Source organism: Rattus norvegicus, chromosome 7 (assembly GCF_021556685.1).
Source record: "Rattus norvegicus strain SHRSP/BbbUtx chromosome 7, alternate assembly SHRSP_T2T, whole genome shotgun sequence".
Lineage (NCBI taxonomy): Eukaryota > Metazoa > Chordata > Mammalia > Rodentia > Muridae > Rattus > Rattus norvegicus.
This window is the reverse complement of record NC_141540.1, coordinates 36885633-37029811: the sequence shown is the minus strand read 5'-3', so window position 1 is coordinate 37029811 and position 144179 is coordinate 36885633. Positions and strand designations below refer to the sequence as shown.

The 144179-nt window shown below is 42.1% G+C and overlaps 2 protein-coding genes and 1 non-coding gene across 4 annotated transcripts in view; all 3 read left to right on the top strand.

Moving 5' to 3' along the window:
* Positions 1 to 14856, top strand: part of Cfap54 (cilia and flagella associated protein 54) — a 283006-nt gene extending 268150 nt beyond the window's left edge. For both annotated transcript variants that reach the window (XM_087557147.1, NM_001447141.1), the window contains 1 exon segment: positions 14157 to 14856. In XM_087557147.1, the coding sequence (XP_087413273.1) occupies positions 14157 to 14276 (120 nt within the window). In that variant the 3' untranslated portion in view covers positions 14277 to 14856.
* Positions 14857 to 56368: 41512 nt separating this feature from the next.
* Positions 56369 to 97806, top strand: Nedd1 (NEDD1 gamma-tubulin ring complex targeting factor). Its single transcript, NM_001106779.2, has 15 exons — positions 56369 to 56405; positions 58807 to 58950; positions 62196 to 62290; positions 65884 to 66000; positions 68809 to 68949; positions 79838 to 80067; positions 81529 to 81730; positions 82106 to 82301; positions 87235 to 87363; positions 89715 to 89762; positions 90603 to 90802; positions 92096 to 92252; positions 93021 to 93177; positions 95564 to 95630; positions 96027 to 97806. The coding sequence occupies exons 2-15, from the start codon at positions 58815 to 58817 to the stop codon at positions 96129 to 96131; spliced, it is 1980 nt and encodes a 659-aa protein (NP_001100249.2). The 5' UTR covers positions 56369 to 56405; positions 58807 to 58814; the 3' UTR covers positions 96132 to 97806.
* Positions 93825 to 93967, top strand: LOC120094015 (small nucleolar RNA SNORA79). Its single transcript, XR_015626236.1, has one exon. It is a non-coding gene; the product is annotated as a small nucleolar RNA SNORA79 (small nucleolar RNA).
* Positions 97807 to 144179: the final 46373 nt, after the last annotated feature.

Genomic DNA, 144179 nt, shown 5'->3' with positions numbered 1-144179 from the left:
ATCCTCAAGTGAAGAGGACCCTTTGTGTGTAAGATCACAAGGCATCCACTTAATATTCTTATATTCTTTCCGAGACAATGCCAGACGGCATCAGTTCCACGCTGCTTTTTAAAACACTGCACTGACTTCGATTCTATCATCCCTCCGTTTGCATCTGACTGTCAAAATTGGGTAAGGGAAAAAAGAAAGGCCCTAAGAAAAGATCAGGCTATTAGTGTGCTCTTCAAATGCTAAGAAAAGGCTACTCTGTTTAGAGCATTTCAAAATGCCCATCTCTCTGAGATTTGCCAGCAATAGCATCAAGGTGAAATATGCTTTTTTTTTTTTTTTTAATGGAGAAACTGCGAGATTTTGTGCCTCCTGTGTTCAGGGTACAGGACCACTTTGTGACTATGCCGTTTAAGGGTTTGATGATCCTGGAGTGTAATTTGGACCATGGTACCGTCATGAACCGGATACTATGTGTTTTACCGTCAAAGTGGCAGAAGTATGTGCTTTCCTCCACAAATCAAGCCAGGGCTTCATCTCCAAAACAAGTCCAGATCCGTCTCAAGGGGACAGTTAGTTGCTTTGTACAACTTCCAGGGAAGTAAGAGACAAGGGAATCATTAGCCAATCTCATTTCTCTCTGTTTCTGGAAAATACTGAGGTAAACGATGGGTTTCATTTCCTTCATTCAAGTTTGCTAAATGGCTCTGCCTGGACCTTGGAGCTGGGGAGGTGACTCGGCAGTCAAGAGCGTGCTGCTTGCCTTTCCAGAGGCCTGGAGTTCAGTCATGGAACTCATGTCAGTCTTCCCATAGCTACATTTACCCTCAGCTCCGGGGGACCTGATCCGATGCCCTACAGTTACCTATGCGTACATAGTAGACACACGCACACGCACACACGATTACACACAAAAATAATAAAAAGTAAAGCATTTTTAAAAAGTAGCCCTTGGGCTAGGTACAAAGGTACACGCTTATAATCCTTGCGTTTGAGAGGTACAAGAGGAACAAGGAGTTTGAAGCTAGCCTGTGCTCCTCAGTGAGCTTGAGGACAGCCTGAGCTACATAGTAAGGCTTTTTCTCTTTGTCACAGATCCAACAGTGTGACTGTATTTTCAATGTAGCTAAATGACATATTTTTCCCTCACACAGCTGAATAAATTGCTAAAGCTTTAAACATTCTTTTCATAAATAGTCTGTAAATTTAGGGTAAATATGCCAAGAAAGAGCAGGTGTGACTTTACCCATTTTCCCTGTTTCCTTTGGCCAAAAGCCAGTGGAAGTTTTGGAAGTTATTCTGCATACATTACAGACATCTGGTACCCACATGGCCTCTTCTCAACTACTTCGGGGGCACACCACAGTGGGAAGATCCCTTGACCCGTGTTGCGATCTGCCCCTGTAATTAAGTCAGTCATTAAAGAGCCCTGGTTGACTAGGTTCTGGTGAAGGGCTCAGAAGCAATGAATCTTAATGCAAGAAACAGAAGGATTGGTTCCTCGTTAGACTGCTATGTGTGTGACCGTGCAAAAGCTACTGTTAGTCTAGGGTTTGCTCCCTCCTTTGAGTATTGGTAGCAATAAGCTACTGTCACCTGAAGTCACACTAGGAAAGGACCAGTATTCAACACAGTGCCAGGCCAGCCCTGTGTCATTCAATACTCTGTGGTCATCTTTATTTTCCCCAGTCTTAGGTTGATGTGAACTCTGGCATATTTGACTGTTAGTTTTTCCCTTCATGAGTGGTTTTCAGCCTAATCTGATAGTTTGCTGATCTTGAAAAAGTAAATGAAAGAGTGAACGGCCCATTAACAGGGGTGTTCTTAATTATTTTAGTTGTTTTCAGCCATGCCTTTTAAATTAACTGTAGATTCTCATGGAGTCATATCATTATAAGAAACAACACAGTTTGAGTTGAAGAGATGGCTTAATGATTAAGAGCACCAGCTTCTCTTCCAGAGGATCCAGGGTTTGATTCCCAGCACCCACGTGGTGACACATAACCCTGTGTAACTCTAGTTCCGGGGATCTGATGCTCTTCCGGTCTCCATGGGCACTGCATACACATGATGTATAGAAAGGACATGTTCAGGCAAAACACTCCATACACACAAAGACAAATAAGGTTTTGAAATAAGAAATCATACAGAGAAGACAGGCCTGTGCCTCCATGATTGAATACTTGCTCAGCTCTTGTGAGTTCCCCAAAACTAAAAGAAAGGACAGGAAAGAGGACAGATAAGAAGAGTACAGAAAGTCTCAGTACAACATCTGAATGTTTCATTATACCATGAAAGTCCGGCATCATAACCAGCGTAGGGGCACTGACACTCTCAAAACACATGTCTGCCATCACCAGCATCACGGTCACCCTGTGTATGCCCTCTTCCGTTCCAGTCTGTCCACTCCTAACCACTGGCAGCCACTGATCTTCTTTACATTTCTGTAATATATTCACTTCAAGGATGGTCTGTAAAAGGAGTGACGCACGGTATAACCTCTTGGGACTGGTCTCCTTTCCACTGCCCATAATTCCATAGCTAGTCATAAACCTATCCTTTCAATAAACAAAATATTCTGAAAATTTACACATTCAGTATTTGGCCACAGAGCTCTTGTTCATCCCCCAGTGTCTGATGTGAGGCAGAGAGTAAATGCTCAGTGCCAGAGATGGTCTCCCACACCACCTGTTCCCTCCCTCCCTCCTTTCCTCCCTTCCTCCCTCCCTCCCCTGCCTTCCTACCCTCTTGTCATGCCATCTCCTTCTCTACATTCCCTCATTCATCCACAAAGGCCGGTTGCCAGGATTCAAATACTAACAGAAACAGTTGCAGACTCTCAAACTTTTTGCCGGTGGCCATTGCTGGTGGCTAAGAAAGGTATGCAGCTGGTCATGGTGTGCGCCAATGCGAACGGAGTCAGCATGAGATGCTTTCCTTCCACACCATTCACATAAGTCTGCTCTTCCATTTCCCTCTGCACTGGGAGCTGCTAAGTAACAAAACCCAGCATGCTTTGATTTGTGGCAACAAAGTCCCCAACATAAAGTGTGAACTTTGGTTCTTTACAAAGCCTTTGCTTTAAAAAAGACAGAGAGGGGAGGGGGAGGTGTGTGTGCACGGGGGTGGGGGTGGGGGGGAAGCACCTCTGGTTTCTAGTTTCTAGTTGCCAGAAGTTAAACTCTGGGAGGAAAAAAAAAGATCAAGTATTGCTGTAACTGTGAAGTTTTTATTTCTGTGTCTCCTATAGACCGACACCACTAAGACCCTTGGGAGGGTACCCAGCAGCTAACATGGCTGCTGAGATTCAAAGCTCTGACCTTTCACTGAAGTTGAGCTCTTACTGTGGTACTGGAAGTGTAGTGAGGGAAGGCAAGCTCGCCAGAGGAGAAATTTCAGTCAGGATGGGGCAGACTGTGCTAAGAAACCCTAATGCTCAACAGCAGGTGTTCATGTGCACAATTTGTTCATGTGCACAATTGTGTATGTGTGTGGGCACATGTTTGTACACGTATGCACACACATTTGAGTATGTGTGTGCTGAGCGCACATATGGACACTTGGACACTGTGGGTACCAACCATCGCCTGCTTTAAGTTCATAGGTGTGCCAGGCTAGCTGCTCTGTGAGCTTCCTGTAGTAGAATGTATTAATCCCTGCCTGAGGTTTCTACCCCACCTTAGCTATTTAAGTTCCCAGATAAAAGATACACACGATCTTTATACTTACAATAAGCCTTAATCAGCACAAGAGCTGGGCAGATACTACTCTCTATGTTGTTAAGATCTATTTCCTATCAATAATCCTGAGTTATCACTTACTATGTTTCTTCTGGGCTGCTCTTAACTTCATTTGGCAACTTCTCAGGGCTACATTTTCTTGACTCCTAACCCATGGCAGCTTCTCCTCTTCTTCCTCCACTTTCTTCTCCTCGTGGTCCTCCTCCAACCCCAAGTCCAAGAAACCTGAACCCCACCTACATCTCTTCTGCCCAGCTATTGGCTGTTGGCATCTTTATTTACCAATCAGAAATAACTTGGGGACAGGGTCACATGGCTTCATTTGTGCCTATGTGCAGACTCCACATCTTGGCTGAGGCAGCTTCTAGGGATCCTCCTGTCTCTGCCTCCCATCTCCACATAAAAGGAGTGGTGGGACCACAAGTTTGTGCTACTGCCTCTAGATTTACATGGGTTTGGGGGATTTGAACTCAAGACCTCACACTTAAATGGCGAGTGCTTTACACTGAACCATCGTCACATCCCAAATAAGATTTATTTGCCTCACATCTAGTAGAGATTAGGTACTTGGACTTGTTACCAGTGGGATCTGCAATGGCTGTTCAAGGATAACACTGCCAGAGAAGCCTTCAGAAGGTTGCCCACAGATCCTAACATCCTGGCAGTTACAGAGAGCGCAGACTCATTGGGAGTTTCTGTTCCTAGGCTCTTTTCCTCTGAAATGTATTCCAGTCTAGGTCTAGATAATAAATCCCAAAAGGCATCCCGAGTAGCTGTCATAATTTTTACTCATATCCTATTGTCTAAACCCAATTTGCGAGAGTGTACTAGGGAGCTCTATGAAGACATACCCATGTATTTTAGTGGACACTAATAACTTTTTGTCACAATAGGCTGATGTAGAAATATCATGATTTTTTTAAAGTAAAAATATGAGATAGTACCAATCTCCACAGAAGCTTTAATGAATATAGCTCTTAACTCATCTCTCTGGACCACACACATAACCAGTTGAGCTAGGATCTTCTAGAGGAATCCCCAGAACCTGTTGCCTTGCACGGCAAAGCAGCACAGTGAATGTGGCTGGGTTTAGGACAACATGCTGATGACCCAGAAGGTGGTCATCAGTGCCCTTGTACAGGGAGCTCCAGAGGGATTGGACAGCAAAGAGGAGATTGAGAGCCAGCATGAAGCCACAAGCCAAGGAGTGTAAATGACTTCCCAGATAGGCTCTCCAAAAGAAACCAATCCAGACCACATCACGATTTGACAGCCATTAAATAGATTTCAGACTTCTGAGCTCCAGGACTTACAGCCAATTTTGTTATGAATCACTAAGTTTACACGAATATGTGACTTCTGTGACAGGGAACAAATACACAACCACATTCTAAGCTAAACATGTGACTTCAGATTTTGTTTGAACTTAAGATAGGTATCATCACCACCACCACCAACACCACCACCAATACACCATCACCATCACCATCACCATCACCATTACCATCACCATCACTTCTGTGAGAGAAGTTGAGGGGCAAAGATGTTAGGTGACTCACCCAAGGACCCTCAGCTAGCAGGTATCCAGGTCAGACTCTATGTCTAGGCTGATGGTTACTCAGAATATGTCCCTTAGCACTGTACTCTAAACATTTTTTTTCTAGCACCCAGTTTTCCCATGATCACCTTTTGCTGTCTCTATGAACTGTCCCTGGCCTATGCAACATCACCCAGTCCCAGGCAATTTCATTCTTTACAGATGGGCTCAGAAATTTGTGTAAGAGTCGAGGGGAATTTCTCAGTATTGTGGTTGGCCTTTTCCTCCAGGAGAAGCATGGTCACCTCACTACCATCTCGGAGCAGTAAAAACCTTGGCTCAGTAGCCAACCGAACGAACATCAACAGATACATTCATAACCAAGGTGATGAAGCTGCTTATATGACATAGTAATATCAACAAAGAGGAGTGGAGGTCACCAGAGCATCACCCGGAAATCCAGCCAAGCAATATTCCCTCTGCCCCACCCCACTCCCAGCTGAAAAGGATCTTGGGAGATCCTGAGGTGTGGAGGAAGTGGAAGGTTAACGGGAAATCACAATCCATCGTGGGGTGGGATATTGTAATGGGGCAGGTGTTTTGAGACCATCCATACCCTTCAACACTATCCCTCACCCGAGTTTCTATATATGAGCCAAGAAACTCCTGAGCAGTCTACCATACCGTATTTGTGTGGAATCCCTTACTCTGATTTAACATCAGTGTCTTAACTGGAGTGAAGAATTGGCTCCCCAGGCAGAACTGGCAGAGATAGGATCCAAGTGAATTTTTTTCCCCTCCACTTAAGCTTTCAAGAAGAGATTACTTAAGGGGAGATGTTAGTTCTGAATCTTTTTCCTACTCTTTAATTGTTAATTTCTCCTCAATTCTAGAGTAGAATATTCCTAGGGTAATCAAATAGAATGATTAATAGAAGCAATGCACTAGACTTATTTTATGAAGATCTCAAAGAGAAGCTTCTGAAAATTTAGTATAAATAGTGAAGTTATTTTAAATTTCCCCTCAGTTTTGGTTGCATACCAGCATGCATTTTGCCATATTAACATTGCACGTGTGAGTGTGTGTGTGAGTGTGTGTGTGTGTGTGTGTGTGTGTGTGTACATGTATGTGTGTGTGTGCATGTGGATGCCAGAGGTGACCCTGGTTGTCTTTCCTGATTTCTCATCACCTTACTGCTTTGAGATGGAATCTTTGACTGAACCGAAGCTCATCCATTGACTAGGCTGACAGGCAAATGAGCTCTTGGAGTTCACCTATTCCAAGTTCCCTGCATTGGGGCTGCAAACATGTGCTTCTGCACACAGTTTTGCTTTTTTTTTTTTTTTTTTGAGCTGAGGACCGAACCCAGGGCCTTGCGTTTGCTAGGCAAGCGCTCTACCACTGAGCTAAATCCCCAACCCCGCTTTTTTTTTTCTTAATGTGGTTGCTTGGGATCTGAACTCAGGTCTTCATGCTTGGCCCAGTGCTCATGACTTCTTCTGAGGCAGCCTGAGTTCAGGTACTGGTCAATATTGTAACACAGAGCCTTGACACCCACTGCCACAGTTCAAGGTAATACAGAAGGGCCATTCTATGTTCAAAGATGCCCATGTTTTCTCCCAACTTCTCCTTCTGCCCAATGTCATTTTCTTCATTTTCTCTGAGTGCATTAATCTCATGATCATTTGCTGAGGCTAGTGAACTTCTGGAAGCTAAATTCCATCTCAGAATCTGCTTTCTGAGGGCAATGGTCAGCTTTCTAGCACTATAAGGAATATCTGGGGTAATGTATAAGAAAGAAAAGGATTATTTTGCCTTTAAGTTTCTGAAAGTCCAGTCCATGATTCTACTGGCCCTATCGTCTTTTGTCCTGTGGTGAAGTGACACATTATGGAACAACAACAAAAAGGGACATTCTTATTAAATTCTATGTCCAAGGCTCTGTTTCCTTTAACCCTCCCTCCTTGAACTTGCATCAAATCCAACATGTATGCCTTGTGTGCTGTCCTGTGTGCCCTGTGTAGTGTCCAGTGTGTCCTCTGTGCTGTCCTGTGTACCCTGTATATCCTATATGTTCTCTGTGATGTCCTGTGCACCCTGCATGCTGTCCTGTGTGTCCATTGAAAAGCATACCTCTCTGATAAAAGAGAACAACTTCAAGGACTTTCTGTAGATCTTGGAGTCTTGAACAGTCAGGCTAAAGCTTAAGAAAACCAGCTTCAATTTTCCCTATTTCCTTAAAGGTCTCTTTTGTTCTTGAAGGGTGTTTTCTTAAATAATTCTCTATGAAAAGAAATGGTTCACTTTGTAAAAAACCCTCACCATGCAAGCCTGATGACCCGAGTTAAGTTAGGGACTCACATGGCGAAAGGAGAGAATTGACACCCAAGGTTGTCCCCTTATTTCTTGTATGTGTGCTGTGTGCTGTGTTGTATGCACATGTATGTATGTACATGCATACATTCATACAAATAAATTCTTAAAAGCATGTACTTGTAACAAAGAAGACACTGTCAACACTCCCACTTTCCACCAATCAGACTGTCATGTCTTCATGTCTGAGTCCAGAGTGGGTTTAAAGGCAGAGTGTGCAGAATGGGAGCCATGGAGGGAAAGGTTGTGACACATAGAGATATTCATTAATTGGTAATCTTAATCATTTTTTTTATTTGCTGTGATAAGCATGGCTAACAGAGGCAATTTGAGAGAGTAAAGGGCTTACTATGTCCTGATGTGATCTGTTACTCAGAGAAGTCAAAGTAGGAACAGAAGACAGGAACCGAAGACAGGAACCTGGAGACAGGAACTGAAGCAGAGATTATAGAGGAGTGCTGCTTAGTGGCTTTCTCTTTCTAGCTCTCTCAGATTGATTTCTTACACCACCCACAGTGAGCCTGGTCCTCTACCAACAATCACATCAAGAAAATTCCCCTAAAGATTTTCTTACAGGCAGTCTCCAGGGAAGCAACCCCTCAATGCCGATTCCCTCCTCTCAGATAATTGTAACTTGTTTCAAGTTAACCAAAACCAACCCCACAAGCCTTAGTTTGCATAATACTTAGCTTTGACTGTTAAATGGATTTTTTTGTTTGTTTTTGTTTTTTATTTTTGTGTGTGTTTTTTTTTGTGTTTTGGTTTGGTTTTTGTGTGTGTGTGTGTGTGTGTGTGTGTGTGTGTGTGTGTGTGTGTGTGTATGTGTGTGTGTGCGTGTGTTTGAATCAGAGTTTAATGAAATCCAGTGTGACCCAGAAATGTATATATCTGAAATGATCCAGTCACTGAGCTTGTACATTTTGTCCCCAAACACTAAATGGTTCTATACTTCTCCAACACCAACTGAGCTTCAAACAGCTAACCCAGAGTTTCCAGGGAATCAACAAGCTAAGGGCCCCATCCCATAAGCATGCATTCATTCACCTCTGCCAGCTGCAAACAGAGTGCATACTCTATTCACATGTCTTTCAAGCTACAGACTCACAAGTGTCTTCCGGCTTCAATAATTGCTGAAGCACTCATAGTACCCATGATCGCACATAAGGAAGCTCACTTTGTATGATTATTGGTGTATTAGAAAGGGCACAATGACCCAGAAAGAGAGGCAGAGAGATGTACACACTGGGCAAGATCTCGGAGAAAGGATGGGGTATGTCTATGCCCTTTCTAATGGTGGTTCTGTCTTCAGTCTACCTCATGCTTCCACTGGCAGGAACCTCAAACAGGGTTTTATGGAAGACCTGTTATGTAAGCCTGCTTGTTTAGTTGTTCATGGCCTGAAGGTGTGGGCACCGTCATGGTGATGATGCTGGCTGAGGAAGAATCTGTTCTTCTGTTCTTAGACAGCATGCCAACTGCCTATACATGTTTTCACCCCCACACGTTGAGTTTTAATATCCAGTTTTCTTGTTCTATTCAAATTTCCTTTTGCAATAACATTATTTCATTAAAATTTAATATTAAAAGATTTCTTACTATCTCACCAGTATGACTGCTTGAGCCCCTATTATATTAAAAATACTTTTCTGTCACAGTTAAAGTTTGATTAACACAAAAATTAGAGTGATGAAAAGATAATTTCATTCTCAGAAAAGTGTGGGGTTTCCAGCAGATGAGAGAAATTATACAAAGGTCCTGTCTACCTCTGAAGAATTGTGTACTGTCTCTGTCAGGATGGGAGGAGTGATACCATTCTTGCTGGCATCGGGGGAGTGTGTACTTAAATCAAATACAAGAAAACCAAACACATCTAGTTCTTTCTCTCCCAGGGCATTAGATGGTTACCTAAGTTCTAAAAAGAACTTTAGAACTTTCTCATCAGATGGGTCACCTCTCATCCACAATATTGATTTTTAAGTAAACTAATAGCATGGTATCATATTATCCTCTATCTTCTACGATGGATGGTTTCCCCAGCTGGGAAAAAAATCTAGTCAATCAGTAACTTCAGAGAGGTGTTTAGTTAACAGGTAGGAAGTGTGATAGAGGAACCTGCATGTGAGATGGAAGGTGTCTTTCTTACTTTTGGACTATTAAATTATTCCCTCTGTGGATCCTGCACTGTACTTTTAAGATTTTTGAAAAGAAGCAATTACATCCACCCACATCTCTGAACTTAAAATCATTCAAAATCATAGTACCAGAAGAAGCATGCCAACCCGGTGAGGGGAAAATTCCCCACAGGCTTCCTTCATTGTTTAACATTTAGAACCAAAGAGAAGATGACTGGCATTGCACCTGAGAGAACCAGAAAATGTTTCAGGGTAGCTATCGAACATCAGATTGAGAAAAGTCATAGATATTTTGAAAATCATACACACACACACACACACACACACACACACACACACACACACACACACACACCTGCGTGTGCTCTTGCTGATTTATTTTGAGACACAGATTCATTCTGTAACCAGTGCTGCCCTTGAACTTGGGGACAGCCCTCTTGCCTCAGCCTCTCCAGTGTTGGCTATGCTATCTTGGACTAGAGATATAGCTCAGTGGTGGAATGCTTGCCTACCATGCATGATGCCCTGGACTGTAGCGCCAGCACCACATGTACCAAGTGTGCTTATTCAGGCCTGTATGAGCATGACTGATGTCGTGGAGGTAGGATGATCAGAAGTTCAAGGTCATCCACAACTATATAATAAGTCTGAGGCCAGCCTGGAATACAGGAGACCCTGCCTGAAAAAGTGAGGCACATGGGTGAAAGGGAGTTGTTGACATGATTTTGGTATAAAACTTTATATAGAGACCCCACTTGAAAAAGTACAGCTCACAGGACAAAGAATGTAAACCAGCTGTAGGCATTTAGGGAACCATTACGTGGGTAAATGAGAAGCCAAGGAGGGGAGGCTAATAGTCACACATATACCTAATGAGGATGGGCCTTTAGATGGCATGAAACTGCCTGCACAAATCAGCTACTCAGTACAAGCAGAGCGAAGCCCTGTTCTTTCACAAGAGGGCCTATGGGGTTGAAGATGGAGGGTTAACGGTTGTCAGGGACATTGCAGTAGGAACAGAGAGGGACAGCTGGGCAACCACAAGATGACTGAAACCTCAAGTGCAATTTTCAAACTGTATGACTATATGGAGTACCGGAAAAGTTCACACACAACTGGTAGGAGGTAAGAATTAGAACTCAGTTTGTTAGAAGCGGTCGATAGTAAAACATGTGCATATCTAATGGCACAGCAAACCTCGCTGTCGTGGGTATGTCTCCTTTTAAATGCTTGTTTATTATTTTTGTATCTTGTAACTCAGGCTGGCCTTGAACTCACTGTGTAGCCTTCAACTACTTCACATTGACCTTGAACTACTGATTCTCCTGCTTTCATGGACCAACTTCTGTGGTTCTAAGTGTGCAGTAGCACACATGACTTATGTGTGTATCCATTTGTTGATCTGGGCAATGGCTGCATCCATATATTCACACACATACACACACACTACACATTACACACACACACACACACACATCATATGTATTGTACATGTTAATAGCTCAGTCAGAAGTTTACCTTTATGATTTCATCCAGTAATAGGAAAATATAGACTACTGTCTTAGCATGGTACTGAGAAGCAGAATTTGAAGTATTCTATTTGACTGTATTCTAAAAGGCTCAAAATTCCTCTGGTGTCTAGAATGGTGGGAGTGAGCACAGGGAGGGATCTGTCATTTTAGAGTAATTTGTCCCTCTCAAGGACAGATGAGAATGCATGACTCTGGAGTGACAGCTGCCTTAATTCTACTCTTGTGCTGTGAAGGTGTTACCAGTGGCTCCCATACAGGAATTCACCAATTGCTCTTCATCCTTTGACAAATGGCCCCTTGTTCTTGACATCTCAGTGACAAGGGCCAGAAGTCAAAGGGCAGTATCTATACTTAGCATGTGTTATATCACCAAGCTAACTGCAACTTAAATAAACTAAGGTGGCCACTTAGTTTTTAAAAAACCAACCCTGTATTTAAACTGGAGAGGATTTGATAGTAAAAGAGAAATATTACAAAAGACAGTATACATATTTTAATGCTAATTAGTATTTCTTTGTATTCTACTTTGAAAATCATCTATAAATGTTATTAAGTTGGGTATAAAGACTGATGATAGATAGCTCAGTCAGGAAAAGCAAACATAAGATAAGGATCTGAGTTCAGTTTCTAGAACCCATAGAGGGGAATGCACACATTGGTAATCCCAGCACTGGGAAATCAGACACTGGGCTTACTGACAGCCCAGCCTACTCATGAGCCCCAGCCAGTGAGAGAACCTGTCTCAAAAACCAAGGTGGATGGCTCCAGAGGAATGACATTAGAGACCAACCTCTTTATGTCTCCACACTGTAACATATTCACATGCACGTGTGCATACATTAACACGCATCATGTGCATTCTAATTGAAAAAGGCATATATTATAGAAACAAAATCCAATGTCTTAATCGGTGTTCTATTGCTATGAAGAGACATGATGATCACGGCAACTCTTATAAAAATAAAGAAATTACTTGGGACTTAGAGTTTCAGAGAGTCAGTCCATTATTATCATGGAGAGAAACATGGCGGCCTGCAGGCATACATGGTGCTGGAGAGGTAGCTGAGCGTTCTCCTTCCTAATTTGAAGGAAGCAAGAAGAGAAAGACACTTGGCCTGGCTTGGGCTGTTGAGCCCTCAAAGCTCGCCCCCAGTGATACATTTCCTCCAACAAGGCTACCCCTTGTAGTCCCTGTCAAGTAGCACCCTAATGATAGAGTATTCAAATTCATAAGCCTGTAGGGGCTATTCGTAGTCAAACTACCCCATCCATACAGAAAAAATTCTCAAGCTAGAATATAGATTACATTGTGATTAAGGAAGCTGACTACATGTGAGGGTTTGTGTGTGGAGGGTTGTGTGGAATACGTGTGTGTGTGTGTGTGTGTGTGTGTGTGTGTGCGTGCGCGCGCGCGCGCGCGCGCGCGCTCGTTTCTTGTCCACTTGAAACAATCTAGAGCCATCTGAGAAGAGGGAACCTCGATTGAGAAAACGCCCCATCATCCTGGCCTGTAGGCAACTTTACAGTGGGGGAATTTTCTTGATTGGTAGTTAATATGGAAGGGCTGAGCCCACTGTGGGCAGTGCCATCCCTGGGCAGTGATCCTCGGTTATATAAGAAAGCAATTTCAACAAGCCGGTAAGCAGAGTTCCTCCTGCTTCAGTCCCTGGCCCCAGGTTCCGCCCTGCTTAAGTTCCTGTCTTGGGCTTTCTCTACTAATGAACTGTGTCAGGGATGTGTAAGCCAAAGAAAGCAACCCTTCCTCCCCAGATGGTTTTGATTATGGCATGTATCATAATAGTAGAAAGCAAACTAATATACTATATGCCTCTTCGTTATTTGAAGCCCTAGAAACCATGAAGTAAAGAAAAAGCAAAACCACCTTCCACCTTTTTAGGTTCATTACGCTTGCTTGGGAATAAGTTGATGACTGATTCATTTAACAAGTAGCCAAAGAAATTAATAAAACTTGTCCTCTAACATCTTACCAGGCTTCAGACCCTCAACACAGAATGTACTGTGGCCTCTCCTCTTTATGGCATTTATGGTCACTTCTGACGGCATTTACTATAGATGAACATGGAGTTGGGTTCCAGGATACCTTCCTCTCCTTTCAATCATCTTTGTTCGCTCTCTTACAATCAGTGCCATGACAATAGAGGAAGTCTGCGCTCCTCCATTTTAGTCTGTTTAGGGTGACTTTGGCTGTACCAGCTCTTAGTCACAGAAACTTGGGAGCCTCTTTAAGACAGAGTGATCTTGTGTCCTTATACTGTCTTGGTGCCTGTGGCAGAACTTAGGACCAATGCAAGAGTGAGAGAGTTTCAATGGGCCAATCAATCTAGTGTGACGAACAAAGTCAGAAGTCATGTGCAAGAAATATATATGTATGTGTATATGTGTATTGTATATGATATATATGTATATATCACTTGCTTATATTTGTGTGTGTATGTGTATGTGTGTGTGTGTGTGTGTGTGTGTGTGTGTATACATACACACACATAAATAACATTTGTCTTTAAGAGTATGTGGGGGGTTGGGGATTTAGCTCAGTGGTAGAGCGCTTACCTAGGAAGCACAAGGCCCTGGGTTCGGTCCCCAGCTCCGAAAAAAAAGAACCAAAAAAAAAAAAAGAAAGAAAGAAAAGAGTATGTGATATTTTAGGAGTGGATCTATAAATTTCAGTAGAATATAAGGTATAAAGTAGCATATGTGCCATATCATCCTGTAGAAAGCCAATGTTGTAAATATGAATGTTTACTGCCTTTTATACAACACTACTGCATGAAGTTTTCTTCAGTCAGTAGTTTGAAACAGCACATCTCATATGTACTTCTCTGTTTTTCCTCAGGTTCCATTTGACGTCTCCCTGCCTGCTATATTCAGCCTTGAGAGACTTTTTGATCTGGCGAACGGTTGTATTGTGTCTGTAGGAAGCCTTTTCAACTGGGTGGTGTCAATTATTTCCTGAACATCCTTTATGGGATAACAGTTTAGGGGGACTTCAGTGTTATTCAATCTTTGTTCAAAATAAATTTATAATTTTTTTAACCTCATAAATACCAATATGTCCTGTTATATGGAACTGAAGAAGTTCCGTTATTTGGCTTGGAAAGAACATTTTGGCCTTACGTGGTACATGCTTCAGAGGGGCTCTCAGCAGAGAACTATTGCACTAGCTTTGGGACTCTGTAGACCTGGGTCTGTGCTGGAACTTCTCCACCTGCTTGCTTTGTATCTTTGAAGAGTTAGCTTCAATCCTTACGCTGTTCGCTTCTTCATCTATAGGTTGGGAATCCGAGTGTCTGACTCATAGCACTGCTGGGATGTACTCATGTAAGTGAGGTAGCAAAATGAGGTGCTTAGCTCAGGCCTGATGAAGTAAGAGACCATGGAGTGGCGTTTTGCTGGTAACCTAGAAGAGGAACAGGCTTTTTGATTGTTCATCTAGCATCTAACAATGCCATATGCTAATGCTTCCCAGGCATTGACACATGAATGAATACTTGTGAAATAAAATAATAAATAAGCAAAACTAATGTGCAACCTTATGTTTGTACTCAAATTTTAATTTGCACACATCAACACAAGGTTCCAATGTTGGGGGACACCTGAACTCAAGTTTTCTTATGCTATTATATAATGGAGATATAATTTTAGAAAGGAAGTTAAAGAGAAGAAAAGAATGGGCGTCTGGAACTTTACCATAGTTTTGCTATCAGTAGGAGAACTCGAGGAGAACAGAGAGGGTAAGAGAATGCCTTTGGTGAATTTGTAGAGAACTTGTCTACTACCTGAACAGAATTTGTCAAGGATCAAGGCAAAAGTGGCAAGTTTCAATACTCTAAAAGTGAACTACAGTGAAGACTTGAGGCTGCGTCAGTAAGTGAGAGAAAACTGTTAAAGGTGGATCGGGAGAGGAGCGACAAATTCTTGACATTAGAAGACAGTGGGTCAGAAGAATCAAGCAGCAGAGTGAGAGATGGCTTGGCTCATAAGAAAGATGCACACATAGGATAGAGAAGGCCATGAAGATGAAAAGACTAACAGGAAATCATGTCACAACAGAAGGAAAAAAAGACCAGCAAGCTTAGGACAAAAGGCCCTACCAGATGATGATACCCTCAGATGAAATTTAGCTCCAGCAAAGAAGCCACATGGATGGTGATGGATACCCTATGTTCCTTTGATGAAGGATGGTGATTTATGGATGTCTCTGCCATGTTAGAGAGCAGGTTTCCATTTCTCAATACAGGAAGTATAACATGACATAAAGCTGGACATTCAAGGGCCAAGAAAAGCCAGCATATTAGCTACACTTTTAACACATAACACACAACATGGCAAGCAAGTAGGGCTATTCAGTTCCATCTCTTGTTAACTTTCCACAAGGCACTATGGTTATTTTTCAACCTCCACTACTAAGCCTTTACCAGTTGGACACGTAATTCTCCTTATTAGTAGTAAATATAACTTCATACACATTTTAAGAGCCATAGAACAGTGTCTGGCCTTCTATGGAGGTCTTAAACATTCGTTGAGTGAATAGCCATTGGAGAGGTGCTTGTGATCCCAGCAAAGTGATACATGGGGCTATAGGAAAGAGGGAGTCCTTACAAGACACACTCAGACACCATCATCTAGATCTATAACCATCCCAAACCCAGGTGCCTAAATGCCAGTGTAAGGTCACCATCGAAAACAACCAGGGCAATATGGCACCACTGGAACCCAACTGTCCTATGACAGCAAGACCTGAATGTGTCAACACAGCTGAAACACAAGGAAACAGACTCCCTTAAAGAGGGAATCCAAGAAGTCACCAGGACCTCCATCACCATTCACCACTGCCACTGTTGGCTACACTTTCTGGACCGTTAGCCATGCCTAACACTGGCTTAGTTGTTACTGCATAGGACTTGCACCCCTTTATCTTCACAAAAGGACCATGGTGTACATTGTCTTACTGACCCCACATGACAGAAGAAGAAGCAGGATTATGAGGCAGTTAGATCACCTGATCAGTTATCAGGACCTGATTTATAGTTCCAGCCAGAATTTAAATCCTGCCTGGAGAATCTGAGCTCGTCAGTGCTAAGTCGGTAGCTCCTACTCTTGCTCCTAGGCTCTGGGACCTTTGTAAGTGAGGCATAGCTGAAACTCGAGTTAAAATTACACCATCTGCTTTAGGAGTAGAGAGCTTTTAAGTGCCCTGTAGACTGGGATGAGTGGATGCTCTAAGAAATATGGAGACGATCCGAGAGAATGTTATCCACGTAGGTATGCTGACTTCCTGAGAGGAAGAAGGCACGTCCCTTCCAACCACTGCAGCCAATGCTACCTTTCAGTGTGCATGAAAAGTGTCTCTTCCCTTTCTGTTGTCTACAGATGCCATTATTCTCAGGTGTTGTTTTGCCTGAGCGACCCAGTGTCTACAATGTGCCAGACTCTGTAGTCAGAGTTTTCTCCATTTTAAGCCATCATTCTAGAAATCCCCTACATCTTCTAAAATAAGAGCGATGCTCCCTGGTTAAAACTGGTACCGTCTGTGCCGGGCACCGCAGGATTGAAGAACTGGGCCAAAGCACAAACAAACCAACAAAGATTCAAAATCTACCAGCAGGAAGAATGTGTTGGTTTCCAGAAATGTCTTACAAGATCTTTTTTAAGACCAAATTAAAATTCTTTGCAACTGCTTTTATCTTTTAAGAGCCATCTACAGTAAATACTTGCCAGCAGACACCTGCAATGGTTTCCACTTCTTTTAATTATAACGGAGCCAGCAGGAAGCAAAAGGAGAGAAAAAAAAAAAAAAGTAAAAGCAAGGGAAGGAAACCGGGGAAGGGGAACCATTGCCTGCAGCTAAGGTATTGGTAACAGAAGCCAAGAGTTTCCTGTACCTGGCTTATTCCTCAAAGGAACTGGTGTAGAACTTGTCTGCCTGCCAGCCATTTGGATGCTCGAGTGCAGTTGTGTGCTCGATGCACACAGGGCACATACACAAGGGTGTGATGCTGACATCACAAATGCCTGAGAAACAGAATGTGAAACATTTGTGACCCAATTATGGAAATGAGCATCAACCAACAGCCACCCCCCAAAAGAAACTGAACTGCTACAAATGACATTAGCTATATATTAGCCGTGTCAAATTACACAACATTTAAAGTTAAGTAGAGTGCCACAGTATTCATTAGTGCACGCATACATGCTAAGTCTTTTAAACACAAGTTAATGGTTGGCAGCAAATTCCAGCTGCTGTTGCCTCTTGGACAAGGAGAAAGAATAAGCTTTAGGGAGAATTCTTAAGAGGTTTCACTTGTGTTTTTAATTTCCTTTTTTTTTTTTTGAGCCAAATATTTGTTATGTAAATCTTTCCGGGTTTTGCATGCATATGTTTCACAAATTAAAACAAACAAACAAACAAAAATCCCTCTCTTTTCTCCTCATCTTCCTGGTTGGCAGGCTTGGTGCGGTTACTGACTCCCATACCTGTCAACGAGAACTAAACACACGCTGTGATTCTGGTCTCATACACGGCTACAACGCAGTGCTTCAGAGGGCTGGCGCCATTCATTTTTCCATTTTAATGACAACTAAAAACCATTCGAAAACTCATGTTAAACTATATCCATATGCCCACTTTCAGAAAATCAATCTATAAAAATATTAATTTTTAATATAATAGCAGCAGAGCCTTAATAAATGTTTAATTCAGTGGAGGCAGAGTCCTTATGAGTCACCTGTCCCCTTGTTATACTTTAAATGATGTGATTTTCCAGAATTAGATCCGCGTCAAACCTTTTCCCTGGCTTGCCTATCGTATAAAATCAGTTCACGGGTAAAGCCAATCTACCATTCATACTTTCAATGTTTTAAATATTTATAAAGAAATTTCTCTTTAACAAAGACTTAGGTTTTTTTTTTTTTTTTTTTTTTTTTGTTACTTTCTTGTCAGTAATGGCTTGCTTATGAGTTGCAATTCTGACACTAAAAATTTCCATGACAACCCATTTCTTTTTTTTGTCATAAACATCTGCACGTTAAAGAGGGAGGCTTGTGGGACAAAGCTGGGTTAAGAGGCACGGGAATTTTATTCCAAGTGCACTGGGACTTTGGAGACAGACAGAATTAATCGCAATTGGAGGTGAACAGCACTTGCTGCCCTCGGATGCTTCAGATCTCACCTTTGTCTGTTTTGTGTCCACCACCCGAGAATGAATGGATCTGGAAGGAGAGCCTGCTCCAATATATGCACACAGCTTTGAACCCTCCTTTTGAACCATCTACATTGTGGAAACTCAAGAGATTTCTGAGTATCCTAGGATTTCTAGTCTCCTAATTTTCCTGATTAAATTTTCTTTCTCAAGATTTACAAGAATGTCTTGGACTGACTTCTCTCATTATAAAATGTAATTCAAAACTCAAAGAATTTGTAAAATATTGAAAGCTAGAAAGAAAAACAAGTTATCCAGAAGTCTACCATTGTGTAATAACCAATGTCAATATTTAAATATATTTCATCAAATTTGTCTAATTATTCTCCTGATAGTCAAAGATAAACAGTTCAAACAATGACCAGACTCAAGATTTGAGGCAACCATCTGTATTCCTTAAGTATAACATAGATGGGCCTTTTGGGGGCTTATTGGCCTGGAAAATGCTCAAGATGGGAGTGTTTAGATTTGGTGGTTGGATGAAGTGCCATAAAATAATGAGGAGGTAATCAGGTCCTAAAGAAGTGTTCAGGGGTTGGGGATTTAGCTCAGTGGTAGAGCACTTGCCTAGGAAGCACAAGGCCCTGGGTTCGGTCCCCAGCTCCGAAAAAAAGAACCAAAAAAGAAAAAAAAAAAAAGAAGTGTTCAGGATTGTTCTCTTTAGTAATAGAATGGTAGTGACTCATATAAAGAAAAGAAATCAGATCTTAAATTTGTCCCTTAGACGCTGGCCATTTAATCTTCCTTCCTCACATACCTTAGTGTCTCCCTGACAAACTTAGCTCATTCATCTGAAAGCTCTCCCCTCACCCCATTGGATAGATTTAATTCACTCTGTGAATTTTGCTACCAAGGCAAATGCCTTTTCTCACTCTCTTAAATTAGAAAAACTATTCCCAAACACTCACTGTATTCCAGGGACCATGCATACAATGAATGGTCATCCCTTCCTTCAGTAATATATCTGACCCAGCAATCCTACTTCTGTAGAAATATCCAGAGAAAATAGAAATCAGTATGTTAAAGAGCCATCTGCATCTAATTTTAATTTCAATGTTGTTCACAGATATAAAATCAAGTGTCCATCACCTGTTAAATGAGTAAAGAGAACCCCCAAATCACAGTAGACTACTACTCAATCTTAAAAAAAAGAAAGAACCTTGTTACTTGTGCCCCTTGAGTCATCATCATTTTGTTGAATGGTTGACCCCTTCCTTCTGTAATAAACGCTCTTCGCCTTTACATACTACTTGATCTGGGGTCTTCCTTTCAGTGATTCTTGGACCCTAGCACATCAAAGTCCAGTTTGGTGAACCAATGAGTTTTATTGGGGTTACTTACAGGAACAGAATCGACTCACAGACAGGTGCATCACTAAAGTCTACCCCAGCATAGGTGTCAGCTTATCACAATAGCTGGGAAATAAGGAGCACATTGCATAGCCTGCAGGCAGCTCACCAAGTAGGGATTGATTAGTTAAATCTCTTTCCAAGTGACTCTGATATAAACTTCTTCCAGGAAGCTCTACTTGTCCCAGAGTCTTCCTTGCAGCTTTTGCTGTTTGGAGAGGGGAACGTCATCACAGCTCAGCTCTACTTACTAGGACAGGAAGGGGCCTAATGAATCTGTTCTGTTTCATGGACTTCCTGAAGCTACTTTGAGTTGTTTATCGCTCTGCTTAAGGAGCTACCCCGTAGGATGGAATACATCAATCTTAAAGGAACTTACAAAACATGGAGGTCAGAAAGGGGTGCCAGATTCTTTGGTTGGGGAGTACTTCTGAGCCAACTGATATATGAGTTGAGAACCAAGATCTGATTATGTGATAGAGCAGTAAATATGTTAAACTGCTGAGCCATTTCTCTAGCCCTTATCTCTTCATTTTGATTCATTTGTATATTCACCTTTCTCTTGGCTCCAAAGATCCCTCAACACCAATGTTTTTAACCCTCTAAAAAGTAGCTGATAGAGTTTGTTTTCTCAGGTTCTCAACCTTTGTTCATAGTTCTGTGTTTCTTATTTTTAACAGTATGGCAGTGAAATATGGGGGTATTTTGTTATTTATAGTCAGAGTTCTTTAAAGGGGGCTCTTAAGGGACCTTAGATGTGTGGATTCACTACAAAGATAAGATTAATTTAGACCAGAAAAGAAAAATGACATAAAAACTAGTACGGGTGGGGAAGCAGTATTAGCTGAGTGAGCTAGTGCTTTATTGGGTATTTAGTTAGTGAGTTGGTTGGTTTTGTTGTTTTATTTCTCTTTCTCTATTTTGATGACACCATTAACTTGGCCTTCACTAGGGTCAGCACAGATTGGGCAGTAGGTGATCCTATAGGTTATGCTATCACAAGCAAATTCATCACAAGCAAAATGGATAGCACTGTGAAAGAAAAACAGACATCACCCTTACAGCACCCATGAGAATTCTGAATCCCAATGCTGATACCCCAAAAGGATGTCCCATGAGTCCTCGCAATATCACATCATAAAGAAATACATCTTCAGCCGTAGCTTACAGCAAAACACAGCATCTTTTCCAGATCAGTTCAAGGGTTTCAGACTCGTTTCCAAAGGATATGTGCATTTTAATTTTGGAAAACAGTATTTGCTTCTGCTTGAAGAGTTTACAACAGGAGGCATTCAGCAAGGGAGGGCTGTCAAGGGAAAGAGTATGTTTTTATTGATCCTAAAAAAAAGTGTTGTTTCCTATGAGGGAAAATACTTCAATGTGGTCTTTGATTTAGAGCAGTTTCACTGGTTAAAATGCTTTTCAAATGTGCTAGGGTTGACCCCAGAGAAGCACATGGGATGGATATTTTGCAAGACTTCAAAGGCCGATGCTTTGAGCAGCTCAGTGTAAGTGGGATTAGTCTTGGCCCTGAATTTGGGATAAGTGCGCGCAGACAGGTAGCAGGGCAGCACTCCAGATACACAAAAACCTTGAGTTCTGCCTGAGGGGCCCTATCTCAAAATCTGAGGCAGAGAAAGAAATGGCTCCTAAGATACAGAATGGAAATACTATTCTAGCCTACTCCTCAGTTAAGATTTCTGATTGGGAGAAAGTAATTTCTCTGACATGAAAATATTTTTAGCTAATCTTACTTTTAATAAGATATCAAATACACATGTTTAAAAGAACCACACAGATGGGCCATTCAGTTCAGGTCTAAATTACATGTTTATATCTACTCCAAGTTTTCGGGAAACTAGCATGGGGCTGGAGAGACCTCAGAGCAGTTAAGATCACTTGTTGCTTGTCCAGAGAATGACTTTGATTCCCAGCACCCAAGTCAAGTGGCTCAAAAGTGCCTTGAACTCCAGTTCCAGAGGATCCCATACCTTCTTCTGCCCTCTTCTGGTGTCAGTAAGAACCCACACTCACACAAACAGTCACATAAATAAAACTAAAATCTTGTTTTGTTTTGTTTTTAAAGAGACAGGCAGTCTATACTTGAACAACAGGATAATGTGATGGGTAAGAGAGACAGCTCCGACTTCAGACGATTGGGATTAGATTTGCAGATTTCCTACTTACCAAATGAATGAGCTGTTTCTCTCTCTCTCTCTCTCTCTCTCTCTCTCTCTCTCTCTCTCTCTCTCTCCCTCCCCCCCGTCTCTCCCTCCCTCCCTTCATCATCTGTCTCTGTCTCTGTCTCTGTCTCTCCCTCTGTGTGTGTGTGTGTGTGTGTGTGTGTGTGTGTGTGTACACGTGCACAAATGCCTGTGAACGAATATGGAGGTTAGAGGTAGACAATGGGTGTCTTCCTCAGTTGATCTTCATCTTATTTTTTGAAAAGGTCTCTCACCAAATCTTGGTCATTGGGTTTCAAGGCTCTGCTTTTCTCTACTTGAGCTGGTCATCTGAAGTCAAACTCCACAACAAGCCCTTGATCAGCTGAGTTATAACCCTAGTTGTTGGGCAAGGATTTTCCCCAACTTCCCTGTACTGCAGCTTTGTCATTTGCTAAGTGTGATAGATAAATGTCTGGCTCTTTGGATGCTCACTAACAGTTATCTCTTACTCTTACTGCATTCTTATCCACACTTTTTGTATACCTTTCAGTGATTCCTAGTTACATCAATAAAGAGCAAAGGGTTTTGTTTTGCCTCTTTTTTCTTTTGTATTGTTAGGAGTTCAGTTCGACTTATAGCAGGGTCAGTTTTATAGAATCCCCATCTGTCAGTAACACCTTGAAACTCTAGACTATAGAACAGAGCAAGAAATTATAAAATCAGAATTAAAATAATTGTTTGGAGCCACCCAGGGGGATGACTGAAAACAGGCAGAGCCTGGAGGAAACACGATCCTTGAAACCTGGGAACAAACTAAGTGAGATCCAGCTCTCTCTCCGAGGACCTTCCTCCTCGTCTCGTGAGGTGCAATGATATGCTGTTTAATGACATAGGTGCATGCAGAGCGATCACCATTAGGCAGTTTCATCATGCCCTCAACATTATAGAGTGTGTTTACAGAAGCCTGTACATGTATGTTACAGCCTATCATACACACAGGACACAAAATTGAATTTGCCCTACTCTCATACAATCACCAGCACAACTGGTATATCTACACTGTGTGTGTCCTCATACACACAGGAGTCATGTATAGTATCGTCAATTTACAGTGACTCCTATATCGCCAAGCAATAGGAATTTTTCAGCTCTATCATAATCTTATGTGGTTGCTGTGAACAAACATCAGGAATATAACTCTGCAAAGGGAGAGAATCAGGAAGAGGAAAAGTGGTTGGACTGACGGTTCAGGTCTGTCCGAACAGAATCAGGTCCCGCCCTGCAGAATGAGATGGCCTGCAATCACCCAAATTGGTACACAAATTGTACTCAAATTATTGGTTATGACCACAATGTACGGCATCTGTCGAGCCTATAGGAAGCTCGATGACAGGTGATGGCTCTAAGAATTGGACAGAGATTTCAGCAGACACTGAAAAGAAAGTTCTAGAAAAATCAAAGATTCCAATTAGTCAAGGCAAGTAAAAGAGCCCTACTGAATTCCTTATGGTCTTCATCAAAGCCCAGGAGCTAGGACTGCAACTGAGAACTAAGGACAATAAGCCAGCACCATCAAACCTCCTCCAGAGGAACATGACTTGATAGTCATTTAACTTAGTGCTCAGAAAAAACCCAACGCTCTTCACAGGAAAGCAATATGTCTCCTGCAGTTTAGTACTCCTGTTGTGAAATACAAAATTAAAAACTACTGTATGTAGAAGCCACAGGGAAACTGTTACCCACGGCCAGAGGGGATATGGGGCAGGGGGATGGGGCGGGGGGAGGCAAAGAGTTCCTCAGCAATCCCAGACAGCAGAATGAGAATAGTAAGTCTTTTAAATCATGATGATGCATGTGCAAGATCTATTGGAAACAATTCACATAGGAGCAAAAAGTGGAGTTTTGTGAGGGGAGATCTGGAAATGAAAAACAACAAAACCCCAAAACAAAACAAACAAAAAATTCAGTAATGCAAATTCTGGAACTGAAAACTTCACCTGAAAGTGAAAATTCTTTGAATGGACTTTAAAAGTCAATGAATGCCATGGAGACAGGACAACGCCCTTGAAACAGACCAAAACCTACTAATTATTGTGTGGTTTGAATATGCTTGACCCAGGGAGTGGTACTATTAGGAAGTGTGGCCTTGTTGGAGGAAGTGTGTCACTGTTGGGGTAGGGAAATAGACCTGCCACTTTGCTGCCCAAGGATGCCAGTCTTCTGTTTTCCTTCGGAATGAGATGGAGAACTCTCAGCGCCTTCCATTCCATGCCTGCCTGGACACTGCCATGCTTCAGCCTTGATGATAATGGACTGAACCTCTGAACTATAAGCCAACCGCAATTAAATGTTGTCCTTTTAAGAGTTGCCTTGCTTGTAGTGTCTCTTCACTACAATGGAAACCCTAAACAAAACAATTATCCTTGTTGAGGAGAGAGACAAAGACTACTTTTAGTACCTGAAAGCCGTTCAGGGAGGTCATGACAAATTACTTTAGTTCTTAGGAGGCAGGGGTAGGTGACTATCTGTGAGTTCAAAACCAGCCTGGTCTACAAAGTAAGTTTCAGGATAGCCAGGGCTGTTACACAAAGAAACTCCTGCCTTTAAAAACAAAACAAAACAAAACAAATAAACAAAAAAATTCCCCAAAAATATTTAAATTAAGACCAGGCTGTGGTGGTGCACATTTTTAAGTCCAACACTCAAGAGGCAGAGGTAGATGGATCTCTTAGTTTGAGGCCAGCCTGATCTACATAATAAGTGCCAGGATAGCCAGGGCTACACAGAGAAACCCTGTCTCAAAAAACAAAACCGAAAACAAAGAAAAAGCAAAAGAGTTCTTTAAAAAATTGCAAGCCATGGCAGTTTATATAACCACATCAAGTGTGCTTTGGACTGTGTGTGTGTGTGTGTGTGTGTGTGTGTGTGTGTGTGTGTGTTCACAGGTGGACATGTGTTTGTGTATGTGCACACACTTAGCCCAAAGGTCAACTTCAAGTGCCATTCTGTAAAAGTCATCTGCACAAATCTCTCTGGGTCCTGATGAGGCTAATATAAAATCTCAGAGAGGCAAATATTATGTGTTTCCTTTCATGTGGAATCTAGATTTTAAAAAGACATGAAGGAAGGTATTATTTGGACAGAAGAAGGGACCATTGGGAACAGGCAAAGGGAGCAAGAATGTAATAGAGGGTGAATCATCAAGCTACATTATATACATATAAAATGGCATAATGACACTCATTTCCTAAAATATACAGCAATAACCATAATTTATAAATGATAATGGTAAAACCTTTTCTCAGTTGGATTTACAACATTAAACACACTCAGATTTGGGAATTCAAAATGAACTTCACAGAAGACAAAAAAGCAAAAAAACCAAACCAAACCAAAACAACAACAACAACAGCAACAACAAAAAAACCCCTAAGTTACAGTGGAGCTTCTGAAAACAAAGGAAAAAATATCTAAACTCCAAAGAAATTGCCAAGGACCTGCCTCAGCTTGGAGAGGAGTTCTGACAGAAGGGGTGTGGGGAAGCAGTGAAAACAAATGACTTGAACTCCAATCATGATTACCTATGTTCTGCTCCAGACAGCTTTCCAGATTTCTCTCTGTGTTCTGTTTTCTCAAAACACCTTTCTTTAGCTATTCTAAAAACTCTCCGGATAGCTCCTCTCTTACAGATCAAAAGTCCAGGTTTTTATTTACATACCAATTCAGTCATTACCCCAGGTTCCCTTTTAATTATCTCATGAATCAGCATTCCATGACCCTAGCCCCTTGATTCTTAGAGACAGCAAATAGAAACATAGATAATAAGGTAGCTAGGTGAGATCCAGCCTTGAAATTACCATTCTGATCGTGCCTGAACCTAAATTATCTCTGTCCCAGGCTGACCTTGAACTCCGGGATCCACCTGCCTTTGTAAGTATAAACGAAAAACTTAGCTGGGTGAGATCTTGCCTTGCAATCACCACACCCTAGATCTCTTTATCTCCTTCCTTAGTATCTTTCTGACAAGCTGGCTCTGTTCCTTCAGATCTGTGAAGCTTCTTATACAATTTTATGTTTTACATAGTTGAAAAATTATATATTTTTGAACTCATATTTTCAGCTTTCTTTCCCACAGCCTTAAGGGCTGTCCGAAGGCCTAGGCATTTACCATTTTGCTGAGACATAGGCATGCCCTCGCCTTCCAGACTCATGCTGTCTCTGATTATTATGGAGTCACTAACCTTGGCCCAGAAGACATTCCTTGAATGAGGAATGTAAAAATATGTACACTATTTATATAAACAAACCTTACACCCACAGACACCATCAACACTTGTGGAGGTTCATTCCCTACTGGCTCTGTTGCAGGGGCAGGAAACCATGTCATAGTGCCCTTACCTGGCCATGTGGACATTACAAAACTCCAAGAAGAGGAATGATAAGAATGAAAGCCAACGGGGGTTGGGGATTTAGCTCAGCGGTAGAGCGCTTGCCTAGCGAGCGCAAGGCCCTGGGTTCGGTCCCCAGCTCCGAAAAAAAGAAAAAAAAAAAAAAGAATGAAAGCCAACTTCTCATCAGAAACATTTGAATCTATATAATGATGGTGAATTTTCTTAAAAGTGTCTGTAAAAGTACTTGCTGTTCAACCCTGATGGCCTAAGTTAGATAGATCTCTTGGACCCATGTAAAAGTGAACAGAGAGAATGCACTTCACAAAGTTTTCCTCTGACTTCACTTATGCACCAAGGTATGTGTGCACCCATAAATATATATAATATGTAATATATATGTATATATATTATATATATTGACCTAATATATATATATATATTAGGTCAATAAATCAGACGACTAGATGACTCACACCAGATTTATATTGAAACATGTCACTAATTTATAGCCAAGAATTATGCCAGGAGTTGGAGCTCTTAAACAAGAGTATTATTGTGATTTTAGGGCTAGCCTGAGATATATAGTGTATTCCATGCTAGCCTGAAATACAACCTCTCTTTAATCTCTTCCCCCACTCTCCCCCTAAAAGCAGAAATCATATGCACTAAGAGGTCCAAAATAAAGGATGAAGACATGGATACCACACAGATACTAAACCTAGGAAAGCTGCTATGACTCTGTAATATGGTGGGCTTTATGTGGTTTTTTTTTTTTAATTTATTTTGATTTGTGTCTGTGGTGGTTTGAATGAAAATGGTGCCCACAGGCTCATAGAGAGTGGCACTATTATGAGGTAAGGCCGCGTTGGAATAGGTGTTGCCTTGTTGTAGGAAGTGTGTCACTGGGAGAAGACTTGGAGATTTCAGCCACTCAAACCAGGCTCAATGTGTCTTTGTCTTCCTGCTATCTAAGTTCAGATATAGAACTCTTGGCTCCTCCATCACCGTGTCTGCCTGCATGCTGCTATGCTTTCTACCATGATAAAAATGGACTAAACTTCTGAAACTGTAAGTCAGCCCCAATGAAATGTTTTCCTTTATAAAAGTTGCCATGGTCATGGTGTCTCTTCACAGCAGTGGAAACCCTAACTAAGAGAGTGTCTATGTCTGTGTCAGTTCATGCATGTGTGTATGGGTGTGTGCACGTATAAGTGCTTGTGTGTGTACGCGCGCATGACAGCCCAGAGAGGGCAGAAGAGGGCATCAAGAATTCTCTATCACCCTCTGCTATTCCTTTGAGACAGGTCTCCCCCTGAATCTGGGACTCATGTTTTCTCAGCTCTGTTGAAATACAAAAATCCCAGTGAACCTTAACGTGTGTGTGTGAAGGGGTGAGGGTAACCTGGCATGTTACAAAAGTGCTGGCACCCAAAATATGATCCTCATAATGGCCCAGCAACCACTCTTAAATGCTGAGCCACCTCTCAAGCACCTCAAGTTTGTTTCCTACATATCTGCCCAGTGGTTCCCTCAAAGGAGAACTTTACCTTGATTAGAAAATTGTTTTGACACTCAAACTAGACTGTGTGTGCTCTGGGCCACAGATAAAGGACTAATTTTGATGCTTCAGGGGAGCAGGTTAAAACTACTTGAGGAGAGTGACATATCTCAGTTTGCACAGAAATCAGTCTTTCTTTTTTTTTTTCTTTTTTTCTTTTTTTCGGAGCTGGGGACCGAACCCAGGGCCTTGCGCTCGCTAGGCAAGCGCTCTACCGCTGAGCTAAATCCCCAGCCCCCGAAATCAGTCTTTCAACATGCAAATTAGAGTATAAACAGCCAGTACTGTCTCAAGATGAACAAGGCCCAGGCAAACTGGGATTGTTACCCTGTAAAAAGAGGCTCTTTGACTTGGAGATGGGAGAATAAGAATGTGATGAGGGAAGAGGAAAAGAGAGCTATGAGATGACAGGCTGCACAGGGGAGAGAGACTGTGAGCTTTCAGTAGTCACTCAGATCTTAGGGGTTGCTGCTTAATCCCTAAAGCATAAGCGAACAGTGATGGACAGTGGGTGAAAACATTATTCATTCTGTAGATGATATTTGGGGGTCAAGGGTCATGGAAGCATTGTTTGGTTGACTTTGTAGAAATCATGGGATGGATTTTGAATATCCATGAGCTATGAAACCGGGGATCTGAGTCAAAATGTAGTCCATGTCTAAGCTGGTTAGTTTTTATCAACTCCAATTTAGAGTCACCTATAAAGAAGTAACCTCACTGAAGAATTGTCTCCACCAGACTGGCTTGTTTCTGGGTACATTGCATTTTCTTGGTCAATGATTGATTATGGGAAGGCCTAGCCACCTGTAGGTGGTGCCCACTGTGGGTGATTCCCCCTCCATATTAAAGGTGTATCCTGGAGTTGTTTGAGAAAGCATGCTGAGCAAGCCTTTCTATGATTCCCTTTCCTTTTCATGATCCCCTTCAAAGTCCTGCCTTGAGTTTCTGCCTTGGCTTCCTTGGTTGATGTAAGCTGAATAAACTCATTCCTCCCTCAAGGTTGTTATGATCAGTGTTTTATCACAGTGACAGAGAAGCAAGCTGGAACCATGTCATGGTTTCTTTTCTGGTTGCTTCCATTAAGTACACTGGCAAAAACATCCCCAGGAAGAGAGTGCTTCTTCTCTCTTAGTCATTCAAGAGCATAGTCCAGCTTGGCAGGGAAGTTAGGAACAGCAACTGGTCACACTGTGTCCCCCAAAATGAAAAGAGTATAATGAATGCACGACTGGCGTACTTTCTCTATTTCATACTGGCTAAGATCCACCATCTACAAAATGGTTCATCCCACAACAAAGATGGGTCATCTCACATCAATTGATATAATCTATGTAATCCTGTATACTTGTGCCCAAAAGCCTATCTCCTAGGTGATTCTAGATTCTGTCAAGTTGACAGTTAACTCATCTCAAGATTTTATGAGTGAGAAGACTGAAATTACATCTGTATTTTATAACTGTATTCATTAAGAGACTTTGAGATTTGTATAGTAGAAAATAGACCTCCATCTGACCAATGCAATAAAGGGTCTCTCTCAGGACTTAGAGGTCCAGAGGTAAGGGGACTTCTAGCTTCACTCAGTGCAGGGGTATCCAATCACATGTGAGCTCTGACCCACTTCTGAGAAAGTGGCTTAGTAGTCATCTTCCTTATGGACTCTCACCTGCATGCTGGTTTCCCTCACTGTACCTGATAACAGTGATGCCCATAGAGGCTCCAAGACTCTCAGGCTCACCAAACACCACACATCAGCTAACTTCTTCTACAAAAGACCAGATAGGAAATATCTCAGTGCCTCTGCCTGATGCATGAGAAGAAGTCCCATGGAACTGCTACCAAGACCATAGGGCCACACTGTAGTGAACCGATCAAGCAATCACAACACCCCACCCCCTTTTAATACATCCATGGGACAAATACAATGGAAATCAATCAAAAATTTGACATCAGACTGAGAAACTCCTCAGAGGCTTGTATCAGTCCTAGGAGCTGTGGTAGGAAGACACAATTATGTTCAGTGTCCTGTAGCAGAGAAGCTTCCAGATCAGACTTAGGTCTTGCCCCATCCAAATATGCATCCAGATTCTCCAGGCTTTGCTCTGAGTTTCTGTTGCTATTCAGCTGTAACCCTGTAACTTCGCAAGTGTTAGCTCCCAGGAAGGTGGCCTAACTACCTCTTTCCGTAGTATTTGGAGGTCTGTACATCTCTTCTGCTTGGCCTTAGTTTATTCGCCTGTTCTATTTTCTCCCTGCAATGGCTTGGCTTCCTAATACTCTCCTGTGTTTTGAAAAGAATAAATTTTCAAACAAATTAAAGCTTAGCTCTTATAAAAATAAGTCTGCATGAAGTGTTCAGACTTTCTTTCTCTGAGAGTTTCTTAGACATGCACTTTTTTTTTTTTTTTTTTTTTGGTTCTTTTTTTCGGAGCTGGGCATCGAACCCAGGGCCTTGCGCTTCCTAGGCAAGCGCTCTATCACTGAGCTAAATCCCCAACCCCCACTTTTTTTTTTTTTTTTTTTTTGAGCACTACTCCACACTAGACACAATGCTGGGCCCTAAAGAGATGAAGATCCGTATGCTGCAGCCCAGCATGCAGGATGTTCATAATGTATGAAGGGCGACCGATGCGTACATTTACAATTTACAACATAACCTTGTAGACAATAGAATAACCTGAACAGAATGTTAAAGGAAGAGAGGGACGTAGCAAAGATTCACAAAGGAGTTGACGGAGCAACTCCATTGGGAAAAGAAAACAGGGAGAAGGCAGAAAACACAAACAAGAATCCCTGGTCCAAAGTCTCCCGAGTTGAGTCACAAGATGATTACTTCCGGAAAGAAATATTGGGAAGATGGATTGGGTAGATGAAATGCCTAATGAGTCCATAAATGAGGAGAATTGCTTCTTACCGTGTATGAGAAGATAATTTTTATCAGATAATGAAATTGTTTTCAGTCTTCGGAATGAAAATGAATCCCTTGCTATGCAGATCACACTAATAAAGGGAGCGGGGGAGAATGTTGAAATTACACTTGGCTGGTCGTAGGCAGAAAGCAACCTAAATAGTCTAGGGGAAAAAAATGAAAGATAATGAAGTAATCAAAATAATTGCTTAATAGGGAATGTGAAAGATCTGCGGTGTTAAATTATAAATGTACATTTTTGAGAAAAATGAGGTGACCTTAAGGAACAGATTAGAAACTCAAACCCATGCCGGGGAAAAGAGATGCCTTTCATTAGCAGAGTGAAAGATTAATTAAATCTGGGCAAGCTCTTTGAAGTCTGCGAGTGCGAGTCACATTAGAACACAATGCAACCAGTATATTGGTATCATAATTAATGATTAAAACGGGGCTCGTTATTGAATGCATTCTGGCATAGTTCATTTGACAGATGTGAAACGAAGAGGATGAAAACATGCTTCTTAAAATGCAAACTGACTTTAGGACTTTAGTAGTATCTGCTGACAAGAATGTGTGGGTGTGTGTCTGTGTGTCTGTCCCTGTGTGCCTGTGTGTCTGTCCTGTGTGCCTGTGTCTGTCTCTGTGTGCCTGTGTCTGTCCCTGTGTGCCTGTGTCTGTCCCTGTGTGCCTGTGTCTGTCTCTGTATGCCTGTGTCTGTCCCTGTGTGCCTGTGTCTGTCCCTGTGTGCCTGTGTCTGTCTCTGTGTGCCTGTGTCTGTCCCTGTGTGCCTGTGTCTGTCTCTGTGTGCCTGTGTCTGTCCCTGTGTGCCTGTGTCTGTCTCTGTATGCCTGTGTCTGTCTCTGTGTGCCTGTGTCTGTCCCTGTGTGCCTGTGTCTGTCTCTGTGTGCCTGTGTCTGTCCCTGTGTGCCTGTGTCTGTCCCTGTGTGCCTGTGTCTGTCTCTGTATGCCTGTGTCTGTCTCTGTATGCCTGTGTCTGTCCCTGTGCACCTGTGTCTGTCTCTGTGTGCCTGTGTCTGTCTCTGTGTGCCTGTGTATATATCTGTGTGTGTGTGTGTGTGTGTGTGTGTGTGTGTGTGTGTGTAAGCCTGTGGACGTGCCTGTGTGAGCACTTGTATAGTGTATGTGTTTATGTGTGTACCTGTTTGTGTGCCTGTGTGTATGTCTATGTATGTACCTGTGTGTGTGTGTGTGTGTGTGTGTGTGTGTGTGTGTGTGTGTGTGTGTGTCTGCAGGGTAGTTTATCTAGGCTAAATACGTATTCCTTCCCTCTCAGAGGTTGCCTAGAGACACATCCTCACCACGATAAGGGTGATGCAATGTTGACCCTTTATCAACTTCTCAAAGGTATTAGGTGGGAGAGGGAAAAAGAGAAGGGGATGGTTTATCGATTATTTTCCTTTATTTCTGAATCTTTTGTTTCAGATGAATGATTTTCAAGATTGATGTCAGAGAAAGGAGAGAGAGGTTGAAATTAAGAGTCTCTACATTTCTGCTCAGGATAAGGAAGGAAGGATGATGATGATGATGGTGGTGGTGGTGGTGATGATGAAGGCCCATTTCTGACGGCATGTAGCATATAGGTAAACGGAAGCCTTGGGCAAGCAGGTGGTGATCCAAATGGGTTTTCTAGGACCAAGTAAAAGGTAAATTGGTTTCTCAAGGAAGACTGTGCAAGAAGAAAGGAGAGAAGGCAGAGCCTAGAGAGGGGAAGGTCAAGAAGCAAGAGGGATGTATAAAAGCCGCCCCTCCACCTCCCACCTTGGCATTCACGTCCTCCATGACATCATAAAAGGGGAAATCAGGGAAAGTGTCTGGTTGGCATCAGGATGAGGCAGGGCAGATCCTGCATGAGGAATGAAGACACATGCATGGAGGCAGATGCATGCAGGATCACAGGAGCTCTGAGCCTACAGGAGGTTAGCTAAGATGCTGGCCCAAGATACTCAAATGAGAGAGCAAGTTGCAGGAACTCTTGTTTCATGGAAGAGACTGCAGTCATACTCGCTATTTATCAGTGGGGTAACTCATGAAATACTATGTCCCGAAATGGGATTTTTCTTTTGAGTTTGGCTGTTACTCTGCCTCATGAATGTTTCAGGTTTGAGCTTGGTCCATGGTGCATCAACTTTCGACCATTTATAAATGCTGCTCTCAACTCATTTCAGAAAGGGATCTGAATCCCGTGACACACATGCCTTGTCTTGCCTTAAAAAATGAAACACAGCTTCCAGACTTTGTTCTGAAAAGTCCTAGTAGGAAGTAGGTGTCGTCTCACGTGTGATTTCAAAATGCATTTTCTCAATGCAATACAACGTTATCTTTTGACAACTTGGATGGGAAGTCTCAAAGTGATTTCATTGATGTGTTTTATTTCTCTCATTATCCCTTTGTTGCACAAATCCCCCAAAAGACATAACCAATCTTATTACATCGCCCTTTGGCCAAGCTCCCTTGGCAATCCCTTCCACTCCATGGATATATTCTTGCCAAGAAGGACACTATTTCCTTGTCATTGTGAATATTTGAACAAATCCTATATGAAAAGGTTGAGGTTTGCTGTCAGTTATTACAAGAGACAGCCCAGGATGCGTCATATTTTCAAACTTCCATCCAATTAAAAACCGTCTTTTCTCTACATGCTGAAGAAGCCTGGTGGCCTGCAGTGAGGAGGAAGCCAATCTTTCTTTCTCACTTCTTCCCAGTGCTTCATCTGGACACTTGTAGATGTTTCTGACACCTCATGTTTGGGGAGCCCTGGTAGAAGGCTGGTAAGGTAAGGGTTAAAATGTCACATGTTCTCTGCCCCTGTTGTTTGCCTCTGATGGCTGAGTAGCAGTACCCCCTTCCCCCAATGTGGAGTCCTCAGGCACCCTTATACTTGACTCATACCACACTTGCAGACACCGAACAGGGAGAAACAAGAGTCAGAGAGCTGGGGTTGAATGGATACTGCTCCATTCTCTGAAGCATCATTTCCCTGGGCAGTCTGAAGAACCTAATTGCTAAAAAACGTGTCTCTTCAAGGGTTATTATGAGGTCACGTGGTCAGTTCTCTAACACATTTAATGTCCTTTCCATTTTTTTTTAAACAGTGTCTTGCTTTCACATGCCTGCCCTCTCCAGGAATAAGCAGCACCGATCTCCTTCTGTATGCTCTGTTGTCTAGGAAACCTAGCTTATGACAACTTTTAAACTAAAACCGGTACTGAAGTAAGAAATGGCCTCCTGAAGATGGAAGATAATATTCTAAGTGCTGGGAATTCCGTGTTTGGAGGTCTTAAGGCAAATTGGCATGTGCCTTTATGGTTTGGTCTTACTCCAGAGAGTTATGTCATGAGTGTGTGGCTTATAAATAACAGGTATTTACCTTTCACAGCCGGGGAGGCTGGGAAGCCCAAGCCCAAGGTGCTAGGAAAATTGGCACCTCTTAAAGGCCCACACCCGGTTTCATGGATGGTAAGGTTTATCTCTGTCTGTATACACCAGAAGGGACTTCCATCCCCTTCTGGGTTTCTTCTAGTTATTTTTCCTTAAAGACACTGATTCAGATCTAATCTAATCACTTCTTAAATTCCCACTCCCTAGTCCCATAACCTCTGGAGTCAGGATTTCAACATATACTTTGGGAAGGGGCTGACTGGGCATCCAGCCCCTTCACTGACCTGGACTTTTCAAGATATGTGTCAGTCAGAGAACAACAGCTCTGTTCAGCTGGGATGATAGTGCAGAGATTGTAAGAGAGAGAGGCACATGGACAGATCCGTCTACTCATGAGTTATGGAATGGACTATGGTAAGGATTCTACAGAAGGACTCAGAATGGGAGGCTGATGGGAGATACGAGCAGACCAGGAAGTCATCTTTGCAAATGTTCACTACGACTGTGTCCTTCCTGTGGGTTTTATTCTAAAATACAAGTAGTCTCATATACGCAGTGTGTCATTTTTAATTAAGTAATATAACTTCAATGTCTTCTACCAAATCAAGTATACTAGCTGTTTCTGAAGTTACTATGGGCACGGCTCAGGAAGCAGAAATGGAGGCCAACTCTAGAGAGTTGGATAAGAACAGGAAAACATTATTTTGGACCAATTCTTGGGCTGGACCCTAGCAGACCAGACCAAGATTCAAGATGACTCGTTGATGCTAAAGTTCTGTGGTACCAAATCAAGCAATCACACTGGTTCTTTAACCTGTCAAGGTCACGAAACGAGGAGGCCAGAACTATTTTCCCCTTATGAGCTAGTTTTAGTCAGCAGAGTTATGGAGTACCTGTATTTTAATATTGATGCAAAAAATGGTGGCATTTGAACCAGTCAGTCACTCTCTCCTCTTTGTCTCTGTGACTTAAAAGTGACAAAACTGTGAGATGACCTACCTGTTTTTGTTTTCTGTTGTTGTTGTTGTTCTTTGTTTCTGTTCTTTTCCCCCTTTAGCTGATTTCTAACTTTAAAACCAAGCTCTCCTTGTTTTCTCTGAAATCTTATTCAACTTTATGGACTGAAGCATTGATTGAGTCTAACCCAAACTGAAAACTTATACAGTGTTGTAATTATTGTTTTTTTGACAGGTGTGAATGAATAATTAATGGAAATTTGTTAGAAATATACCTAACTGTATGGGTTATCTAGGGAAAAAATGACTTAAAATTGGAAATAGACAAATTAAACTATTAGAGCCCTTTCAGTTTTTAGTTCAGTGATGGGCAGTGCCAACTCAAGGCTTCTTAAGCTTTTTAACTTGTTACTACCCAAGAAATTTTACAAGCCACTGTGTGTGTGTGTGTGTGTGTGTGTGTGTGTGTGTGTGTGTGTGTGTGTGCATGTATAGGCATAAATATATATATTATATGTAACATAATATATAATAATTGTGCCATTTATTGAATATGAAACCATTTGAATACTAATGAGTAAATGTTCTTGTTTTACTCTATATAAAATATTAAATTCTGGCTGAATGATACTCAGGGTATAGAGCATTTTTAATGTTTTTTAGACTTGGTTGCTGTTTTAATTTATAATCACAAATCCTGAGAATGTCTCTTGCCATATACGATAGCAGAAACATGTTTAGCGTCACTTCAGACAGTACTGGGAATTCTGTCCTAATCCCAAGCTGAAATTTATTTAACATTTTTCATGGAGCTCAAATCAACACTCAACCATTTTAAAGGCCAGCCATTCTAACACAATACAATCCAAAGGTATACTAATTTGATACATGCCGAGGAATGATAGGGAGAGAATATTGTCTTTGTTTTCTGTAATTAAACAATAATGTTTCTTAAGAGGGGAAACCTTTGTATGTACAATAACAACGCAACAATTTAGAATACGCCGCAGTCTCAAACATGAGCCAAGCTGTGTCAGGCAGCACCAGTGTGTGTGGCATGCCTGGTACATCTGTGCTGGGAGTTCAGGTTTCAGGGAGGTTGTAGAATGCCACACCGGCAAGCATGCCAGAAACACTTGATCTAAATTCTGCTTGCTGAACATTTAGAACCGTTTACTGTTATCTAATACAGTGTGGTCCCCACATTCTGTTACTTGGCTCCAAATGGGATGATGTCTCCCGTTTTCAGAAGCTTGGGTCTACCTCGAGGCGTTGCAGCCAGAGTCCTCCAGAGAAATAGAACACAGGGGATATATGGGGGTGTGGATGAACTAGCTCACTAGGGGTGAAGCTTAAAACTCTGCAGAAGCAAGGACGAGAACTAATGTTGCAGCTCTAGCCATGGGCAGTCTGGGGCAGAGTCCCCTCTTCCTCTGAGCACCCCTAGTTGTCTCTCTTTGCACCCCCCTCTCTCTGTTTACATGTATGTGTAGGTTTGTATGTACATATGTACACACGTATATAGTAACCTGAGGTTTATGTCATGAGTCTTTTCCAACCATTCTCCACCTTATTCACTGAAACATGTCTCTCAGTTTAAGCCTGTATAGCTAGTCTTACAGCCAGTGTGCCTCTTGGATCCTCAGTGACTTAGGATTTTACTACTTGAACAGACACCATGAACAAGGAAAGTCTTGTAAAGGACAACGTTTAATTAGGGCTGGCTTATAGGTTGAGTCCATTATCATCAAGGTGGGAACATGGCAGCATCCAGGCAGGCATGGTGCAGGAGGAGCTGAGAGTTCTACATCTTCATCTGAAGGTTGCTAACACAATACTGACTTTCAGGCAGCTAGGATGAGGGTCTTAAAGCCACACCCACAGTGACACACCTACTCCAACAAGGCCACACCTCCAAACAGTGCCTCTCCCTGGGCCAAGCACAGACAAACCATCACATTTTATTCTCTGGCCCCCATAGGCTTGTTCAAACACATGAGTCTATGAGGGCCATACCTAGTCATAGCATAATGTAAAATATGTTTAGTCCTACATTAAAAGTCCTGCAGTCTATTACGATCTTAACAATATTAAAAGTCCAAAGTTCAAGGTCTCTTCTGAGATCCATCCAATCACTTAACTGTAATTCCCAAAGCCAGACAGGAAACCAGCTGGGCAAACTCCAAACTCTGCATCTCCATGTCTGATGCCAGAGCAGTTTTTGGATTTCCAACTCCTTTTTCATGTTTGTTAACTGCAACAACACTTCTTTCTGCTGGGCTGGTTTTAGTCCCTGTTATCAGTTTTCCTCAGCAGATGAGCCATGGCTCTGGCATCTTGAACATCTTGGGGTCTCCAAGGCAACTTCAATGTTATAGATTCTTGTTTCAATGTCTGGGATCCACACATAATCTTCTGTGCTCCTCCAATGGCAGACATAACTTCTCCAGCTCAGTTCTATGTAGCACTCTAAGCTTGGTTTGATCTACTCCACTGCCACTGCTGTTCTGTGGCATTTCCAACACACTGAGATCTTCTGCGGCAACTAGACTTCACCCATAGTCTCTCATCGGTTCTCTTCATGGTGCCAGGCCTCAAATCCTTTGCATGACTCCTTGAGTCCTAGGCCATCAACTGCAACTAGGGTTGCACCTTCACCAATGGCCCTCTATGGCCTCTCACAGCGCTGAGCATCAACTGTTCTCCATGACCCCTTGATGCCTTCAAAACCAGCACCACCTGGATGACTCTTACACATCACCAAGTACAGCTGCAGTACAACCTTGGTTATCTTTGGAACACAGCTTTGTGCTCTCAGAAAACACTTCCCAGAAGATTTCACCTCAGTGATGCTGGTCTCTTTTTAATCACCACTATTTCTTAGCTCCAACTATCCAGTATCAATTGTCCCAGTAGTCTCCTTCTCTTGAATATAAAGTGAGAGGCACATGGCTGAAGCTGCCAAGTGCTGGGGCTTGCAGGACCTGGAACATGTCCGTTGTTCTAGTACAGTATCACTAGCTTCCTCTTTTCCAGCTCTTTTCACTGCCTAAGCTTGACTGTCCTGGATCTCACTCTGTAGATTGATTGACCTTGAACTCAGAGATCTGCATGCCTGTCTCCATGCCTGGATTTAAGCTTTTTTCACTTAGAACTTGCTCTGTCTTAGCTGGCCTTGAACTCAGATATGGTTGACTTTATCCCCTGGGATGAAAGGTACCTACCACCATGCCTGAATCTAAATTTAGCTGGGTAGGATCTTGCCTCAAAGCCCCACTCCCTTAGTTTGTTACCTCCTTAAACACAGGATTCAGCTCCCTTTCACTTCCTCGTACCCCTTTAATACTTGAACCATACGTTTTATATTTTTCCTTTTCCAGCTTGCTATGCTTATATAAAATGTTCTTCATGAGAGTTAGCCATGAAAACGCAAAGTCTATGATAGGCATTTCTGAGACTTCCTTTGTCAATGCAATTCATATAAATTCGTTTACCTTTGCCTCATGTAAATTCTATAGATGAGGGCAAAAAGCAGTCACATTCTTCACCAAAATATCACAAGAACTGTCTCTCGGCCACATATTAAATTTTTTCTCCTCTGAAACCTCTAGAGCCAGGCTTCTGCAGTTCAAATCACCCTCAGCAACAAAGTCTTCCATATTCTTATGAGAATAGTCCATTAAACCCCACTTAAATGATTCCACTGCTTTCCAAATTAAAATTCCCCAATCCATATTCTTTCATACAAAAGCATGGTCAGACTGATCACCATAATACCCCAGTTCCTGGCACCAATTTCTTAGTTAGGGTTTTACTGCTGTGAACAGACACCATGACCAGGGTAAGTCTTATAAGGACAGCATTTAATCGGGGCTGGCTTACAGGTTCAGAGGTTCAGTCCATTATCATCAAGGCAGGAACATGGCAGCGTCCAGGCAGGCATGGTGCAGGAGGAGCTGAGAGTTCTACATCTTCATCTGAAGGCTGCTAGCAGAATACTGACTTCCAAGCAGTTAGGATGAGGGTCTTAAAGCCCACGTCCACAGTGACACACCTACTCCAACAGGGCCACACCTCCAACTCACGCCACTGTCTGGGCCAAGCATATTCGAACCATGACACTCAGTGTCTGCCTTTGGAGTGATGGAGTTGCATGGTGTCTGCCATGCCTACCTGATATTTACATGGGTTCTCAGGGTTCAAATTCTGGTCCTCATGCTTGCAGAAAGTGAGGTCTAAACCACTGAGCCATCTCCTCACCGTCTTGACCATCTCTTGAGGCTGTCAACTGATAGCACAGGTTAAACCATCACATGAAGTGATCAACACTACTCAGATGCTCCTGATATAATGTTAATGTAAAGAAAAGCACATTCCCAGGAGCATCCACACACACATTTGAATGAATGGCTGGGTACTGATAGAAGGTCTCACTGAGGAGCAAAATGGGTCAGAGGGAAGAACTTAGTGAAAGCAAGAAAGGATGTAGAAAGAACAACCCATCACTCCTAAGTCAGGCAGGATCTAGTCATGGGATCGGTAACTCTCAAACTGAGTTTCATGTTGAAAGTAATGGCTTCGACTTCCCATATCATATCCGACTTTCTAACCTGTACCTTGCAGGATAGGAAAAGGAAATAAAACATTCCTTATCAAATTGCCCCAGTCAGGGGGCTGGAGAGTTGGCTTGGTGGTTAGGAGTGCTTGCTGCTCTTGCAGAGGACCTAAGTTTGGTTCTTAAGAATTCCATGTCTGGTGGCTCACAATTGCCTGTAACTCCAGTACTAGGGGAACAGATGCCGTCTTCTGGCCTCCGTGGGCATCCACACACACTGCATGCACTCATGCACAAACACATTTATACGTATGAATAAAAATAAATCTTTAAAAAATCATATCTTAGTCAAAAATAACCTATATATCCCTAACTCTCTCTAGAAGCCTGTAATGTGAGACTCTTAAGAAGGCCCGCCCCCCTTCCATGTGTACTTTCACTAATAAGTAAAACATCCTTTTATGTGGCTACTGTTTCTTTCATCTGGCTCTGAATTCTTAGTGTGATGGTGACGTGAATCTGAAGGTACCATGCCAAGGGCTTCTCCCTTCTCCTTGTCGTCACATCCTCTGCAGCCTTCACTTACCTGCAGTGGTGCCATGGTCTAGCCAAGTGGAACCCCAAATAGAACTATCATGCTGTGTCCTCTGATTCCATAGAAACTTCTTGCTGGGCATCATGTTTACTCTTGATTAGGAAATTTAAAAACTGGTAGTGATTGGAATGATTTGTCTCCATTATGAATAAATTTTAACTCCAAAGGCTGAAACTATTGAGACATAGCCTAAATTTTGTCATTGGATATAACCAGTTTTGTATCTAGCTTACAATCCTATTAATTTTTACATGTATTTGTCTCATCATCATCATCATCATCATCATCATCATCATCATCATCATTATTTGTGTGTGTGTGTGTGTGTGTGTGTGTGTGTGTCCCTGTCTGTATACCATGCTACATGTGTGGTGATTAGAGGACCACTTACAGGAGTTGGTTCCTACAATGTGTGAGTGCCAGGGATCCAACTCAGGTAGTTAGGCTTGTCAACAGTTCTTTATCCACTGAGCCCCTTCACCAGTGGGTACCAACCTCACTCTAAGATTTGAAGAGTGCTATTGGGAGCACGTTTGCTGTCTTACTTTAGTGTGCATCCTTTTTAGTGTGTTGAATAACAACTCTTGACTCGCATTCATTTTGAATTTTCTGACTATGATGTTTTCAAGTTTTGAAGATTATGCTTTGACAGTGAACAAATGTGTACCATGCATATAGGATTCTCCAATATGAAATATTTACTTTCACAAGACAATATATGGAAATTAATAGATATTATCATCTCCCTCTCTTCATTGTTCTTGATTGACATGGTTATTAGGTTCAAGACATGCACAATAGCTCTCCAAACATCTCTTCAATTCCACTCACTCAAATCTCTTCTTTGAGGACTCCTGTAAAGCAACCTTTGGATTTCTTTTTGTATCCATTCTGTTTCTTAATGCTTCTCATGTTATCTGTCCCTCTCCACTAAGCCTTTCTGGACAATAACTCCATTTTGGTAATACTCCTTTTTAACTGTATCAGACTTTCTGGACAATGATTCCATTTTGGTAATACTCTTTTTAACTGTATCAAACCTCTTAACCTATTCATTTAGCCTTTAATTTCAAAACCTACACTTTCTCTCATTTGTAGGTTTTCTGGTTTGACTTTTACTAAGTCTTCCTGTTCTTGCCTCATACCATCTTGCTGTATGAGTGTGATTATTTTCTTTTTGTTGCTAGTTATTAAAAACTATAATTGTTATCCTTTCTCTGTGATACTTTCTCTAATACATTGTGCATTTGGTGTATCGATCTTGATGTTTGCTATGCCTGATCATTTTTGTCTTCTAGTGGGTTCTATTATTAAATCTCATTGGTCTCTGAGTTGAGAGGGAGAAAGGTGTGCAGAGACAGGACAGTGTACTGAGACCGGCAGACCTTCTTCTGAGGAGAGGAATAGCCAGAATGTAGTCTTTCCAAGCTCTGTATCGAGCAGTGCCTAGATTCCAGGATGGCTCCACAATCACTAAATATTTCAACCTTTCCTAAGAGGAGCACTTGTTTGAACTCACTTGCCATTCCAATCAGTGCTGGTTCCTGGTCGGTAGCTCCACAGAGTCACCATTGCCCATCAGTAAAGTCAGAGAACCTGGCTTCACAGATAAACCCAGCTGTTGATTAGCTGTTTGACTCTGATGAGACCTTTCAGAACTTCAGTGTGTCCAGAAAAATGGATTTCAAATTCCTGACTCACAGAAGCTAGGAAAGATAAGTGTTTATTTTTGTGTTAGTCCATTAAACCATTACACCTTGGAGTCATTTGTTACACATAAATATGTAACTAATATTTTATCACATAGCCCTGCTTTCCAAGTCAGGTTTCTAATTTCTATTATTTTACTGGGACTTTCTGAAAGCTATTAGGACAAAAAATAATAGTGATTTTTTTTTCTGGTTCTTTTTTTCGGAGCTGGGGACCGAACCCAGGGCCTTGCGCTTCCTAGGCAAGCGCTCTACCACTGAGCTAAATCCCCAGCCCCAATAGTGATGTTTTAAAGTGGAATTATCTTGAAACATTTTTCTTATTCTCTTCTATTCATTCTTCAAGAGTCTAAGCATAGTTTTTATTACAATTAAAATTGGAAGAAAAATTAAATGGACCAAATTGTACATATTCTTTTGGGCACATCGGCTTTCTCTGACTCTTATCATAACACAACGAAAGTTTACAACAATGCTTCTCAACCTTCACAATGCTGTGGTCCCTTAATACAGTTCCTCATGTTGTAGTGACCTCCAATCATACAATTATTTTTGTTGCTGCTTCATAATTGTAATTTTGCTACCATTATGAATCTTAATGTAAATATCTGATATGCAGGTAGTCTTAGTCGACTCCTCTGAAAGAGTTGAACATCTTCTGGGGGGTTATACCCACAGGTTGAGAACCACTGGTTTGCAACGTGGAGGAGAGGTGCTTTACTACACTTCGTACTGCAATCTTAAGCTTACTGTGGTGGTTTTAGTTTGTCTCCCAGATTTCATGTGTTGGCAACTATTAAAGCCAGACTTTAATAGTGTTTGAAGAAAAGAACTTTGGAGGGTATTTGGGTCATGGATGCTCTGTCTATGTGAGTGCTTTGACATATTAATGGGATTTCTCAGGACTGTTGTTTCATTTTTAATAAAGGTGAACTCTCTCTGGCTCACTCACTCGTGTCTTACCATGAGATAGATATTTTTGCTATGTCATGATTCATCTAGAAGATTCTTCTCAGATGTGCTGCAAGGCACATGAATCTTCCAAGCTTCCAGAAGCATGGGGCAAAATATACTTCTACTACCTAACAATTAGTCAACATCTACTATTTAATCTTTAACAAGAACCAATAAATCAAACACCTCCTCACAGAACCAACCAAACAAACAAACAAAAACCCAACAGCAAGACACCTCTTGTCTTACTCTACAGTATTCTAATTACAACATTTCAAAGACCATCTTGAAGTAACGGAGATCTTGTTCCTTCTGGAATATACTTGGTAATACCAAGGAATAGCCTGGTTTGCTTGGTCAAGTATTATATTTAGCCCTTACTGTGATTATGAGGTACAAACTCCCCATAGAACCTGGACATTGTATATGATAATCATGCACATTGTATATGATAATCATAAAACATAGATATGTTTTACAGAATAGAGGATTATGATTTACTATATTCCATTTGAGCCTATGTTCTTTAGTTGTATCATTTATTCACCTTCTAGCTCACTCCTTTATTCAGTCCATGCCTATCTAGTTTCTTCTGTGTGCTACCTCTGACATGGTGACTGCTGAAAAAGACATCAGCCCTGCTGACGAGAGTTTGAATTAAAGAAATAGAACTTAGTGTTTAATAGGAAAGAGACTTGAAACAAGCAAACAAACAGAAACAAAGCAAAACCAACTCCTTTTCAAGAAGGAAAAGTGCGCATGTGTGCAGGCATGCTTGTATGAATACAGGTGTGTATATTTTTAAGTTGGGAGGCAGGGTTTCCAATTCTATTATGTTCTAGTGCACTGAAGTATAGTATACCTACTGAACAAATTCCCAGCATACGGTCTACCGAAGTTACTAAAATTAGTTTACCTACTAAACAGCACTCATTAAAGAAACAGCATTTGCAGGAAAGCCTAAGATGCCCTTTATGTCCTGTAGTTGGGCAGGGCAGGGGGATAACTCTATTAAGCAACTTTCTTGTCTGTTTCAACAATCCACTAACGTAGCTCTTCCTGCATCGAGAGTTACCTCTGAACCACTACAGCTAGCCTTAAAGAACACTTTGCTTGAGTCCCTCCCCCTCCCCTGCAGATGAAATCCTTGATGAAAGCCAGGTGAGCCAGAGGGAAAGAAAAAAACTTCCAGCTGTCAAAATAACATCTCAGAAAACACCTCTCCCCATCACAAAGGACGTGTCCAGACTCATAGGAATTAGAAGGGGAAAACCCTTTTGGTCATCAGGTGAAGGATAATGCCTTCTGACATAGTTGGATTTTCCTCCAGTTTAAATGAGTTATTTCTACTCAAAATCAAGCCACATGCATTAAACACGCCTAATGCACCTTTTATCACAGGAGTGGAGAGGAAGCATGAGTGAAACCAATTAAGTACTATAACTTCATGATGTCGTGTTCAAAGCTTTGGGACGTTATTTGACATAGGTGGCACAAACACCTTTCTTTAGAAGCCTCGGGACTGCTTTCTGACCCACAGGCAATCCTCCCCAGTGCACGATGACATAACCTTCTCCATCTAGATAGAGCAGCCCAGAGCTATGGTGAGAGAGCTCCTGAAGTGTTAATATCAACCAGTAGCTACAAGAGATGCAAAGACGTCACTTTTCAGGTACAATCTTCCTTTCACCACTTGAATAGTTTTATCTCTGTTCAAACATAGCAAACATGAGTAAGAATGAGCAGTCTGAAGTAGGCAAAATCCCAGGCCAGAACCTCTCAGAACATCTATTCCATGCTCTTCTCCTATGAGATTTGAAAAGTAAACTCTATTGTTTATAATTTTGTTCAAGAAACTTGAAATCTACGTTCACCCAAGAAATCTGTGAACTTCCTTAGAGGGGAAAATAACCCAACAATCTGTCTGTCTGTCCATCTATGTACTTTACACTCTGATTGAAGCTCCCCTTCCTTCCACTCCTTCTGGTCCCACTCCTTCCCTCCATTACCCCTTCCCCTTCTCACCAGAGAAGGGAAAGCTCCCATGGGTACCAATCCCCCTGGCATGTCAACTAACCTGGACTGTGGAGGCCTACAAAGACTAAACTACCAACTGAAGAGTATGCATGGGCTGGACCTAGGCCTACTCATTTGTAGCAGATGTGCAGCTTGGTCTTCATGAGGGTCCCCTAACAATTGGAATGGGGGGGGGGCATCTCTGACTCTGTTGCCTGCCCTTGGAAAAGACTATTTAGTTTTGTTTTGTTGTCAGCCTCAATGACAGCTGCTACGAGCTCTTGGGGCAGAAGTAAATATTTAACATTGACTAAATGACTGTGTGGAAGTTTGCACTAAAAATGACAAAGGGCCACCAAAATATGTTCAAACAGGGACAGATGTGAATATGTTTGTTTTGTAGGATGGTCTGTCAGGCAGTAGCAGGGAGCATGCTAGGACAGGCCTAGAAGTGAGATGATGCATACGTTATCCCTTCAACTAGGGGAGATGTGTTAAGGGGAAAAGTAGCAGCTGGACTGAAGGAAAGTTAGAAAATGAAAGCCAACCTGTATGATCTAGTGATGGCTGGAATGTGGAAGGAAACCAGACAGGAGAGATTGGTTCCGTGGGTGGTATATAGGCCAGCTGGCTGAGGTGCAGAATACAGAAAGACGCAGTAGGAAAAATAGGCTTGGTGTCGGGAACAGAGATCATTGAAACCTTTCTGGGCCTGAGGTGCTTGTGGGATGTCAAGTTTAGAAGGGTAAAGCTAGAAGTTTGATGGCTTTCTCACAGGACGAGAGTTAGCATCGACACAGGAAGGGCTGAAGACAGCAGCACCAGGACAAGCAATATGTAGAAACTGAGGAAACTTTGATAGAAGGGACAGAATTGCCCCTCCCCACCCAAGTGCCCTGGGTATTTTATTCTAGGCTAACTAAACACCAAGCTTGATAATGCCAGGGGCTTAAGTGCTCTGATGCTCAGAGGGATTCACAAAACCAAGCTTTAGTTTGCTATTGGATGAACTGGAGGACCTACATACTAAGTAAGCTCTTTAGATACTGAGTAGCTGGCTCATCCTTGACTCCTCAGCGCATGGCTCAGACAGTAAGTTACACATAAAGTTGCTCTCCTTTATGATAATGCAACTGTTATTTGGTACGAGATAGGATTAGGAAAGAAATGGGTTAACAAATAGGAGGATGTTTTGGGGGTTCTTAGGTCAGGGAGACTTGCATTTATCCTAACAGAGATGCTATTACATAAGACACCCTTTTCTTCTTCTGAATTTGCTTCCAAGTGTGAAAGGCTAAACTTCTATGCATCTTTCAAGGGTCTACTTGAGTTCTGGAAACAATACAAGCTTTCATGTGGTAAAAACAGATGAGTGATTTTCACACTAGTAGTGATCTTCTCAATATTATATTTTTAATTGAGTGGCAAATGTCGAAATAATAGCATTCAGACATAATAGTTTAAGTATCTGTTTGGATTACAGTTTATCAGTTTCTCTTATTTTTTTCCCCACACATAGCTGCTAGAATGTTGAAAAATCACACATGCTGTTTACATCGTAGTAATACTGACAGTGTAAGCAATATGAATATTGCATATATGAACCTTTCTTATGCGCAAAGTACATCTGGATAAAATGTTGAGCCTGCACCAATAAAAGTCTTGCAAAATAAAAATCGTCCAAAAACAGAATATTATGAGGACAAGAGGAATAAGCACAGAATCTAGTAAAATAACACTGTTTCCCTTTTTTCCATTTTTATGTGTGTGTACATAAAAGTATGTGATATGTGTGTGTGTACATGCTGCATGCTTATGAGAACATATGTGTGTGAGTGCATATGTGTATACAAGCACATGGAGGGTCAAAGATGATGTCAGAAATTATCTTTCACTGGTCTTCTACTCTATTTCTTGAGGCAGGGTATCCCAATCAAACCCAGAGATTACTGATATGACTACTCTTATTTTAGGGAAACTGTCTCCACCTTCTGAAGTCAGCACCTCACTTCCTGAGTCAGGCCACCATGCCCACCTGGCTTTTACCTAGATTCTGAGCATCTGGTCCTTTCACTTACCTGACAAGCACTTTAGCCAGTGAGCAATCTTCTTAGCCACAAAATGATTAGCCACTGATTATATTTTGACACAGGAGAAAAGCAAAGCTCAGGATATGTGTAAACTAATGTTTGGGTTCTGTGTATTTGGGACAAACTTTGTAGTACATAAAATGTATAGTGTGTATAATATTTCTGAAGTATGCTCAAGAAACTATGCTGTTACTTTCTTAAAGCAAAGGAATTGTGACCCCACTATCAGGGATAAGCAAAGATTTGTTTCTCATTTAACCTTTTGATGTATGTAAGTTTTATAACACACAGTCATTTCCTACCCAGGAAAAAAATTGTTGCTAGCTTTTCCTCAAAGTGAGAAATTTCAAAGTCAGTCACGACAACACAATAATTCCCATTTCTTTGTTTGAAGGAGGGTATATGTATAGAGTCACGCAAACTCTGGTACCATACATACAATAGGCTCCTAGGCAAAATCCTTGACTTTTCTTTCCTCCCATTTTGGCCAACATCACAGATGCCATAGTGGAATTGTTCCATGTCTCAGGTATGTCTTAAAACCAATTACCATGCTATGAGTCGAGATATGTCAAATGTACAAAGGACAAACACATACTGAGCCTATGGCATGCCCTAGAAGTCAGTTATTTCCTTCAATAAATCCCAGAAACTTGTTTATTTTTATAACGGCTTTATCCAAATGGATGGAGGCTTGTCTAATGTAGAACTTCCTAGTCAACATCATGTCTTAGACTACCGGTAGGTTTTATTACACGATTAAAGACAAAAGCCACCTCTTCCAGTTCTTAGATTCTTTGCACTAAAATCTTCACTCTCCTGACAGCCTCTTGACTCTTCCATGGTTAAGACCCTTTCATTTCACCATCAGGAAGTCTGTGCTCCTCTCTAATCTCTTTGTCCGCTTCAGTCATTTCCTCTCACCTTCATGAAGTTGGGTGATTGATTGCTTCTTACAGGGATGTCTAGCTTTCTAGCCCTTTGTCTACACTGAAAATATCAGAGCCGTCCTTCAGAAAGCATACTGGTGTCAATCAGTTGTGTTTGTTCATAAAATAGCATTTTAAAAAAAACAAAATTCTCTTGATTTTGATTCATTTCCATTCCCAATGCCTCTGTCTGAGTCCAGACCTCCTTCATCTTGCCTGCAATATGTCGATTAGCTCTTAACTAATCCATGTGCTTCTGGACTCCCCACTGGTAGTTCCTGTTCCTCTCTATTGCTAGAATCTTAAAATAGATTTTCAAAAGCAGATTTATGCAAGTGTGTATGAGTTCATCCCTTCATCAATCATTCATTAACCTCCTTTGTTTTGAGAATCCTGCTAGACACGGGGGCACAAAAACTTACTTCATTGTCACTCATGGTACTAGAGTTTCAGGTTTAGAACAGAAGGCCAATAAGTGACCTGTACTCGTAACCATGGCTGTGCATACAGGAGTCTCTCATAGTACCCAAGTTTCCAGGATTCCTCGCTGTAAGAGCTGGTTGGAAAGGGCCAGGTAAAGAGTCATGGAGCCATGCTGTATTAGGATCAAGCAGAAAAGGCAGTGACTGCACAGTGTGATGTTATATCTGGTCCCTAAGGCTGTCCAGTGGCCACAGATAGAGCCATGAGACAGTGGAAATGGTCTCAAGGGTCCACGCAAAGGAGTTTGACGCAACTTTAAGAGGAATAGTCACGGGATCAGATTTGCATTTTTATGAAGACTATTATGGGGATTTATGGAGGATAGCAGAAAGGTGAAAGCCTGAGTCTGGGAAGAATACAAAGAGGGGAGGCTGCTCCAAATCAATATAGTCCTGAGAGCAACTGAGAGAAGTAGACAGTTGGGAGACAGTCAGCAAAGAATTGAGTGGATCTGATGTCCCCTTGGAAGTTTGTGGGTGGGAAGATTTAGATATTGATATGCAGATATCCGAAGAGCCCATGGGGTGTCAGCAGCAGAAGGGAGGCAGTTTGGGCAGCTTGTAGTAGCACTTGGGTGTATGGGCTGGCACTCAGCTGAGGGATTCCAATGGATGGATTTACCTATCTCATCAGTGGATAGGTATTGTGTCCACACTGTATGGCAGGGAACACTGTAAGTACTTGGGTACAATGAGAATCAACCAATACAAAGACTATGTTCCTGTGGCATCCTCAAACATGTAAATGAATAATGGAAGGTCAGTCACATATATGCTTTGAGGACAAAGTTAGGAGTGTGAATGAATGTAGGGAAAATTTTTGTAAGTCTGTAAGGCAGAAACATCTTTGAAGAGATTGTATATGATCACATACCTGAACCAAGACCCAGAGGGAGCTAGAGCAAAGTTCAGGGAATAGCACACAAGGAAGAACCTCGTGGGGGCAAACAGTTTGCTAAATAACGTGTGGGGAAAGCTATAGGGAAAAGGAAAAAGGTAACAGATGTAGCTAGCCACGAAATAGGGCTTCTAACAGTACCAGAAAGCACCTACAGCAGCTTCCATGAACCATGCTTCTATTCTTTTCACAGTTTTGTTGCCTGCAATTAAGTGTGGCCTGAGAATGTAAAGAAGCAAGCAATTCATACATTTAAAGTTGTGCGCTCTTCTGAGCAGCATGACAGAACCTTGCTTTGTTCTGCCCCATCGCATGCTGGGGGTAGAGCTTTCCTTTTTCAAGAGCGAACTCACTGTATATGCTACCCCACTTGGGAGACACTCGGTAGACATGTTGGCCGTTAGATTACCTTATCTTAGTATTTGAACTTAACCTTTTATGTGATTCCAAATGTTCCAAATGCACGAGGGAAGTGAAGCTGACAGCCCATGCAGAGGCTGAAAGAGAAGCAAAGTGCTCCCTTTCACAAGAGGAAGTGTAAGTACACTACACATAGCACACTATTCGTGGTGAGAGAAGGTGACAGAACACATTCATGTTACTCTTATTACTGTTGTAATTGTTCTGTCTTATTATCACTAACATGGGGCTCTTATGGGGCCTAATTATGAACCTTAATTATCGGCCTGCTCGTGTAGGAGAAAACAGAACGTACACGGCTTGATACCAACCACAGTCATGCATTAACCCAAGTCTCATTTGTACTCTCTGCAGATAAGGGGGAGCCACTGTGAATCTTGAAAGCCTATCACCTTGTTTCCCCTTGAAGCCCTCCTTAACTCCAGAAGCAATGCTAATTCCTTCCTTTGCTGTCTGGCATTGTGTTTTGTTCAATGCCACAGAAGTTCGTCGTCACCTGTGCACAATCTGAACTTCTTCAAGTTAAGAATGCTATTCATCTTAGTGATCGCCTCTCCCTTCCCTGGGGAATCAGTGGACTGGCTGCTTTCTAGCCACACACTTGGAAACACATGGACACTTGGCTAGGCATCCAGGGAATCATGGTTCCCCTCATGTTTGCTAGGAACTTAAGAGCGTTCACAGATTCATGATGACAGTGCAGTGACAGCATGACAGACTGAAGGTGCAGTTTACTTCTGGGAAGTGGATGGGGACACATAGGTATGAGGAACTCACTTTACTTTTTTTTTTTCTTTATTAACTTGAGACTTTACTTTTAATTACATATTGTATAGGTCTGTGGTCATATGCACATCCCTTTAATGCTCTTTGATATTCAGTTCCAGATCTCTGAATAACTGCTTTTATTTTAATTTCAATTTTAGGCTTTACTCACTGACTTTCCACCATAGAAGATTAGGAATCAATTTTCTCATTTCCCTCTTCTATCCCAACCACACATGTGTTCATACACACACACACACACACACACACACACACACACACACACACACACACACACACACACACACACCCCTATACTCATGCACTCACTTTGGCACATATGCATGCATGCGCACACATACTTCCTATTCTGGTTTCAAACCAATATCAGCGTGTTGGTAGCCGCCCGTACCAGCTGTTGTCTGTGAGTAGCCACCTGTACCGCGCCCAACGTGGGGCCGATTTCCTGTGAGTGAGTCAACAGGGCACAACTGTTGTCCACCCCGAAGGACGCAGTGCGCATGAGCCAAGCACGTCACAGCCCGCTATCGGGGGCATGCAAATTGGGCATTGGGGCTTGCACCAAATGGGTAGCGACACGAGTCTCCCAAGCATATATAAGCAGTGCCTTTTCCTCCTCGGGGTCCCCTGTCCCTGTTCAAGAGAGCTGTACAATAAAGGCTTGTTCGCAAAAGAATCCTGTTGCCGTGCGTTGTTCTTGCTGGTGAGACGTTGGGCGCGAGACATCAGTGAATTATAACTTTGGTTCAATTGACGTTCCATATGCACATTGTAATACGTATAGTTATTACAATCTTTGAATATGTGGTATGCTGTAGTTTTCTGCAGTCATTTCCTCCGTCACATGTTTTTGCACAACCTTTCCATTCAGTATCCTTTAGTTTTTTAGTAGGTTGTTGAGTTGTCTAGTTTGCTTTTGGCTCTGTCAGGAATTAAAGTCAGTAGGCCTGACTTCTCCACGAGCTTGCAGGATCAAGCCCAGGTCATGCTCACACAGTAGGCACTTTAGAGAGTGAAGTATCTCCTCAGACTCTGTGTGGACTTTCTTACACTTTGAACCAACTGATGGGGTTCTTTTCTCCCTTTTTTCCCTAGTTTTCTGAGTACTTTTAATCAGTCAGGAATATTGCCCACTTCAAATGCTTTTGCTATGTGTTTATTAAATTATAAGCATTTTCTAACTTTTCAATTAATTGGTGTTTTTTCTTTTTTTAATTGAAAATAGATTCCTCTCTCATATAACAAATCTAGACCAGAGTTTCCCCTCCGTCCAGTCCTCCCAGCTCCCCCCACTACCGCCTCTCTCCCTCAGATCCACTCCCTTCCTTTTCCACTTCAGAAAAGAACAGGTCTACAAGAGATAACAGCCAAGCAGGACAAACCAAGATGCAATAAGACAAGGCAAACAGCCCTGTTATTGAGGCAATCCAATAGGGGAAAACAGTCTCAGGAGCGGACAAGAGTCAGACACAGAGTCCCACAAAGACCAAGCTGACAGCCCTAATGTGTATGTGTAGACCCACACAGGCCTGGTGCTTGTGCCTTCGGTCTCTTTGAGCCCATATGATACCTGCTTTGTTGACTTTGTAGGCCATCTTTCCTTCCCCTCTTCTGTGGGGTTCCTCAGTCTCTGAGGGGAGAGACCCAATGGAGACCTCCAGCTCAGACTTTCTCTCCTCATAACATCGGGCTGTACGTCTCTTCACCTGCTCTTTTCTGCTGCAGTGGAAGCCTTTTTGGTGAGAACTGGACAAGGCACCAGCTGATGGATATGGGGGAATATTAAGAATCATCTCAATGGTTTTGTTTTCTTTTTCTTTTACTTTTTTCTTTTTCTCCTTTTCTCTCCTCCCCTCCCTTCTCTTCTCTTCTCTTCTCTTCTCTTCTCTCTCTCTCTCTCTCTCTCTCTCTCTCTCTCTCTCTCTCTCTTTTGCTTGTTGTGCTTGAGGTCTCTGGACCATCCCATCTCCTGTTTTTAGGTATTGTTTCCCTGACTATTTCTAGGCTTGTTTGTCACTGTTTGTCATATGGGGACTAATACCTTTTTCTAAGTTAATGGCTCATTTCCAACCATTTTGCTGAAAGTGCTAATCAGCTGGAGGGGCTCCCTAGTGGAATTTTTAGGGTCAGTTTTATATACCATCATATCATCTGCAAATAATGATACTTTGACATCTTCCTTTCCAATTTGTATCCCCTTGCTCACCTACAGCTGTTTTACCGCACAAGCTAAAAAGTTCAAGTACTATCTTGACTAGAGATGGAGAAAAGTGGACAACCTTGTCTTGTTCCTAATTTTAGTGAAAACGCTTTCAGTTTCTCTCTATTTAATTTGCTGTTGTTTATAGGCTTGCTGTAAATTGCCTATATTATGTTTAGGCGTGGTCCTTGTATCCTTAATTTCTCCAGAGTTTTATCATAAAGGGGTGTTGGATTTTCTCAAAGACTTTTTTTTTGGCATCTAATAAGATGATCGTGTGTTTTTTTTCTCTTTCAGTTTATGTATATTGTGGATTACATTTATTGATTTCTGTATCCTAAACCATCCCTGCATCTCTAGGAGGAAGGCTACCGGATTATGGTGGATGATCTTTTTGATGTGTTCTTAGATTCAGTTTGCAAGTATTCTGTTGAGTATTTTGCAACTCTGTCCATAGGGCAATTCTTCCTGACGGTTGTGTCTATTGGTATCACTTCTTATGTCTTTGATAGAACTCAACAGTTGCTTAGGCTAGCCTCGAGCTTCAACTCTCGAGCCTGCCATCCTCCTGACCCAGCCACTAGCATACTGAAATTACAGATATACTTTGCCAAACATACCTTGATTTTTATGCTGCATTTTTTGGTCATCTAGTTAAATGTTTTCTATCTTTTTGAATTTATTATTAGCTTGATCCAGGGCTGTCTAGAAGTTAAAGTTGTTTAATTCTCAGATGTTTGGAACTTTTCTATTTTCTCTATTGTATTCTATTTATGTCCAGCATTATTAGGATCAGAAAACCTGGTCTGTGGGGCTGGGGATTTAGCTCAGTGGTAGAGCGCTTACCTAGGAAGCGCAAGGCCCTGGGTTCGGTCCCCAGCTCCGAAAAAAAGAACAAAAAAAAAAAAAAAAAAAAAAAAAAAAAAGAAAACCTGGTCTGTAAGATACATTCTTTTCAAAACCTATTAAAACTTGTTTAATTTTTCATCCTTTTGATTATTCTTATAGATATGTTGTTGAAGAGAATGGTAATCTTGCAAGAGTTGGGGGGAGGGCTGGAGAGATGGCTCAGCGGTTAAGAGCACCCGACTACTCTTCCAGAGGTCCTGAGTTCAATTCCCAGCAACCACATGGTGGCTCACAACCATCTGTAAAGAGACCCGATGCCCTCTTCTGGTGTATCTGGAGACAGCTACAGTGTACTTAAATATAATAAATGAATAAATCTTTAAAAAAAAAAGAGTTGGGGGGAGGGTAGAGTCCTCTGTGAATGCAGCAGATAGATATCTTAATATTCTACAGCACCCATGTGGTTCCCCCCAACCCCCCCAGATAAGAGTGAATTCTGTTAAAATTTTCAACAAGAACCACAGATAGGCCCCTGTTATGACTACTGGCTGTTAACTTGACTGTATCTGGTATGGACTAAAAATCCAAGCCATTTGGGCACATCTACGAGGGATTTTTAGTTAATTGGATTATTTGAAGTAGGAAGACCTACCTTTAAATCCAGATCACTTGAGGCCACAAGACCACCTTAAATCAGAATCACTAGATCTCAGAGAACACGCCCTAAGTCTGTGCCACACCTTCTCCTGGAATCCCATTCAAGGACCAAGAGCTTTTGCTCTTTTCCTGCTTGCTCTCACTTCCATTGGCAAGTTCATTCCGTCACTGGTAATACAGCCTACTTCTTCGGGATTCTGATATATATTCAAGACCGGCTGAGACATCCAGCAGTGTGAACTAAACAGCTACTGTATTCTTGGACTTTTCACTGTTGGACTATCTGGACCATGGCCTGAAAGCCATTCTAATATATATGTATATGTATATGTATATGTATATGTATATGTATATGTATATGTATATGTATATGTATATGATATATGTATGTGTATATGTATGTGTATGTGATGTATATGTATATGTATTTTATCACTTCTGTTCCTCTAAGAGTCCTTGTTGAAAAGAAACTCTTCTTATTTGCTTTTATTATGAAATATCTCACTTTTAATACAGGAATAGTCTTGGTGTCTACATTTCCCCCTACCACATGATCCGGTTTTAAGTTTCATTGCTGGTTTCAGTGTTAGAAATGTGTGTTTTCTGCTCGAAGCGTTCTTTTTTACGTTCCAGTTCTACCTTACTCTACTTTCTCGGCTCTCAACATTTGGGGCCAAATCCCAGGCAAAAATCAGATAATAACATCAAAAGAAGCTGCAGATTCCCCAAGGCAATACCATTTGCTGTCTTCATTTTTATGGTTGCTCCCCACCAGCCTCCAGAGGCTGGATAGAGAACTTCCTTTTCTCCTGAGAGTGGGGATTGGCATATCTTAGGTTTCCAGTTGCTTGTGATATGAGTTTAGGTGATCGGGACATTATGTATGCAGTTCAGAAACACATCCTGTGTACACCTGGGACCAAGGAGTGACATTTTCCATAGAAACCCCCTATCAGTGATGGAAGTAATCACTGTCAACACTGTAAACATTGTGAACACTGTCAACGGAGCAACCTTTTAGCAAGACTTTTGGAAAACTCAGTTCATCGGCCCCTTTCTACCATGAGACAAATTCCCTCAAAAGAATAACCACTGAGCTGGTGTTCATGTAACTGATCGCAGCATGTGACGTTTGGCATTTGAAGACGGCTAGCTCAGAGGCTTACGTCACCGTTGGGTTTATTCTCAGAGTTAGGGTTCGTTTTGGGTTAGATGATCCTCTCCTCTCCTCCGCTTCCCTCCCCTCCCTTTCTCCCGCCTCCCTTCCTTTCCTTCTCCCACTCCTACCCCACTTCCCTCCCCCATGTCTTCCCCTCTTTCTTTTTTGAAACTGGGTTTCTCTGTATAACTGCCTGGAACTCATTCTGTAGACCAGGATGGCTTCAAACCCACATAGATCCCAATGCCTCCCGGGAGTGTTGGGATTAAAGACACGTACCACTACACCTCTTTTAAATCAGATGTTTAATCCATGGTTTTCCATGGCTCCCTCTTCTATATATCCTCTCTTAAACCAACATCCATGTTAACTGCCTTTATTAAGAGTGTTCTTGTGATAAAACTGTGACACCTTTTTGTGGGAACTGAGAGTAGCCAGCATTCGTCTCGAACTCCCCCGTCTTTTGTCTTCCCTTTCTCTATAGAATTGTTAATACTAATTTCCTACACTAGACTGTAATCTCCATCAGGCCAGAGACCTGCATATTGACTGATCTCTTGTCCCTTCAAGCTAAACCCAGCAGTGCACACCCACAGCCTAACTAGGTGCCTGGCACACAGTAGACAACAAACAAATGAGCGACAAAGGAGTAGTAGCTACAGGTTAGGAAAACTTCTTTGCACCACCCCGGCGTGGGCTGCCACCCAGCAAGCGCTGGTGGAGCGCCCGCGGCACCGCCTCTCCGTGACGTCATGTGAGGCGGGACTTCCGGCCGCCTAAGTTTAACAGTCCAGGCGGGAGCCGGAAGCGCAGCGAAAGAGCGGGTGGAGCCGGGCCCCCCTGTGGTCCCACGCTTGAGAGGTGAGGTTCCGCCTGACAGGGGGTCTCTGTGAGCAAGCACCGCAGCCCTAGGCGGGGGACCCCGAAGTCAGCGTCCTCCGTCCTGCGCTGGGCGGCTGCGGGCGCGCGCGGTGGTGAGTGGCCCGGGACGGGATAGGACCAGGTCGCGGGCCCGGGACCTACGGGCCGAGCTATCCCGGGCTGCTCGCTCACCCCGACACTCGGGTCTGACTCTCCTGCGTAGCGCAGCCGCCCTGGGCTAGGGGTGCGACCCCAGAGAACTCTTCTTTAGCAGAGTGTGCAGTTGGTCGCTGTCGCTCTTCTTTCACGGGATCGTCTCGGGGGACTGATGTCAGATCCCAGAAGCCAAGCGAGGGAACTGAGACGACTTTGTGAAGTCAGCATCACTGAAGCTGTGTGGGTCGCTTAACTCAGCTTTCGGGGGAACCTTGATCCACCCATTGCACCACACTGGGTTATGGTAGCAACATCTTGCAGTTGTGTTTACTGCTCTTAAGAGTTCGACTTTTCTACCCTGTGTTTTTCCGTGAGTCCGGGAACAAGAGGCATAGTGTACATGCTTCAGTCACCAAATAGAAACATTGTCTACAACTCAACAGGTGACTCTACACGTTTTTTAGCAGCACCTACTAGGGGCCGTTCTAACATGGAACCACCACACGACTGTATCCCAAAATATGAACAACAAATCATAGGAGTTTCTGGCTAAACGTTTTATCCTTTCCTTAAACTTTAGGTTTTTTTGTTTTTTGTTTTTCCCTCCTGAGAATCTATGGTACCTTTTTAGTTTGTCCTCTGGAACCCATTAGAGATATGTGTGGTGCATTGTTGATAATATAGGGGCGTGTCTGTGACCGCTGTTGGCCTGTAACATTGGTGGATAAATTCAGCCCCCATATGTCACCACATGGCATCAGTTCAGTATGCTGGAGCAACAGGAACATCCCATTTTAAAAGAAAGTAACCACTTTTTATTAGACTTCAAGTATCAATGAAACTGTTGACCTATAAAAATATATTTAAACACACAGACACACACACAGGAACATACATTAAAAAATAGTACATCTGCTTGCGCCTTGGCTTTATCCATTGATTTTATGTATATATAAAGATTGGTTGCAACTCACTTCATTCAAACTCGTTGTATACTAATTAGTTTTTTAGACATAGGCAATAGGATAAATTGTATTATCAACAGTTTAATTGGATAATACTATAGTACTTTTTTTTTTTTTTTTTTTTTTTGCTTGCTTGCTTGTTTGTTTTGTTTCTGAGACAGGATTTTTTTCTGTGTAGCCCCTGGCTGGCTGGAACCAGCTCCACAGACTGGGTTGGCCTCAAACTCACAGGTCCACCTGCCTCTTTCTGGGATTAAAGGCCTGCACCACCACCACTGCCAGTCTTATAATAACAGGCTCTTGTACCACCCCTCCAGGGTGTGGGAATATCTTTCTCTGCCTTCTTCTCTCCTGTGTATGTTTAAGTACTCTGTCCTCCACAGTACCTGCTGCCCTCCCTTCAGAGTTCTTGGAGCAGCCTCTCTGCTTTCTGTCTAGACTACTTTGGCTTTGGCATCACTCTTGTCAGATGTATGTGTTGGAACGTCACACTGCATAAAACTGAGGCCCCGGACCAAGACTTGGTATTAGGATATGCAGTGGCAGCTTCCTTTGTTGTTAATTTTAGAGTTTGGAAAACTTGGCACAACAGGATTCAGACTTCTAGGCAGGCTCATACATTAAAAAAAATACATGAGAACATCACTTAGTAGATTTCTCTGCGAAGTACTTAGTATGGGTCAGGAATATTTCATGAGGAGGCAGGCATCGTTATGGGAACAATGAAGACAACAGAAGTTCTGCTAATGAAATTGAATCGGGTAGCATATTGAATAAGAGTAGCACTGATAAAGGGCTGTTTTTGCCGCAGTCCCTGGGGAGCCCACCTTTTAGAAGCAGAGAGTTTTGAACTGAGGACCGAATGATTAGGAGATGGTTTGGGGGGGGGGGACGTAGGGGGTGGCTTTCCAGGTAGAGTAGGGCAGCAGGTGCAGAGACACTAAGACGAGGATGAGCTTGGCTTGGTTCATAGACATGAAGAAAGCCAGTGTCAGATCTGGCGGCCTCAGGCAAGAGAGGTAGGAGAGCCATGCAGGCATTCCTGTCCTGTAAGGCAGGCGGAGGAGGTTGGGTTTATGGAGGTTGCCGAGGGGATTCTAGGAAGGATGAGCTAAGCGTATGTGATTGGCTGTTGTTTAAATCATCTTATACTACTGTGCATGCTGTTTGACAGAAAAGGACAAGTAACACCCCTTGCCTTTAGATCAGGCACATTTCAGCTTTTAAAATTTGCTTTTCCCTAACTGCGTTTTAAATACGTTGTTCTAAACTTTTTATAGGCTCAGCCATGCAGGAAAACCTCAGATTTGCCTCATCAGGAGATGATGTTAAAATATGGGATGCTTCGTTTCTGACATTGGTGGATAAATTCAACCCCCACACGTCACCGCATGGAATCAGTTCAATCTGTTGGAGCAGCAATAGTATCCTTTAAAAAAAAAGTACTTTTTATTAGTTTTCAATGATCAGTGAAACTGTGTTGGCCCATAAAGATATTTGTGTAGCTACCTATGTTTTAAAAAAAAAAAGAAACTTGATAAAAACAGTATATATGCATGTACTGTAGTTTTCTCTGTTGATTTGCTTTAAAAAATTTTTTTAGTTGCAACCCACTTCAACCTCATTCAAACTTGCCGAATAGTATTGTCTTTAGGTACAGGCGGTAGAATTAGTTGTATTTGTCCACAGTTACTGAATCTGTGGAATTAGTTAGGTAAGAATAGCAGCGCACCTGGAAGACTTTACAGTGGCCTTTTTCATCGCCATTTGGATATTTCTTAATCTGATTGTGGAAATCAGTGAGCAGGACGGGGAGGAGGTTAAAAAGTCACTGTGTGTCATTCACATCTTACTAATGATTCCCTTGGGTTTGTCTCTTTGATCCGGGATGAAAACATCATGGTTTTGCAATAGACAAAATGGGTTGAGCTTTCCTGCCCTTTGCCTCTTGGTATACTCCCTGTGTTGGGGAGCTTCAGATGGGGAATGAGGGGAACATGAAAGTTAGGGTTTATCATACATCGTTGATATTTGGGGCGAGGGGGGGGTTCATCGTTGTGGGGGCTTTCCTAGGCATCATAGGATGCTAGGAAGTGTTCCTGGGCTCTACTGCCCAACCACTAAATGCCGTGCTCTTAGTTTTCTCGATGTGGAGATACTCTGACACTGGTATGCTAGAAATGAATCTTCTGTGAAACACACACTGTTTTGAAACAACCATCAAGTGTTAAGAATTGTCTGGTTTTTACCAGTATCAAAGTATTAATATTCCCCCCGATGAAAGGGAATCTGACAGGGCTTTAAAATATGACCGATTTATGAACAAACATATTAGGGTTTTTTAATCTCAAATGCCTGTTCTTACACATACATAACAAATGACAACTTTTCTTATTGAATTACATTTTCCCCTTGATCATTCCTCAGTTTTTGCATTAGAGCAGTAAAACCAATTACTTGGATGCTCTATTAATCAGACGGTGAAGGACTCCCCAGCCTGTCATGTGGAAACTATTTTAAGGAGAGTGGCAAGTGTCTGAAGCTGGTCCTCACTATTTTTAGGTTTTAATTGTGTTTACAGCTTCACTTTTTTTTTTTTTTTTTTCTGGGTCCCTTGAAGAAAAGAAAGAATTCTTAATAGGATGTGTTTTTTTTTTTCTGCCTAATTTTGTTTTGGGAATTGTTACCAGTAGCTGGCTGGTGTTGACGAGTACATTCCTTAATGGTTGGTGTGGCAATGAGGTAGTGCTGTGTGACTTTGAGAAGCTGTCTCATTTCTGTGCAGAGAGCCTCATGGTATCTGCACTCCCAATGAGGCTGTGGTTCAGACGTTACTGAGAAACAAGAGTTCCAGACACAGCAAGTCAGGGTCCCAGTGTATAAATTCCAAGAACAGCATCAGCATGTGCCAGGGAAGTTAGTTTTCTTTATTCTTTTGGTTTCCATACTTCTTATGCCTTCTAAAATTACAAGAAACTGGTTTCTCCTTTCTTAACTTTCTGAGGTTCTTTTTCTTCGGTAAACAGAAGAAGAAGCCAGTGGCTTCTCACTGTGACACTGTGTTGGGAGAGGTGATTTTATTTCCCCTAGAAATGTTGTGTGTAGATTGCTCTCCAGTTGATAGAGGAGCTCCACTCAACACTTGCCAGGGCCTGCTCAGTTCAGAGATAGGCAATACCTGGAATGCAAAAGCAAGCCTGTGGTTGCATTAGGCGACTAGCTCTGGATTTCGGCACTGTGCTGATTCACTTGATAGTCCACAAGCTGGCGAGACTTGGACTCTGTTCTTACGACATCGGTTCCTGTTGATTGGCTTAAGTGCTCCTTGGAGACGTCATTCTTAGGGTAGAAGATGGTACTGTATCCTTGACTCCAGTGGAGTTCAGACATCCTTCAAACTAGATAAACTGGTTTATCCTTTTAATAATATTTTGTCTGGGGATGTTGCTCCATTGGTTGAAGCTCGCCTAGCATGGGTGAAGCCCTAGGTTTGATTGTAAGCACGGTTTTAAGTTAGGTACAGTGGTACACACCTCTAATCTTAGCATTGGAAGTGGAAGCAGGAGGGTCAGAGTTTGAAGGTCGTTCTAGGATACAGAAGCTCCCAAGAATTTTTTCCAGTGCATGGTCATAAAATATCAGAATATTCCACACAATGTCAAAATAATAGAGTAAGGATTATCTAGATGCTTCCATTGTTTCCATGCACAGACTCTGCTTACTAAAAGTTGAAAGTTTAAAATCCTATGTTCTGGAGACAGGAAGATGGGTCAAAGGGTAAGGAAGCTCTTACCTGGACCCCATGAGCTGAAGTCCCTGAGCCCTGTTTGTTGGTGGAAGGAGAGAATGGCTTCTGTGAGTTGTCCTCTGACTTCCATATTTGAAGTGTGATGTGTGGGTGTGCGCACACACATACAAATAAAGGTTAAGCACTCTGATATTGTAACATGCTATGGCTTTCAAAACCGGACTCTTATTCTTGATTAAATTATTTAATCATTTTGGTTTGAGATACATTGTTTTGTATTTACTTATTGCTCATGTATAATTTATAGAGAGTAAAATAATTAAAAGTTTAGGTTGAGATTAACTTAAAATAGTTTACATTTGCATAACATACATAGTTTTTATTTAACCTCACTCAATCATGTTTACCGTATGCTCTGTAATACTCACTCATAATATAGTCATGGCTGATCACCACAACAGTGGTTCTAGTCCTGAGAAAATAGCAGTCTTCATTTTTCAGTCGGAAGAAGTAGGAAAGTGTTGTGGATACTGGCTTTTAACTGAAGCAGATACTGAGCACTTGATCAATAAGTAGTCCCTCAGCGTATTTGTGTATGAGAAAGCGGATTACTATTTGTCTGCTGCTTTTCTCACGTTCTCCCATCTGCAAGGGTAAAAGCAGACCTGGCCTACTCTGGGAAGCCAGTAGTGTTTCTCATGGCTAAGTATCTTTCAGATGATAGCATACTCAGAAGGGCGGTTCTTTCCTGCGGTCCTGGGAAAGGAATTAGTCATTGGTAGCCGGTGTATTTTGAAAGCTGGTATATGAGCCGCATTAGTGTGCTTGTCTCCATGCTGGCCTGCGTGACTGTTCCTGGGACTGTAGTTGGGTGCTATGGATGCCCATGGACTGTTTGATGCTTCCTAACTCTTCATTTAGATAACTTCCTAGTGACTGCGTCTTCTGGTGGTGACAAAATAGTGGTGTCAAGTTGCAAATGTAAGCCCGTTCCACTTTTGGAGCTTGCGGAAGGGGTAAGTTACTTTCTTTTTAAACTGTTTAAAATCTCAGTTTGCTTATGTGACTGTGACTTACTTGTTATGGTTCTTTGTGTTTAAAAACATTTTCATCCAAACTCTGAATAGTACAGTGACAGGTGGGGTGCGTGTGCCTACCAAATGGTTGTTAGGTGAGATTTTAGTGAACTCACAGAGAGCAGTTTAGGTCTTAGATTTCGTTAAGAAGGCACTCTCTCTGTTTTCCCCTTTGCCCATGCAGGACTAGGTCACTAGGTTGACTTGACCTTGTGAACCCTCATGATGTAACTGTTCCTGTTGACCCCGGGTGCAGGCTCAGCAGCAGAGACTAGTTCTGAAGGGAGCCTTCTGCTTCAGATGCTGAGCGCCCAGCCCTCAGGGATCTGGTCTGCCTTCCTTAAGGCTGGGGGAGATAGAAGTTTTCAGGGAGGCTTGGGGCCACAGCACGCAGTGACAGTGATGAGTGAAGCTCTCGCTGGATATTTCTTCATTCTTTTGTTTTGTGAGTTTATTCAGGACAGTATTGGTCTCCTCATTTCCATCCCCACATTCAGAAAGCTACTCTTCAAAGAGAATGTAGAGAATGACAGTTAATGACAAGGTCGCTCCTTTTTGCTGCTGTTGCCTTTTCCCTTTTTTTATTCTCTTTTTTCTTTTGTAAACTTAAATTTCACTTCCAGCCCAGGTGTGAAAGCTTAGAGAATGTCTGACAAAGGTACAGTGGGAGTTTGAGGCAGTCTGGGCTAAGGAAAGTTGAGGAAGAGACTGCCCCTGGTCAGTAGACTGAACTCTTCAAGAGAGCAGTGACAGCGATCTTGGGACTTTTGGGTCCTTTCCGGAGTGGCCAGCAAGCTGCTGTTGAATATCATATTAAAGTCAGATCAGTTCTTTCTTTCACAACTGGCTGACTGGCTTTCATGCATTAAGTTTTCAGATCAGTGTTTAGCACCTCTGCCCACTTGTGTTTTGATTTGTCCGTTTAAACTTATTTGATTATGTGTTTGTTTATTTGGACATTGTCTCCTGTGTAGTCCTGGCTGCTATTTAGTACCTGGAACTTGGTTTTTAGACTAGGCTGGTCTGGAAGCCATGGAGGTCCACCTGCCTTTGCTTCTTTAGTATTTGGATTAAAGGCATGAGCTAACCAAACCAAGCCCAACTCCTCCCATTAAAGAAAAATAGTACACTGGGTACTTTTATACCTCAAATTCTATTTTATACTTTAATACTTTATCAGGTGATTTATACAGATGTGAGTCATTCTGAGGACTTGGTGAATATCCCCATTCAGTTGTATAATTTTGGCCCTTCCCACTTTAAGGCATTAAATTATAAAGCGGGTGAAGAAATGCACACCAGAGTTCTAATTTTGAATGTGCTGCATTATAAAAGCTTTTTGCAGGGAGATTTTTAATGAAGGAATTTATTAGGAATTTCTTGTGACATGTTAGGGCTCTAGTCTTTATTTTGTTGGGATCCCAGCTCTGTTAACTTACATGCCACTCAGCTATTGGGCCTTTATAGTTGGGGAAAGAAATTTCCACCAGTCTTATTTTAAAATTATTTTTACAATGAAATTTTAGGTTCCTGGTTTTGTTTTTAATTTTGTGTATTTCCTCTTTGAAGTGGACAGATTGGTATTAATGATATTATCATGGTTATGGTGGGCTACAAAATTACTTTGAAATTTAACCACCTCGTTTTTAGATTTAAAAAAAATCATGCTTTAATATTTTTGTGGGTACAGAATTCCTATAATTCCATACAATTTCTATTAATTATTTAAGTTCATTAGATGCATTAAAATACATTAAAATAAAAGGTCTTCTATCAATAAGGTAAGCTAGTCTTAAGTATGGGTTTTATTCTGAACCCTTAACAATAATTGCACCTATGACAGCTAGCACCCAACTATATCAATCTTTGGTGGAAACCATCCTTAACTATTTCTTTTAAAAGTAATTTTAATGGTTATTAGGAAACTTGGATTTGCAGTGCAAGTAGATTCTAAAGTAAATGGTGCTGATCCCTTCAGACATGCTCATTCCTGGGATGGTGCCCACCAGAGCATTAATAGCTGCTCTGGCTGTGTTTGATAGTTGATTCTGTTGGTCCAGTGCTGACATCCTGATTGGTGCAGTGGGCCTGAGGCAAGGGGACAGACAGACTGTAAGTGTTCTTTGGAGCAGAGCATGGTCTGGGGATGCCGGATTCTCTGGTAGGAAAGTACTTCCAGTCTGTTCTCATCTGGTGCTCAGCTCTGCTGCTCGCTTATGTTCAATGTGCAGGGACTTGCCTCAGCCTACACAGCTTGCGTCTTTCCTTTGAGCTTCGTGTCGCCTGTCTTGTGTGTGTGTGTATGTTTGTTTTTCATGGCATTCAGCTGAATGTAAGAACAGTTCGTGTAGCTCCGTTCTGCTTCAGTTAAATGAAGCACTGCCAAGGCGCCCAGCTCCCAAGTTACTCGTGGCACCAGGGTGACACATACTTACTGTGAGACTAGCTTGGTAACCGTTGAATTTAGCCATTGCTCTGTAATGTTGGTGAATATAGTTGTAATCTTTAAGAAACTGACTTTCTGATTTCAAGCACACTGTAAATTGAGCAAAGATTGCCTAGATATTGGAAAGTTATTTTGCAGAGTACTAAGTAGAATACTGTTTCAGAAAGCTACACTAAGTGGCCAAGGGAGGTTGCTTCACAAGTAACATGTGTTGTCTGTTGACCAGGTAGAGCCATCAGTACTGGTTCAGTGACGTTTGGGTCTGGACAAGGAGAACGGCTATTTAGAAGCCTTGAGGCAGTTAGAAGATTGCTATGTTAGGAATGCAAGGTCATTACTGGTGGAGAATCAGTGCATGAGAAAGAAGAGGACAAGTTATGGAGTAGGGCAGGGCCCAGACTGCCTGCAGGTTGATGGGTTTGGGTTTCTTGTAGGTATGCCTGGGAGCCATTGAAAACCTTCATACCCAGCTCTGGCTTGCTTTCTTTTTTTAATAATTATTTTTATCCTCTATTTATGGAGGATGGGCTTTTAGGAACCAGGAGTGGAAACAGGAAAACTAGCCAGGAGGTTGCTGCTACCATTGGGCAAAGTTTGGGTCAGTGGTAATAATATATTTAGGTGAAGGGAGGCATGTGAATTTCTTGTAGGGTTTATAGGCCTTGTTGATAGGCTGGACCAGGGTAACAAGGAACTGAAGGTTATTCAGCAGCTTACCCTTGATCAGTTGTGCCCAGGCTCAACTGTCTGAGGTCAGGGCGCTTTGCTCATTTGCTATGAATGCATTTGTATTTGGTGGTGGATTCCCCACAGACTCACTCTTGCTCCGCATCAGCCACTGAGCCACAGCCCTAGCCCCTGAGGCTGGGATTGGGTCATTCTTGAGACTCACTGGGTGAGGTTTGCTGTTTTCTTGACATCTGAAAATGAATAAGCTTTGGATCCATGAGGGTGACCAGAGGTGAAATACTTGGTTGCAAGTGTAAGCATCTTGATGGCCGTGACTCAGCAGATTTGCTGTTCTGCTAAAGGTCGGTCCTCTCTGGGCTCTGTTAACCTAATTTTGTTTGTTTGTTTGTTTAAATAGCAAAAGCAGACATGTGTCGATTTAAATTCTACATCAATGTATTTGGCAAGTGGAGGCCTAAATAACACTGTTAATATTTGGGATTTAAAGTCAAAACGACTTCATCGGTCTCTTAAGGTAAGCGAATATATTTTATCTATTTACAGAATGGGCAGCTCACACCCTGTTTGGAACGTTTTCCAAGCTTTGTCCTCATAATTGAAGTGCTTTAGAATCAAAGTGGGGTGTACTGGGGAATGTAGGTACTGTCTAGCTGAAACTTTCCACATAAAGACTCGTGACTCGTGTTGCCTTTTCCTTAATTTTTTCATGTGTTCCTGTTGTTTTGAATGAAGTAGTCTTCGAGGGTTTTCTTTTTCAAGTGTAGTTTTGTCATCAGGGATTTTTTTTTAAAGGGCTTTGGGTAAATGTGTGTGGTTCAGGAATTCAGTAACCAGAGCTGACGGCTCAGCCTCTTAGTTCTGCAGTGTTTGGCTGCCACTATTGATGATATTTTTGCTTGCATATTTTTAAACTTGGTAATGAAATAGTAATTAAAATAACTTACTATTTAAAATCAGTGTTCCCTTAGGTAGCTCTTTGTAGTTTCAGAAAATAAACATATTTGTCTCAGGAAAGTGTGGTCAGGACTTCCTTAACTCTACTTTTAGCTTTTTTAATATTTAGAAGGTGCTACCAAGTTTGCTATTTGCTATTTGTCATTTACAAGTATTTAATAGAAAGTTTTAAATAGTTTTATATATATGTTCTCTTCTGTATACACAGAGAAGAACTCCCTTTAACTGTTAACCATGTTACTCATTACCTGACACTTGTGGGCATTTTGTGGCCAGTAATGTTTTATTTGTGTCCTTACTCCCTCTGTAGTCATCCCGTCCCTGGACTGCTTTGTGGTAAATACCAGACACATACACACTCTGTCATTCTGTCTCTCTGTCTTTGTCTCTCTGTCTCTGTCATAGCTAAACTGAAACGGGATCCTATAGTAGCTTTGTGGTACCTTTGGAAATGTATTGTTTTATGCTTAGCTAAACTTTGAAGCGTCTTTAAACTCTGCTTAGGATAAAACAGGTAACTAAAGAGTTGCGGTTAGTGAAATAGCTTTTGTCTCCTCCCTTACTATGCCCACTTGTTGAGTGCTTACTGTTTATTTCAGTAACTGCAAAGCAGCAGATGCAGGCGGAGAAACTGAGTTAGATGTTAAAGAATGTATTCTGTCCACTCCACAGGGTCAGTGCACATGCACACCGTGCTCTTTGTTCCGTCTTTCAGATGTGCACTATTTGAATCACACGCTTAGGGGGATGTGCCTACTTTGTATAGGGAGTGTTTTACTGAGAGGTGAGTCTTGGCCCCGATTGTCAGAGTTTTTGGCTTTCACCTACTCCCTTCCTGTTTGGAGACATTCTACTCATTTCCTCTCCTCGGTCTGCAGATAACCCTTATTTTCACATCCTTTAGATCTTAGAATGCTTTATTGTCTGTTTTAGAAGCAGTTCCCCATCTATGAAACGTTTTCTTTTGCCTTGAGTTCCTTATCTATGCTCTCATCCCCAGTGATGTATACAATTTCTGGCGTTGGTTAGTGCATAGTCAGTGTTTCCGGGTGATGTGTTTTCCACAGCTGAATTGGGGAGACAGTGCTCCTTTACAGAGTCACAGATGTTCGGTTGAGTGGCGCACTCCTCATCCCTGGGGCAGCGGTACACACGATGGTGCTTACTCTTCACGTTGGTTTCCCCACAGGCAACTGTGCTGGGGTAGAAGTTGGGGTCATCTGATGGAGTTGTACTGCAGTGAGATGTCCATTCACTGTCTTGTATCAAGTTTAGGATATTTATCTCAGTAAATGACAGAACACTGCATTGTTCAAAAAAACAAAACAAAACAAAACCCCACCCTTATAACTCCCATGAGGCTTGCATGTTCCTGTTAAACATCTCTAATTTGATGCTTGGAAACAAACCTTGTGAGCTCGGTTTAGTCAAAGTCTTGGACTTCCATTCCCTCATGAGATTCTGTTCGCGTTTGGGAGGCAGTCTGTTTTGGGAAGGCCAAGGGCTTTGGGGTTTGTCTTAGAGCTGTATCCTAGTCTGTCACTTAGCAGAGATGGGAGATACACCAGCGTCTTAAGCTTTCTCGTCTCGTGCGCCTCATCTGTAGATGGGGAAAATGGCATTGCCTCTTAGGATTGACTAGTCAGTGAAGCCCCAGTGGAGAAGGTGTTCAGCCAGTGGGAATGAATAGCTGCTGTCTGATGTCTCAGGCTTAGTCATTGCTTTTTCTCCCACTTCCTTTCCTGTCTGTAACTTACCTATGATCTCTTCTTTATTTGCTTGTCTTTTGAGATAAGACCTCACTATATTAGCTCAGGCTAACCTAAAATTCTAGGTGGTACAGGATAGTCTTGAACTCGTGATCCTCCTTAGTGTAGGGACTACAAGTGTGTACTGCTACTCCCCACTCTCATCCTTTCTTTAATGTTGGATTCAGTTGTATGTCTCTCTCAGTCAGTCAGTTGAGAGTGATACCTGTTTCTCCCTTTTGTTCCCTTGATGCCACTGTTCCTTTACCATTCGCTGTCATTTTGGTGCTAATTTTAGTGTCTTGTAGTTGAACAGTAATACTTGAGAGCAGACATTTAGCTTAGAATAAATGTTATCAACATCAGTGGAAGGCAGGCAGTTCTAGAAGATGAGCATTAAGTTAGGTACCCTTCTAGACTGTTTAGTGTTTCAGAGTCTGTGGACATGTAGTATGGGTCTCAAAAATTGTCTCTCGAGACTCCATGTTTATTCTGTGGTGTCTAATCAGCTCAGTGGTGTTAGTCGGAAGGAAACTGTTAGCTCAGGTATCGATAGACAGCCATACTCTTCATCAAATATGGGGGCTAACGGCTGCTGTTCTTCACTGCGTTTCTTTCAGGACCATAAACGGGAAGTAACTTGTGTGGCGTACAATTGGAATGATTGTTACATTGCTTCCGGGTCTCTCAGTGGTGAGATTATCTTACACAGCGTAACCACTAATACCTCCAGTACGCCTTTCGGCCATGGGAGTAAGCAGGTATGGTGTTTGTGTTTGTTTGTTTGTTTTTTTAAATAAAGTTAATAACTTATATTTTGAATTATTTTACATAAGAAAGTAAATTTAAATTTTTTAATATTTAAAAGCTTTTTTTTTTTTTTTTTTTGGTTCTTTTTTTCGGAGCTGGGGACCGAACCCAGGGCCTTGCGCTTCCTAGGCAAGCGCTCCTCCACTGAGCTAAATCCCCAACCCCATATTTAAAAGTTTTATTTAGCTTTCTGGAAAACTAGCTAGTTTGTCATGGCAGTTTTTGAGAAAGATAAGTAAGCTAATTCATCCTAGAGCGCTTGGATGAATTCACTCAGACAGTTAAATATTTGGTCTTCCACACTCCGTCTGTTTTCTAACAAAACGCAGGTATTTGTACATAGCGCCGTCCTGAGCCCGGGGTTTTAATGTCTCCATGGCATTTCTGTTACAGAAGTCCTAAGACTGATGTGTACATTCATTCATACCGTGTGTGGACAGGAAATCATTGTGTTTAGGTAGAGGCAAGTACATTTTGAAAAAACAAAACCGTTTTGGTTTTTGTTGTTTTGAAAAGTATGTGGTAGTTAAAATAATCAAAGCCGACTCATACATTTCAGGTTAGTACAGAAATCTTTATAGAAACCTTTTAAAAGAAAAATTAGTCAGTTAGATATTTTTCTTGGTTAAAAAATTGTTTTGTTTTGTTTTTTTTTCATAAAAGAATGAGAAGTGCCTTAATGAGTCTTCCTTGGCTGACATTCTTTGAACATCTCTAGAGATGATTCCAGTAGGTAGATAAAGTGGATATGGTATAGGGGCTGTAGCAAATTGAAGAACTTTAGCCTGGCTTTTTAGTAATTCACAAGTTAGTTACACCCATGCATCTCATCTTTCTGCTCTCCCGGGTTCTGCTAGAGTCTGTTTCACAGCCCGTGACTTACACTGCATCCTCCTCAGTTAGGCTCAGCTACTAGTTAGTTAGTCAGTCAGTCTCAGTTGACAGTTGAGGGCGTGTGGCTCTACACTTAGAGTTCCCAGAACGGACTGACTGTGAGCTCAGCTGCTCTGGTGGCCTTCCTTCCTCTGCACTGGCTTTCTAGCTTGGTGGAAGTTGTGAGTGATTCAGACTGTCTGAAGCTTCTGGGTACAGTTGCAAGATCATTAATGTAAGGAAGTGGCAGTAGTAGGGTCCCCTCTAGCACCTGTGACCACTCCAACCATGGGGTCGTGGCCAGGTTTACCATATTAGGCACGAGCTCCCTCCTATCGAGTGGGCCTTAAGTCCAATGACACAGCTACTGGTTTCCTCCCCAAATACATGTCACTGTTCCCCTGTCGCGGTCTCCTGTATTATGGTTCACAGAGGAGAACTTGGATAACTTTTCTCCCTTGGCAGCTTGCAGGACTGTGTGAGCTGGTCCTCAGGGAGGGCCGTCACTTCCTGTCAGTGCTGTCTTGACCGCTCAGATCCTGAGGCCAGAATGTGTGCTGTCGTCAGCAGTCGTCTCACCTGTCGGAAGGCAGCAAAGGCAGTGGCACAGACTGTAGTTGGGGTTTGGACTTCCCTGCCCAGTGATCAAATGGAACTTTCTCATGCTTAGTACTGGGGTTTTGTTTAGCTAGATAGTCTGGCAGTGCTTCTCGCCCGTCCTAATGCTGTCCCTTTAATACAGTCTCTCATGTTGTGGTGACCCCAACCATAAAGTTATTTTGTTGCTACTTCATAACTCTAATTTTGCTACTGTTATATCTGTGGTTTTTGATAGTCCTAAGTGACTCCCTATGAAAAGGTCATTTGAACCCTAAAGGGATCGGGACCCACAGGTTGAGAACCACTGGTCTGTGGCTCTTGGAAGCATTATCACTTCAAGTGGTATAACTTTATTTTTTGTGTGTGTATACATACATATATATGTAATTTTAGGTAAACATAAAATAATCCAATTCCCCATTGCTTTTCAAGCATCTTAGAGTTACTATCCTTGGCTCCGTCTCCCTTTGTGTTATCCTTCTTCCTCCGTTACAGCTCTCCACTTCAGTTTTTCCCTCCAAAGTTCTGGGTCCCCAGCTCCTCACTCCTTCCCTGTGGACACAGCTTGTGGCAGATAAGACACATCAATGCCTCGAGGTGTGAGGTGCGTAGGGATCTCTGTTTATCATATCCCTTTCTCACATGAAAAAAAAAAAACCTTAAAATCTTAGGTGATGGATTGCAGCAATTCTAATGCTCAAAGAATTTTTTAAAAGAGATTTATTATATATAAGTACACTGTCGCTGTCTTCAGACACTCCAGAAGAGGGCATCGGATCCCATTACAGATGGTTGTGAGCCACCATGTGGTTGCTGGGATTTGAACTCAGGACCTCTGGAAGAGCGTCAGTGTTCTTAACCACTGAGCCATCTCTCTAGTCCCAAAGAATTTTAATTTTTTGTATCAGAAAACTAATTTTTATTAGTTTGTATCAGAAAACTAATTTTAATTGATTAGTTTGTATCAGAAAACTAATCTTCTAGTTTAGGAAAACAGTGTGCGAGCTCATCTCCAGTGTTCTCAGTCTGCCAGACCTCCAACTCTGCAAGACTTTTGGTATTAGGCTGGGAGATCAATGAGTATTAGCCGCTGTTGGGAGCTTTTAACGGCTCCTTAGATGAAGACATTAACGTCACCTTTCTGGTTTCCTCCTCAGCCTGCTTTGGACATCCTTAGTATGCACTCCCTTCCACCCCGTGCTAGCTTACCAGCTATAACTTACCCTCAGGAGTTACTTTTCTGATAAGGGCCCACCTCTAGAGGCAGAGCCCCAGGTTGTTAGTGTTCTCTCCAGGAAGGAGACCCCTTGTAGGTTTCTCAGGACTTAAGTGTGCAGCCTTAAACTTATGCATATACAGGCAATACTAACTGAACTCCATAGGGTGTGTGTGCGATGTGTGTGCATGTGTAAACACATACATGTGTGTGATAATAAGGTAAAGAACAAAATTAAAGTGCACTTTTCCCTCTGCCTGGAACAAATAGTTATTTTTTTATACAATATATTATTTCATGTGCTTTGATAAGTTATACCATTAAAGGCAGGGAAGTAGAAGTTGGCTTCTCTTATTAGAAAGATCAGTTCTAGATCTCTTAGGAAAGTCAGCGTAATGACTCTGCACACTCAGGCTTTACTGTATATAATTGAAATACTTGAAGGCAGTTTTACATTAGTTCTTTTCTACAATTTAATTGCCATTTACCTACCTATCATTACCAGAATTGCCACTTGAGTGTACATTAAAAAATTGTAAAAATTCATTTAAGATTTCACATATATTAAATATTCATTTAAAACTGCCAGCAGTTCATAATTCTCAAGTGTGTCAGACATTGACATTTTAAAATTCAGATATACTGTTGTTTGGCTCAGTTTTGCCTTGATTGATTTTACTGTACCTGGGGTTTGGGTTATTGAGAAAAAAGTATTAGTTAGGACCTATCTATGATTAAGTTGAAAATGTTAGTTTTGTTTCTATAAACAATTGAGGATTTGAGGTTGTAAGAATCATAAAATTGACTTCCTAGACAAAGTGACAAAACCCTTGTCATTTTACTGAGTCTACATCCGACTGGGATTCATGTCAGAAATGAGGTTGCCTGGGTATAGTCTTACTTTCAGTTGAATTGAGGCTATTAGTTTTTGTCTTTCTCCAAGAGAAAAAAGAGCTGCCCAGCCTCTGCAGAGCTCCTGGCTGCTGGCTGCTGGCTGCTGGCTGCTGGCTTCATGTCAGCACTGGGCGCTTCAGCAGCTTGGGATCATTGAGAGTTGCCTTCTCCCAAGCAGTTAAAAATGTTGATCTGTATTACGGATGTCTTAGATTAAAAAGGGAATTTTAGGTAAAGCAGGTGAGATTTTTAAACATACCACAGTACATTTAAACACATTTGTTTTCCTTAAGTGACTACATTTTGTTTTATATGTAGAGTTTGTAAGTATTAATAAGCCTGCTTGAGTACAGAAACCTGAGAAATGTAAGTAGTTATGAATTACCTTTTTTAACGTTAATTATTTTGTAAACAATGAGTTTATGGCTGGGATATAGCTCAGCTATAGAGACTCTACGAGGCCCTGGGTTCTATTTCTGGCATGACAGATTTTACATTGTAATTTGCTTTATGTTCTACATGGATTCATACTCAGAAAGTTTGACTGCAGAGCCTTATTTCTAGACTAGTGATCTTCACGTTTATAGGGGCATTAGCATAATTTATATCGGGGAAAATATTTGGCACAATAGCATTTCCTTAATAATCTCAGTGTTATTTCTTTAACATTTGTTATGTCCTTGCTTAGCCCCTGTATTATGTTCTCAAGTAGTTTTATTAATGTGAGCATAAAATAAATTGACACTTTATGCCAGTTTTCAAAGATACTATTAGATGTTTTTCTCTTCCTAATAATAATGGAAAATATGTGTAAAATACTATCTTATGTGTTTCCATATACAGCGTTGTCTTTCTTTTGCATCATTTTCTTCTTGTAAACTTGTCTTCTGTCTTCTGTCTGTCTGTCTTCTGTCACTGTGCTGTGTCCGAGGCATGATAACACTAGCCCTCCTAATCTTCAGTGATTGCGTGCATTTTAATACTTAGTATCACTGTTACCTAAAGGTTCTCCTGTTCTAGATAGTTTCCAAATTTTTATAATCACAGCAAGCACTATATTTTAATAGTGTTATGAAAATTACTTCTGATCTTGACTTTTTAAAATAACATTGAGGAACAGGTTCACTGTGGAGCTGATATTTTTAGCCATTGACATTAAGTGGGACCAGAGCAGGTGTTAGTCCTGAGGTATCTGTTTATTTTACTTATTCTGATGGTATCGATAGGCAGCAGATGTTCTGGGCTCTGTAATCTAGATAAAGATTGGTGAGTAGGAGTTCTAATAAATGGTATTTCTCCTGTTCCTCTCTTAATCAGTTAGGTGCATCTTTCCTTTAGACTGTAAGGTACCTGGCAAAGGGAAGGAAGACAGGAGAAGTTAAGTTTGCAAAGGGCAGATTAACCCAGCAGACGGCTGCACTGTGTGTTCTCTGTAGTTAGGAATTGAGTCTCCCAGAAAGAACTGGCAGTAGGTCAGAGAGAGAAATGGCGTGCTTGCTCATTGCATGCAAGTGCACGGGACATTGCAAGGATGAAAGGTGAATCTCCAAGCTGTGGGAGCCCACGGTCCCCAGCAACATATTAATGGACAGCCACAAGTCACCACGCAGCAGCCTGCTCATGCACATGCATGGTCAGGAACTTTAACTGCGTCCATGCTGTTCCCGACTCCAAGGAAAAGCAACCATTGTGGCAGTGAGTCTTATTTAAGCCATGCACTCCACTGTTAGATGAGTAACTCAGAACTGCTGTGAGTGCTTGCGTCTCTGGGCTCTGTCCATTCTGAGGCCGATGAACCTGCAGCCGAACCACAAACCCACAAGCTGGAGCCGGCAGAGAGCAGTCAGCAGTGCTGCTGGTGTTTAGCTGTTTAGAATCCCGAGGGAGCACCAGAGAGAAAACACTTAAAACACTGAAAAACGTGTTTTATGAAAATGGCAAGTAGAAAATACATTTTAAAAAGAACATAATCTTTGATACTTTTATATCCAGCAAATGCCGGGTATAGCAAACTATGATATTCTTCAATCTTTGATTTAAAAACCTCAAAGATATAAAAAAAATAGTAAAATACAAAAACAAATGAATGTTTTATAGGCAGGTTCATTTCCTCTGGGAAAAATTTCAACAAAGAACTAACATTTAAAGCAGCAGTTCTCAGCCTGTGCCTCACAACCCCACATATCAGATACTTATATTATGATTTATAATAGTAGTAAAATTAAAGTTTTGAAGTAATGACAACATGTTATGGTTGGGGGTCACCATAACGTGAGGAACTGTATTAAAGGATCACAACATTAGGAAGGTTGAAAACCACTGATTTTAAAGCATTCCTTTCTGTGGTTTTGTAATTTTTTACCATGGAATATCTTAAGATGTCAGTTCTTCTTAAAGTGACATAGTTGATAGTGGAAGGGTTTGTCCAGAAGTCTTGAGACTATCTCTGTAGACTAGCACTCTGACAGAAAAGAATCAACAGAGAAGGAAATGGAGAAAGTATGTGCAGTCTATATGAGCATTTACGGCCTTACTTGAAGAAGTTAGTTGCAAATTAGCACTAAAAAATTCATAATATCCGAATAGAAAATAGGCAAGATATATTAATAGACAATCCATAAGAACAAAAATAGATAAATGCTGACTTAGTGTTCTCAACTTTGTATCTCTGAAGAGCACTGGGCACAGAAATAGGAATTATCTCAAGTCAGCAACTTTAGGAAATGGTAGATTTGTTGGAACCTCGAGGAGATAAATTGATATGATCCAGCTGTCATAGAAGACATTTTGCTGACATGACTGTGTCACAGTAGAATGTAATCCCAAGTACCAGTTCTAGTCCACTCATCACACATGCATGTACAGAAAGGTACTTAAGAGGTTCCTCCAAAGATGGTAATCAGTTTTCTGTAGTTGCTTAGATTACAGATGAATTTACTCTTCGTTATTTCAGTTTACTTCTAAATATTCATGGTGGAATAAGAATTTCTTAGCCCATGGAATTCTTACATATTTTTATAAGTTTTGTAAATGAAGTTTACACAGTTATGATCATTCATTGATGTCATGTCTTCACCTACTTATAGTAATAGTATGTTTCATATTTATAAACAACCTTTTAACAAAAACAAAAACATTCTAACAAAGCAATAATGTGTTGTAAGAAAAAATATCAATTCTGAAAGTGCTAAACAAAATAATTGCTTAATAAGTTTGGTGCTGCTGATACAAAAACGCATTAATATTCATTTTGCACAGTTTAGCAGATTAGTACTTTGCTTATATTGTGTCATGGCTAATGTCTTGATATTCTAAGAATATGATGGTTTAATATATGTGGAACAATCAGAAATGACATTCTATTAATATCAGAAGATTAAAGAGTAGATGTTTAAACATATTTATGGGTCTTAAACTGTGCTATACATGGAAATCATTGATCATTGAGTTGAAGATCCATACATAAATCTAGATGCCTGTTTTGAATACCAAATTTTTGATAAAGAAGCCTGAAATGCACACTGGAAAAACAGACAGCATCTTCCACAAGTGGTGCCGGTAAGGCCAGATAGCTGCACGGAGAAGAGTGCAGACAGATCCGTGCATGTCACTCTGCACAAAGCCTAACTCCAAAAGGATCAAAGACCTCAACAGAAGGCCAGATACAAGAAAATGGGGAAGAGCTTGAACTGATTGCTACAGGGAAAGACTTTCTAAATAAACCACCATTAGCACAGACACTAAGATAGAAAATAAATGGAATCTCATGAAACTGAAAAGTTTCTGTTATACAAAGACACCATCATTTGGACAAAGTGGCAGCCTACAGAATGGGAAAAGATTTTTACCAATTTATATATCCAATAAAGGAATAATGTCCAAAATATATGAAGAACTCAAAAAACTGGATATCAAGAAAGGGAATAACCCAATTAATAAATGAAGTACAGATCTATAAACAGAATTCTCAAAAAAAAAAAAAAAGGAATCTCAAATGGCTGAAAAACACTTAAATGTTCAAAATCCTTAGTTGTCAGGGAAATGCAAATTATCTTACACGCCAGTCAGAATGGCCCAAGATCAATAAAACAAACTACAGCTCGTGCTGGCGAGGTTGTGGAACAAAGAAAACACTCCTCCATTGCTGGGGGGAGTACAGTGTACGCAACCACTATGGAAATCGGTGTGGCGGTTCCTTGGGAAGATAGTTGATTTTCCTCAAGGTTCAGCTGTGCTGGCCTTGGCCATACACCCAAAGAATGTTTCATCCTACTACAGAGACACTTGCTCAGCCTTTGTTCTGTTCACGAGAGTCAGAATTGACAGTAACCTAGGTGTCAGCAGATGCTGGAGAAAGAAAATGTGCTGCATTTACACCAGGGAATATACTCCATCATTAAAGAAAGTGAAGTCATGAACTTGGCAGGTAAATGGGTAGAACTAGAGAAAAAAATCATCCTGAGTGAGGTAGCACAGACCAGTATGTGTTCACGTATAGGTGGATGTCAGTTGTTAAATCAAAGATAAGCAAACTGTTTTAGAATCACAGAAGTGACTCCCAGCCATAAGATTATTTTCATTACTACTTTGTAACTGTAATTTGGCTACTGTTGTGAATGTAATGTAAATATCTGATATCCAGGATGGTCTTAGGTGACCCCTGTGAAAGGGTTTGTTGACTCTCAAAGGGCTTGTGTCCCCCAGATTCAGAACCACTGGTATAGAGTAAGTGACTAGGAAATAATACATTTCCCCAGGACCAGGAAATGGAGTAGATAGTTATGAATAATGGGTGGATGGCGGTGGGGTAGGGATTAGAACAGGAAGACAAATAGGGAGGGGAAGAAAAGAGGGGAACGAGGAAGGGAAGATGAGGAGGAGAGGGCCAGTAAAATTGAGGGTCATTTGAGGGGTTGTATGGAAACCTAATACAATAGCTTTCTAAAGTGATTGAGTGTGTGTTTGTGTGTGTGTGTGTGTGTGTGTTCTAAGTGTAATTGCTAAATAACAGTGTAGACAGTGACCTTTCATCACCAACTGAAGCACACTAGTACCAGCACACTAGTGCAGAGGAGGCACAAAGACTGGGGAGTAACTTACTGATATCCGGGACTTAAGGCCTGCTCCATGAGAAGGAGCCATACCCAACACTGTCTGGGTGACCATGAAACTGAGACTAGATAGCGTAGGGACCTGGGGAAAAATAAATACTACTGTTCTACAAAAGGAGTGTAGCAGTACAATGGCTCCTAATTACTTTGTGCTGTACTCATAGACCGGTGTCTTGCTCAACCATCATGTGAGAAGCTTCCTCCTGCAGCAGATGGGTATAAACACAGAGACTCACTGTGCAGAGACACTGCAGAGAGAGACCCTGGACCACTCCACCCTAATTGGGAGGTCTCCATCAAATCCCTCCCTGTCAGGGCTCAGAGAGCTCTGGTGGAAAGAAGAAAGGAGGTAGAAAGAGTTTAAGAGGCTCTAAGCATAGAACGTATGTGCTCAGGCAGAGGCAGCATCCATGAGGCCTGTGTGTGGCTGATCCAGTGAGTTCTCAGAGCTGAAGTAGATGGACACATATCCCCAGCTTTAGCCCAGAAGCCATCACCAGTTGATAACCACTTGTGGTTCCTTCAGTCTCACTTGGGGATCCATCCCATATACAGACACCAAACCCAGACACTATTGTAGATGCCAAGAAGTGCATGCTGACAGGAGGCTGATATAGCTGTCTCCCGAGAGGCTCTGCCAGAGCTTGACCAATATAAATGGGGATTCTCGCATTCCAACCATTGGACTGAGCACTGAGACCCTAATGGAGGAGTTAGGGAAAGGACTGAAGGAACTGAAGGGGTTTGCAACCCCATAGGAAGAACAACAATATCAACCAACCAACCCCCCCAGAGCTCCCATCCCAAGAGTACACATGGAGGGACCCATGGCTCCAGCTGCATATGTAGCAGAGGATGGCCTTGTTGGGCATTAATGGAAGAAGAGGCCTTTGGTCCTGAAAAGGCTTGATGCCCCAGTGTAGGGGAATGCCAGGGTGGTGAGGCGAGAGTGGGTGGGTAGGAGGAGAATCACCCTTATAGAAGTAGGGGGAGGAGGGATGAGATAGGGGTGTTCTGGAGGGGAAATGGGGAAAGAGGATAACATTTGAAATGTAAATATATAAAATATATTCTCCAAGAGAGTCTCAGCACAGAAACAAACTACTCCTAAGCATAGACTATGTGCCCAGCCACAGATGACCAGCTGAAAGCAGACTCAGTGGCCTCTTTTGAGGTCCCTGTCTCATAATGTCTTGTCAAGGCTTTCACTTTTTTTAATTTTTACTTTTACGTTTTTATTTTTTCACCCTACAGGTTTTGCTGTATTATATATTATAACTTCCAGTTCTGTGGTTTTGTGACGTTCCTGAATGTGCAGTCAAGTGTTTCTCTGTATCTCGTCTGTTTCTTGGGTCCCTTTTCTTCTGTCTGTTTTGTAGTGTTCTGACATTTTTTAGTGTTATTTTATTTTATTATTAGCATAGTTAATTAGGATGCCAATAGAAATCCGGACAGAATATTTTAGGAAAAGTAGGTATAATTCAATCAATTTTAATCAAGTCGTATTTATTCAGCCTGAATTTTCTGGTCCAGATAAACTAGACAGGAAGCCTGTCTTCTGGTGGGGATTAGTGTTTAGAGCGGGTCCTGCACTGCCCTCAGGCTGCTCTGTTTTCAAAGGAGGTTTAGCCCCTCCTCTGTAGAGGGTCCCATCCGTCCTTAGTACCTGTGCTTTACTGTGCCGGTTAATGTGCTGGAGTGTCAGCGCCACAGGCCGCACACAGATTAGTGCATCCCAGAGTCTAAGGGCTGTAGGAGTGAGTGCCAAGTTACTTCACCCTCTCCCAGGGTTCTCCTGTGATTTGACTGTGCTTGGGCCCTGTGTTTATGGTGACTGTTCTAATCGCTTGGTTAATGTAGTCAATGCAGATGTGTTATATTAAAAGTTTTTCTCTTTAAACGGAAGAGACTGAAGAAGTTGTGTCATCTAAGATAATCAAATCATGACAGATATTCAACTAACAGAATATTGAAATGTTTCAGGGTCATCTTCTAATGCACTAAGTAACATGGTGGAGGTTGTCCTCAAAACCCGTCTGTCTTTGAATCAGAGAGTACCTAACTCTGCAGGATTGGTAGGATTGAGTCATGTTTATGAATGCTTCTGAATGTTTGCAGTCACGTCAGTGTGTTCTTTATCTGCAGCCTGTCCGGCACATCAAGTACTCGTTGTTTAGGAAGTCTCTCTTGGGCAGCGTTTCGGATAATGGAGTAGTGACCCTCTGGGATGTGAACAGTCAGAGTGCATACCACAGCTTTGACAGTACACACAAAGCCCCAGCTTCAGGCCTCTGCTTCTCTCCTGTCAACGAACTGCTGTTTGTGACCATAGGCCTGGATAAAAGAATCATCCTGTATGACACTTCAAGTAAGAAGTAAGTGTGATGTTATCCCGAGTACTTGTTTTGAGACATAGCAAAGGCAGGCCTCAGACTTGTCAGTTAGCTAGAGATGACCTTGACCTGCTGATGCTCTTGGCGAATGGTGGGATTACGGGTGTGTGCCACCACACCCACGTCCTGTGCTGCTTTGGATCCAGCCTGGAGTTTGGAGTGTACTGGGCAAGCACTCTCCCCTGAATTCCATCACCAGGCATAGCATGTCCATTTAGTGACAGATCTCTCATTAACAGACATGTTTGTGACTCACACAGGCATCTGATCACTGTAGGGGGATCTTGATGTATTTAGTATGATAACTTTCCTTGTTTTTTTACACAGAAAAGAGTGGATGCTGAATAAACATTAGGGTACTTTTAGACCATGAGAGTTGAGAGAGCAAGAGAGAGCAAGAGCGAGAGCGAAAGAGAGAGAGAGAGAGAGAGAGAGAGAGAGAGAGAGAGAGAGAGAGAGCGATTGACTTCATTATACATCTTTATTTCAGCAGTCTAAAGATTCTTTTGTAAAATACAACCAAATATACTTTTTAACAACAGTTTTGTTTTAAGTTAATTTATTTTCTGTATCAGAATTTCTAAACTAATTATATATATTCTGGTCTGGTGTTTCTCTTATGGAGTGTTGTCCTGAGCACTGTAATGTATTTCAGCACTGGCCTTGATCTCTCCCACTAAGCCCAGTGACATTTGCTGAGTTATGATACTCCAGACATTACCAGATATCCCTAAAAATGTTACCCCTGCTTGGGTAGATGATCTTTGAACCATTCAAACTCTTCTTATGTGTTAACTGTGCGTAATTTAGAAGGAGGCAGTATTTAAAGATCACAAAGAATGCTAAGGTTACTGTTGGTAGAGATACCGGAATTGGGCCTTGCTCCAGTAGTTACTGTGACCTCTTCTCACTCTGTTCTGTTTAAAACAGTTCACTGACAGCCGGTGTGAGCAGTAAGCCTCTAGTGCCAGAGAGACCAGCAAAGAGCAAGTCAGTATCCGTTGCCTGGCTGTGGTCTGGCCGCATGAACTGTGCTGGGTTTAGCCTTTTGGTCAAGAGATGTACAACTTAGAACAGAGTAGCATCTGCTCATGTGAAAGGTCACAGCCCCGGCAGAGACAGGCGGGCCACTAAGTAGAAACTGGATATGTAGCGCCCGCCCAGCCCTGAGGCTGGTTCCTGTTGCCACATGTTGCCAGAGAGTGCTTAATCCAGGAAACGGAGGTCCACATGGAAAATGTAGGCTGCACAGTTGTGGTGTGAATGTTCATTCTTTACAGGTTGTTCTATAGGATGAGTCTATAAGACATAGTCTGCACTGCTTTAAACAAGTATTTGGGATATGCATTGTTGGCCTCGTTCTAAGTGTTCTTGATAAGCACACGTGTCGCGTAAGCTTATACTCCTGCATATACTAATGTATTTGCACATTCTCCTCCAAAGGCTGGTGAAAACTTTAGTGGCTGACACTCCTCTGACTGCTGTAGATTTTATGCCAGATGGAGCCAGTTTGGCTATTGGATCCTCCCGTGGGAAAATATATCAGTATGACTTAAGGATGCTGAAATCTCCCGTGAAAACCATCAGCGCCCACAAGACATCTGTGCAGTGTATAGCATTTCAGTACTCCACATCTCTGACGAAGGTGAGATACTCTCTTTTTAACATTTTCTATTTTCCTAGAAAGTCCTAGCTCAGAAAGTGAAAATTATCTCTTGTCAACTAAACACAGCAGTGTACTGCTTCAGAGTTGTTTTATACAGTGACATTGTACATTGTTTGAATATAAAGCCATTGGAGATTTGATTTTAAAGTTGTTTAGTATTTAATTCTTCTATAACCCCTCATCATAAGTATTTTAAAATACATTGTTGTTTAGAGCAAAATTCAGATATAGCAGCAAGCTTCAGATTTATAAGAAGAGAAATTAAGTTTTTAATTTAGCGGGGTACTTATAAAATATTAATGTTTATTATGACACATTAGTAACCTGAGCTTTTAAATATTCTATTCCATTTAGGCAAGTTTAAATAAAGGCTGCTCAAATAAGGCCACAGCAGCGAACAAACGGAGTGTTCCTGTGGGCAGCAGCAGTGGGGCTGCCCAGAATTCTGGAATTGTCAGAGAAGCACCCAGCCCTTCCATTGCCACAGTTCTCCCACAGCCCGTGACGACAGCTGTGGGCAAAGGAGCAGGGGCTGCTCAGGACGAAGCAGGTAACGTCGCTTGTGTCAGAGTGAGCTGGGGGCCTTGTCTTTCCTTCACCATTAGCCCTTTCTTTTAGAACCTAGGACTAATTTGAGTACTTAGGTAGGCAAAACTGATTCGTAGATACCGTTGAAGAAATGAAACGTATTAACTTTGCCTTGTTAAGGAGCCCTTGAGAGCACTTATTCTCTTCAGCTGAATTTCTATTGTGAGAGAGAGTGGGTGATTTTAGCCATTTGTCTTTAATATTCCCTCAGCCTGGCTGATCTTCCCTTACATCATAAGCAGAGTGGGAACCCAGTGCTGTCTGTTTGGTTTGACCTTATAGTCAAAGAGCAAAATGCACAAGACAAGATGAAGACCACTCACGGTTCTTAACGTTTCCTATCTCAGAGTGGAAGTAAGTCAGGCGGCAGAATAAATGTTTTGAAATGCTGTCGTTGCCTGGCTCACGCTGACGTGTAGTTTTGTTAGCCGGAAGTTAGAGTTCGAGTGTCTAGGTCTGAGATAATCTTGACTCCAGTGGTCACAGGAAGGTCCAGTGTGGTGTAGTGGCGGCTTCTCTGCTCTTTGCTTGTAACAAGAGCGCAGTCTGTGAATTCTCAAAAACAGCCTGCACTCAGCGGTGATGCAGGTACACTGACGCTGACTGTGCAGGTCAAGTCCTGTTCCTCAGCGTGAAGTTACTCCTTCCAAATGACAGAGCTTTGATGCGTTGACTCTGATAGTGTGGAAGAACTGTTTTCATCATCAGTTTCCTATGACGTTCTGTGTCGCTCTTTTTTTTTTTTTGTAAATTTATTAGCCATATAGATCAAGTTATATTTTTTAAATGAACCGAAAGCTCAGCACATAATAACCACTTAAAAATGCTGTTTTCCTTTTAAATGGATGTTTTTCAGTAGATAAATATAAAATAATAAAAAACAATTCTGTTGAGTCGAGCTTTCTCCTGGAAATTTTTTTTTAATGTTATTTTTCTTGGATATTTTATGGATTTACATTTCAAATGCTATCCCCTTCCCCCTCTCCCATACCCACTCCCTCTGCTTCTATGAGGATGCTCCCACTCCCACCTCAAAGCGCTGGCATTCCCCTACATTGGGGAAACGAGCCTTCACAGGACCAAGGGCTTTTCCTCCTATTGATGCTGGACAATGCCATCCTCTGCTACATGTGTGGCTGGAGCCATGGGTCTGTCCATGTGTACTCACTGGTTGGTAGTTTAGTCCCTGGGAGCTCTGGTGGGGTCGGGTGGTTGATATTGTTGTTCTTCCTATAGGGTTGCAAACCCCTTCAGCTCCTTCAGTCTTTTCTCTAACTCCTCCATTGGACTCCCCTTGTTCAGTCCAATGGTTAGCTGCAACCGTCCTCATCTGTATCAGTAGGGCTCTGGCAGAGCCTCTCAGGGGACACCATATCAGGCTCCTGTCAGCAAGCACTTCTTGGCATCAGCAATAGTGACTGGGTTTGGTAGCTGCAAATGGGATGGGTCCCCAGGTGAGGCAGTCTCTGGGTGACCTTTTCTTCAGTCTCTGCTCCACTCTCTGTCCTGTATTTCCTCCCATGAGTATTCTATTCTCCCTTCTAAGAAGGAATGAAGCATCCTCATTTTGGTCTTCCTTCTTGAGCGTCATATAATATGTGAATATTTTCTTAGGTATCCCAAGCTTTTAGGCTAATATTCACTTATGAATGAGTGCATGCCTTGTGGTGTTCTTTTGTGACTTGGTTACCTCACTAGGGATATTTTTTAGTTCCATCCTTTTGAATAAGAATTTCATGTAGTCATTGTTTTTAATAGCTGAGTAGTACTCCATTGTGTAGATGTACCACATTTTCTGTATCCATTCCTCTGTTGAAGGGCATCTGGGTTCTTCCAGCTTCTGGCTATTATAAATAAGGCTGCTATGAACATGGGGAGCATTTGTTATATGTTGGAGCATCTTTTGTGTATATGCCCAGGAGTCATATAGCTGGGTCCTCAGGTAGTACTATGTCCAGTTTTCTGAGGAGTCGACAGACTGATTTTCAGAGTGGTTGTACCAGCTTGCAATCCCACCAACAATGGATGTTATCTCCACATCCTCGCCAGCATCTGTTGTCACCTGAGTTTGTGATCTGACTAGTGTGAGGTGGAATCTCAGGGTTGTTTTGATTTGCATTTCCCCCATGGCTAAGGATGTTGAAGTTTTCTTTTGATGCTTCTTAGCCATTCGATATTCCTCAGTTGAGAATTCTTTGTTTAGCTCTGTACTCCATTTTTCAATAGGGTTATTTGGCTCTTTGGAGCCTAACTTCTTGAGTTCTTTGTATATATTAGATATTAGCCTTCTATTGGATGTAGGATTGGTAAAGACCTTTTCCCACTCTATTGATTGCCATTTTGTCCTGTTGACAGTGTCCTTTGCAGAAGCTTTGCAATTTTCTGGTTTCCCATTTGTTGATTCTTGATCTTAGAGCATAAGCCATTGGTGTTCTGGTCAGGAAATTTTCCCCTGTGCCCATGTGTTCGAGGCTCTTCCCCACTTTATTAGTTTCAGTGGTCTGGTTTTATGTGGAGGTCTTTCTTAGTCACAACATACAGAAAAAATAACTATGTCCAGTTTTAAGGAGACAAACACTGTGGCTGTTTACTTAGAAGAAATTGTTTTTTAAATATAACTGAGTAATGTCTCCTAAAATGCTTAATTAACTGTATTATGACATTTGCCATGATTTTCATGACTAATTCTGCAATTCTTTTCTTTTTCATGATTTTAAAAGATTGAAATGGTGGTTTACAAACTGGGAAATAGAGTGTCAGTTTCTAATAAACTGCTCTTCCTTAAGGATCACCACACTTACTAGCAAAGAGGGCCTGGGTTTGCTGTGTCACTTTCAGTGTCAGCTCTCTACAGTCTAAACAGTTCTGACAAAAAGAACCTTTGCTTTGTCCCCACAAACAGATTTCTGTTTATTTTGAAGCAACAGTCAGCTCAGAGAGGTTTAGTCACAGTGGTGAGTTCTTGAGCTTTGGCAAACTCAGACTTCCGTGAGCTTGTTCCCAGTTGTTTCCTTACTCCCTGTTGCTTTACATACACAGGCCCCTCTTTGCTTAGCCTACTTGCTGTGTGTGTGTGTGTGTGTGTGTGTGTGTGTGTGTGTGTCTATTGTGTGTGTGTGTGTCTGTCTGTCTGTCTGTGTATATGTGTGTGTGTCTGTGTATGTGTGTCTGTGCATGTATGCTGTGTGTATGTGTCTGTATGAGTGTGTCTATGTGAACATGCTTCTGTGCGGGTGATTGTGTATCTGTGCAGGTGCATGTGTGTTTGTGTGTGTGTGTGTGTGTGTGTGTGTGTGTGTGTGTGTGCATGTGTCTGTCTGTCTGTACAGGTCCATGTGTGTTGTGTGTGCCTGACAGCAGCTTCAGGTGTCACATTCCTTACGGACTGTCTGGTTTACTTTTGGAGTCAAGGTTTCTCACTGGCGTGGAACTTGCCAAGGTAGCTGGCCAGGAAGCCACAGAGCTCCCTGTACTACCTCTGCCTCGCCATTGCTGGGACTGCAAACACTTGCTTTCTTTTCCTTGTGGGGTCTGCAGGTCCTCTTCATATTCTGCTGCTTTTAGGGCAAGCACCTTCCTCACTGAGCCATCTCCAGGCCACTTCTGTCTTATTGTTTTCTGCTTATACTCTAAGCCGTTAACATTTAAGACAGTTACAGCAATCAGAGAAAATGTATCTGAAGTGTCTGTCACATGGGACAATAATGATAGAGTAGTGATACTGCGGTCATCCTCATAACCAGGATGCTGATTTTGAGATTAATCTACAGTTAATCTAAAGTTTTAAAAATTCCTGTTTCTATTCAAGTTAACCGATTGAGTAATTGAAAAGAACCTCTGATTTGTTACTGATCCTCAGTTTAAGTGGGAAACAGCAATTTAAGAAGTGAAAAGTAAGGCTTCAGTGCTATGTTTTTATGATACTAACCCTCTGCTTTATTCATTCAAACATGTGAAAACCTAGACGAGGGAGGCGAGCCCCTCCCTCCTCCCCTCTGATCTGCTTTCAGCCCTGTCCCTGTGTAACAGAGTTAACCCCAAGTCCTTAGCCCCCAGTGCTCCTTCCCAGAGGTGTGTCGCTGCCAGGCTGGGCCCCTGCTGGAAGCACCCGTCAGGCTGTGATACACAGACACTCTGGTGCGTTTTAAGTTCCTTTCCTCAGCCCTGCGAGCTTCAGAAATCCAGTGGCCTGTTCCTCCTTTCCATCTCTGGCTTCCCAGCTTCCGTTTGAGACTGAGAGGCCACACCAAGCTCCGTTAAAGTGTACGGCAGCTCTGCCAGTCGGAAGCTGGAGCTCAGCACTAACACGGGCAAGATGGCCCTCATCCCGTGCTCTCCCGCAGAGCCTCAGCCCAAAAGCCAGGGGCAGCAAGCCCTTTGCTCTCACCTCCTGCACTCTACAGTCTGGCGCTCGCCTCTCCTCCTTGCTAGGGACATACTGAGTACTTGTCCTCTAGCTGCCTGCGTAATGCTGGCAGTAAGGAGAGGTAAGCGTCCACTATCAATGGAAGAAGACTTTAGCTGGGGATATGAGGCCTGCTTTCTACAGGTTGGAGAGCAAATGTTTGTTGTCTCTTGTAGTCTGGTAGGCATCATGCTGTCTGCCCTGTGGACTTGTCTTAGTCGGTTGTAGGCGGTCATAGGCACAAGAAGCATAGATTGCATCTAGTGTGCGTTAAGAGGGTAGCAGAAGCATGCTAACGATATTAGAACCTTCCAGTGAAGTGACGTGTGAGCACATGACTGGAGAAGCCCTTCACTGACATGCTCTGCTGCTCTTTCTTGATGCTTAATTATAAACGTGCACCAGGGTGGGTAATGAACAGTTTGCAGTCAAGTTAGCAGCTATTTACATGAATGTAATAACACCGACTCTTGTGTCTCCTTCTTCCAAGGTTTGCCTCGAAGCAAAAATACAGATATCTTATCTAAGGAAACTGATGCTGGAAAAAGTCAAGACTTCTCCAGCTTTGATGACACGGGGAAGAGTAGTTTAGGGGACATGTTTTCACCAATTAGAGATGGTAAGTGTGTTCAGGCAGGGCTGGGCTATACGGCTGGTAGATGAGGGTCTGAATCGTACAGTGGTCTGTCCATGTTCTCAGTGTCTGTACCCGATAGGTGAGAAGTTGCCCTGTCCAAGCGAATGCTGCTCATTGTGCGCGGTTCCAGTCCCACCACTAGGAGGGAGGCCTCCTCCCGGTCTCTTGTGTGTTCAGCCAGCACTCAGCCTCTGAGCTTAGGGGCCAACAGTGTCTTAACGGAGTTCACCATTATAGACAGTCTTTGACTTACAGCTGCTTCAAATAAACCCCTAAAATCTTGGTTGTTTGCTATGCAAAAATAAGGATTAGGTATTTATTTGGTATTTACTTCATTTTCCCATGGCTAGGTAACTGACTGCCTCTTCCTGTGCACTTGTATATGACAGTTTCATGTGTGTTATATCATCTCTGCCACTCCCCTGTAGAAGTCACCTCGTCACCTTGATGCATGGACACAGTGTATATCCTTGTCCAGCTGGGCCTTTTCCGTTCTTCCAAGGCTCAGGTTCCTTAATGGGATGGTCTCACTGCTAATAGCAGTGTCAGTACCGAGGCCACTATCTGGAGAGCAGTGTGACAGTTAAATTATTCATGTTTTCTGCCTTATTAATTCCATTTCTACTAATTTACCTCAGAAAATATTCACACACATCTGTAAGATTTGTGTGTTTACAGTTTTATTTGTAATATTGAAAAACCAGACAGTCTCTAAATGTCTGTAGTAGAGGATTCACACACACACAACACAACACAACACACACACACACACACACACACACACACACACACACACCACGTTGCAGCTTTTATATATTTAAGACTCAAGGAGGGGCTGTTTTGCAAGATTGAATTAATGAACAGCCTGGCTTCCCCTTTGGTTGCTGCACTGTTTTTCAGAAGTAAAATTTGAGGTGTGTGTCTCCCCTCACTGAGGCTTCATCCAGTTTTTTGTTTTGTTTTGAGACAGGATTTCTCTGTGTAGTGGCCCTAGCCATACTAGAACTCTCTTTGTCGATGAGGCTGGCCTTGAACTCAGAGATTGGCCTGCCTCTGCCTCCTGAGAGCTGGGATTAAAGTCCTGGGCCTCTACCACCTGGCTACGAGGCTTCTTAATTTTAGGAGAACATGGACAAATATAATGTTGGTTTTGTTGACTAGAAATTGGTTTTAATTTCAAGGGTGAAATTCTCTAGGGAAAAGGTTTAATCTTTGTGCCTCAGTTTCTTCATCTGTTAGATAAAAATAATTTTTATATTAAGACAAATCCAAGAATTTTGTGTGTTAGGGGTATTGGCATCTAAGATCAGCTGAGCAGTTGCCTAACATACAACTAACACAAAAATCTGGTACATTCAAGAGAGGGGTGGAGGGCTGGAGAGATGGCTCAGGGGTTAAGAACACTGACTGCTCTTCCAGAGGTCCTGAGTTCAATTCCCAGCAACCACATGGTGGCTCACAACCATCTGTAATGGGATCTGATGCCCTCTTCTGGTGTGTCTGAAGACAGCTACAGTGTACTTATATACATAAAATAATAAATCTTAAAAAAAAGAGAGAGGGGTGGAGAAGAGGAAGGGGAGGTAGAGAGAGAGAGAGAATATGAATGAATGAATGAATGAATGAATGAATGAACGAATGAACATGCAGATAGGGAAGATTTCTGACCAGGTATTTATGTGCTTATTGGCTGTTTGGATTTCTGGTGTATTTGTTAGTGGCTTTTTCCCATTCTTCTGTTAATATGTTAATGTTCAGTTCACAATTTTTGTTATGTATTGGTAAATGAATAATTATAGCAATAGTCTATGGTTGAAGTTAATATCAAAAAAGCCATATGCCTTTATAACATTGTATTACTTGTAAAATATTCATATTTTGATTAATTACCCAATTTTATGAGGCATTTTATCGAGGCATTATCTCTAGTGTAAACATACAAAAATTGAAGTTTAACTGTATTGGAAGTTTGCCCAAATCAGAAAGATACCAAACAGAATGAGGGAAACTGGCTTGTGGGCTGCCAGCACCTACTTCTGGGCTTATTCCTGCAATGCTGTCCCCTTAGATGACCGTGGGATTCTGCAGGAAATAAAAGAATGAAAGGGACTCCTGAATGGGTCTGGTGTTGATTTCTGGCCTTACTCACGCTCAGGAGTGTTGGTGTCAGTCCCTGCCCCTGCCCTCTTGGGAGAGCAAGTAGGAAGCCCAAGTTGCCTCAGCTTCTTTTTTTTTTTTTTTTTTTTTTTTTTTTCCAATTTTTAAAAAATTTAAAAGGTCGTGTAAAAATGTTGCAATAAGGAAGTTACTTTGATTTTCTTATTTTACTGTAGATGCTGTAGTCAACAAAGGAGGTGACGAGTCTGTAGGCAAAGGAGATGGTAAGACATCCTGAGAAGTGTCTTCATGAAGATAAGCAGTACTGCTGCTCTCGCTGCTGGGACCCCCGCTCCTTCAGCTTTAGGGAGCACACATGGCGGCACACTGTGTGGAGTTCCACAGCACTGGCCGGGTGCTCACTGGCTCCTGACCTCTCCTGTCTTGATGCTTCAGTTAAGGAATGGCCAGAGCTGCGTTCCGCTCTGCCTCCTTCGTGTGGCATTGGCTGGAGAGACCAGTTTCTTGCGTCCTTGGCCATCTGAGCTGAGCTGAGAACAGGGCAGGCAGCTGCTTCCCTCCTAGTGGGCAGTGAGATGGAGGGCAGCCGAGAGGCTCGCCAACTGATCTTGGAAGACAGCACACCCTTTAGCCACACTCCTTTCCTCAGTCCAACTCTGCACACCGAGAGGGATGCGCTCAGCGCGGGAACCTAAGGCCGGGGTCCTCGGGTCATCTTAGGGGCTGTCACAGACACGTACAAATCACAGCTCTCCGTTACCCAGAGCTAGCTGCCTCATTGGCTGTGGTTTGTAGTGTTCAGAGTTCCACAAGGAAAGAAAAAAGCTTGTTAAGACGTTCTTGCCAGGTAGCACAGGCTGTCCTCTGCAACTCTCTGAGCACACCAGTGCTCATTTCCACACTTCCACATAGGAAGTGGTGTCAGGATTAAAGGATTTACCCCACGAGTCCACATCATCTTAGCTGAGAAATAAGCCAGCCCTCCGAGTCCAGATCCACCCCCTTTTGCCCATTTTTTGGCCGTTATTTTAAGAAAGTGCTTATACCAAGAGTTTACAGGTGGGAAACATCTTATGAATGTGGCATTTCTTTTCCTGTTCCAGGCCTTGACTTTCTACCACAGCTAAACTCGGTGTTCCCCCTGAGGAAGAATGCAGGCTCCTCCAGCACTCTGGTGCTGCACTCCAGCCCTTTTAATGTCCTTATGGGGACAGGGAAGGAAGAGCATGAGAGTCACGAGCTGTCAGCCGAGTCTAAGAAGGCACACCTTGGGAAGCCGGAGCCTAAGGACTCCTTGAAGCAGGTATCCACCCAAAAGGAATACCCGAACTTAAACTTTGGAGTTTATCACTCAAAAGGGCGGCCGCCAGTATCTGTGTCTTAATTATTAATGCTGTGTACTTACTAGGCAGGAACATAGGTTTAAATCTTGATGCCAGTTTTTAATAACTGAAGAACAGTTCTGAAACCTGTCAAACCTTGTCTGGGCTACAGATAACCACATATCTGCAAGAGAATACCTTATAACTGAATTTTTTTTTTTTTTTGAGGAGAAATAATTTTTATTCTCATGAAGGCAAGGGAAAGACTGAACCTCATGTTTAAATAGAGAAAAATCAAATTAAAATAATGTATATTATCACCCTATATCTGTGTGCGTTCTTCATTCTTATTGAAGAAAAGAAATTTCCAATTAATTCTTACTTCTGAAAAGTAAAGCTAAAATACTGGTGGATGTGTTTTTATGCATATTTTTCAGTTCACTGGGTCTGCCTGAGTAAAATCCTGATTTCTTAAGGAGACGTAAAAGAAAGGAGATATGTGTGTGGGAGGGTGGGGGTTGGGGGAATGTATGTGAGATTCTTTTAAAACATATTTCTACTGCAGCCTAAAGCAAGCTGGTGATCAAGTGGTTCTTAGTGGTAGAGCAAATCTGAGGGTGCTAAGAATGACTAAAGTATTAGCACCTTGGGTCTCAGGTTATAGGAAGGTCAACCTATAGGTATTCAAATAGCTGTGTTTTTTTTCTTATTTACACTTAAAAGTACAAGACAAAAGAGAATCAAGCCAGAAGTACAAAAAATGTCTTTAGTTTGCAGTATTTCCATCTAGATACTACATGAAAGGCCAGAGTTCTCTTCTCTCCCCTCCTTCTTCTCCCAGGGATTTGCATTATCGTGTGTAGTCAGCAAGTGCTTAGTAGATTAGCTTGTTGTAAAATGCACATTTTGATTAACATGCTTGCTGTGCTGCTAGCACTGGCTTCTTCTCAGTCTCTCTCTGTCTCTCATTTTCCTGACCCTGCCTGTGGGGAGAGCAGTGAGAACCAGATACAAAGTTTGTGGGTAATAGGATAAAATAAGAAATGGCATATTAGGGCTGGAGAGATGGCTCAGTGGTTAAGAGCACTGACTGCTCTTCCTGAGGTCCTGAGTTCAATTCCCAGCAACCACATGGTGGCTCACAACCATCTGTAAAGAGATCTGATGCCCTCTTCTGGTGTGTCTGAAGACAGCTACAGTGTACTCATATATAATAAATGAATAAAAAAAAAAAGAAATGGCATATTAAAGTGACTGTTTGTTTTAAATACAAGTTTACAAAGTTGATCTCCTCTGGTGCTGAACCTGGAATTCTAAACACCTGTCCATCATCTAACCAAGCAAGAAATCTTGAAAAGTTTGAAAAGCCAGAAAAAGATATTGAAGTCCAGTTGATGCACGAACCCTCAGTCAATGGACCCTCAACCCCAGGTAAGCACAGTGAAGGGCCTCAGGTTTGAAATGTGCAGTTGGAAAGGTCCCTGGCTTTTCTGCTTTTAAGGGATGAACAGAACAACCATGGGCCAGATAACACCAAAGGAATGCGTTATAGACCGCTGAGCTTCTTGTTAGAAGGCACGAGAGTTTGTTAAATCCATCAACCCTGATTTCATCGTTTGACATGAGCCTCTCTCTCAGTCTAATATACAAGGGCTTGGTTTAACTCCGCGTGCATAATGAAGAAAGGCTTTTTGGAAGGGCTTGAATTCTGTAGAAAATTTGTATTAGGTTTTATAGTTAGAGTTTATGCTGTAGACACATAAGACCCAGTTGCATTTAAGGGAGCTCAGCTGGCCTCTAAGAGAAGATGTCTAAGAGAGGCTTTGCCAGTGGCGCTGCTTCAAGCCTGCGTCCCTCCTGTTTGTTTTCAGTCGTCCTGGTTTATCTGGTTTGTGCTGCAACTTGTCACAGACATCTTTTATAAGGGAAAATGGTTCAGGGATTCTTCAAGATTAATCCCTCTGTCATGTGTTACGACATTAGACAGTTGGCAGTTTATATATACAGATAAATGACTGTTAGAAATAATGTCATAGAAAGTTTCTAAAATTTGGACTCCAGACAGTGGGTTTTTCTAAATGTCATAGGAACACTGTTCTTTTTGCAGTTTCCCAAGTCTTTCTTTACCAAATCTTATTTAGAAATGCTTGATGTCTTTTAGTCCAAGCTAACTATCAATATTTTCTCCATTTGTTCTAGTACCAAAGGCAGCCTCCTCCGTCACTGCTGGAGTAGCCAGTTCACTCTCAGAAAAAATAGTCGACACCCTTGGGAACAGTCGGCCGGCCGCGCCACTTACCTCTGTCCAGATCCGCTTCATTCAGAACATGATACAAGAAACCCTGGATGACTTCAGGTAGCACTGAGACTGCTCACCTCAGTCACTCAGTTTGTCTCTACCTGGGTGAAACCAGAGCCAGAGCTCATCTTGGTAACTCACACGTGTCTAGGTTATGATGACCACAAAAACGGAAAACATGAGTTTTGATCTTTGTGTACTGTGGAAAGGCGCATTGCCAAGCCTGCAGTCTGGTGTGCAGCATGACCTTGTGGATTCTGAGTCTTCACATGTGGGCAGATGTTTACATACTCAAATGTCCTCTCACATCCAGTACTTAAAGACCACCTTTAAGTGCTCTACAGCAGGGCACGTGGGAAACAGACCTTTTGTGCTTGTTGTATATTTTGTGTGGGAGTAGGGCAGGGAGTATTTGCCTCTGCACCCACGTGGAGGTTGGGGTCAGATTGCAGCGTCAGTTCTGCTGCTGTCTGGGTTCTGGCGATGAAATTTCAGTCTTCAGGCTTGGCAGCGAGTGCCTGTAGCCAGTGCAGCCCCTCACCAGGCCCGAAAGGCACCTTTAAATGTACTTCTAAATGGTTTTACATGGGTGACTTCAGGATCTTACAGGTGTGTGTGTGTGTGTGTGTGTGTGTGTGTGTGAATCTTTCTGTAACTTGACTTTGTTCTTTCTATCATTTGAATTTTCATTATAAAGTTCTGTTTGATGACTGTTCCTCCTGTTGCCTTTAGGTATGGCACTAGGATTTTAGGTCATCATAAATTAAAATAGATTTTTTTCACTCAGAGAATATTAAGATATTGAGATTATCTGTATATTCTCTGAAATTTTCAGAATCAAACAAAAAATGTTAACATGTTCTAGAACATCACCACTTCATTTTCATGGCTATTTCAGGCCTTAGAAGTTATTTTCAGTTGCTAACTGTTTTATGAGATCCCCCCCCCTTCTAACTTATAATTACTGGGATTTTAATGAGAAGAAAATTGAAGATGTATAGTTTTTAACTGGTGCAAATTTTTTAATGTTTAAAATATTTAAAATACATTTTAAGTATTAGAGATTCTCTCTTTGAAAGATCATCTTTTTGGTAATTCTGGTGTACCTAGTTTATATGTATCAGATATTAATGCAGAAGTGGGAATCTTCCCACGGTGGCCATAGTTTCTTTAGAATAAGTACATCATATCCTGGAAGGACGTGTGTGTGTGTGTGTGTGTGTGTGTGTGTGTGTGTGTGTGTGTGTGTGTGTGTGTTCATGATTGGCAAATAGGGTACTGTAGACAGTGTGACAGGAGTTTTGTCATGTAACAACTGGACTAAAGTGCATGTATGAGCGCAGTGAGTCTGGCTGTCTCCTGCTTTCTCGTACGTAGCTTGCTGTGGCGGTTGGTCTGTCCTAAAAGCATTTGTTGTGTGATTGTTCCTGTCTTGGGGCATGTTGCCTTTTCATCTCTTAACGTCACATCCTCAATCTGTCCTGTCCCTTCCATTAAGTGACCATCAGTTTCTCTCAGTAAGAAGTATTTCTCAGTATGTGTGTATTGGACTTTTTAAATTATGCTGGTGTTTTTATTAGGACTTGTTTGTACTGAGACAGTTGCACAGCTCATGAGCAGTCCAGTTCTTTCTCTCTGTGTCTCCTTCTTTTCAGTGCATGGTTTTAAAAGATGTAAGAGTTTCTGAGGACACCATAAATATTTATGGCCTGATGGGAAAACTGTCCGGGTAACAGCTAAGTCTAATGCAAGTGAAAGGATGCTGGAAACAGAAGGGAGCAGTTTTCTCAGGCAAATTTAGGAAGGTATCGCTGAAGAGAGGTTTATTTTCCAGTAAAGTGTATGGGAATAGCATGAGAAGAGACATGGTTATAAACTCTAGCAGTGTCCACGGAGAGGAGGGATGGTGCCACACACGAGAGCAGAGGGGAGTGTTTATGAAGGCCTAAACAGAGTTAATACTAATAGAACATGTAGTACTTACTGCCTGATTATTATACAGGCATCCGAGTGTCAGCTCACTGGTGTCTGCTGATTCTAGAGAGGTGGGCTCAGGCCTTCCCTTCCCTTCCCTTCAGCAGTGGAGGCTCTGAGTCCTAGATGGAGCCTGCCTCACAGCTCGTCTCTCCAGTGAGCTTGTCTCTAAGAAGGGCGCAGCACAGTGAGAGATACAGAGGACAGCCAGGGCTCGCAGTCTGTTAGCCCTCTGTGTGACATGAATTAATGAATTAGAACTGCTCTGTCGTCATCGCAGAATGCCTTTATCATTGTAGAGATTAACAGGTTCCTAATTTTCAAGTAAAGGAGTCACTGTACTGCCTGGCACATCCCTGGTAAACCTGTGAGTAATCCCTAATCACTTAAACAGTGGAAATGCTTTGTGAGGGGATGATCTAAGCTGTAACATTGTTCCAGTTCTAACAGGGATTTACTTTCTTTCTAGGGAAGCTTGCCATAGGGACATTGTGAATCTGCAAGTGGAAATGATTAAACAGTTTCATATGCAACTGGTATGTATAGCAGTGTCCTAAAGAATGTGGAAGGGTGAGGGTCTGAGGAGAATCCACGAGAAAACAATCTGTTTTTAATTCAGTTGTTACATCTAGTCGCTAATATAAGTCAGTAGAGATGGGGATGTTTTAAGCAAAGCAGATGTCAGCTACATATGTGCATTTTAACTTGTGAAAGTTGAGGCTTCTATCAAAGAACAGGTTTGTTTCTTGATAACAGAGATCCCCAGAAGTGTGACTGTAAACCCCCTCATATTTAATTTCTCTTGCCATCTTCCTGGTTGGGTCCACGGCATGCCATTCAGCTAGCTAATTGAGCATCGGAGCTCAGCTCGTGTGACAGCTCGCTGGGTAGTGTGGTGAGCCGTCATTTACCATGCATGTCCCCTTTTCCAGAATGAAATGCACTCTTTGCTGGAAAGATACTCAGTGAATGAAGGCTTAGTGGCTGAGATCGAAAGGCTGCGAGAAGAAAACAAAAGGCTGCGGGCCCACTTCTGAAGCCTCTGGACACCTTGATTTGTTATGAGTTAGGTTTCTGGCAACTGAAATACACAGAACCAGTATTGTTCGCATGGCCTTGAAAACGGATTCTGCAGCGCGCACTATTCCATCTCTGTCAGACATATTATATTTTTATATTAAAACTGCACGGAATACCATCTTCCTAGTGGGGAAGTCAACAGGATCTTTATTTTCTGATCGCCTTAGCTATACACTAAGTGCCCTTTTCCTAAAAGAAAAAAAAATGTTCATATAAGAATGGGTTTATGTTTTGTAAATGACTTTTTAAAACAGATATATTTTTGATGGACAAATTGTATTCCAAATTTTTTTAGGTAGCCAATGTTTAAAACCCTGGTATACCTTCTATTTTATAAAGAAATAATTTTAAAGTGGCAATTGGATTTTTTCACAGTTTCGTAATTATTTTGTTAACATGACGACATCAGGTATGACTTATTTATTTAGTATATATGTAATACATTTTGTGTTGTACAGATACATGGTAACTTTGTTCTGGTTACCTAACTTTATATAGGAAAAACTTTTAAGAGTTTGGAAGATTCAAGGGCTATGTATATCTGCTGATTGTCTAATGAATTAACGAAATGCAAAATCATACTCTCAGATTTTCATTACCATGACTCAACTTAGGATCAGTGAAATTTTCTTATAAGATACTAAATATTACATATTGTTGCCATTTTTTTCCTCACAACTGAAAGGGATAGATTATTTCTTCTGTGTTGTTTACCATTAACTTTTTCTAATTACAATGTGCTGTGAACAGCACTTTCTCTCTTTAGCCTTACCATAATATTATTTATAAAGATTCATCATGCAAAGAATTTACACGTTGGCAGCACTGACCATGTTCCTCTGCCTGCTGTGACCCACACTTTGATGGTGTTGGATGCCTCTTGCCCAAAGATTTCATCTGTGTACTTTATACAGAGATCTGCTACCCACTTTTGCTTTCCAGGATCAAGATGTTTACTAAAATGTAGCTTAGATTACTAACTGGGTTTCTAAAGAGGTGGAAGCTGTTAGGGTGTATTTAATAAATATAAACTTATGAATAATTATCTCCAAAAGTGGATCAGGAGCAGGACTTTTCCCAAGCTTCTCAGAAAGTCTATTTGTGTATCAAGTGTCCGTGGCCTTTACTTAGCAGATATGGTGACACTATGACTTGTAACAAGTCCCCTTATATGTCACTCAAACAATGTTAGAATGCAGAAGTCCTTTGTCTATATACTACATTTTAATCTATTAATATTTTCCTACTTCTTTTTTCTATAGGTGTATATATTGTGTATTAAGGGGGATCTGATAGAACATGTGTATAGGTGAACACTTGTCATGGATTTAAGCACTGAGGACAATAAATTTTGTATTCAAAATGTAGACGGTCTGAGCATGAACCTTTCACCCCTAGCTGAAATGGAGTAATACTGAGGGGACTTGACCTTCCCTCTAGGAATTTGAAAACAATAGACAAGATTGTTATTAATGCATAGCAACAAAACAGTACTCTCTCCTCCCCTTCTGCTCCCTCCCCTTCCCTTCCCTTTCCCCTCCCTTTCCCTCCCCTCTCCTCCCCTTCTCTCTCTGTCATCCCCATCTGCTCTTCCTCTTATATGATTAAATAAATCCTTAAAATTTGTGCAAACCACTCCGTGTGTTATTTGTAGATGAATGTATAGCATCAAAGTGTATCTGAGAAAAGGGAAGACCCCTGTAGTTAGTGACCTTGGCTTCTACCTGCAAGTAGAAGAATATGTATGCCCCAGTAAGAAGAAGAAAGAATGCAGTGGAAAACAAAATTAGTCAACGAAGATAGTGAAGTGTGCAGTAGTTCCTAGCAATAAAACTGATAAGCCAGCCACACTATTGAGAAAACCAGACATGAATGATCGATATTGGAAGTGAAAGAAATCACCTATTCTACAAGTATTTCTCGTGTGTGTGTGTGTGTGTGTGTGTGTGTGTGTGTGTGTGTGTGTATGTATGCGTGTGTGCATGCAACGCAGCACAGTGCGTGCACACATGCACACACACAGCCAAGTATGAAAACTAATGAATCCTTTCAAATATTTAAAGAAAACACCCTGTGCTGAACAAGTGCTTGCAGTATTTTGAAATCAGGGTAAGATGCCCATCTCACAAAAGCCAGCAACACTCTGCTACTCAAAGGTGACAGCATCCTGATGATCCTACATCACATTTTAATAGTTCAAATCCAGCAGCCTATTAAATGATATAGCCAAAGGAAACCTCCCAAAGATGCAAACTTGGGATAACGAGGCAGTCTAAGAAAAGACTATCACAAAGCAAATATTCTTTTTGAATGTTGTTTGACAAAGCTAGCATTCACTCCTGATTTAAAACCCAGGTGCAGGTGAATATACAAAAGCCTCATTTCTGTGTGAGCAGCATTTAATGAGAAAGTTAGATGCCACTTGGAATAGTATAAAAACATGAGTTTGTGAGGGATGGATTTGATAAAAGACCCATGCACTGTGCTCTCCAAGAAGAAGGCAAACTTAACAAGTGTGGCATGCACATCAGGGGTTGAAAGCCTCAGTACTATGAAACATCTAGATATGTGAAAATATTTGAGTAACCAAGCAATCTAGGAAAAATAGCACATTAGTGTTTACATTTCATAATTCCTCACTAAAAGGTACAACTAGCCAAGATAAGAGATACATGTAAATATAATCACATCAATATTGTATAATAAAGTCCAGAAGTAGATTCTCATTCTGGCATACACACTCATATAACATCAATATTGTATAATAAAGTCCAGAAGAAGATTCTCATCCTGCTACACACACTCATGCATATGTTAGGGGCAGCCCACCAGAAATGACACAAATTTATAGCCAATTGAGAGTCATTGTTACAATTGGCTGGGACCACACCTGGGCTTTTGGAACCCAAGTGTAGCATTGGGCATTTAAAGTAAGGGGTTTAAAAAGGCAAAAACCATATCCTGTCATCAGCTGTAGGAGGAGGTTTTGCATAAGCAAGCAGTTTAACAGAAGCTAGCTGAAGGGGGAGGTTTTGCTCAAGCAGACGGTTGAAGCTAAGTAAGCTGGGGCATCTTAACTTTGGACTTCTAGAATAGAGTTGGGTGATTTTCTATGGGGCTTCCCATCAAAGAGACCAAATTCTAGTTAAACCTAAAATGGCCCTCAGAAGTATATAAGATGAGAGAACCTCAGCACTGTCTTGCCCTGTCATACATACCTATCAACTGATTTTTGACATAAAAATAAAAACCAACCAGTAGAGAAAGTTTATACTTGTTTTGTTGGAATAAGTAGAAAACTGGGATAATAAGGTTAACTAAAATCAGTCAACCTATATACAAATTTTTAGTTAAGGTTCTAGAAGACAGTATCAGGTGGAAATATTGAGCTTACCAGTTTTGTATATGTCAACGGATAAAACTTTGAAAGAAAAATTGTTAACTTGAACTCGGGCAAATAACTGATAATGTTTTTCAAAAAATACTGCGAAAGAGATTCAAAAGACAAGCATGATGGGGAAAAAAGTGCCATTTAGTATCTTGCACTCCAGACATAGGATGCTATCTCAGTAGAAAAGTAACATGTTTTAAAGTGGGCAAATGATTTAGATAGGCACTTTGACAGTGATGGTGGGAAGGCTGTGAGTGGGAAAAACTGTATAATCTCAGTCCTCAGAGAAATTCACACCAAGCCAGGAGATGCCAGTGTATGTTAAATTAACTACTGAGAGCTAGAAATATGGCTTTATCCTGGGTTGGTGTCTTAGTAAGGGTTCTATTGCTATGAAGAGACAGCAGTGTCCATGGTAACTCTTATAAAGGAAAACATTTAATTGGGGCTGACTTAACAGGTTGGTTCAGAGATTTAGTTCATTATCGTCATGGCTGGAAGCACGGCAGTGTGCAGGCAGACATGGTGCTGGAAGAGCCGCGAGTTCTACATCTTGATCCGTCTTGTACCCAGCAGAGGGAAACTGTGTCACACTCAGTGTAGCTTGAGACTAGAAACTTCAAAACTTGCCCCCACAGGGAAATACTTCCTCCAACAAGGCTACACCTCCTAATAGTGCCACTTCCTATGGGCCAGCATTCAAACATAGGATTCTATATAAGCCATACCCATTCAAATCACCACAGTTGGCGAGGAAGTGGAACAACTGAGTTTTACACTCAATGTAGAATAGTACAGTCATTCTAGGGAACATTTTTAACCGTTTCTCCCATCATTCACCAGTCATGTGCCTCAGCCATTCTACTCCAGACACTTAAACAAAACTTGCCCAGGAATGATCACAACAGTTCTATTGTAGTATCCCAAATCTGGAAGCCATCCAAACACTTTACAATAAGTAAATGTATAAACAAATCATAGTACGTGAAACCGAGCTCTACCAGCTATATGAAGGGAAGAACCTTTAACACAGAGTAACGTGATTTAGACAAAATGTATGGGTACAAACCAGTGCTAGGTGGCCATGTGAAGTTCTAGAACTTGCAAATATACTCTGGCATTAGTCAGTGTTTGTAAACAGTAGGGAGTAGGGTCAGAGGATGCCAAACAGTCACAGGAAGGCTTTTGTCACTGATGTCTGCTTAGTCTAGGTTTGATGATGTTTCTGATATGGATAATTTATTTTAATATCAGCTGTTTCAACTTTTAGAGACAGTTTTCATAGCCCAGTTAGCCTCAGACTCCATATGTAGCCAAGATTGACCTTGACCTTTGATCCCTCTGTCTTTACCCTTACATATACCCCCCCAGAAAGGGATCGCTTCCTTTTTTTTTTTTTTTTTGTATTTTTATTGGATATTATGTATTGACATTTCAAATGTTATCCCCTTTCCAGGTTCCCTTTCTCCCATCCCTCCTCCCCCTACTTCTCTGAGGATGCTCCCCTTCCTACCCACTCCCATCTACCCACTCCCACCTCACCACCCTGGCATTCCTTACACTGGGGTAACAAGCCTTCACAGGACCAAGGACTTTTCTTCCTATTGATGCCAGACAATGCCATCCTCTACTACATATGTGGCTGGAACCATGAGTTCCTCCATGTGTACCCTCTGGTTGGAGGTTTTGTCCTTGGGAACTCTGGGGTATCTGTTTGGTTGATATTGTTGTTCTTCCTATGGGGCTGCAAACTCCTTCAGCTCCTTCAGTCTTTTCTCTAACTTCTCCATTGGGGTCCCCTTGTTCAGTCCATAGTTAGTTGCAGGCATTCTCATCTGTATCAGTAAGGCTCTGGCAAAGCCTCTCAGGAGACACCTATATCAGGCTCCTGTCAGCAAGCACTTCTTGCCATCAGCAATAGTGACTGGGTTTGGTCATATGGGATCGGTCATATGGGATCGGTCATATGGGATCGGTCTCCAGGTGGGGCAGTATCTGTGTGGCCTTTCCTTCAGTCTCTGCTCCACTCTTTGTCCCTGTATTTCCTCTCGTGAGTATTTTGTTCACCCTTCTAAGAAGGACTGAAGCATCCACACTTTGGTCTTCTTTCTTCATGAGCTTCATATGGTCTGTGAATTATATCTTGGATAATCCAAACTTTTGGGCTAATAAACATTTATCCATGAATGCATAGCATGTTGTCTCTTGTAACTGGGTTACCTCACTCAGGATGATATTTTCTAATTCCATCCATTTGCCTAAGAATTTGATGAAGTCATTGTTTTTAATAGCAAGTAGTACTCCATTGTGTAAATGTACTGCAATTTGCAAATTCATTTGGAATAACAAAAACCCAGGATAGCGAAAACTATTCTCAACAATAAAAGAATTGGGGGAATCGCCATCCCTGACCTCAAGCTGTATTACAGAGCACTCGTGATAAAAAACTAAATGGCATTGGTGCAGAGATAGGCAGGTAGATCAATGGAATAAAATTGAAGACCCAGAAATGAACCCACACACTTATAGTCACTTGATCTTTAACAAAGGAGCTAAAACCATCCAGTGGAACAAAGACAGCATTTTCAACAAATGGTGCTGGTTCAACTGGCAGTCAGTATGTAGAAGAATGCAAATTGATCTATTTTTATCTCCTTGTACAAAGCTCAAGTCCAAGTGGATCAATGACCTCCACATAAAACCAGATACACTGAAACTAATAGAAGCTATAGTTGGGAAGAACCCCGAACACATAGGCACAGGGAAAAATTTCCTGAGCAGAACACCAATGGCTTATGCTCTAAGATCAAGAATTGACAAGTGGGACCTCATAAAATTGCAAAGCTTCTGTAAGGCAGAAGACAGTCAATAGGACAAAGCAGCAACCAACAGATTGGGAAAAGATTGTTACCAATCCTACATCAGATAGAGGGTTAATATCTAATATATATAAAGAACTCAAGAAGTTAGACTCCAGAGAACTAAATAATCCTTTTTAAAAAATGGGCTACAGTGCTAAACAAGAATTCTTAACTGAGGAATATAGGAATGGCCAAGAAGCACCTAAAGAAATGTGCAACATCCTTAGTCATCAGGGAAATGCAAATTAAAACAACCCTAAGATTCCACCTGACAACAATCTGAATGGCTAGGATCAAAACTCGGGTGACAGCAGATGCTGGCAAGGACGTGGAGAAAGGAGCACTCTTCCATTGTTGGTGGGATTGCAAGCTGGTACAACCACTGTGGAAATCAGTCTAGCGGTTCCTCAGAAAATTGGACATAGTTCTACCTGAGGACCCAACTATACAACTCCTGGGCATACACCCAAAAGATGTTCCAACATATAGCAAGGCCACATGCACCACTATGTTCCTAGCAGTCTTATACAATTTATGGTAGCTAGAAGCTAGAAAGAACCCAGATGTCCTCCAACAGAGGAAGGGATCACTTCTAATATATGGCATAAGTAGGTTGAAATGATTTCTCCTTACCCCCCACACCCTTAATATTGTTCAAAATATGAAGGATATATAAAGCGAAAGAATCATTTGACATTAGCTTAGCACTCAGATCTTTGTTCTACTGTTGCTAGTAACGTGCTGACAAATGTAACAAGGGGGAAAGGGCTTACTTGGCTCAAGATTCCAGTCACATTGTCATTGTGGGGAAGCAAGATGACTGGAACCAGAGGCAGTCACATCCACAGTAAAGTGGATTCTTATGTATCCGGTCAAGGGCCCAGCCCAAGAGATGATGTTGACCACATCCAAGGTAAGTCTTTGCACCTCAACTGGCCTAAGTCAGAAAACCCTTTGTACACATGCGCATAGGCCAACCTCATCTGGACAGCTCCTCATGGAGACTCCTTGCTCGGGTGAAACGGGCAGAACTAACCATCCCAGCATATGTGGGGAGAGCTGATGCTGAACCTGTAAGTATGTGTAGACCACATCTACAGATAATAGTTACCTAGGGACTGTTCGAATGTGCAGTGTTAGGTAAACACATCCATTGGAATTCCCATCGTTTTGGTTTTATAGCAAATAAGGCCAATGGAATAATGAAGTTTACCCAGCATGGAATGCACTTTTTTCTGGCTTCTAAAAAAAGTTGGGTAGCATTTTGGTTGACAGCCTCTATGCGTTTAAAAATTCAACGTAGCTGTTTGACAGTTCCTAGTTAATCAACTTTAACCACCTTACTTTTTCATCTCACCTAGAACACATCTATCGATACATGATTATTTGTTGATAAGCTGAGTGTTTAGACTACAGAGCATTAGAGGTGTTGCATGTGGTTAACTCATTTTTCTGGCAGACTCAGATGGTTGTCATTTATACACACACAGTTTCTTTGACAAATGACAAATCATTACGGAGAAAAATGAAACTGTCAAATCTAGTTTTACATTTCCTTCTTTTGTCTGTACATTCTAGTCTGTTTATTTTTGAGACACGCTGGCCTTGAATCTGGGCCCTCTTAGTTCGGCCTCCTGGAATCTGAGATTATAACCTTCCTGGCTAGAATGCAGCATTTGCTCAAAAGGCAAAGTCTAAATGTGTTTTGCAGAACTTGTTTGAGAGTAGAGGCAAGGAAGCAAATAACTCTCTCTCTCTCTCTCTCTCTCTCTCTCTCTCTCTCTCTCTCTCTCTCTCTCTCTCTCAACTGGCTGGTCAACAAGCTCCCGGAATCCTCCTATCTCTGCCTTCCAGTGCCGAGGTTGCAGACATGCGCAGACATGCTCAGATTTTATGTGGGTGCCAGGATTGCAAACTTGGATCCTCAGCTTACACAGCCAACACTTTTACCCACTGAGCCATCGTGTTTGTTCTTTGCCTCGTTTATTGAATGCCTGGCCTTATGGATAATGGTATTTATTTAAGGATGATAAGAGGCTATATATTTCGTGGAAAATAATAAAAGTTCAGTGACTAGGTAAATTATGATTTTTACCACTCAAAAACATTTAAATGGAAATATATCAGCATATGCTCGACTCGATCTTGAACTCTTTTTTTCACACAATGAGAAAATGGTAGCTATAAAGAGTAATTATGATATTTTGACCAACGATTGGAATGGTTAGTCATAGAGTATTACTTTTCTCCCATTTTTTTTTTCTTTTTAGCAGAAATACGCTTGGTAAATGATCTGAAATTGTCTAGACTTATGGCTTTGAGTCTGAAAATACAACATCTCTTCTAGCAATTTATAGGATCGATTTCAGAAATTACAAAGCCTCTTGGTGGAGGGATAGTTTTGTTGCCCTTGTTTCAAAGGCTAGGTCTTTCCGGAGTGTGCATAGGAGCTTCCCTGTTATTTAAGGCACCCAACTCAGTTTATATTTTATGATGCCCAAATCACTAAGCATTTATCAACTGGGGTGCATCAACTTGAATAAACAACTGAATAGTTATCGTTCACTTCTGTCTTATAGGCTTTTTTGGTGCATGAAACACAGAATTCTTTGCAGAATTATGTAAAATATAAATATCACTGTTGTTTACGTTCCCACATCCTTTGATGATGTCATCATGTATATAGCTACAATAATTTGAGATTACTCTTACTATTCTATAACTATATTTATTCTGTCTTATGAAATAAGTTGCCAGATACACTCACAATTAATTTTCTATTGAAAGTATTAGTTGATGCACTATTCAGACATATTCCTTGACCATGAAACCATATATCATAATACATTTCTATATTTGAAGCAAATTTTGATGTAATGATAAACCATAGTGGTTTTTATGTGTAAATGTGTTGAAAAGCTATGTTGTTTTGTGTGTGTGTGTGTGTGTGTGTGTGATTTTCATACACGTCTTTACTTGTATATTATTAGCTGGTGTAGAACAGAAACCCATGCTTTAGGACTTACAAAGATGTGCAAATACACAGGCAAAATGGCCAAAATAATTGGCCTTTAATTTTTTTCCCCCTAAGGATGCTACAGCAACAGCCATTAAAGATAATTTAGTATTTGGAACTGTCTCATGTTAACTCGTGTATACATATGTATGTGTTGCATATACATGCCTGTGTGTGAGAGAGTGTGTTGTACATACATGCTTGCGTGAGAGTATGGCCATGTGCATGTGCATGTGGAAGCCAGATGCTCACACCGAGGTCTCCCTCAGTTGCTTCCCCATCATTATATTTCATCTTGAGACAAACTTCCTCCCTGAGCCTGGAACTCACTGGTTTGACTAGACTGACTGTCCCCAAGCTCCAGGGACTTCCCTGACACCCTCTAGCACTGGGCTTACAGACACGCCATCATGTCTGGCTGTTAACGTAGGTGCTCATGCTTGGGTGGCAAACGCTTTAACCATTGGGGCATCTCTCTGGCCTGTCTGCCTTAGTATTAAGGTGCTCAGCCTAGGTGGTCCAGGCTTGGAAAAGCAACTGGAAGCACCTTTATTTCCACAAGCTACCACCTTGGTTCAGGCCCAGATCTGTGTCTCAGTTGAGCTCTAACATCAGCCTACTCTTTGTTTTCTCCTCTTTAAGGTCACCGGAATAATTTGTTAGCCCAAATGCTAGCCGCGTCTGCTCCCATTCTCTACTCCATGTCTTCAGTTTCAGCTGTCATTAACAGCGCCTTAACACCTCTTATTTTATAGACCTCGTAACGTGTCTCCTTTATTACTTTTTAAAAATTAGAAATTATTGCATGTCATAAACCCAACTACTGACTTATGCTCCAAACCAGCTGCCTAAAATCTTTTTATTCCTCTTCTCCTGACTGTATAAACCCTTCAGCGAGAACTAGGAACAAGCAAGTCAACACTTTCAGCAGGGACACAACGTTAAGGACACACAGGTATGTCTCAGTAGGGCTGTGGGCTGTGATTGAACCTGGGGCCTCACACATGCTAGACAAGCACTGGATCCAGGAGATATTCCTCAGGCCTGAGAAATTCTGTTTTGTTTTGATGTTGTTTTCAAATAACGTTTGTTCTTGTACTGGTAAATCTTAGCGCAGTGGCTCTTAACCTAAGGGTCGAAACCCCTCTGGGGGAGTCCCATGTCAGATACACCATGTGTCGTATATTTACTTTTTGATTCATAGCCATAGCAGTTATGAGTTACATAAAATTACAGTTATGAAGTAGCAATGAAAATAATTTGGTGTCTGTGTGTGTGGGGGGGGAGGTGTCACCACACATGAGGGACTGTATTAAAGGGTCTTTCAGTCTTAGGAAGGTTGAGAGCCAGTGTGTTAGAGGACTTAAGAAAGCAAGTGTTGAGTGGTTTCAGTAAGGTAAATGGACAAAAAGCTACAAACCTTCCTTTGTTCACATTGACCAAACATTAACAACCCAGAGATCAAATACCTTCTGAGAAATCCGCTAACTGGTTCTTATACCACAGGAGAAAATGAACCAATCTCATTAAAACCCATTAGAGGATGTAAGAAGACACTCCCCAGAACCCCTCTCTTGAGCACAGAGCACAGAACTGTATGTTTGGGATGACAGGTTAACTCCTAATTTTTCCTTGGGAACAGAGGGTTATAACATACAATATGCATATCAAATGTTCTGCCTTTTAGTGGAGGTTCAATGGCCGACTGGTTTCTGCTGTTCTCGTATCTGAATAAAGCAGTTACTTTTCCTAAATTCAAGAGAAAACATGGTGAACAGCAAGACAAAACTATTCATAAATATAATAATTCCCAATACAGCTCAGTACATAGATACATAAAAGAAGCTTGTAGTATTGAAAAGCAATTCATTTTTGAATCGGGTGTCGGATCTTTAAGAGCATAAGAAATAATTATAGTGTTCCAGTTAAGCAAGATGAATAAGCTCGGGGGGCCCGCACATCGCATCTGTTGTCAACAGTGATATATTACACACTCACAGCTTGTTAATAGTGTAGGTCTCATACTAAATGCTCGTATCACAGTAAAATTAAAAAGTTACAAATCTATGGCATTGGGCTGGGGCTATAGGTCAGCGTATTTACCTGGCATGTGTGAGACACTGGGCTTTCTCTCTCTCTCTCTCTCTCTCTCTCTCTCTGTCTCTCTGTCTCTGTCTCTGTCTCTGTCTCTGTCTCTGTCTCTCTCTCTCTCCACACACACACACACACACACACACACACACACACACACACTAATACAACTAATCTGTAGGATTGGATTTGAATACTGAAAGGGAGATTTGTCAACAGAGGAGATGACTCTGTGGGTAGAAATGCTTGCACACGAGAATGCTGTTCTTAGTTTCAGTACCTAGAACTCATGTAGAAGGTAGGCATTTAGCACAAACATCTGTAACCCCAGGGCTTCTAGAGGGGAGACAGAGACAGGAGAATTTAAGGGTCAGCTAGCCTGATGTATACAGTAGAAAAACAACAGAGTCCCTATCTCAAGGAAAGTGGAAGGTGAGACTCAACAACTGAATTTGTCCTCTGATCTCCACCCAGATTTACACACATACACACGTGCACGGGCGTGCACACACAGAAATTTGCATCGTTAGTGATCTAAAATGTGATAGAGAGGTGTAAGGTGTAGAATCGTTATAAGTGAAACCACGCATTAAAGTTGATTATTATAATTAAGTAATTAAGATGATGTATATAATTACACTAATAACCACAAAGGCTATGTATCGTAAAGCGAGGAAGAAATAAAGTATAACTGCAGAAAAGCTCAACGACGCAATAGAAGAAGCCTAGGGAAGAAAGGGGAAGCAAGAAAGCTCCAGGAAATGCAGAAAGGAATGAGCAAAGGTCAACAGCAGCTTCTAAGTTAGAGATAGTTTCCTCTATTATAAATGTGCTACGTGGACCAATTAAATGACACTGGTTGGCTTAAAAACGATCAATGCGTACATGTACATACAAGAGACTCCAGTTAGATCTGAGGATGCACAGGCTGAAAATGAGGGTATGGCTTGATAGTCCATGCAAGTAAGTCTCTGAAGAGAATCAGTGAGCACACACACAATAGATGTGAGGAAGACTCTCAGTAAGCAAATAATAATAATAATAATAATAATAATAATAATAAATTACCCAGATTTTACAGGTGTTTTATATTTATATGTGTGTATGTATGTATGTATATATGTATGTATGTACCTGAGTGTGCACACACACATGCACACATGAGCTCTTGTGCATGTATGCAAGCATACACACGTTTGGCTTCAGCTGTAGAATGGACTATTAAGTTAATGGCCCTACGATCACCAAGTCTTAGACTTAATGAGATGCAGAGAAATCCTTGTAAGCTTTGAAAGGGTGACCCAAATTTAACTTTGACCATGGGGGTGTTTTACTGCTGAGATGCTTTGAATTTGTCCAGAGGGTCCTCTTGGGACAAAACCCCATCCAGCCCTTGGATCAGATTGAAGTCAGGTTGGTTGAGCCTACATCTGTCCTCTGCATTTCCTTCCTCTTAAGGAGCAGCAGCACTCCAAACTTGGCAGAGTACACACATGCCGCGCTAGAAGGCCAGCAGCCAGGTTTCAGTAGTGAACAGTCTGGCTGGACTCAAAGCCTTGTAAACTGATGGCTGCAGAGCTCAGTGAAGTAACCCACACTCTAGTTTATGACGAAATGTAACGATTTCCTGTAGGCATGGCAGCCTGGGCCAAGTTGACAGTAAAGGGTCTCCTATATACACTATACCACTGAAGGGTGTACATGCTTTGGGGGACTGTCTTAATTAGGGTTTCATTGCTGTGAAGAGACACCATGACCAAAGCAACTTTTGTAAGGGACAACATTTAATTGAGGCTGGCTAACAGGTGCAGAGGTTCAGTTCAGTATCATCAAGGTGGGAGCACGGCAATCTCTAGGTAGGCAAGTGCTGGAGGAGATGAGAATTCTACATCTTATTCTGAAGGGAAACAGGAGAAGACTGGCTTCCAGGCAGTTAGGAGGAAGCTCTCTCAAAGCCCACCCTCCACAGTGACACAATTCCTCCAACAAGACCACACCTACGCCAACAAGGCCACACCTACACAAAGGCTACACCTACACCAACAAGGCTACTCCTACTAATAGTGCTACTCTCTGAGCCAAGCAAATCCAAACCAGCACAGGGGTTCTACTGGAATATTTCATCTGTGGCAATAGAGATCTCATCTGAATTCTGGGGCCCAAGGCCCAAAGAACACGAGGGAAATTCCTGAACCCAGGGCTTCACTTTCTAACGTTGGCTTACAGGTATGCTGTTTGTGAAAACCTATCCTAAAACTATGACCCTTTTGCTAATTCACTTCTAGTTTTGGGGGGGTGGGAGAGTGTTAATTTTGATAAACAACTAAAAATAAGATAACACAAAAGAATATTCGGTCCAGATGGGAAGCAATTGTAAGGTAGTATATTTCAATTAAAATGCATTAGTAACAACACTTAACATTCAAAGGATGAGCAGGGCAATTAAAACAATTAGCAGACAAAACACAGGGTAAGTGCTCACTGCAAGATTCATGTTTTGAAGTATTGGGTGACAGAAAGGACGGAAATAAAGGAATCGAAGAAGGCGCTAGAGGTGTGGTCGTCTCATTTCTAATGCTTCGGTAAGATGCTCCAAAGAAAAGCAACTTAAGTGAGAAAGGGTTTATTAAGCTCACGATTCCAAGTTCCATTGGAAAGCAAGAGAGGGACTTGAAGCAGCTAAGGCACGTTGCCATCAGGAGCAGAGTGGATGCATGTGGAGGGTGGCATGGCTTGGTGTTCAGCTAGCTTCCTCTACTCTTCCACAGTCCAGAGCCCAAACCTGGAAATGGTGTTGTCCACTTTCGGGCTGGGTTTTCCTACATCAGTGAAAGCGATCAAGAGACATCCCCACAGGCCAGCCTACCCTAGAGTCACTGAAATTCGTCCTTAGATGATTCTAAGTTGTATCCAGTTGACAATGAAACTAGAAAACTGGATTGGCTATAGGCGCTCTGGAGCTAAAGAAGCCATCTGGGAAGTGTCTTCCTGTTCAAAGAAAAAGACTTAGTGATTTTAGTGTTTCATGTTCCTCAGAAGAGAGATTTGAAACATATAAAGCAAATGTTATGTTATAGACAGCCAAAGAAAAGGTCAGCGCTTATAATTTTGTGAAAGTACGGAATGCGCCTCTCTCAATAATTGGTAGGGGAAAGACACAGAGTCTCCCATTGTCTGTCTAGTTTGCTAAGAAGTTTTGCTTTGTTTCAATCAGGAGTGAGTGGGTGCTGAGCTCTGTTAATTGCTTTTGCTGAACCCACTGAGATTGGTTTCCCCCTTTAAATCTATGAATATAGAGGTTCGTATTGATTTTTAAATGTTAAATCATCCTTGCACTCTGAAGAAACCTCATTATCTTGGATTTACTTTGCTAGTATTTGGGATTACTTCATCTAAGTTTATTGGGAAGGTTAGTTATTAATTTTCCTCTCTTTAGAATCTTCTTTCAGTGTCTGAGTATGAAAGGTTTGGCGACTACAGGAGACAAAGTTGAAGTATGCCCAGCAGACTTAGACGCTCCTTGGGACATTTATCTCCAGGGTGGCTGCACAGGGTCAGTGTGAACTGAATCACTTTCAGTCTAACAGGAAATGCTGTGATCGTGGGCTGTAGCTTTGCAGAGGCTCCTGAGTCTGGTTCCCAGTGTGTTCATATAGACCTTCAAGGAGTTCAGCATAGAACACCACACAGTCCTGGGACTTCAACCTGGGCTGCCACCCACACACGGGTCTCTGTTCAGCAACATTGGCTGTAGATAATTTCAGATTTCTGAAGCTTGCTTCCCAGATTTTAGCTTTAATATCCCAGATCTGTCCCAGTGTGGATGATTCTCTCTGCTTTTGAGGAGAGCCATAAGCTAAGAGCTCTTCTGGTTTCTCTTGTTTCCTGTTCATAGTCAGACTTGGAACATTTCCCAGAGGCCGGTAACATGGTGATCAGTAGGGCCTTCATGTTCCTTCATTCCAGAAGGATACATCTTCCTGGTTCTGGGTCGGTTCCCTGCTCTCAACCAAACCATGTTTTATTTCACTTAACATTTGACAAAGCACAAGGCTACGACAATCCACCAGAGAGCCTTATGTTGTCTCTTCACACTTCTGTTTTCTGTTTTCTTTTTTGGAAACATTTCTTCTTTTATATCTCTTCTCAACCTTCTCGGTTTGTTTATAAATATGTACTCATTATACTTGCATATGAAAATAGCAATTATTTTTATTTATTATTCATGTTTTTGTATGGGGGCACAGGTGTGTGCATGCATGCGAGCATGTGTGCATGTCTGTGATGCAAAAGATCAATCTCCCTTGTAAACCCTCAATTGCCAAACACCTTAGTTTTGGAGACAACATCTCCCACTGGACCCTGGGAGCTTTCCAACTGGGCTGAGCTGGTTAGTCTAGAAGCTTCAAGAATCCACTTGTTTCTGATTCCCCAGTACTGGGGTTAGAAGCATGCACTAATGTTCCTGGCACACATGTACACACACTGGATGCTGGGGATTGAGCTCAGGTCCCGATGCTTGCATGGCTGGCACTTTATCAACTGAGTTACTTTCTCAGACCTAGAAATTCTTTGCCTTTGCAGGCTACTAACCTCTTCAAGAGAAGAAGCTGTGGTTTGGGGTTTACTTATCTCCAAAATTCATGTTGGAGTTTAATTCCCATGGTGAGGTATTAAGGGATAGACATTTAATCTAATTATCTGGCTTAGAAATAGAATCTTTGGGAGGTATCAGGATTACATAAAACTAGCAAGGGGGAGCACCCTAGATTGGACACTGATGGCTTCATGAGAAGAGTGAAAGAGATCAGAAGGCATGCAGATGTGTCTCCTGTCCCTTACCATGAGCTGCCTCATGCTACTTTGGGACTCTGTCAGTAAGAATGTGGGCCCTTGTATCCCTGGAATGGTAAGCTAATTAAACCTCCTTTCCTTATAATTTAGACATGGTTTTGTATTGTGTTTCTAGCAAGAGAAAATGGACTAGGACAAAACTGGTACCAGAATGGAATTATTGCTGTATCTAAAAATGTGGGGTGACTTTGGAAATGAGTTATGGGCATAGATTGGAAGAATCGGAAAGAACAAACTTGAAAGAGCCCAGAGTTCTGTAAGCAGAGCATTAGGGGTCTCAGAGGACAAAGAGACTGGGAAATTGGTCTCAAGAAGAAATGAAAATGATCATTAAAAACTGTATTACACACCACCCTTGGTGTATGATTATATGAGACTTGTTGCCCTCCCTGACCAAGGCCTGGCCTTTGGAGGGAGCTGCAGTTAGAAGGGTAGCCTCGTTTGTCTGACCGAGTACCTGAACAAGAAACACCAAGGCTGGATTATTTGAACTGCTGTAGAATAGGATTCGGAAGCGACATGCATCCAACCTAAGGGCAGATTGTATAATGACAAGGGAAGCAGAGTGGAAACATTTTAAACCTTCACCGTAAGAGCAGGGTGTGGAAGGTACATCTTCGAAACCACCTGCTATAGTGATTAGCATAGATTTAAAAGGAGCCAGAGGGGTTGGGGATTTAGCTCAGTGGTAGAGTGTTTGCCTAGCAAGCACAAGGCCCTGGGTTCGGTCCCCAGCTCCGGGAAAAAAAAAAAAAGGAGCCAGAGTTTTTCACAAAGATAATGAGGAAGAGGCCTAGAGAACATCTCAGAAATAGGTGGTTCTCTCGGAGACATGTGCTTCTGGTTGTTTCATCACAGGCTGTGGAGCTAGGACTCAGTGGTTCTGGGGAGCACACCCATGGCCCTCTCCATGGGCCGTCTGTCTTGGGGCTACCTGGGATTGTCTTCCTTGCTTCCTGACAGCATGCTTCACCACTGAGTCAATAATGCTCTCCACAGACCCTATTACAGCACACATTGTTTCTCTAAAGAGAGCATGTGGCAGACCGTTGATGTAGTGGTGGCTCTGCAGACTGTGTGGTATGTGGTAGTCTTGTCTGTAGTCTTCCACCTATACTGTGCATCCGCCCTTTGACATTTCAAGACAATTTCTACTACTGAAGAGTTGGGGTGCCACGGACCACTCAGACACAGGGCACCGTGGGAGAAGCAGGGCTCTGGTACTCAGGAAGGCACAGGTTCGGCACAATGCCAGACAGACACAACACACTCAGGGTGGTTTGAATCTGCAGCAATTTTACTGAAATCTGCTTTGTGGTTATATACAATGCTTGAAGAGGAACTAATTTTTTTGGTCCCTTGCCAGGGTGCACTTAAGCAATAACCAAGAAAAAGTTTAACAGTTTACGTGAAGTTCCGAACAGAAAGCAAGACAGGAAATAAATTTTCCTGAGAATCGGACTGGTGCCAGACGGTGGTCATAAACCTCATTTACCTCAATCTCTAAATATCATCTCTCGGATAACAACAAGACAGCCAGCTGTTAGGAATCTTTAGTCTTTTACTCTCTCTTAGCCAAAATTCATGTAATTGTCTTTTAAAAGATAGGATAGTTCCTTTTGATAATGGGCAAGCACAGGGACGGGATCTGGCCAAGTGTTCTATAAAATTTAAAGAATAATATAATACTCTCTTTTCATCAATATTAACCCATCTATTACCTTCATCATATGTCCCTGTGTAGGGCAATGGCTCTGAAGTGCTACTGTATCTACTCATGCTGTTTTTACCTAAAGGAGGGGCCCACCACCTTCCTCTAATTAAATAATGTTTTCTTTCATGTAACTACTTGATAGCAATTCCTAAATGTTTGGATTTTTTATAATTGATGGGACTTTCCCCCTCTAATAGCTAGGGCCTTAATTCTTTCACTATCTAGGAGGTCTCGATTATCCACAGTTGATTCTTCCTGTTGTAAGTTATTGATCACATCTCTTAGAGTTTCATTCTGATTCTACTTAATTTTTACTAGTGCTTTCAAAAGAGTCATGGTCCATAAAGACCAAACCAGGTCTCGATGTTCCTGTTAGTAGAAAAGGAAACAAAAGAGCAAATATGTAACTCCTGATTATACCTATTCGAATCACCTAGGCAGAAAGTCGAGGAGGAGTGGCCAAGTGTCTCCAGGAGAGCAAGTTCCGAGGCACACATATCTCTGTCCTGCTGACCACGATTGTTTCCTGTCAGAAAGGCTCCACTGGAGCTGGCGGAGCATTGGGGGATCTTTCTTTACTGACTTTGTTATTAGCATTGGCTGTTGTAGAGTGAAAACGATATTCTGGTTCAAAAAACTAGGCTTGAAGCGCTAAGGTATTATGGCATACATCTGAACTTTCAACCTTCAGAGGACTATAACATGAGAATCCTGAGTTTGAGGCCATTCTAAGCTACATAATAAGATCCTCATCTTGAAAAGCCTCCCCATCCCCAAATATGGAGGAAAAAAGGGGGGAAATCTTCTAAGTCTCAATTGCCTTTGAACTCTAGACACATGTATCAAACACACGCACAAGCACACCTAGCACACATTTGTATACACATATGCACGCCACTCATATCCCTGAGGTAGTACTTGATCCAAAATGAAACGAGAAAATATAAATATGGGGCAGAGATGTTGGTTGGTGTCTGTCAGCTTGACGCAAGCTAGGCTCATGTGGGAAGATGCAGTCTCGAGTGGGAAAACGCCTCCATCGGCTTGGCCTGTAGGCAAGCCTGTAGGGGTACTTTCTTGATTAATGATCGATAGAAGAGGGTCCAGCCAACGGTGGGTGCTGCCATGCCCTGGGTAGGTGGTCCTGAATTGTTTAGAAAATAAGCAAAGCTGAGTGAGACATGGGGAGCAGGGCAGTAAGTAGAAGTCCTCCGTGGTCTCTGCTTCAGTCCTGCCTCCGGGTTCCTGCCCTGCTTGAGTCCCTGTCTTGTCTTCCCTCAGCAATGGACTATCATATCGGTAAGGCCAGTAAACCCTTTCCTCTCCAAGTCACTTTTGTCCATGCTATATATTGTAGTAAAAGAAAGCAAATTATGACAGAGACCTTCAGACAGGCTGCTTCTTCAACCCCAGCTCAGTGTGTGGAGGAGCTGTAAATAAGTATTGCTAGGTGCTACTGAGATTCTCTTGGTTGTGTATTGTGCTATGCCAGGTACGTTTCTTGCCCTCCCTCTGTCCCAGATGCTATTTTTCAGACATCTACACATCTCATCTAGGTTTCCAATGGCATTCTAACTAGGCTTCCCACTTCCCTACATGGCCACTGCTTGTATAGCCATTAGAGCTATTTTCTATGCAATTATGATGGTCCAAAGGAAGGAGATATTGCCCTTGGTATGATGTTCTTGTTCTTCTTGCAGACTTTTTCCCTATTTGTCCACATACCCCATATCCAATGTACCAATCTCAAGATCTGGGGGTGGGGAGGTGCATGGGTGGGTTACGCATTTTCATGGCTCTCTGCTTTTACCTTTCAAACACTCTCAAATTCTAGGATGTTACTTACTCATTTCACCTTCTTGATGCTATCTTCCCTTGACCCTAAAGCAACCCTATTCTCTTCTGGGCATCCAAAAATGTGTTCTCTGTCTGTATAGTAAATTTTGTAGAATTATGATGATGATTTGTCTCCAAGTCTGGATCCTCGCTAGCCAGAGAATCCCTTAAATTATCTCAGTCAAGACAATGTCCAGTGTGACGTGAACCTCTCCACAGAGGTTCAGTGCCATCTCTTTATAGAGATGAACAATGTTGGGTACATATACGGGTTATTATATATTAATTCCTGTGTGGTATACATGATACTCACAGTAAGCTTGGAATCTGATTAATCATAAACTTTCATTCTTCACATCAACTAACAGCTTTTCATAATAGGTAGATTTATGTTCACAGCAAAGTGACAATATGATTGAAGATAATTGACATATCCCTGATACAAATATTGTGGATCCTATTCACATTAATCTAAGGATGAGCTCACTGAATATTAAAAAAGTGTCAAAGAATCAATTATGCCTCATTCTGTATTCAGACAAATTGAAATTCTCAAAATTTGTTTGAAGTACGTCTTATGTCAAAAGACACCTACTCTAGTCTTTGAAAAGCAGTCAAGTGAGGAAACATTTCTTCCTTATTTTAAAATTATGAAGAGCACACCAAATTTTTATCTGCCAGACGATACCAAATAATATTTGGATATTTACATATCACTACAGGTATTGAGCCCTCTTTCAATGGCATCGTTATTGACATTGACACAAACAAATGAAGTTTGTCTAAGTGTCACAGGAGTGAAGGACTGGGGAGTGGAATGAGGGCCGCATAGAGGAGTTGCCATGGAGAGGTAGGTGAGATTTGGGGGCTGGGAGTAAATCAAGATAGTGGCTCCTCTCCACCCTGTTAGCTGACGCGTGCTTGGCTGTACACTATAGAAGGAGAAGAGCTGTGCCCACCCTCCTGATTAGAGGCTATCAAGATTCTTCATGTGAAGCTACCATCTGTGCCTTTGCTTGGTAATGGGGCTGGCATTCCTTTATTTCATCGGGCCTGGGTTTCCAGGGGAGGAGAATACTGCTTCCTCGGTTAGAGGCGGAAATGATTAGGTGAGCCTATGAGCTATCCCGGATCTGGAAAGTTGCTTTGTACGGGTTTCTCCTAGGATTAGTGGTAGATATTTTGAGACGTTGTCCCTGGCTTAGCAGTATCCACACAAGACCTATCCCAGCCTTACTTCAGGGGAGGTGCTCCGTCTGGAAGGCTCACTTCTAATCTTTTGTCTTAATTTTTAATTATGAATTAATTTGATGAACAGTAAATCATTCCTTTGTGATAAGCACTAGAATAACATAAGCTCAATGAGCATAAAATACAGATATATATATTGGCACAAACCGGCAGCTCTCCTCTTAAAGGGAATAAAAGATAATTTGCACTGTAGCCAAATATGGGTGACCATGGCCCTGGTCTAGCTGTAGATCACCCTAAATCCCATTTTCTATCATGGTAGCAGTTTCATGGAGCTTTTGTTTAATTATGAAGAATCATCATAAGGTACTTGTAAAACACATAGGTGAAACCAATCAGCTAAGTGAATGGCAGCAAAACAGAAGAATGTGCTACACAGGTTTTCAAGGCTCTCTGATGACATTCTTTGCTTTGGGTGTAGGACGAACTATAGTATGTTAGTACATCCCCAAGGGTTTCCCATGATAGTCACAAGGATGTTAGGTCAGACAAGTTTCTTGGCTTGCTCTCCTTAGTTTCCCCAGCCAACCTTTTTACATATCCCAGGCCTACCTGAGCAAAGATGATATAACCTACAGTGGGCTGGGCCCTCCTACATTAATTATGAGTCAAGAAATGTGTCAGAGACTTGGCCATAGACTAATCGGATAGAGACAGTTTCTCAATTGAGTTCCCTCCTCAGATAAGTGTTAAGTTGACGACCAAGATCAACCATCGCTCCTTGGTTTACAGAATTAAAGACAGGTAGAGTCATAGAGTTCCCAATATCCCATGGGGTCTCCTCTCCTCTACTAACCTGTACATGTTGCAATTTACTTTTGAGTGCTGGCTCGCCCTTTATTTTGGAGGCAGTTTCTTCTATAGCCAACGATTTCTGTATAGCTTTTCATATATTGTTTTTATCCTTTCATTTCGTGTTTGTCTCGGGTTCCACTGCATTTTTGTTAGAATTATTCATTTTTGTTTTGTGTGTATGAGAGTTGTGCCTGCATGTGTTTGTGCCATGTACATACCTGGTGCTCCTGGAGATCAGAAGATGTCAAATCCCCTGGAACTGTAGTCACAGCCAATTGGGAGCTCCCATGTGGGTGCTGGGAACTGAACTCAGGTCCCCTGCAAGAGCGGCCAGTGCTCTTACCTACTGAGCCATCTCTTTGGTCCTCTATTGTGCTTTTCAAACCCATTATCAGTTTCTCATCACCCTTATTTTCTATTGTTACTTTTTTCTTTTAAGACTATCTATTAGCGGGGTTGGGGATTTAGCTCAGTGGTTAGAGCGCTTACCTAGGAAGCGCAAGGCCCTGGGTTCGGTCCCCAGCTCCGAAAAAAAGAACCAAAAAAAAAAAAAAGTTTAAAAAAGACTATCTATTAGCTTCCTAATAGAAGTTTCTTCCGTGATACACACTCATCAAGTCTAGTTAGGCAAAATACAGACCTGGCTTTCAAAGCTATAAAGTTACAGCTTTGCCACATGTGTTTATCATGCTACATGTAATTTAGTGTATAATCAAGATAAAGAGTCTTACTGGAAACATAATCCTTCCATCATAAATAATTGAAGTGGCTCTGGATTTCACGTCACAACCCGTATCAGTTACGGCAATTGCTTACTTGGTGCCGGGTTAGCAATGCCCGGGGGTTATCGGTGCCATATAATTTCTAAGGATGTAGCCACTCAAACAGCCGAGGCAAGGAAAACACTATCGCCAAACACAGACTGTTAACTGTTTCCTGAGTGATTGTGTCGGTGTGAAGAAACAGGCTCTACCAAGTGTCTCTTCGTGGATGTGTTTTGATCCTGGAAGCTGTTCTATTTCTGCAACTGTTTGCATTCTTCGTCTGAGAGCAAACAGTTCATTAAAAGAAAAAAACAAAAACAAAAGAACACCCCCCCCCCAACCCAAACACAAACAGCAACAACGACAACAACGGCCTGCTGAGAATAAGGATCTGAAGTAGAGTCCATCAGCTTGAAGCATGTGCATGCCACTTTACATCAGTGGCGAGTTGGCTAGAAACACAGTTACAACTTGTTCTTACTAGGAGATGCTGTCACCTAAGGATCTAAAAGGCTAGATATTTAAACTATTTGAGCAAAAGCACTAAAAGGTACTAAAGTACAAACAAAACACCACAGAGCTGGGGAGATGGATTGCTGGATGAAGTGCTTTGTACCCAAGTGGGAAGACTGATGTTCCTAGGACTCATGAAAAAGATGGGCAGCTATGGCTACCCCCTTGTAATTCTAGAACATTGGAGGCACTGACAGAGATGCCCTGGACACGCTAGCTGGCTAGAGTGACTGAACTGGCAGGCTCCAGGCTCAGTAAGAGATACTGCCTCAGTAAAGTGGAAAACAATGGAAGGAGATACTGGACCTCAACCTTAGCTGTTCATGCGCGTGCGTGTACACACACACACACACACACCCACCCCACCCCCCCACACACACACATTTATGTCCATTCATGTGTAATCATATAAAGTTACACATAACACACAGCACCAAAAGCAACCAAACGAACACAGCAACCATAGCAACACAAATACATTTCCTATCCAACTGAGGCCAGGCAAGTCCTCCAGTGACTGATGTGGGAGGGGGTGGGAGGTGATACCCATGGGGGCTCACCCTCCTCAGAGGAGAAAGGGAGGGGAAAATGGGAGGAGGAGCTTCCAGAGGGGAGGCCTGGGAGGGGAGGGGATGCTGATATTGGGATACAAAGCAAATAAATAAATTAATTTAAAAAATATGTTACTTGGTTTATAGTCTATTAATATCCTATTTGGCATATTTATCACCAGAATTAGCACTTTCAACCAACTCACATTTATTCCTTCAGTTTCTTTATCTCAGGAGCCTGGGGTGGCTACACTGCCAGCCGCCCTCCCTTACCCCTCCCCTCAAGGTGTTAACCTGGGCTACATGCTCACTTGTGGACTGTGCTAGGGTCAGTTAGATACATGGCATTTGGGACAAGACCTGAAGGTTGAGTTGTTCTAACTTACCTAAGCTAGAGAGGTCTAAATCAGGTTCTGCAAAGCCATGTGTGCCCCCATTACCACTGCATGGGAGAGGGAGGGGATGCAGGGGGAGGTGGATGACTTGATTTATCTTTTTAAAAGGAGGTCCCTGAAGTATGGCAGAAGAGTGCAAGGATGGTCCCAAGCAGATGAACCTGCTTAGGAAGCCATCTTAGAGGCACACGTTGTAAACCATAGTCGTGAGAGCAGGAATGAAAAGGGAGCTTGAGACACTATGACAGAGTCATCATATAGAGATTCGGCTGACAGGAAGTAGATGGGTAAAGGCAGAAGAAGCACCTTGCTTCCAATCCTAGAGAAGTGAATGTTCTCAGAATTATAGCAGTATGACTAGGATGTTTGCTTTGGTTGCCAAGTAAACACTGAATGGCCTGCTAGACACATTGGGGGTCTTGAGTTCACAGAAATCTATGTTAGGACATAGTGGGGTTTTCTATACATTTGACATAGGATCTGTGGCAAGTTTCTCCAGAGCGTTGAATTGTCTTTGTCTAGATATGAACCAGGGAGAAATTCTTGTCAAAGGAATAAAGACCTTTGCTTTGTATCATGCTAAAACGAGCTCAAAATGAGAGCTCAAAAGATCAAAATTTTGAAGCTGAAACTCAACCCTCTAGCAGCATGAAACATAGGGACACATTTTCTTGATTTTGGCTTTAGTCGATGTCCCCTTTTTTAATGTGCGACACTGAAAGCATAAATGGAAAGTGATAATCTGGACTCTGTCAAAGTTAAACATGTATATGAAAGGATGTCACGAAGAGAGAGAGAAAAGATACAGAAGAGAGGAAGGTATTTGTAAATGAGGAGCTCACACCCAGAATGTTTGAAAAGGCCTTAGAACTCAACCAGAGACAAACAGCCCGGTTAAAATGGGCAAAAGTCTGAAAAGAACATTTTGCCCCAGATGATACACAAATTTCTAACATGCACACACAAGCATATTCATATCTTTGGTCATTATGCAAAAGCAAATCAGAGCCTGGTATAAAATACCAGTTCATTCACACTAGGAAGCTGCTGTACTAGTCACATTTTATAACTGTGATAGAGTGCATGATGAGGCAGCCTTAGAGGAGGAAAAAAATTAGCTTGGCTCCCTTGTTACAACTGTGGTAAGACAGAAGGAGCTTGGGAAAAAGGCATGGAGCAGGGTAACTGTTCCCCATATGACAGTCAGCAAGGAGGGAGAGCTCTAAGGACCAGACATCCTCCCATCCAGAGAGATACACCCCCACTTATGGACTTCCTCCAACTAGTCCCACCTCATAATGGTCCAGTTAGCCATAACTTCATCAGTGGATTAGTCCATGGATGAAATGACAACCCTTACATCAGCCCCTTCTCAGGACCACCAGTGGGAGAGCCAAACTTCAATAAATGAGCCATTTGGGGGACACTTCAAAACAACCATAATTTAAGACGCAGAAAAATAAAAGAACGAGTGTTGACAAGGATGTGAAGAGGTATGGCCCCACACACGCTGCGAGTGGGGATGTAAATTGACACAGCACTTAGAGAGTGACATTGCAATGTGTCAGTATGTTATGTATAAATACCCTTAGAGTCCAGCCATCCACCTTTGAGTGTACCCAAGAGAATTATAAGCAGGATTTGAGAGAAACAGTGCACGATAGTACTCCAAGCAGCACTGTTCTCAAGGACTGAGAGTTGAACACAAGTGTCTTTCAGCAGACAAATTCATCAGCAAAAGAGCATCTCTATATAAAGGAATCTTATCCAGCCACACAAACGAGAGTAGTTCCAACATGGATGGGTGTCATCCTAGGAGAAAGGCAGACAGATGAGTAGGTACTATATGCATTCATTTATGCAAAATACCCAGAGTTCATAGACACTGAGTGTACTGCCATTCACCAGGGACAGGGAGCTCGGAAAGATGGCTTGTTTATAGTAGGTATGGGTTTCTATATTTTAATGATGCTACAGTTCTGGGATTAGATAATGGTGATGGTTGGATATGCTTAATTATGTTGAATTGTGCTTTAAAATGGCAGTGTCTATCTTCTTCATGCTACATTGTATTTAGAGAGATAATGAGTCATTATTGGTGTAGTTTCTAGTATCAGTGGGAGAGACAATCTCACAGCAAACTCTGTTCTTCTGGATCTTGCAACCTTTCTATGCCTTCCTCAGCAGTATTCCCAGAACCTTAGATATGGGAGTGTCTTATAGATTTATGCATTAGAATTGGGTTCCACAATTCTGCATTTTGATTAACTGTGATTCTTTTCTAGTGGCCTCTGTTTCAAAGAGAATTTAGAAGTGTGTGTGTGTGTGTGTGTGTGTGTGTGTGTGTGTGTGTGTGTGTGTGTGTGCATATACATATCTGCATGTAATAGCAAGTAGTGAAAAACAAAGAGACCATGAATTTGAAAGAGAGCAGGCAGGGTGTATGGGAGGTTTTGGTGGGAGGAAAGGGAAAAAAGAAATAGAGAGATTAAATTATAATCTTTTTTTTCCAAAAGGCAGTGAGATTTATTGGCCTATATACATCAATGAAAACAGTAATGTGGTCACTTCTGGCTATCATATAGAGAAGCAAGATGAACTATGACCAGTGTTTGAATATTGTGGAGTTTTAAAGGAGAGATAGAAGTGCAGTCCTCTGGACACTGAGGAGGACAGGAACGAGAGGAGGAGCCTAAACAGGAAGGTACCATGTGACTCGACTGAAGTTAGTGACACGCTGCAGAAGCCTGCTGGGGAATGCTGAAACTTGTGGCACGGAGGGTTTGAAAGCTTTTCCTAAGGAACATTAATGTAGCAACCATGTGCAAAGAAATTTATGGGAAAAACAGGAAAGGGGGTTGACTTCTTGTAGGAAGATGGCTTGGCTTTGAGCAATGTGGAGAGAGCAGTTGAGCAGTATCCCAAGTCTTACAGCCAGGGTTTTGGATGCCGGAGATATGGAGACGTTTCTCACTCTAAAATGCGACCAATTTGAACTGGATGATTTATTTCAGTCTTTCCCATTTCTTAGCTGAAGTAGGAGAGTTGATGCATGATTTTCATTTATATGAGAGACATAAATATATATATTACATATATATTATTATATTATATATTACATATATATTACATTCATATTTTCAATTTTCTAGAGTCTTCTTCCTGTTTAGAAGTTAGAAGTATCTTCCAGTGTCTTGATGAATTTACATTCTGTTCTTTTTGCGCCTTTATACCTTAGTATTGTTTTGAAATAAAATCTCGTCACGCAGCCCTAACAGGCTTGAAACTCACCGTGTAGAATAGGCTGTTTTCAAAATGCATAGAGATCCAAATGTTTCTGCCTTCTGAGAGCTGTGATTAAGTACATGTATTACCATGCCTTTGTGGGGGGAAATTATATAAGCGTAGATCCTGAAGGTATTTCAGGGATAACTGAATTATAACTGAAGTATTTTTTCCCGTGACTGCTGGGAAACCTTTAGAGACCCTTTCTGTATCAATGGGGCCATCTCCTCAGTCAGCTAAACTCCTTTAGTTTTTCTCTTTCATCTGGAAGACTGTGAACTAGGGTTGTCCGATGGCATAAATATAAGAATGAGGTGGTCGATACACTCATCAATAAAGTACATACAAATGTATATATCATGGATTAACTACTGTTTCACTCAGAGAGAGAAGAAAAGAAATCTCATGACCCTAAGGTTTGCTGCTTTGGGACAATGTTCAACTGCTTTCTTGTAATCTTTCTCATATCACGTGTGTGTGTGTGTGTGTGTGTGTGTGTGTGTGTGTGTGTGTGTGTGTGTGTGTGAAGTAGGAGAGCTAACCCAAGAAGGAGGGTTTAGATTCTCAGTGGACATAAAAAGTGGGTTTCAAGACAGATTGTGTCATAACCCCCCATACTCACGATCATTCTTTATATCTCTGGTCAGCAGATGTGAACTGTCGGGCTGTACAGTCAGGCAGCAGACTCTTTTCTACATTCTATGTCCTTGATGCTCCTCTGTGATGTTCTCTATTGTGCCCTTCATCCCTGTTGCTTCTGACGTGCAGATCTTCACTCTACGTGCTTATCAAACAGACTGGATTCAATGTATGTCTGTTGTCTGACACAAGAGCGTCGTGTTACCTTCAGTGTACATTTGGAATGACAGATGCTTTCATCTCATGCTTTACAGCAGTGCCAATGTGGGATGATGTCACAGGTGAGGCAGGTACAGGACAGAAGGAGGCCTGTCATTGGACGAGAAGGAAGGCTGGGCGGGAGAAAAGTTTGAAGGAAGAGGAGGAGATTGGAACGGACAGGAGGGAGAGGGAGAGAAGCCATGGCAGGACAATATGGTGGGTGATGTTAAGATCCCACGCTGTACAATTATAGGTTGTTATAGATGTTTTTAAGGGATGGATGTGTACAGGGCTTTGTATGCAATTATATCTTATCAATTGGGTCACAGGTTATTGTGTCGTATGTTCTTTTATGTGACAGTTTGAGTGTAGGAAAGCGTGCGGTGGCTGGAGACACTGGGCCACCACGGAATTGGGATGTGTGTTTCTGGCATGGAAACCTGCCTTGGGAACTAGGTAGGCAGAGAGATTGCTGCCAGGCTCAGAGAGAGGCCTTCGGCAGTGTGATATGGGATGGGGCAGAGCAGGTGAGACGCTTTGCTGACTGAGAATTAAGATATCCAGCAGATATCTTGGGGCACTTCGGTGTAGACCTAGTGGGAATGAAAGACAGCATTTTTTAATTTTTTATATTTTTACAACAACATGTCATTAGCTAACTTAGACATTACTCAGTTGAGAGATTATGATTTTATTCACCAACTCAATTACTCAATCTATGTCATCCTAGTTAGAGTTTCCATCACTATGAAAAGACACCATGACTAGAACAACTCTTATAAATGAGAACATTTCATTGGGGCTGGCTTACAGTTTCAGAGGTTCAGTCCATTATCATCAAGGTGGCAAGCATGGCAGCATCCAGGCTTGCATGGTGCTGGCAGCGGAGCTGAGAGTTCTACATCTGGATCCAAAGGCAGCCAGGAGAGCCTGGCATCCTCAGGCTACTAGAAGGAAGATCTCTTCCACAGTGGGGTGGAGCCTGAGCATAGGAGACCTCCAAAGCCCATCAACACAGTGACTTACTTCCTCCAATAAGGCTACATCTCCTAACTATATCACTTTCTATGGGCTAAGCATATTCAAACCACCACAAATGTTAAGGGAAGTCTTAAACTTTTATCTAAAACTTTTGGATGTGTCTTTGGGGTTTAGATTTTCTTATTTCATAAGAGTTTATATACATTATAAATTATATCAGTTCATCATGGAGTCTGTGTAGCACCCTGTAATCACACATATTAACAGTTGCAGCAAAACAGTAACATGGGCATTATATGGGATAAGTCCACACTTAGGGTAGTCTTTGGTTAGTATTGAGTCACATCTGCATTGTTACAGAATGGGTTACAGTTGGGAGATGTGTGGATTTTGCAGCCACAGAGAAGGGCATTTTTGTTTAGTAACAAAACGAACAAAGTATAGTGTCTGCTTTTAAAAATGCACCATTTGTTTCGTGCCCTGTCAACCTGGCCTTTTTACTTTACTGTAATTCAGTGTCGGGGAGGGAAGAGGATTGAGGGAGAAGGAGAGTGACTTATTGGCTTATGAATTTATAAACTTAGCAGAAGGGTTTAGCCATATGTGTTCATGCCTCTGTGATGACATTTGCCCGGCTTTCTCTTACTCTTCCACGTGCTTTTTGTCTCCAACCTTTCCGTCCTTGACTAGCAGACTCTGCAGTCTCCAGGTACCTTCTTTTTTTTTTCTTTTCTTTTTTTCTTTTTTTTCGGAGCTGGGGACCGAACCCAGGGCCTTGTGCTTGCTAGGCAAGCGCTCTACCACTGAGCTAAATCCCCAACCCTTCCAGGTACCTTCTTGTGATGGCAGAGATGGCTATAGCTGCATATTCCACTTTGAAGTTTCCATCCTCTTCCCGACTCAACCTTCCCACCAGACGATCTTGTGGGCTCATTGGCTTTGATGGAAACCAAGGGTCAGAGGGATAAGACACTCTGATTGGTTTTGGTCCTGGAATATCTGATTGATCTTGGCGGTCCCAGTGGGTCATATACAGGAACGAGCAGATGTGATCATCCAACAGAACAAGGATGAATGTGGGAGCTGGTGCCGGAAAAAAATAGGAGATCCTGGGTGGCAAAGGATAAATACTGCCTTGTAGATTCTCTTTGTAAGTAAATTCTAGTGGAGGACAGTAGAATTCAAGGTCTTTTTTTTTTTTTAAATCTCTTCTGGCTTTCCTGTTGATTGTCTAGCACATATGTACTGTATTGTAGGTAAGAAGTATAGAAGAGCTTAATGGCACATTTACCTCCAAAACTAGTGTTTCCCAGCCTTCCTAGTGCTGTGACCCTTTAATCCAGTTCCTCATGCTATGGTGACCTCCAACCATAAAATTATTTTGTTGCTACTTCCTAACTATAATTTCTACTGTTATGAATTGTAAATATCTGATATGTCAGATATCTGATATGGGGCTTTCATGAAAGGGTCATTTGATGACCCCCTCTAAAAGGGGCCCTAACCTAGAGGTTGAGAACCACTGCTCTAAACCATTCTCCCAATCTCACAGTAGTCTCAGGGAGACCATAGCCTCCTCAGATGCAGGGTGGCCTGTCTTCTGGGAATGTCTTCAGAGAGACAATACTAGAAGTCTGTGACTATGGTGTCTGCAGTCCAGCATGAACAACTCAAAGCTCTTTATGTGGAGCTCATGCTAATGCTATTTTGCTTTTGCCTAGAATGCAGCTGCATACTGTGGTTAAGTATATAGCTTCTGCTGTAGAAGTCTTCAGTATGTGGATGAGTTACTACAGTCCCCTGTGCATCTTGTGTGTGTAAAATGAATGTGGCAGAATAACTTCTCTCACTCATGTTTGGAAAGGGTCACATGAATTCATACATACAAAGTCCTTAGAAAGGGCACTGCACACAGTAAGTGGGGCTATACTCCTCAGCGACTATCTTTATTCTGGAGAGTAATACTAACTCTACTTCATCTTGGTAAGTAAGGATTTTTGTAACATGGCCATTGGCATTTTGTCTCTGATGCTCTGTGAATATTATTATGGGTAATACCATCTATCTTAATATATGGCTAAGTATAGAAAAATTAAACCACCCATAAATTTTTCAAAAAGCATTTATTTTGACGCAAGGGATTCTAGTGTGTTTCATAAACTTATAAGTAGAATTTCTTTCTGAACTGAGGGGGAATGAATCTAATCTCAAATCCCAAATGAGAGTCCTGTTTTTGTTTCTATTCTTCCTCTAAAACATCAAACTGGATGTTTTCCCAAAGCCTAGAAAACAAAAATTTAAAAACCAGATATATTACTGTGTTACAGTGTTTACTACTCACCCCCGTCCATAGTCATGAAACTCACAAAATCTTTCAATTTCCCAAACATGATATAAATGTCAGACCATTCTAAAAATTGACTTTATGAAGCATTTCTGAGCTGGGCCTTCTGACATTCACACCAGTGTTTCCATAGTAACTAATGTGTTCAGAATGGGGAAGAGCAGGAGGCGATGAAAAACAAAGGAGATGATCCAAATCGGAGAGATGCGTGAAGAAGGGCAAGGAGAAGGTTCTGGAAACTTTGAACCATTGCTTCCTGCAAGAGATGGGTCTTCTCACTTCTCACAGGAGGCTTCCTTCCTGATCGACTGACTGAAGGGTCCTTATTGAAAAATGGGTCCTTACTAAAAACTTAGCCAGTTAGTACTCAAGTTCACTCATACAATGACGTATTGATGCCAACTGGGACTACTTCTTTCTCCTCCTTCCCTCCTGCTCTTCCTCCTCTTCTTCCTCCTCCTCTCCTTCCTCCTCCTCCTCTTTCTTCCCTCCTCCTACCACTTCCCCCTATCATTTTAATCCTTATTGTTATTTTTTCCTTTTTATATGCTTTGGTTGCCGTAGGTAACAGCAGAATAATTTGTACCTGTCACTGAACTGTCAATAAAAAAATACAAGGAATCATGTCAATTTAGAGTCTGGTTAAAAAGTGGGGCAGGGGAATATAGGTGTTAGCAAAAATCACAACACTGTAGTTAAAAAGAAGTGCCAATGCCATTGAAACATAGGTTCTGTTCTCAAGTGTTATTAATTGGTACCCAACCATTGGCATTTAGAGGCTTCTTTTGATGATTAGCATGTTTACAACCCCGTATCATATAAACAAAGCTACATAAATGCAAACAGTTTTAATTCTCAACTTGTTGGTAGGGTAGGTTGGTAGGGTTGTAAGTGGAGGTTGGTTTGCTCACTGGTGTCTAACTCAGACATCCCTCCTAAGAAGAAAAATGGATCCTTGAAATGTTCACATCCTAATCCCTTACACTAGTAACTTATTTTACTGGCAAAAAGGGCCATTGATAGATCTTAGGAGAAAACGTGCCCTAAAGTGTCCAGGTCAATCACAAATGTCCTTTTTAAAAAGGGAGGTATAAACAGCAACGTCAGAGAAGGAAGTCTACCATTGGATGTAGAGGATGAATGCCATGAATCCATGAGCCAAGTGATGCAGATCGTCTATGGATGTTTGAAAAGGCAACATAATGGAGCTGCTTTCAAATTCACGGAAGGAACATGGCCCTATGGATACCTTGATGGTGCCCAGGCAAATTGATATAAACCTCTGTCCCCTAGAACTGTAAGACAGCCTGTGTTGCTTTCAGCCCTGAGCTATTCAGTAGTCTGTGACAGCAACAGATCTTATTCCTTTCTGTCCCAACAGGCCCTCTAGGATCATCAGACCTGGTTTTCCCTTTGACCAGCAGAAGAGAATGGAGCCATTGGTGCCTGCTGACTGTGCATCTCTGGCCCTCTTCATACCATTGCATGCAGGTCTGTTTTTGCAAGCACCTTAGGCTGAGCTATGGGAGCACGGAGCATGACAGGATCAGGGAGGCTATTCAGTTCCAATTGCCTGGCTGGAACACCTCGTGAGACCGCAAGCTCCCAGCCTCTGGGTGAGAGTTTATGATTGGGACTCTTGAACACATAGTCCTGTCTGAAGATCAAACTGCTCCTTGGGTGAAGGCACTGTCTTACTAATTTGACAGTGTATGCTTAAGTCCAGATGTTGTGCTTCCTGGGCATCTGTAGTTCCCATGGTTCCCCACATTGTACTGGGTATGTAGTCTTACGTCATGAGAAACAGCTTATCTAAGCTGCTTGTAGGTTTCCTGATTCTTTTCCCTCTTATCATTTGGGTAGTGCATTAATTGTGGTGTGCACATATGCGTGTGGGCCTATGTGCATGTATATGTGAATGCCTGTGCATGCATGCGTGTGTGTGTGTGTGTGTGTGTGTGTGTGTGTGTGTGTGTGAAAGGCAGAAATTGTCATCAGAAGTCTCCCTTGATGTCACTCCACTTTACTTTTTGAAACACAGTTTCTTATAGAACTCCTAGCTTGTCAACTCTGGTAGGCTGGCTTGCCAGCAAGACCTAAGAAGTCTCTCCCGGTTTACCCTGGATAGTTTTGGTATTATAGGTGTGCACCACTGCACCCAACTTTTTAACATGAGCACCAGGGATCAAACTCAGCTCTTCACGCTTGGATGGCAAGCACTTTACCCATTGGGCCATTCTCTCTAGCCCAACTATGATGTTCTATTTTATAGTCTTCTAAAGATCTTGGGGAAAATCTTGTTATTTTCATTTCACAAGGGATGAAAAATGAACATTCAGAAACTAGATCTTGATGAGCAGTACAAGGTAAGGGGTCAGAGCTGTGTTCTGGCCACAGGTATGTCCTCTTGACCTCTCTGTTTTAATTGCTGTCTCAATACCACATCAGAGGCACCATGGGGTGATGACAGTGGCCTTTTGTACCTCGGGCTCTCAGCAAATGGCTTTAATTCTCTGAATCCCTATGACGGCTTTAATTCCCATTTGCACAGAGGTGAATGGGGGCAATGGGCTATTTTAGAGTCTAAAGATCTGAGAGAGAGAGAGAGAGAGAGAGAGAGAGAGAGAGAGAGAGAGAGAGAGAGAGAGAGAGAGGCAGGAGGGACAGAGTCAGACAGACAGAGGTCTTCCTGGTCATGGATCTATGCGACCTTTAGATGTTAGTTTGTAAGCTAGAAACCTTATGTCCGAGGTGAGTATATTGTGTCACTTGTTCTTGTTATTTTCTTTATAGGTAAATTCCATAGAAATCTAAGGTGACTTGCAAGAATTCCCCCCTCCCTTGTATGTTCTGTTGCTATGGGCTGAACACTTAATTCCTCAAAGTGGATGTGATCAAGCTCTAATCCTCAATGGTACCATGTTAAGGGTGGATCTTTCCTGCTGCCTTGTGAGAATGAGGAATGGGAATGAGGGTGCCACTCTGCCAACCTAGGAGAGGTTATCACCAGACACTGAGATACTTTGTCACCTTAATCTTCCAGCCTCTGGAACCGGAAGAAATATTTGTGTTGGAATCATGCAGCCTACAGTATTTTCTGATCACCGAGGTGATTATCTAAGCAGTTTTAGAAGAGTTTGGAAGCATGAGAGGACCAACAGAAAGGGCCTTATTGTAAAGTATAGTAAACCAGGGAGTGGCCTCTAAATGCCAACAGATAGCAAAACAGCAGGACTTCTGTCATGTGCCCACAAGGAAGGGAATTCTGCCATGGCCAGAGGGATCTTGGAAGAGCATCTCTCCATAGTAGAGCCTCCAGAGAAGGCTCAAGAGGAGCTCAGGGCCCTGTGCCTACAATTGCACACCATGAGATAATAAATATAAATATATTTAGCTATTAAGTTAGTGATAATTTGTTCTGTAACAATGGAAGTCCAATGTATTTTTCTAAAATGCACGTTTTTTTTTTTAAGTTTTGTTTGGAATAGGTAGAAAAAGGATACAGACCCCATCCTCATTTGAGGAGTTGAACACTGCAGGAATTTACCTAGTTAAGAGGAGCATTTCCATTTGCCTGGGAGCTGCCATTTGCAAAGCCGTAGTGTAAATGACCATCTCAGATCAGATTTTTGATGGAGAACTCTGACGAAAATCTTTTCAAGTGCCTCTGAAAATATTGGAGCTTCTAAATATGCCTCAAATGGGGTGAAGGTGGCTAATTCCAGGATGTCTGCAGAAGGGGCTAATGGCAAGGTTGGTCATGGGGGCAAGGTGACCCCTGAGCAGATCCACACCTTCTGGTTAAAAGAAGCCCCTTTTTCATGGGATTGGCCCGTCCCTCAAATGTACAATGTCCTTTCCTGAAGGAAAGATGTCTTCCAGATACCGGGAGTTCCTGTGAAGGTAGCCATAGGCTGGTAATGGGTCCCAGGGTTGTTTGTCTCACTGGGGCCAAGAGTCTTCTCCTTCCTTCTCTCCTCCCTCCTCTCGAGAGCTTCCATCACATCCGTTGTTCATCAAACACATCTTGAGCCATAGATACAATCAAGTTTTTTTTTTTTTTTGGTTCTTTTTTTTTGGAGCTGGGGACTGAACCCAGGGCCTTGCGCTTCCTAGGCAAGCGCTCTACCACTGAGCTAAATCCCCAACCCACAAACAAGGTTTTTGCCTGGCTCTGGGACTCCTCAATCTCTCGTCTGCAAGAAGAGAGAATGGATGTGGATACCAACTTTTAATTTTAAACAGCATTGCTTCCCCAAGGAATGTATGTACTAGAAGCTGGGCTAGGAAGTCTTACAGATGAATGGCCTAGGTCATCCTTTCAGTTAAGTCTTCTGGAACAGAGGTCCTAAGAGGGCACCTTTGGTAGAGTTCATCTGGTGCTTCTGTAAAGCTTGGAATATGGAGGATTTTTTTGCTGAATGAAGCAAGGATGAATGGATGAATGAATGAATGGATGAATGAATGAATGAATGGATGAATGGATGAATGAATGAATGGATGAATGGATGAATGAATGAATGGATGAATGAATGGATGAATGAATGAATGGATGAATGGATGAATGAATGAATGGATGAATGAATGGATGAATGAATGAATGGATGAATGGATGAATGAATGAATGGATGAATGAATGAACTGATGAGCATATGATCACGATTGGTAGCTCTGGCTTCGATTTTAGTGTTATCGGTGTTTCCATAATCAAGAAGCCTAAAGCTCATAGCACATAACTAGTATCCATGGCTGCTTCTTAGATCCTGCTACTCATTAGATCACACTGCTGTGTCATTACTTCTATCCTGCCTGGGGGACTGGTCATTCTCAAGTGATTGATCTAAGATCCAGGCAGTGTGTGTTTGTGAGGCTCTCTGCCAGTAACAGGTACAGCAGCCTCAGAGGACTCATGAGTGGCCTTCTGACGAGGACAGATGAACTGTTTTCAGGGAGGAGGGGGAGGGGCAGCATGACATAGCTTGTTATGTCCATGTCCTGACCACCAATGTTCCCTAAATGCTTGATTTCATATTTGGGGAAGTTGAGCACGTCCCCTTAGTGGGAACGTGAGATCACCTGTAATGCTCAGGGTTTCAAAGTCGTCTTCTTTGAAATGTCTTGCTTCTGGGCCTCTTTAAGGAGCCTAGGATAGAGGCACTTTGAGAGAAAAGGGCAAAGGGTTGGTGACCTAAAGTTAAGGATCCATACCTCATGCCACCTCCCTAAGCTGGGACTAGAAGCTGGTAGTGGGAAGCTGGTAACTGTCCCTTCCACTTGTTCACTGGGATTTGTTTCCCGGGGGGTGGGGGAGAGGAGGAGGAGGAGGTGGAGGAGGAGAAGGAGGAGGAGGAGAAGGAGGAGGAGGAGGAGGAGGTGGAGGAGGAGGAGGAAGAGGAGGAGGAGGAGGAGGAGGTGGAGGAGGAGAAGGAGGAGGAGGAGAAGGAGGAGGAGGAGGAGGAGGTGGAGGAGGAGGAGGAAGAGGAGGTGGAGGAGGAGAAGGAGGAGGAGGAGAAGGAGGAGGAGGAGGAGGAGGTGGAGGAGGAGGAGGAAGAGGAGGAGGAGGAGGAGGAGGTGGAGGAGGAGGAGGAAGAGGAGGAGGAGGAGGAGGAGGAGAAGGAGGAGGAGGATGGGGGGGAGGGGAGGAGGAGAAAAGAGACCCTGTCTTTGGGCAAACCTTGGGAATCAAGATGCAGGTGCAGCCCCAGTGAGCTGGAAGCCAGAAGAACACGACCTCCTTCCCTCACAACCTCCTCCGTCTCAGTCCCACCTGTGGCCGCAGCTGCGAGAGCCACGTCCCACTGGTATTTGGGCTTGCTCCCCTCCACTCCAACTGACGGTAATTACACTGCCTCTCCGCACACTGGCATTACTCAATTCTTTTCCCTTCTCTGCCTCATTTCAAGACGCCACAAACAGCATTCACTCACATCCCAGCAAGCACAATTAAGATGTCATCGCACTCTCTATGCTTTGTTCTGCTCTAGCATCAAGTGAGGACAATTCTGGGGGATTGTTCCTTCCAATCCTCCTCCCATAATTATCTTCTTTATTTCTACCTCCTTCTGTCTTATTGAAATTCCAAATACATAAAGCTAACTTTATTAATTTCTATCTCAAAAACTTGAACAAAGGCGTATGTATTCTCTCAGGTGCTTTCCCACCGGAATAACGTATCCTATTGGTGGAGAAATGTACCCACCGTTACTTGAAAAGCAAAACGCATAGACAAGTTGAAGATAAAGAGAGAGTGATTCTTCTGAAAAGACAGTGCAGATACATTTGCTCGCCTGACTGGTCAAGTTCTCTCTAGAAATGCCAGGAAGTGGGCTGGGAAGCTGGAAATGGAGTGGGAAGCAGGAAGGGGGATGGAGAGCAGGAAGCTACTGCACAGCTGTTCGCTGGAGTCCACCAGGGTGGACTGGGAGGCACCAGATTTGGGAGCACGGCTCTCTCTTTCTATATCATCCAGCCACGTCCCCGATGACTGGGTTTCAGGGCTGGGCATCCTTTTCATCCCTTCAACCGGAATTGGCGCCCATGTGAACACGTCTAAATTGAAACTCTAAATTAGTAATTATTGAAAGTTGGTTTGACACAAAGAAAGGACCGTGAATGAAGCCTTCTAAGCCCTCTGCACATTTCCAACTTGTTCAGTTCTTTGGAAAAGTCATTGTTACTGGTTGAGGAAAGATTTATTTAATTCCCAAATGCCACCTCCAGAGGGCACAGCTGTCTCAAAAAAAAATTTTTTTTAAGTTACTTCAGTTTTCTTAAGGTTGAATATAGGGGCTCTGCTCTGCGATCTCTGATTGTGGTTCCTGGAATCTGAAAATGAGACATTTAATACAGTACATTTTAACATTTATTTACAGGGTATGGTAACCTATTGTTTTTACAGGTATTTAATATGCATAATATATTTACTTTTTAGAAGAAAAAAAAAACCACCACGAAAGTGGTGTTTTTAATTTTCCCCCACCTTAAAACCCTCTCCAATCATTTTAACAAGTGACTCTAAACACAGTTCACTAACAAGTTTTAACTGTTACAATGCATTTATAAGATTACTTGTCTGACTTTGTATTTCTAAGAGAGCATGTAGAGTAGGTCTTCTAAAGTAAAATGTAGCATCTAGTCCCTATCCTGGTGTGGATTTAAAGCTGTATGTGTTTCCCAGGATGCAGTGCTGTGTCCGGAATAAATATACTGGAAGCTTTCTATTCTTGAAGCAACACAAACCATTTGGGAGGATTTATTTTTGCAACATCAAAATTTATGGTGACTGAAGTTATTTTGAAATGCCTTTTATTTATCTGCAGAGGAGGAGAAGTTGACAAGAATCTTCTCTGAGAAGAATGACGTTATTTTCTTTTAGAACATACATCGAACAAATTCATCTCTCCCCCCTTTTGTCTCCGCTATCTCTGCTGTGTTTAGCGTGTTTAGTGTGAAATTGAATTGTGCTGGGCTAAAAATCTAAGAGCAGGCAGGCGATTTACATAGAATTTCCCCAGTGTTTTCTTCAAGCTTTCACTGGCTGCTCACGGATGGTGTGTGTGTGTGGGGGGGGGGGAGTACCTTTCTTTTCTTGGTCCCCGCCCCCCTCCCTAACACACCTGCAGGTAACATTACAAACACACAAAGTGGCAAGAAGATGTAAGAGAGACTGGAGTATTTAAAAGGTAACGCACCTAACATCTAGCTACATATGTAAAAGTCTTTCAGGGTTTTAGAACGCTGTTTCTTCGTTGGAATGGAAAAGGTTCTAGGTTGGTAACTGGGTAGTTGTTGGCCAACTTTCAGGTTTGTGTTTTGCAAAAGGGCAAAGGAAGCAGTCATCAGAGCAGGGTTCTCTGTAGGGGGCCCTGCTCAGGATCTGATGTTGGCTGAGCGCTTGGTACAAGAGAAGGAAATATCCCCGATATCAGGGCGAGCCGTGGCTGAGCCACTTGGCACCACTATGTATGGAATAGAAGTACAATTAGCAAACCAGTGAATTTATCTCTCTCCTATTGGGCTTCAGTAAATTAAATGTTAGTTTACTGACATATTCTTTGGCCTTGTATCTTAGTCTTGTCTCCCTAAAGAGACAGGGGAGGACCGTGGATGGCAAAGAAGGCTTCTGGAATACTGTCTCTTCATTCTACCACAGGTACTCCTGTTCAAACAAAAAAAGGCTTTCCACAAATAGCTCTTGAGTTACCGTTGGAGCTGTTTAGAAGGTAGAGGGAAATCTGTGCAATCCAAAGGCATTCTGGAGCACGTTTGCATAGGTGAATGTGTTGCCACCTTTCTGGCAAGAAAGAGGCGGTTTGCAAGGAATAAATCACAAGCATTTCGGATTGTTTTTGCATGATCATTCTCCTGAATTTAGAGCATCAACCCGACGAAGTACAGTAGAAAAGGACAGACTTAGACCGAGTTGTCCAAAAATGGGAAGAATTGGAAACCAAGAGCTTTGAAAGAACAGAAAGGACGAGACTAAATAAAGTTCTGCTCTCTTAATCCATTTCATCTACACAGTAGGACTTCCAGTATTCATGAGTAGACGTTGAGCATTGCAAGGCATCCAACATCACACAGACTGAACAACCCAGTCAGCCACCGGAAACAATCACTTCCCATAGAGGCTCTGCTACGTGAGCTGCATGGGGTGTGTCTGTGTGGTGCCTCCAGATTGTGATGGGAGGTTTTATCAGGTGGCGGTCTCTGAAGTCGCCTGCCAATGAAATTGCTGCCCAAATCTGTTTTGGGCTCCGACGGCACTAATGTCTTACAATCAAAGATGGTTTTTTACAAATAGTGAAGTCTCATAAAGAAATCTGAGCCGGAGACGGCCAAGCTGGGAGTGTGTCATCATTAGATTAAGGGTACAGCATCTAATTTGGGGTCCTGTTTCTTGGTCAGTGCAGTCTATTAGCCTAGGGACAAGTGTTAATTATATAGGTAGCTCAGATTTCTGTCCCTGACTGTTTACCGTGTTTATAATTCTAATCCAATTAGGAATGCATTAAGAGCGCTAATGCTATTTGTACGAATTTACAAGCAAATTCCTTAGGGTAATAGATGAAACTTTGGTATAGTGAGACACAACCTGAATTTGAAGTCTGGATGTTCTATCACCATTGCTTAATGTCTTGAGGAACTTTCTGGAGAACTGTGATGTAGGTTCTTCCAGCTGCCAGCATGGTCTCCAAAGAGGATTCATTGAGTGCAAGCATTGGTAGGCTAAACAGCTCCTGGGTTTGCTTCTTGCTCTCACTGGTTTTGTGTCTTGCTCTCACAGCGTCTCCTGGTTGCCTGCATGTCCATGTAGACTAAATACCCTGCTAGGAGCAGTATCTAACTCTGTGTTGCAGATGGAGCACGATGCATTATTGATACCCAACAGAGAGCCATATCGGAGTCATCAAAATAATCAACAGTATCCCATCTCTTGTATACCAGTGATGTCATTTTAGTCCAATGTAATTACAGGTTCATTTACTGCAAGTGGACTCTGAAAAGCAGCACCATACCACTGTGCTTAGTATTAAGTAGCCTTGTGGTGCACTGGGAGGACACTTGCTCTGTACAGGAAGGCCACACGCATGGTGGCAGAAAAGAAACAGGTCATGCTATCTTGTGCGGTTTCAAAGTCGTCTCGATGACATTTGCTGTGATTTGGATCAGTTCCTAGAGCTTGTTCTCCTTTCTGGGTGGTTGAAGGTCTGGGCTCACATTCTGCTGTTCAATTCCCAAGGTAGCACTTTGAAGCCTGATGTTTGAGACACAACGAGATTTTACATTCTGATTCTATAAGGAAAAACCCAGTTGTTACTATTGTGTAGTTTATGCTAATGGCGTCTCTAGTCCTTTTAGTAGCTGTTTGCTTTCTTAAGCCAGCTGCGATGAGAGGAGGCCCATCAGGATGCTGTGATCACATAAATGACAAGCTGCACGTCGGACGACATGATTCTTACAGCAAACAACGGTTCCAGCCATCAAGCTGGAAGGCTGTCTTGCATGGTCCAGAGCCCTCCAAGGTCATGTTTGTAGTAACCTTTCAAAGCCAGCCTCTCTGCTCACTAGCAAGGAAAGACAGGCACAGGAGGATGAAGTGCTTTGGACACATCCCATGGCTGGCGTTAGGTTCTCTGCCCTCCCCTCTTGGTCCCCCTGGTGGCTTGTGATCTCCTCAGTTCCTTAATTACAACAATGTCACTTAGGAGAACTGAAAACAAACCACTGCAAAAGCAAAACAAAAGCAAGGGGGACAGGCAGGAGCCAGCCCAGTGAGCCGGGCTCTGAAGATAGCTCACCACTGGCTTCACAGACAAAGAATTTCCCAGGCACAGGCTGCCCTTCCCTCAGCATCCTTCAGACCTTCCTTCCCTATCTCTCCATCCCATGCAGCTTCCAGCATCTTATGGAGGATAGCTATTCTAATCTCTCCTTCCCATTACCAAACCGGACAACAATGCTGTTGCTAATTTTCAGGTCGGAACTGGTGACGCCACAGTAACTCCTTTAAGACATGGTGTAGTCGCTGTTTTAAATCTTTTTCTTCCTCCTTTGAATCTGACTTTTCTCCTAGCCGAAGTGTTTTTGCTTACTTTTTTTTAAAGTTGCTTTTTCAAAAGAATTAACTGAGGGTTGTTTTACAAATATATCTCGTATTTTACATCATGTTTCTTGGTCAAAAAAACAAAACAAAACAAAAACAAAACAAAACAAAACAAAAACAAAACAACCACCCTGAAAAATGAAGGCCAGCTAAAAGCCTACCAGAACAGAGACACAAAGAGAAGCTGATATCCTGGAGGGAGAAGGGAGAGGTGCTAATGTCCCAAGTAATCAGTTTGGACGATTTCTGTGCTAAATGACAGGATCAAGAAGAAAAAATTTTGAAATTGATTTTTAAGTCTGTCTGTAAAGGGAGGCTGAAATGAATATTAAGTGATTTCTCTGGAGCTGTCAGAAATAATCACGGGAGGAGAGTCAGGCCCAGTCTTGCTGCTGATGGCAGGATGAGGGAATTTAGAGTCGGGCAGATTGAAGATGAGTTTCTGCACTCCAATTTTAAAAGAAATATTAATGAGAAGGAGAAAAAAGGAACCACAGTACAGGACAGTTCTATGAGGAGGTGTGAGCTATGGGGAGGAGGGGGAGGACATAGAACTGTATTTCTAAGTGTTTGGATAGGTGTGAGTTGGGCTCTACGGAACATCAAGGAGGGTGTGTCAGAGAGATGCAGGTATAAGGGTGGACCCATCTGCATGAATCTATACTCTTCCTGTCCCATCTCTCTCTAATCGAAAGTCATATAGGTTTACCAGTTGGTCGGTTGGAGTGGGGCTCTAGGCTGGCTGTTGAACAAGCCCATATGGTATGTGAATGGAATCCATGCCTTTGGACTCATTAGCACCATGTTGGAATCAACAGAGTTAGCCAGCTAATTAATACAGAGTTGCACTGGGCGTTCTCTGGGATTTGGAATCAGTTTCCCTTAAATTAGCTATGTCAATTACCACAAGTCCATAGATACCAAGAATCGCAAAAAGTTCTGGCAGGATTTAGAGTCAGATAGGGAAATAAGGAAAGCTGGATTTTTTTTTTTTTAATCTATATGGAGGAAAATGCCCAGTCGACTAGACTTGTGCTTTTCCAGCCTACTGGTGCCAACCAACACAGCTTTGTGAAAGGTTGATCTCTTCCTGGGCTACTTTTTCTGTATACCGTTCTCAAACACTTTGCAATTTCCTTTCCCCCATTGTTTCTTAAGCAGGAGAACTGGAAAGTAGCCTTCTGAGGCTTCCACTTCTCCATGTGGAGGTGAACAGCGAAGACTGCTCTCCCTGCCTTTGGCCGAAGGATAACTTAGTTTCGTTGCTTTGGAGACTTGCCTAGTTCCCTCTGTCGCACAGATTATATATCACCTTCCCTGGTCTTTCCTGAGCAAAGACATGTTGTTTATTATAAGCCAGCGCTTCCCAGTGCGGAAGTGTCTTGACTAGAGAGGGTGCTTCTGGCCGCTAGCCTCTGTTTTGCAAAGGATAGCCCTCCATACTATTACGCCTTACTTACTATTGCTCAGTCCTTTCCAGCTTGGCAAATCCTAGTCTAAACCTACTCTATTTTCTCCTCTGAGACTTCTGTGGTGAGACGCAAACAACGGACTTGTTCCCTTCAGGGCTAATGCCTCCGTGAGTGGTCAAGTTGTTCCTGCTAACTTCATCTTCTTATGCTTCTCTTGGTCCCCGCCCTCTCTGTGACAGATCTCCAGCCTTTTGTTTACTGTCTTCTTTGCCTCTTGGACAAAGCCTTTTACCACTTAAGTTCGCCAGAGTAGTTTTCTGTTGCCAAGGATTCTGAAGTGATTTGGTATAGACGGTAGCTTGTTTTTCCAGCTTTTGTCAGACGGCACTTTATAAACAGATAGTGCCTTCTGGAAGATCTTTGCGCTTATTAACTATTAAGCCATCAATTGATGATGGAGAGTCAAATTAAGGAGGCAGAAACCATAGAAGAGAGAGCTTTATATCCGGAGCTCTTTTCCCAACTGTGTGGACATTTGCTGGGCTCCACTGCCAAAGTCAATCAATGGGCCGGTAGATTACCTATGTTCTCTCTGTAAAGCAGAGAACTTAAAAGTTTCCTGTATACGGGGTTTCCATATAGAATTTAAAAAAGAAAGAAAGAGAAACAAAACGACAATAGACAGTGGCTTCCCATCTTTGAAACCCTGTCTCTTGACTACCTGGGAGTGTCATGCACAATGTCTAGGACAACAACTATAGATAAGTAATTGCTTCCCCTCTCCCAACAAAAACCCTTCTCACTTCAAGATCTTCTTTATGAAGATTTTTAATCCCAGGATTGGTTCTGAGCTTGGTACATCATTCATTTAAGCAGGAGAAGCATTGCCCAAATTAACACGAACCAGTCAGCTGAGTCATTTGATAACCGAGGCCGGACTCGAGACTGTTGCTTGAGTGAGTTTAGCTGTTGGGAGACCTGGGGGGCTGCCTCATAAAAAGACCTGTTTTGTTGTAAGCTTCTTCCCGAAGTGCATGGCTCGGAATATGTTAAGCTCTTCTCCAGTGAACAAAGTCATAAAAATATGTGAGCACAGACAGAGGATTCGTGTCTGGGATCTCTTGGGGCTTATGGTCTTTGCAAGACCAGCTTGTTTGTCCTTCCTTTTACTTTTTCCTTCCTTTTTTTATTTTTCATTTGAGATGCCAGCAAAATGCCACGGTATTTTATTTTTGTCTCTGGTAAATTGCTCTAGAAACCTAAACAAATTAAATATCCTGTTTTTGTGTTGCTTGAGACTCACTGGAGGAAATTCAGTCTCTGTAGTCTGATGACTTGGGAGAACAGCAGCTCGTGAGATACTGTTTTTAATCACTTTTGTGAAATCGTTACGGAAGTGTTCAGTGAGAGGGATGCTGGGATATTCAGGATCACCTGGAATCGCAGACAGCTCTGTTGTCTAAGGAAGAACAAAGTAGTAGGAAGGTTTTTGGTGGTAGTGGTGGTGGTGGTGGTGGTGGTGTGTGTGTGTGTGTGTGTGAAAACTCTGTCCTGTTGCTTTTTATAATCTAGGAACTAATTTCCTTATTTTACTGCCTCCTTCCTCCATCTGTTCTTTCCTTCCTCTCTTCCTCTCTCTCTTACCGTCTTCCATGTTAAGAGAGGACTTAGGCCCTACGCTGGGAAAAGTGCTCTGGGCAATATCCCCAGCCCTTAGGAAATGATTTCCCATATAGTCTATTAGTGATCCTTAATGAAAATACACATCGAGAGCATTTTAAAACAAATATAAAAATTTGTCTTGATAAAAGGTAACAATTAAAGGTCATGATGGAATGAAGACAAAAGTAAAAAACGTTAGCAGGTGACGCTTAAGAGTTGTCTTGGAGAATGAACGGGGCCCTATATTTCTTCAATTCCCAAAAGATTATTTCTAGGGGCTGGAGCAATGGTGAATCAGTTAAGAGCACTGGATGCTCTTCCAGAGGACCAGGGTTCAACTCTTAGCTCCCACGTGGTGCCTTACAACCATGTGTAACTCCAGTTCCAGGGGATCTGATTCCCAATTCTGGCCACCACATCCACCAATGGGGGAAAAATAACTTCTCCCTATTAATGTAGAAATGGGTTTGTGGGACGAACACACACACACACACACACACACACACACACACACACACACACACACAGAGAGAGAGAGAGAGAGAGAGAGAGAGAGAGAGAGAGAGAATTTCTGAAAATGCAGCACTGCTTCTCTTTGAGGCTTTCTTCAGCAAAGACTGGAACAGTTAGAAAGCCACAGTTGTGAGCCTATCCCTGGACCTGGTGGTAAATGGTTAATTTTAGTGCTTCTAGCCTTGGACAGGAGCTTCTTGAAACTCAGAACTGTCTAGCTTGATTCCTTTTCATGAAACCCCACCCCACACACCAGCTTGACCTCTCAGTTGGAATATTACATTTAAAGGCCAACCAGAAACCGAATGAATGAGAGACTGCTGCACCGTTCAAATGTCACTAAAAAAAAAATTCTCTGAAGTGAAGACTCAAGTCCTTTGGGATGAAGGAACTGTCACCCTTACCCCCTCTTTCCTCGGCTTAGCTCTCAGCTCTCTCCCTCTCTCTGGCTCAAAGTCTCTCTGCCCTCTCCCTGCCTTCCCTCCTCCCCTGCACGCTGTCCTCCTCCCACGCACACCTGAGCCGAGGTATGAAATTCAAGTTCGAGTGTATGCCCTGGAGGCTGAACTATGCAAGAAGTGTCATCCGCGGAGGTGTTTCCTTTCTGAATGTCACTGTTTGACTTCAGGGTCCTGTTATTCTTGTGTGAATGAAATGTCAGAAATGAATTTCATCATGTAATTTCCCAAGCAGCAGCAGGCCTTTGGCGTCTGTCATCGAATCAGGGGTTTTACCTTTGGTCTCCTGCCATGTTTAGGGTTTTGACCTATCCCTTTGAACCTTGATGATCCTACCTACCTCTCAATACACCTGAAGTGGAGGGCTCTGTCGCCAGGCGTGACTTCTTTCGCTTCAGAGAACGGGGTGATTTCTTTCACAGGTTTGCTTATTATTATTTTTAAGACATGAAGTGTCAGAAATCCTGTCACCTGAACAGGGTTGCTTTGTGATTAATCCTGTGTGTGTCTATTTTCATTCTCGGGGTTTGCTGATGAAAACGGGAGCTCGTTACACATAAAGCCTCAGCCCTTACTTTCTGAAATGAAGGGCCCGGTCCTGTTTGCTGAAAGCGGTAGGTAGTTCAGGGAAAAAGAGTTGGTGAAGTCCAGAAAAACTGTGATGGTCTTTAGAAAGAATCGAGCTTAATTGGAGAGAAGGGAAACTAAAGTTTTTCTTTCCCCCACAGTGAAGATTTTGAAAAAAAAAAAAAAATCCCACTGCTCTGAAGTCAGAGGACGGATTTTATAAAGTACAAGCAGATTGTCTTTGAACTGAATTTTAAAGCTCGGCTGTCAGACTTGACAAGCTCCTGAATTCAATTTTCAAACTAAAACTTAGAAAACTGGGGAAGACAGTACAGTCTCCTTGGTTCTTATCAAAAGAAAAGAGGCGGCAGGCCAGGTGCGGTCGGGTGGGGCGGGGCAGATGCTCTTCTGGGGAGGTTACTCCTAACTCTCTCTGGCCCATGATGCATTTGGGAGGCAAGATGGATGGAGAGCTCCAGCAGCTTGAGCTAGCTGAGATGTAAGGACCATGACAGGTAGCCTAGCTCTTCTTCGCGAGAACAGAGATGGTGCTGAACCCTAGTGGTCCTTGCCCAGAATCAAGGTTCTTCACGGCTGGCAGAAAAAGGATTAATGTGCATAGACACTAGCACACGGTTGCTTTATAAGTGCAATGCACTTACGTGTGGCAGTATGACCATCTGTAATACCTATAGACTGATGTCAAATCTCTTCCTCAATGGCTGTTCACCTCTGTTTTGAGAAGCTTTCGATTTTGCTAGATTAGAGCCCGTTGATTCTGCTAAATTGTGTGTTCATAGCAAGCTCCAGGGATTCTCCGTCTTTGCTCTCCCAGCGCTGGGATTATAGGTAAATTTTGCCTCTATCACCGGACTATCTTGGACCCACCAGTTCTCAAGTAATGACACAGAGACTTAAGCTTAGACACCATAGCAAGGCTACCTCCCAGCTAGTTCTAACTTAACCCATTTATTTTAGTCCATGTATGCCATAAGGGCAAGTTACCGCTCATTCAGTCCTAGTCCTCGTTCCTTTAATCTCCATGTTATGCTGGCGACTCTTCCCACAATTCCTGTCTCTTTCCGGAAGTCCTACCTTTATTCTCCTGCTTAGCCATTGGCAGTCAACTCTTTATTAAACCAATCAGAAAGTGAGGGAGGTGTATGTTTACAAAATGTGGAGGCAGGGGATGGTCTGTAAGAATAACAATACTGTACAGAAATAAGCCTTTGAATGATACAAAGTCAACCTTTAAACGGTGTGCAAAAATGTTACCCTAACCTGCCACACCCGGATTTTGAAATG

What these genes read in the sequence shown, in the direction of transcription:
- Nedd1 (NM_001106779.2), top strand. Translation starts at nt 58,815, where the DNA reads ATGCAGGAAAACCTCAGATTTGCCTCATCAGGAGATGATGTTAAAATA. An exon ending in TATGACACTTCAAGTAAGAA is followed by an intron (nt 80,068 to 81,528) that starts GTAAGTGTGATG and finishes TCTCCTCCAAAG; the next exon opens with GCTGGTGAAAACTTTAGTGG. An exon ending in AACAGTTTCATATGCAACTG is followed by an intron (nt 95,631 to 96,026) that starts GTATGTATAGCA and finishes CCCCTTTTCCAG; the next exon opens with AATGAAATGCACTCTTTGCT.